Source organism: Acipenser ruthenus, chromosome 3 (genome assembly GCF_902713425.1).
Source record: "Acipenser ruthenus chromosome 3, fAciRut3.2 maternal haplotype, whole genome shotgun sequence".
In the NCBI taxonomy this organism is placed as follows: Eukaryota; Metazoa; Chordata; class Actinopteri; order Acipenseriformes; family Acipenseridae; genus Acipenser; species Acipenser ruthenus.
Window position 1 is genome coordinate 77564667 of NC_081191.1, and position 144179 is coordinate 77708845.

The 144179-nt window shown below is 37.4% G+C and overlaps 3 protein-coding genes across 8 annotated transcripts in view; 1 reads left to right on the forward strand and 2 right to left on the reverse strand.

The window, feature by feature from the left end:
• Positions 1-4207: 4207 nt before the first annotated feature.
• On the forward strand, positions 4208-26369 carry ankrd33ba (ankyrin repeat domain 33ba). The gene is made up of 4 exons (XM_033992868.3): positions 4208-5013; positions 19307-19436; positions 20200-20340; positions 23012-26369. The coding sequence occupies exons 1-4, from the start codon at positions 4582-4584 to the stop codon at positions 23854-23856; spliced, it is 1548 nt and encodes a 515-aa protein (XP_033848759.3). The 5' UTR covers positions 4208-4581; the 3' UTR covers positions 23857-26369.
• An 8027-nt stretch (positions 26370-34396) lies between these two features.
• dap (death-associated protein) lies at positions 34397-69589 on the reverse strand. The gene is made up of 4 exons (XM_033992186.3): positions 69379-69589; positions 68201-68297; positions 44928-44970; positions 34397-35040 (listed from the first exon to the last, which is right to left on the reverse strand). Exons 1-4 carry the CDS (start codon positions 69431-69433, stop codon positions 34921-34923), a joined length of 315 nt encoding a protein of 104 aa, XP_033848077.1. The 5' UTR covers positions 69434-69589; the 3' UTR covers positions 34397-34920.
• Positions 69590-83126: 13537 nt separating this feature from the next.
• ctnnd2a (catenin (cadherin-associated protein), delta 2a) overlaps positions 83127-144179 on the reverse strand; it is a 326927-nt gene continuing 265874 nt past the window's right edge. For all 6 annotated transcript variants that reach the window (XM_059017244.1, XM_059017243.1, XM_059017247.1 and 3 more), the window contains 9 exons: positions 143775-143960; positions 131365-131532; positions 127053-127203; positions 109278-109494; positions 104653-104737; positions 93235-93361; positions 88597-88728; positions 86805-86881; positions 83127-86323 (listed from right to left, as the gene is read on the reverse strand). In XM_059017244.1, the coding sequence (XP_058873227.1) occupies positions 86072-86323; positions 86805-86881; positions 88597-88728; positions 93235-93361; positions 104653-104737; positions 109278-109494; positions 127053-127203; positions 131365-131532; positions 143775-143960 (1395 nt within the window). In that variant the 3' untranslated portion in view covers positions 83127-86071. The remainder of the gene's footprint in view (positions 86324-86804; positions 86882-88596; positions 88729-93234; positions 93362-104652; positions 104738-109277; positions 109495-127052; positions 127204-131364; positions 131533-143774; positions 143961-144179) is intronic.

Below are 144179 nucleotides of genomic sequence, written 5' to 3' on the forward strand. Positions count from 1 at the left end.
AAAAGTTTAGCGCTCAATCACGTGTTGATTTCCTTCAGTTTAAAGGCAACTTCAAAATCTTGTTGTGTCTTACAGTGTTCAGGACGATGGGGCCAGGTGGAAACCCTATTAGCAACATAGTTAACTAGTGCTAAGCCACCTCCCCAGGGTCGTAATGACCCACAAGCTACACTATGTTAACTTGATGCAAAATATAGAGGGTGTCAGAATAATAGGCTTTGGGGTCTATTTAAATTATCTAAATTTGCATAACCTCTCCCTGAAAGTCACAAATTGCACATTAAGTTAATCGAACATACATGTATGAAACCATTTTGGAACTAAAGAGCAGTGGTATTCAGATCACTGTTTAGATCATTATAATAGACACCCATATCTTATTTAAGCACTTTGCATGACCAATCCAGTCCCAAGTAAGCCTTAATTGAATTACCTATTACACTTACAATTGTTCATTTGAATTAATTCCATGATAAATATTAGATATTGCTTCCCAAAAAGTTTTACAGTCAACCTACTTTGAATAAAAAATATGTTGAAAAATATGGATGTAAAATGAATTGCAGTAATTTTGTTGCTTTAGTAGCATTTGTATTACTTCATTTTTTTAAGTATTACATCCTTTTTTGGTCCTGCAAAAACACATCTACTTAATGTAAAGTTTGAGAAATACCTTTCTACCAAATACCATTAGTAAACCACTGAATTACTAGCAGTGACAAAACAATAGATTTCAAACGGATTTTAAAGTGGTCCTGATAATGGCACTGATGTAAAAATGTTATTGCTGTGGCTCCATTCTACCAACCTTTATAAAGGTTTACTACAGTATTTTTGCAGTTTTACCATGTTTATCTATGCATTTACCATAGTTTACCCTGGTTTGCCATGTTTATTAATATTCTTTACCATACCTTTCTGGTCTTTACAATGCTTACGTATATGTTACCATGATGTCACTATGCTTTATGACACTTTGCTATGCTTTTTATATGGGAAATTTTTGTAAGAGAAGGACTTAAAGTATTCAATTGTAGCTGCTCTGGTGCTACTGGTGCCTCTTAGTACAGAACAATTGCCAATTTTATTGACACAGCAGACCACTAAAGACATCTATCACTGTAAAAGTTGAGTTCCTCTTTTGCTGCAGTAGAGATTAGAAGAGGTTGGAGGAGTTCATCCCATAGTACCTCAACTGCATTGCAATCCTATAGTTGACCAGAACTTTGTAAAGTTTGTGCTTTGGTCTTCAAACCAGAATCTAGACAGAGAAATAGGTCAGGATCTTCAAATATAATATCTCCGCCTCCCCCACCATTTGCCATCGTAAATTTATAGATGGAAATGTTCAAGTTTTTTTCAGCTATTTAAAGCCATCTGCTCATGGACAGACTTGCGTTGAGATCTGCAGTGATGAATGTTAGGGTTTGTTCTACAGCTATTAAGCCTGTCCTTCCTTAATAGTTGTAGGACACACATCTGTCACAGCTGCCAAGATATATTTTGTTTATTCATTTTTTGTGGGAGGTGGGGGGTTACATTTAAAGCAGAGTGTTGTTTTTTTCATAATAGTGATAGTAAAGTATGAAATATAAATATCTTTTGTATACAGAATGGAGAACGACTACTGTGACCCTCTATAAACCAGGCACGTGCAGGGTAGTGCCACAACTATTACCGATATTGGAATTCCATTTTTCTTATGTATAGATTTAGACACCTCAATATCAGATTCAGAAAAGTATTCGTGTTATCACATTCAGAAAAGTATATGTGTTATCTTGTTCTTTTTATTTTCTCCTTTTTGAAGAAGCAAAACATGTTGTACATGATGTAATACATCCTCTGCCACGGCTGTAAATTCAAAGCTCTCAGTAAAAGTACAGAATAAGAATCAGAATTACAATTTGATAAGCAATTTTACAGACATATTGTACTGTATGCATAAAAATGTAAGAGCGACATGAACGGACGGGTAGACACCTTCATATAACCCTAGTTTCTGATATTCTCAATAGCTTATTACGCTAAATAATATAAATACCAAGTTACATGAACATTGGATAAGCAGTTCTCTGCTATTGTGATATTATCTTATTAACCTAAGTGCCTACACTTAACAGACTTACCCCCCCCCCCCCCCCCCCCCTATATAAAAGTAGATGGTAGGCTGGCACAGTTGATAGGTCATAGTGTTACACAATTTGAATGAAATGAGGACATCTGTTTACTGCAAGCAAGCTTAGAGAATAATTATATATTGGTGCAACAAAATCTCTCAGAATGATTTGGTTATAATACATGGTGACATAACAGACAGAAATTGTAGAACTAGCAGTGTTTATTCGGAACAGTTGAAGGAGTGTTGAGAGTAGCATTGGAGAACAGAATTTAATTTTTTTTGACAAATCATTTTAAACTTCAGTAATTTATTTTATTTAATTTTTTTTGTGGGCTTGCAGGAAAACTATGTGTATTATTACTAAGAATAGGATCAAAAAATGTGCTTAGCTTTAGTGGAGGGTGGAGTTGGATGATTCCCTTGCCACTCAAGAGCCTCTACTTTCTGAGGGCCATCTGTCTACACTACTTGACATCCCACAGGGGTAATTTCTTACTAAAATTGTAGCTTATTGTTTTTCTGTTCTTCCACAAATTTCTCCATGCCTTTAAATCTTCAGGACATTGTTGCTTGTTTTGGTATTGATGGTGTTTTGTTGTGGTCATGAACAGTTAAAAAAAAAAGAAAACATAACAAGTGCTCTGGCTCACATCATGGATCGTAGGCAGTCTAGTTTACTGAATTTCTGGATAACAGACCCAATGGAATTCTGTATACTTAACCATGTACTGTATCTGTTAACAATTTAAATATCTCAAATTACTCAGTAAACTGACAATGGCATTTCCTGGTTTAAACTGAATTGAGTTTTCCATTCATGAAGAAATGGTGTTCTGAAATATTATATAATGTTGATATATTCTATAGCAGGGATGGAAATAAGGCTCCCATTGCATAGCAGTTTGATCCATCCTTGGTTTTACTCTGAGTTTAATAAGACTACTCTGAGCTTGGTACCTAATGAAGTATGTATTAAAACCTGGGATGGGTGAAACTGCTCTGCAATAGGAGTCTTATTTCCATCTCTGCTATAGCTTGGTTCCTAATTTGTTGATTATTTTATTTGATCCATCATTAAATTCCACCATCAGCTGTGTTTTCATCAATACCTTCTTATTTTAAACCTGCTGCTGAAACCATCTTTATGAGAGGTAAGCAAACTGGACAGCAACATGGTTCTGTAGAACTCACAGATGGGTAGAAAGTAACTATGGAATCATAGTTTAATATATAAAAAAAGAACAACAACACAGCTTTAAGTGTTTGTGTGGAGAATGTCCCCATTCAGTGAACAGAAAACAGCATACAGTCACGTCTGTGCTGGCAAGCTTTCTAAGTGTATGGTATATATTCAATCACTATGAATAATGGACACAAATTAATATGTCTTGGCCTGTAGTCCATGTTATTTAAGGTTGTTGTAGCAGGAAAATGAGAAAATAACCTACTTAACAGAACAAGTAATGTCTGCAGGATCGGATTATCCATCTGCTAATACAAGAGAAGCTGCAAACTGTGCCAGTGACAGATTAAGGTCACAGTTTGATTGTCTTGTTTATTATTATTGTATTATTTATTATTGCGTTTGTTTAAAATCCACTGAGGACACTATTGTATTATACAGTTGATTTATACATTTGTAATAATCTTACATGTTGATGTTACATGTACTTCTATATTATTTGAAGTAATCATAATTAGGTAACTATTACTCAAAAGTGTTTCTGAAAGTTGTTTAGTCAGAGATAGGGAAGGTTGGAATTTTTTGTCTGCTTCTGTGTTAGTTTCAGATTACATGTCTTGGTACTTCCCGATATGTGTGATTCATCGACATATGTGGCGTATGGTACACTCCAGTTAAATGCGTCTATTTTAAAATTGTTCGTGATGTCAACATTGTAAACTGGAGATTCAATCAGAGAGAGAGAGAGAGAGAGAGAGAGAGAGAGAGAGAGAGAGAGAGAGAGAGAGAGAGAGAGAGAGAGAGAGAGAGAGAGAGAGAGAGAGAGAGAGAGAGAGAGAGAGAGAGAGAGAGGTTAATCGGATTATGGAGATACAGTTTTGCAAAAGTCTCTGTCTCTCAGTTAGTTGTGGTTCTGGATGTAGCTGTAAATTTTCTGTATCCGAAAAGAATGAGAACTGTAAACTCAAAGCGGAGATCGAAGTTTATGGTGATTTCCACAAGAAGATGGAATTTCCAGAATGGAAAACACTTCGTTTTCATATTGACAGTCTAATTATGCTGGTTTATAATACGCACAATTTTTTCAATGCGAGAATTGTTTTTCCAATATCCCAAATTGGTATCTAGGATGAATATTTATAAAAAGTGGGCCACCATGGAACTGTAATTACCAACTTTAGCCTTAAGAGTTTACATGTTGACCCAAGAGGGTCCAGAACTTCTTGGATTTGTACTTTAGTTTTCCGCCTGGCAACTTTATCAATAGGAGCGTTAAATGGTGCTGATCGCGGACGACGGGGATGGAGGAGCACCCTCTTCTGTGAAACTAACTGGGCAAATTCAGCAAACTAAAAGTGGGAGCAATGTGGTGATCGTTGCAGACGCAGAGGTTTCTTTCCCGGAAACAAATGTTGAATCTGATCATTTCACCAGTTGCGAGAGTTTAGATCAGGAGGAAGATGATTATGAGGAGTATGATGATTTTTCCGAGTTGCCCGATACCTGCAGTATCGCCTCGGATGATTCGTTCTACCCGCCCGACAGCCTCCTGTCAATCTCCGATACACAGAGAGGGGAGACTTCAGAGAGCCCCACACCCATCTCCTTTTTCCAAGCTTGCTGCACGAACAAACCCCTCATGGTTAAAGTCATGATCAGACAGGGAGTTACAGAAGATCAAGTCAGGGAAACTGATAAAAACAACCGGGTAAGTTTGCAGATGTATCTCAGAAGAGAATGCCGAATAGATTTTTTTTTTGGTTGAATTGACAGTAAACTAACTGGAGGTTAACAGGAATTTAATATGATTGCCCTAGTAATGTTTGTTTCTTTACTTCAGGGTCAACCTTCTCAATTTGCCCAAAACAGCTGTCTGGGTGGGCAGAGCTTGTCTTATTTACACTGCGCTCAGGCATAGCTTTCCCCACAGTGGAAAATCTATTCCCTTGCCTTGGTGGAAGTATTTTCATTGGGAGGAGAGAGTTGTATTTTTATTTGCTATTTGAGGATAACATATTGCGCAATGGCTTTTGGATGCTGAACTGCACTTTTGCACTTTTCACAGGTTTAACCACAAGATAAAACTCAGTTCATAGTTTTAATATATTTTACTGTCTAAGGAATAATAACTCCAATGTGCTGCTTGCTGTAAAAAAAAAAAAAAAAGAAAAGTGTTTTTAAGGACCACTCCCCTGCTGAAAAACTATGATTTAACAATAAAAATATGTGTTCGTGGGGGTTGTTCAGAATGGTCACACAAAACATATGGACCTTCTATATGGGGTTCTTTAATATTAATTTAACTGTACTATTTTAGGGGGCGTCCAAAACCTTTTGATGTGAAGCCACTACAATTATAAATGTAGAAAATGCATTTCGGTCTTAAGAGTAGCAAATGGTGATTCTGGAACCCTGCTTTACTAATTGTGAAATAATTCCGAAACAGATATTAATATGAATTGAAATGCCGTAATGCCAGTTCAGTAGATAAGGACAAACCTCCATAACACAGAAATCTGAATAATGAATATTATATTGATGATTTATATGATGAATAATTGCCTCAAACCCTCTTGGTTTGAGGGTTTACCATCGGGCCTGCTGGACGAGGCAGTAGACCCCCATAACAGATAGTACCACAGATAGCTACAGTAGTGGAGTTGGGGGAGACGGAGGGATGTGAACGAATCAAACACAATAAAGCAATATAATGCTACACATTTTAACATCCACTGCTTTGACAGGTTATTGCAAATTAGAAACCTTGACAAAGATGTTGAGTACGTTGATTTTGTAGGGTACACCTTTTTGGCCATAAGCCCATGGGCCGCAAATTGGATTCCCTGGTAAAGGCCTTATGCTCAGTGCATTCTCATGGCACAAATTGGTTGCAGCTCAGCAAGACAGAGCTTGTTTCCAGAAGATATCTGTATCTTTTCCGGTATTTATTCATTTAGTATATTTATAGAATAATATTCATAGGAAGAGTTATTGTAGTATAGTAGGCTCGTTTTTCACACCTACACCCTCAGTTTTTATAAAAATTGTTCAGGGGTGACAACCTTCCTTGGCCTTGGGCATCTGAGAGCAGGGTATTCATTTGTTCCTTCTGAAATATTTATGAGACAAAGTTATACAGTGCAATGTCTGTGTTCGTAGGACCAGCCACTACCTTAACACATGCACACTTTCAGGTCAAATATTATTGTAAGAACAGCTTGTAGCATAGCTGAATGTTGATATAGAAAGTCACATCATGTGTGTCACACGTAATACGCTTTTGAAGCATTTTTTGAAATGTGGAGAACTTAATGGACATTTGCGGTGAAACTTTGACAAGAGTGTAATTTGTGTTTATTTAATTACTATGTTCGTACAAGTAATACATCACATCACGCTTTTAACAAAATGTAAAAGTGATAAGGAATAACACTTTAACATTGATGGTGAAACACCTTTAAATACCATTGAAAGTAAGATACTGATATTACACACCTCAGTCATTTTTATACTATTAATGCTATAACAAAAATAAATTACATAATTAAAGACTAAATTGTAGAATAGAAACACATTAAAGTAGTACTTACAAGGTTGCTTCATGTCTGTTTTCATATACTAAATTGCAATACAGTGGAACTACAAATGCAAATGCAATGGTTCTGTACTGATGTGTCTACAACACCAAGTAAGACTCCAAGCCAAGTTATCTGTCAGAAGTTCTTTCAATTAGCAGATATGGTATTATACAAATATTTGAATAGTGTACCATTCACACACACACACACACACACACACGCACACACACACACGCATTCTCATTCTATACAAGCTACAATTAAGAGGACAATGTTCTAAATAAAGGTCTGTTGTGAATAGATAACAAATATAGCTGGATTTATATTAATAATATATCCATGAGGATTATAGTAATAATAAAGCAGTATTTATAGGACTATGTATGGATCACATTGACACTCCCAGTGCGTAAACACTAAAAGAGAAGTAGCAGGGTTCTGAAAAATATAGCGATACACGCCCCAACGTGTTGCTACAACTGTTTAAATAACGTACCAGTGATTTTTCTTTTATTGATAACATCTTGACAACTTTTTACACGTATAACTTAGTCTGTTTCAAAGCTATTTTCAGTATTTCCAGTATTTTTATATATATATATATATATATATATATATATATATATATATATATATATATATATATATATATATATATATATATACACACAGTACTGTGCAAAAGTTTTAGGCAGGTGTGAAAAAATGCTGTAAAGTAAGAATGCTTTCAAAAATAGACATGTTAATAGATTATATTTATCAATTAACTAAATGCAAAGTGAGTGAACAGAAGAAAAATCTAAATCAAATCCATATTTGGTGTGACCACCCTTTGCCTTCAAAACAGCATCAATTCTTCTAGGTACACTTGCACACAGTTTTGAAAGGAACTTGGCAGGTAGGTTGGCCCAAACATCTTTGAAGAACTAACCACAGTTCTTCTGTGGATTTAGGCAGCCTCAGTTGCTTCTCTCTCTTCATGTAATCCCAGACACTCGATGATGTTGAGATCAGGGCTCTGTGGGGGCCATACCATCACTTCCAGGACTCCTTGTTCTTCTTTACGCTGAAGATAGTTCTTAATGACTTTCGCTGTATGTTTGGGGTCGTTGTCATGCTGCAGAATAAATTTGGGGCCAATCAGATGCCTCCCTGATGGTATTGCATGATGGATAAGTATCTGCCTGTACTTCTCAGCATTGAGGAGACCATTAATTCTGACCAAATCCCCAACTCCATTTGCAGAAATGCAGCCCCAAACTTGCAAGGAACCTCCACCATGCTTCACTGTTGCCTGCAGACACTCATTCGTGTACCGCTCTCCAGCCCTTCGGCGAACAAACTGCCTTCTGCTACAGCCAAGTATTTCAAATTTTGACTCATCAGTCCAGAGCACCTACTGCCATTTTTCTGCACCCCAGTTCCTGTGTTTTCGTGCATAGTTGAGTCACTTGGCCTTGTTTCCACGTCGGAGGTTTGGCTTTTTGGCCGCAAGTCTTCCATGAAGGCCACTTCTGACCAGACTTCTCCGGACAGTAGATGGGTGTACCAGGGTCCCACTGTTTTCTGCCAATTCTGAGCTGATGGCACTGCTGGATATCTTCCGATTGTGAAGGGAAGTAAGCATGATGTGTCTTTCATCTGCTGCAGTAAGTTTCCTTGGCCGACCACTGCGCCTACGGTCCTCAACGTTGCCCGTTTCTTTGTGCTTCTTCAAAAGAGCTTGGACAGCACATCTGGAAACCCCTGTCTGCCTTGAAATTTCTGCCTGGGAGAGACCTTGCTGATGCAGTATAAATACCTTGTGTCTTGTTGCTGTGCTCAGTTTTGCCATGGTGTATGACTTTTGACAGTAAACTGTCATCAGCAACCTCACCTTGTTAGCTGAGTTTGGCTGTTCCTCACCCAGTTTTATTCCTCCTACACAGCTGTTTCTGTTTCAATGATTGTGTTTCAACCTACATATTGAATTGATGATCATTAGCACCTTTTTGGTATAATTGTTTAATCATACACCTGACTATATGCCTACAAAATCCCTGACTTTGTGCAAGTGTACCTAGAAGAATTGATGCTGTTTTGAAGGCAAAGGGTGGTCACACCAAATATGGATTTGATTTAAATTTTTCTTCTGTTCACTCACTTTGCATTTAGTTAATTGATAAATATAATCTATTAACATGTCTATTTTTGAAAGCATTCTTACTTTACAGCATTTTTTCACACCTGCCTAAAACTTTTGCACAGTACTGTATATATATATCGGTCATTAGAAGAAACAACTGATTTGTTAATGGCAGGAATGAAGGCCCTGAAGGTCTAAAAGATGTTTTGAACCTAACCTACAGCTATGGCCTGTAAGACAGCAGGGAGGGGGTTAAATCCTCCCTGCAGAAAACATGTGTGTAGGTACATTTGTTTAGTTTAGTTGTTTATTGTTTGATTAAATTTGTTAATTGTTTTATTGTTTAATTATCCCCTGCACCTGGTGATTATTATTAAATTAGAGCCAGGTGCAGGGTATAAAACAGAAGCAGTTAGTTTGCTTAAGGCTGCTGAGTAGAAGGAGGCAGGAGAGGTGCTCTGCTTCCGAGCAGTCAAGAGGAAAGCATGTGCAGTTTAAACCTGTGTGGTTTGGGTGAAGCTTTTTGGTGTTGCAGGTAAACGGCCTAGCTGTCCTGTGTTAGTTAGGTTCCTGTGTGTCTAGTTAGTGCTTGTATAGAACTAGGTGTTTATTTTGTATTTTGTTTATTTTATTGTGTTTATTAAAAATAGCACGACAGTGCAGAAAAAACATTCCTGTGTCCGGGTCTATTCTTAAAGGGGCAACAAACGACCGTGAGTGCCGGCCGGTTCACAGGCCAAAAGTTTTGCATCACCTAGAATTTTAGGATTGAGACAAAATTAAAAAAAAAAAAAAAACTACTGTATATGAATATAATTTAGATATTTGATTTAACATCATATAATGAAAGAAACTACAAAATGAGATTGCAAGAGTCTACCGGAAGCCATAATACTACTACAGTATTTCATGTTACATTTTTGTCAGTTTTTCTTTAAGTATATGGAAAACAACAAAGTGGCATTTAATTCAATATGTTAACGTAACATTATTTAGCAGGTTTCTTTTAACTTTATGAAGCAAAATTTGTAAATTCTGTAGGGTGATGCAAAACTTTTTAAATCAGGAGTGGGAAATTAAAGAGCCAGACCTTGCGGAAATATGCAGCACCTGATCTTGTAAATATTAGCAGTGTCCTTAAATGTGTCGCAGTGTTGCATGGATTTGGCAGATGTATCGTGTCCTTCTGATCTAATCATTGTTTTAAGTGGAATTGTACTATATACAGCCTCTGCTGGTGCTGAAACACAGACTGAATAGTCAACACCAGTACTAACAGCTTCTCTATTGTCTCTTTTTCACTGCACAACCTAGACGCCTAGTTGTTTTTCCATTTTAAGAGCCTGAGCTGTGCAACAGACATCGCACAGCATGAACGTGTTGAGTTGCATGTAGATGATGCAGTATTAAGAGGTGCTGTATTGGAGTTGAGAATGGTAGATCAAGAGGTTATGGTTGTGTTTTTCGTCATTACCATTCTTCATATATTATTTCATATGTTTTCTCTCCTCAGAATTCCTGCACACCATGTTGTTGGTATTCCTCGAATGTACGGACACGCAAAGTAATGATGAAAATCATTAACCCTGCCAAAACCCTGCCATGGCCCTGCTTGACTCTGAGCCAGATTCACATGTGTTGTGAGGCCAAAGTTCCAATGTTTTGGTTCTTGCTCGGCTCAACAAATAGTGTAAACACCCGGGCTCAGATGTGCCAGTGGAAAAGGGGTATATGGAGATGAGCAACTTTTTTTTAAGCTCATGTATTTTGTCCTGCCGTATCTTTTGACAATCCAAGCCACTTCATTTTACAACCGAGACAACATTGACGTGTTCTGTTCTCTGCTTTTTTTCCCTCTGTTTTATTGATGCACTTTTTTTCTTCAAACAGTATCTCTGCATTTGCCACAATCTCTGCTCTAAGAATATTAGGTTCATGAGTGGAGAACTACTTTTATCTGCATGAACATAGCTAAACCAGCCTATCTTTAACATAGCTAAAAGGGTGTTTAAGTCGCTTAAGTTTGGTTGAAAGCCCTTTTAGCTAGAGGCACTTAACTCCAATTAAAGCATGTGTAACTCGATAAAAGACTGACAAACAGCATTTATAAAGACTTAAGGTGGTGTTTCGACTGTGTAATGTCGCCGAGGTTTGCCAGAATAAAAGACTAAAGCATTATTTGACTTTTATTCAGGGAAGCCTGTGGACCTGGGCCACAGCTGGCTCCTGGACAGCTGGGAGGGAAGCACTGTATAATTGGGGCCTTTTTCACGTAGTGTAAACAAATAATCTTCAGGGAACATGCAGTGTTCATCAGGGTTTTTTTTTTTTTTTTTTTTTTTTTAATGAGAGCCATGCTTGTTATAGAGCAGGTGTAAAAACTTCATCTCACCGGATGAGATCAGAATCTGTGTCACACAGACACAGCACTGCCCTTTACCCTCTTCCCTGCATAGCCTAGTCAATTGTCAGTCCATGAGAATCCAGTGTAACACGAGAAGGCTGGGTGCAAGCACTAGGCCACCCTGAATGAGCATCTTTTTTATTTTGTGTTCCCAAGTCTTTTTATTTACAATGTTTTTGCCACAATTTTAATGGCACCTTGTCTGATGCCTGACCAGAAGTGCTCACTATGGCCTACCAACCCTAACCAAGATTGCCAACATGGCAGAACCAAGATTTGGACCAGCATGATGCTCATTGGATCACACCCCACACTCCATCCAGCAGTGTCTTACTAGGTGAACCACTGGGGACCTTCTCAAGTAAGCATGTTAACTGCTGTATAAAAGAGCCAGATTCTTTACACAAACAAAGAGAATGCACTGTAACATCATCTCACCTGCAGGGCATCACACACAGACATTCCCATGGTCTGTTACACAGCCCAGCTATCAGGATTGGTAAAGAACTAACTGTCATCATAACAATGTCCCCTGTCAGACATGTAGTTTATTGGAAACTAATTAAAAATGTAATTCCCTAGCTCAGTAATGTATAGCTTAATAAATGTTCACCAATAAATGTTCACAACATGGAAAGAAGATCAATTTTAATTTAAAGTGTTTTATGCGTCAGAAAGTCTAATACGTGACACACCATTAAGCATGGTTTCTAGGTCAGCCAGTCCATTGGATAGCATTTCAATAGGGTCTCAGGAACATTTTAAGCTTTTGTCTGAACTGGCTGCAGCAAGCTTTCGAATCTGCAAGTGGTGGCTCCTATAGTCGAATGCTTAGTTGACTTACCACATATCATTCCTTTTGTCACCAGAGCTCTCCTGGGATAATAACAAAAGTTAGGCTGTTTTTTTGCTATAATATATTAAAGACGTCAGAGGGACTTGGATGCCTAAAAGGAGGTTGTACAGTGTGATGCTATTAATTTTTGTGTACAATGCACAGAAGTGTGTTTTTGGTAATTTCAGTAATTAATATATTATAATTTATTATGTTTATTTTAACTTAATCCTACAAAAGAATATACATCACATTTTCTGTTTGGTATTTGCAACACACACTTACTTTTTTCTGTCTAGCCATACTATTTATGTAGGACATTCCACTTGTTAGTCTGGTAATCAATTAACTGTTAATTAACATGCTTTATGTTTTTACTGGGTGGGCAGGTTATTGATTTTTAAGAGATTAGAAACCTTCAGTTATATCCTCTGTCATGATCCTGTTTTATATTCCCAGGTACAGTACAATGTAAATACTGTATTTGTAACATATTTAATATCTTATATATATATATAAAAAAAAAAACTACTATACTTTTATATATATATAGGGCGTATCCATAGTCCAAAATGTATTTTTATGAGTTAGCCATAGCCTTTCTAAAAAATATTCTTCTCCCCTAGAAAGTCGTTTGTTCAACTCCAACTCGGATAGATTTTTAGCTAGCACACAGCAATGTGCAAATTGTACACAGTGATCAATTGGCAATGATCTGCTCACTTTGAGAGCACGCTTTAGCCCTTACCGACTGGCACAGTTCAAGCGTGTAACACCCTTTGACATTTAAAACATTCTCACTACTTGCATTTGCCGTCTCCTGCAGACTGTATGTGCTGTTACAAACACAATGTCTCTTTTTCTACTTCTGTTTTGCATTTTGGGCATCAGTCATATATTAAGACTTGCTTTATTTGCACATGTGGCAAAGTGCCCCCCCTGTGTATGTTATATGTTGCGTGCGTGTGTAAATGTTGGTGTATAGTCATTGGTACACGGGATATAAACGGGTCTGTGTTTCACGTGTATTTAAAAATGTAGATTTATATTTAGGCACGAGGAGGGCACAAATCACTTCACGTGCTGGTTAAATGTAATATGTGAGCACGGGGTTGCACAGAATTAATTCACGCGCTGGGATTCAAGTGAATAATTAATTAGTAATTGAATCCCAGCACAACAGTATATATAGATGCACATTTCTTTCAGTCGGGGGTTGGTGTTCGGTGAGTGGAGAACAGGAGAGGGAGGAGAAAAGAAAGCAAAGTAAAGTAAAGTAATTAGTGTTTTCACTCACCGTGTTTGTCCGTTTGTCTGTTCACTGTTTAGTCTGTTTTGTTTGTCTCTTTATTTTGGCGTATAGTGCCGTGTCCTGTTTTTGTTACAACCGTTTATTTTCTGTATGTTTATTCATTAAATGCTGAGCTCCACCAAACTCCACCTCTCTCTGTCGTTTGTGTTCCTGTTTCTGCCGTGACAACACCACTTAGTCATTCCTGTCACAGCACAGTACTCCATGAATGACTAAGGAGGCTTATGTTTGAAAGTGATTCAGAAAGACTACAGATCTAGGCCAATACAAATCATTCTGATTCATTTTAAGCCACTTAGACATTATTGGAGAAATGTGACAGTAAGATAGGTCGTTACATTGACATCCAGCTTGTCTGCACTCAGCAGGCAGCGTCAATGCAGCAGATACGAAACTAACAACACATTAGAGATCACATACCAAAAAATCTTGTTACACAATTATCAGGCGTCTTTCAATGGGGAACCTGAGTGAAGGTAAATACACATGAAAAAAAAGGGTGTTTACACTTCATGTAGATGAGACAATGAAATACATTCTAACATTGAAACTATATTACAAAACATCACTACATAACATACAGTAATGTACATGTATTTATTATTTTGAAAGTTTGATATTTAAGAAAATGTAATCTTGCTCATTATCAATCAGTTTGCAGTTTAGGCTGCTTGTCCAGGTGTGATTTAACTTTACACAGATATTTGTCACAAGAAGATATATAACGACAATGAATAATCTACTTCTCTGATTAGATAACAATTTTCCAAGCAAAGCCATAGACTTGGGATGTGTTTGACTATTTTTCCCCCAAAAGTATTTCTATATTTGGTTGATTTATTAAAGGCTATATCTGCATCTATGGAAAGTAGCCCACATCAATCGTGTCACATCAGTATAAAGGTATGTTCACTGTTGAACGACATCTGAAAGTCCCCCCATTAACAGGCTGCATGCTAGCCTTGTATATGTCCATAAATGCCATCTCCATTTTCTGGCTAGTCTTTGTCTGGTTTCCCTTTTTCTTTTTGAACTACCTGCATGAATAACTGGTGATACTTTTGAAAAATGTTTATTAAGTAGTATCAGTTATATTTCAATCTGTGGAAGGTTTGGTAAAAAAAAAAATGTGTTGATTTTTAGCAAAAACAATATGAATTTTAAAGAGGATTCATAAACAGATGTGTTGGCAATGGGAAGTGTGTTAAGAGAGTTTAGAGCTTGTTCAGAATTTAGCAATGTGTGTGTTAATGAGTGAAATGTGTGGAGTTTTTCAAAGTTAATTTACAGTTTCAAAGTTTTGATAATTGTGTTAGGAGTTCCACCAATTGTGCTTTAGCAATTTAGAAAAAAACTGTTTGCAAATAAAATAAAAACATTTCAGGTTACCCATACCAAGATTTTGTATAGCATTCGAAGGAGAATTACGTGCTACCAACTTTGCCACTCTGATGTAAGGACTAAATACTATCCAGTCAAAGCTGGATTAATAGTGGGGTCACTTAAGGGTTTTGGGACCGTATGCATATCTGAACATCCCCAAGCCATCTGTTGCATATCCACTTCCAAGGTCTGTTTTCATGATTAGGCCTGGGTGGGGCTACCATTACAGCTACCAGACAGGTCAAAATTCACAGCCACTGTGAACCCAGGGCCCGAAGGGGATTTGACAAGGTGGTGGGGTGGTGTCCAGCTACCCAGGGATATAAATATGTGAACACAAATTCATTTTCAACATTGAAGAGATTGAGGAAGACTTATACTCAAAAGGCATATCATTGAACTTACTACTTTTATTTTAGTATTTCTATATTTAGCACTATTAGGTATGGATGATAGAACAAGATGTAATTATTTAACAAGCTGCAGACTTATATATTGCAAGTAACTGCACACTTAACCCTAAGACCGACCGTATGGCAGGAGTGTATTATTCAGTAGGGATTTGGAAACACAACATTCCAATGTTAAACAGGTTAGGTTGGGTTTGCATGAAAAACATTAGAAATGAATTGAAATCTGTTAATACATATTTTAATAACTGCATTAATAGTGGGTCAGCTGTAGGGAAACTCACAACATTATTGTAAGCCACTTTTGTCCCAAAGCCTGCCCTTCTGTACCAAGGTCTTTCTTGGGTATAATTGTGTAATCATCAATTTATGAACTGAGTACAACTAGCTTTTTCTCCTCAGCTGGACTTAGTGTGTACAGGAACATTTTTTTTTGTTGTTGCAAATATTATGTGAACACTGATTACATTTCAGATTTTTGCTGAGAATGCGAACATGAGTTATATAATGCTGTGTTTAATATTTGTAATTATTAAGGCTGTGTGGTTAACCGAGTTTGTCGGTTCGGTTTAAATTTTTGAGTTGGAGCATTAAAACCGTGTCTGTTTTCCGACATTTTTTTCCATTCTTGAAAATGTCCGACAATCCTAGCAGCACCCCTCCCGCAGCTAAACATAAAAGTTTGGTTTTCGAATATTTAAAACAGGTTGATAAACAATCGTGCACTTGCAAAATGTGTTTAAAAAGGTGAGCGCCAATTGCGGAAATACAAGTAACTTTTTACAAGCCAAACACAAAACAGAATTTGAAACCCTGTGTAACAAAGAAAAACGAAAGGCTGAAGTCGAAGAAGACGTGCCTCAGACCACTCCACAGCAGGTAGCTAGTATCGTACAACTTCAAATCTAGACCTAAAATTATACTGAATACCAATCGCAATGTGGACATTATTAATAACATTTGCCAAGACGAATATTGATATATCTAATTGTTGCAGTGCATTACAAACAATGTACTGACGGAATGAACAGCTGATCAGTTTCATCTGGTGTGATCGGAAGAGGAATTGAAAGCACATTTTATTTTAATTCACTGTCGAAAAACTGACATATGTGACTGCCCCATTCATTTCGGTGTGCCGGAGGTTACGCGGATATTACTCAGGCACTGTAAAAGCCACGTACCTGGTTCATGGCTTGTTTAAAAGTACAGACTCAGGGCTTTCCAATGACGTATGCCTGAAGTTAAGCCTCTCATCATTTGACAGAGTTCACGGCTTAGGTTTCGTTTTGAGTGCTCAGTCATGTAGCGGCTACACGAACGGGGCGGTATCGTTGGAAAGCTTGGAATCTTAGCTTTCCAGCAATAATATTGTACATTATACATTATTAAAGTTGTTTTTTTTTTTTTTTTTTTTTTTTTAATGATTAGCAGGGAAATGAGTTTGTTTATTTGCAATACATTTAGATTTATTTTAAACCTGTTGTGACTTTTACCTGAGTTTAAATTTTCAGGTTGAACAGTGACAAATATGTCAGAGCGATATCGTTGCCCAAAACAGTGACATTTTTTTATTTTTTATTTTAAATTATTAGTCTTTTATTTCACTTTTAAGTCAGTCATTGAAGGATGTGTTTATTGTATTTTGTTAGTGTCTGCAACTGATTTGTTCTAAGTTATGCAATTTTTTTTTTATATATAATTCATTTTATTACAAATATTTGTATATGATTAAAACTTGCAGTTGCATTTGATTATTTTCATTAAAAACGTTAAGAAAAATGTAACCTCTTTGCTGTCTTGTTAAAATGAAAACCGAACCGACAACTGAGCTGTTAATAGTGAAACCGAACCGAACCGAATCCGATCTGAAATCTCCATAACCGTACAGCCCTAGTAATTATGTTTTTACAGTGTGTACTCACCCTGCTGTTTGCAGATAACAACTGGTGCAAAAGCTGGGGGCTAAAACTAACAGTAACGCCTCATGAATATCCTCAACATCAAGACATAAGTTGAAAGAAAACATCACATCACTTTACAAATCAGCTGATACAGAATCAATGCTCTCCGCATTCCTTTTCATAACAGTCTAAGACCTTGGTTGACAATTTGTATTAAAGCTTTACCGCCATGTACACTAGGCCGCAATTAAGGTGAATTACACCTTAACGTTTTCAGTTATCGCTTTGTGCTCTTTTAAGTCCATTTAAGGATAGTCACAATTTGATCATTTGATAATGTCCAGCAAATTAGCATTGCAAAGAAGAAGAAAACAGTAATAGTAGTTTTCAGCTATTGATCATTTCAATGCTCTGGTCCCATGTGCAAGAGTGAATGATCTGTGCTAAACTGTTCTTTACTGACATGAGTAAATCGAAATCTTTAATGGTTTTGTATTTAGGGGTTTTGATAGCACAAGGGTAGCTATAGTGGCATAGGCCAGTATTGCATTTTTCAGCCTTTTCTAAAAAGGCAAAAGCAAGAATGGAAACTATATTACATAGCCAAGAACCATGCTAGAGCGTCATGCTGAAAAACTGGACAGGAAAAGCCAGATGGTCAAATGGTCATTAAAACATGACCTCTTTTCAGGGATCATTAATGTGCCCTAATGTGGTAGAATTCAGTAACCCTACTTGCCATGAATGAATACAGATACAATCAAACCAGTGCTGTTTTGTTTGTATAAGGAGGAAGAATCAAGGGTTTGCCTTGTGGAATACAGCTACATTACTGTATCTAAACCTCGGTGAATCCCTTTATCTCATTGTCAGACATGGGGGATGGTTTAGGTATTGCTTTTTATGGTACAGATGTACAGTAACATGCAGAGATGACAGTAATGCAGAAGTTATACGCACTTCTTAATTGTTCTTTTCACAACTTCTAAAGTTGGAAAACAAATAAGGAAAACAGGTATGGCATTGTTGGGCAGGGATACTGCTCATACATGTGAGGTACATATACAGCAGTGAGTGATACATATGAGCAAGTTTCTATTGCTCATGCCACTGTTGCAGAAATGGAAATAAGTCCCCCTTGCATAGCAGTTTGGGATGTCCCTCTTGCACTCTCCTGTGAGACTGTGGTACCATCTGACCTTGCTCAACGTTGCTTACAACTTGCAGTTTTAAACTATATTAACATTAAATCTATATACCTTGAGGCAGAGGACAAGAACTGCCATTTTCAGGAACTTGGGGTTGAATCACATTAACATGTTTTTGGCATGGTTTGCATGGTTCCCTTATGTTGCTGACACAGTTAAACTTAAAATAAATAGAAGGTTGCATTTCTGCATAACTACACTTTAAATTACCAAACCATTCAAGGTAATTAACAATTACTGGTGCTTCTCTTCAAGGAGCAATGAAAACAGGATATTGTGTAATAAACTGACTTTGTACTTTGTGGATTGGTTCCTCTCATTCATGTGATGCTATTTTGTCAAATGTTTAACTTTAGTCAATTAACTAGAGTAATTTGCTTCAAGGAAAGTAAACTATAAGTAAAAAAAATATATAACTAGTTTTTAGAACAAAATGTTATTACCCATAGCTTATTTAGGAAACTAACCTCACCTAGTTAAGTGAAGGTTTTAAACTAACAATAAATACTTTAGTTAGACACATTTTAGTTACTTCTGATAAACTTAAAGGTTAAACAGCTTCAAATGCTGTGCTGAAGCAACATTGCTAACATTGCATATAAATACTAGTGTATGAGGTCATAACATTTTAATTATGTTAATAAGTGTTCCGACAGCTTGATGGCATTTTTGTATTAAAGCTTTACCGCCATGTACAGACACCACAAAAGAACATTCAAAATGTAAGCATTGCTGACTGTACCCCTGATTTTATTTATTTGACGCAGAGCTTTTGGTAATGATGTAGAATGTCAGCATAAATAAAGATCATCATTATCTGGTTATTGTTTTGTTTTTCACAGACTGGGCTGATAGTTGCTTGTTACCAAGGCTTTGTGGACATAGTGATAAATCTTGCTCAATGCCCCTACATTGATGTAAACTGGCAAGACAATGAAGGAAACACTGCTCTCATAACTGCTTCCCAAGCAGGTAAGGAATAGTGCTAATGACACTCTACTTTGTCGTCTAAGTTTTACAGTATCCTAGAATCTGTCATTGAGCATTGAAGTTATGGATGAATTATCTGTAATACAAACTGCAAGATTGTATTACAGATAATACAAAATGGAAGAATTATTTAACTACACAGAAATAAATGACTATCCCCTAAATCTGTGATGCCTGTTCTGTAAATCTTAAGAGTTTTTAACAGATGGAGGCTGTGTGGTCCAGTGGTTAAAGAAAAGGGCTTGTAACCAGGAGGTCCCTGGTTCAAATCCCACCTCAGCCACTGACTCATTGTGTGACCCTGAGCAAGTCACTAAACCTCCTTGTGCTCCGTCTTTCGGGTGAGACGTAATTGTAAGTGACTCTGCAGCCGATGCATAGTTCACACACCCTAGTCTCTGTAAGTCACCTTGGATAAAGGCGTCTGCTAAATAAACAAATAATAATAATAAAAGATGGACAGGACAGCAGATCTGACAGTCTTTGACTCAGGGCCCATTGAAGGTACTGGACTGGCATGTGCTTCTGTTTCCTAAACTGCACAAGAGACCATTCTGTAGAACAGACTTCACAACATGTGTTCACCCCCAACTTCCCACACAAATTAACAGAATCATTTTAACATCTTGCAGGCTTGTCACTTCTAAAACACCCTTTTAAAAGTTTCATGCAGTTGTTTGACCTACCCTTTAATAGCCACATATTGTATCTTTGCCTGACATTTCTCCTGTTCAACGTATTGCAGGGCACATAACTATCTTGAACTACTTGCTGAATTACTACCCTGGCCTGGACATTGAGAGGAGGAATGTATACGGATTCACACCACTGATGAAAGCTGCAATGCAGGGGCGAGCCGAGTGCGTCAGAACCTTATTGTTAGCAGGTACACTGTCATCCAACACACGCGATTCATTGACAAGCTCAGCGGCTAGAGAACTGTAGTGGATTTCTGTTCTAGTCGGACACTGTTACAAAGCCAACAATAACCGAATCAAACTGATGTCTTGTAAATTATATCAAACAGGGTACTCTGTGCTGTAACTTTTGAACCTTGTACTTTTCAGACCCCTTTACCCTACCCTGTATTCAGAGACCAGATGAGAGCTTTACCCCATTACTGTATCTGCACCATATCTATCCCATTACAAATATACAATTACTCCTATGGTACTGTATGGTGCGTCACTCAACAAGCTGTGTCTTAAAACAGTGGTATGGGGTTAAATAAATAACAAAAATAGTACAAAGGCTTTAGTTGGCAATACTTCAAATATGAATGTCAAAAATGTGACATTACCTAAATTAACTATATTTTCTGTCTTGTAAATCTAGTTTCTGTAATGCTTTCTGAGTCCTGGGCTTTACTGTAAAATGTTGTTGACACATTTATTAATAGACTATATATTTTATATATACAGAGTATATATATATATATATATATATATATATATATATATATATATATATATATATAAAACCATACCTAACAAATACAACAGTCATTATCAGTTTATGAGCAGAGTAAAAGTAGATTTTTCTTCTCAGCTGGACTTAGTGTGTATAGGAAAACATTTTTTTTGTATCAAATATTATGTGAACACTGATTACATTTCAGATTTTTGCTGAGAATGTGAACATGGGTTATAGTATATAATCTTGTGTTTAATATTTGCAATTATATTTCTTAATTTACATTTGGATGACTCACCGTATGAAAGAGAGAAAATATTTGTTTTACAGATGTCCAAGTACATGGCATCATTAGAGACTAAATAAATACCAGTGTGTACCGATAAGGTTGTTTAAGCATTCCTTTTGTTTGACAGCATAATAGTTACTCTGCAGCATTATACAGCTATGCAGCAGTTGCTGATAAAAGATTTGATTAGTTATGCAATATAAACTTCAACAGCTGGTTTCACAGACTAATCGGACGACCTGTGAAACCAGCTGTGAAGCAGTTCTCACCCATTATAACATCTAATTGGATGGAATAAAACAAAGTGTATTTGATTGTTTTAACAAATTAAAAATATACTCATGAATAAAAAACAACATACAATGTGCTGACGAAGAGCACTCTGTTGTAATGATGAATGTACTTTGACTTTAGACTAGAGCTTTTCTAAGGCCACGGATGCGTAAAAAGTCGTTAGGGGGATGAAGACTGAAACAGAAAAAACGGTAATCTGTGACTCAAAAAAAGAACATGAGTTAAGATAACCCTGATGCAGTCGCTGACAAAAGTATTGGCACCATACTCTTATTGTACTATAATTCAAGGTAACAGATTATGGACATTTTGTAAACTTGAACCACGTTTTAATAAAGCAAAAAGCAAAATACACAATGTCTAGTAATTTAACCAATAATCTTTATCAAAAAACAAACTTATTTCATTTAAAGTATTTGTTCATGACATTCATTTAGTATTGGGCCCCCTGCTTTAGTATTTCATCCTCCTTTTGCTTTTATTATAGCTTTAAGACGTTTATGATAATTCTTAGACAGTATGTTACATCTTGTTAGTGAAATTTGGGGGCAGCAGTGTGGAGTAGTGGTTAGGGCTCTGGACTCTTGACCGGAGGGTCATGGGTTCAATCCCCGGTGGGGTACTGCTGTTGTACCCTTGAGCAAGGTACTTTACCTAGATTGCTCCAGTAAAAACCCAACTGTATAAATGGGTAATTGTATGTAAAAATAATGTGATATATGTATAATGTGATATCTTGTAACAATTGTTAGTCGCTCTGGATAAGGGCGTCTGCTAAAAAAATTAAAATAATAATAAAATTTGGGCCCATATTTCCTTCAGCTGAGACAAATCAGTCCAAAGCATTTCTATTGGATTGAGATCTGGTGATTTCTACATTGAAGGCTTTAACTTTTTTCCCCCAAACTTACAGTGATCCATTTTTGTGGAAAAGGTATATTTTAGTTTAATTTTTATTGCAAGTTTTAGATGGGTTGTTTTGTACATTTTCAGTGAGGTCTAAATGCATACAACTGTTCTGTGTTCAAGTTCCTTTGTACAGTTCTGCACTATTATGCCTGTGCTTCTAAATCTTTCATTGAGCCCTCGGTTGTTGAACTATTATTTATTTTTGCTGCACAGACAATTCTCCTACCTACTGTACCTGGAATTTTCTTTGGACGTTCACTTTTTTCAAACGTTTCTGTGGTACTTTTTGATGTGGCTTTTGGTATTCTATATTTCTTTGATACTCTTCTAGCCATTTCCTTTGTTGTAGTTTGCTACGAGTGCTTTTCTCAAACATGAATCCAACTCCTTTGTATTGACCATCATCTGCTGTGTTGGCAAAACATTGAAATTGCTCAAGTGCTTTTAAAAAAAAAATTAAGATTGTTTGTTAAACTACCAGAAATTGTGTATATCGGTCTTTGTCATATTAATTAGTGGCTAATGTTCACTAAATACTTGTATTTCACATCTTTTCTTGAATTGAATGACCTTGTATTACGTATATGGTGCCAATACTTTTGCCTGCGACTGTATTTCACACACTTTTTACTATCCTGTTTTCTCTCACTAGGTGCAGATTTTCAAGCTACAGACCCTGGTCGGATGTTGACACCCAGAGAATGGGCGCTGTTCACTGGACGCTTCGAAACAGCCTACCTGATACACCGGCTGCTGGTCCGGCCTTGCCCGGAACAGTTCTCTGCCTCTTATAAACCTGAGTGGCCCAGACTCAAGGAGCTAGTGGCCAAGGCAAGAGTGGAGAAGGGCTGCTTACAGAGGCTCTCGGAGAGAGTACGCTCTATGTTCACCTTCAACTTACCCCACGACCCTGAAGAAAATGGTGTCATGGACCATATGGTTAGGATGACAACAAGCCTGGGCAGCCCTTTTATAGCAACAGCCTGCCAAACAGTGTGTCCTGACAGCCCGCCCTCTGTGGGCAAACAGCGTTTTTCTGTACAGGAGATCTTAAGGAAGCAACGGGTAGAGCAGTTAAAGAATCAGGGCCCTGAGCATCTCAACAAATATAAGAAGCTCTTTCAGAACTCACAGGTTTTGTTGGTTCCTAAAAAGAAAGACAGGAGGGCCAGCCTGCAGCCTAACAGTCTGTATGTCAATTCAGCAAAGACTGTGGCTGTGAGGCGCAGCAGCCTGCTGCCTCTGCACCTGCTGAGGAGGAGAAGCGTGCGCCCCGGCATTGTGGTGCCCAAGGTGCGAGTGTCCAAAGCACCTCCTCCCACTTATGAGCCTGAGAAGGTGAGGAGAAAAAGCAGCTGTAAAGATAACCAGTTTCTTCAGCCTCCCAAGTGGAGGTACAAGGAGCTAAAGGAGGAGCGGAAGAAGGCAGAAGAGGAGGAGAGGAAGAAAGCTGAGGAAGCAATCCAGAAACGTTTGGCTGCAGGGAAGAAAGTGTGACCTTTCCTGTCAGCCCTGGCTATAAAGACTTTTTGTTGAAGATTAGGTTTAACAGATTAAGGGCTTGCTGCTAAGCTAATTCTATTCTAGGATGTTTCAAATTTGCTTTGCAGAATTTCTTACTTGGGCTATATATTTATTTTTTCCCTTATTTATTTATTTTGAAGCTGATGATGCTTTTTGTTTAAGTGGGAGACAGTCTGAAATTATTCACACAAAACCAGCAGAAATATTTGAAGAACCAGGATTTCTGTGTTGCGCTTAAACTTTGGAAATGGCATGGAAATATAGGACATTCATACAGTTGCATAACTTTGGAAGCCAATTATCCACCAGTGTTTCTGGGGTAAAGGTGATTGGAGGGGTTAACAAAATGCTGTTTTTAAAGTCTAAGCTGCAAAAGTCTTGTGTGATGTTTTGTGGAAGGTACTTAATACTAAAAAAATAATTGCTTATGCTGACAGCAACATTATTTTACAATAAAAATGTAGGGTTTATGTTTTAATGCAGATCAAACATAAGTAGAAACATATCACACATTTTCCCTCTACTCTTGATAGTAAGGAAAAAAGAGAAAAAAAAGGAAAGTTCATTGATTACTGTTGGTTCCACTGCTGCTTACTAAAAGGATGCTGACTTTGTTAAGGAAAACAATGTCTGAGGGTTACACAATGTTTGACTAAACGTCTCCCCAAGGCTGTCTTTAAACCTTTGCGGATATTGTGAATAACACTTACTGCTGCTAACTGTACCTGAATATTTGGTGTTGCTTTGAGTGAGACAATAAAAGCCAGGTTTCCAAAAAGATGCCTGCTGCTAATAATCGCCTTGACCAAAGGCACATTTTTTTAAATTGGCATCTACAGTCACTGATGTTTTACACTATATAGCAACATACCTAATATGCACATTTTGAAACATTAAACATTAACACTAGAACCGCCGAGATTTCGGACTACATACAACTGCCGCACCTGCAAAATGTGCGGCTCCATTTTAAAACGGTTTGATATGAAAATGAAAAACAATCAGATATAACTTAATATTTTTTTTTTTATTTATGAACATCATACATAACATTTTCTGAGTAGAAACGCCGTATTTACATTGAAAATAAAACTTTTTTTTTTTTCAAAAAGAGCACAGATACATAAACGTGAAAACTAATAAAATAAACTTCAGGCAATAAACTTCTGTGTAAACAGGTGTAGAAAACTGTATGCACATATACCATTATAAAACATAAATAACTACTTTTAAAAATAGCATAAAACAAAAATATAACATAAATTACGCAACGTGAAAGCGCTTTGACTGAAGCAGTTCAAAGGCTCTGTCTATCTGTTCAGCGTTCTACAGCTTTCGAAGTACAACCTACGCAGAAAACACGCTTTTCAACCGTACCCGTGCATTTGCCACAGAATGCCTTTTCACAACGGGCGCAGACATCAAAAGTTCTGTTTTTATTGCATTTAGCAACCTGGCATTGTCTTTTATTCCGTGTGCCAGTGGGCACAGCGCTGGCTGAAGGTTGAGGGGCATTTGCCAGCCGGCTTTCGTCTCTTATCAAAATGTTTCTGCCGTAGTTCCCGGCTAGCTGCAAAATGAAGCTTCTCCGAGTGATTGTGCTGCCGGTGCACTCCTTGTACAAAACCAAAGCGCCAGGTACAAAACATTATAAAAAACAGACACAGGCCACCTGCGAGTACCACCTTTGACAGAATACAGCTGTGCCATTTGATCCAGTATATACACACCGTACTTCGTTGCGTTGTAAAATGCAACAGTCTCTTCCTTTCGTTTAGCATCAGTCCCCATGGTCACTGATCTGTGCAGAGGGCTTAGATACGCACATTTTTTATTTTTTTTGCACCAACACATAGGGTGGCACAGTCGTTTTGCCTGAGAAATGTAGTGTAAATAATAACAATATAAGATGTGTAGAATGACTTTCATCAGTGTTTCAAGCACGCAACAGGATTATAATACTAGGCTATTTCACAATGACTGATTTTATTACAAAGCCCAGGCTAAATTGTGGGCTATATTGTATTGATTTCAATATGGTGCATAAACTGCGGGTCTGGCGGTTGAAGAAGCAAGTGCTTATAACTTATTCATGTTTACGATTCTGTAGCTGAAACACCGTATGGGTATTTAATTAAAATCTTTAGTAACACTTAAGAACGGACATGCACGAGATATTCACATACACTGAGATATTTAAATTTGAATTGCAAAAGCTGTTCAAAAGCGGCTATGGCGGTGCTAGTGTTAAGGGGTGTAAATACATGTTAAGGAAAACAACACAAAAAGACAAAAGATGGGTTAAAAATGTGATTTTTTTTCTTCTACAAATAAGCTGTAACACCAACTACACACGTGCATCTGTATTAAAATGTTCACAGGTGCATATAAGGTAACAGGCTGATTTTCAAAGGTTTTTCTAATTTCTGTACCGTTATTTTTTATTTATTTATTTATTTATTTATTTATTTATTTATTCATTTATTCATTTATTTAAAAAAGGTTTGTAAAACCGCCTATAAGTAATAATAATAAGAAAAAAATACCTGTGCATCTTATTGCCTTTTGTGTTTACTTTTTTTTTTGTTGTCAATTACCCCACTCAAGAACTATATATTAATCCAGGGGTCTCCAATCCTGGTCATGGTGGGCTGGTGCCCCTCCTGTTTTTGTTCCAACTGTACCCTAAATTAATTAATTGAACCAATTAAGCTTCTAATAAGCACTTAATTGGTCCAATTAAGTAATTTAGGGCACAGTTGAAACAAAAACCAGGAGGGACACTGGCCCTCCAGGACCAGGATTGGAGACCCCAGTTTTAATCTCTTGGAATGGGTGTGTGGTATACAGGATATGATTAAAACTTGATTTTGTGATTTCTTAAAATACAATCATGTCACATATTTCTATTTTGCACCATAGAATCAGAAGTCCTTAACAATGGTACGTTTGCATAGCAACAATATAGCAACGGTACATGTACCAGTACGTAGCAACCTCGTGCTCACGTCACATCGCTGAATGAAAAAAATATTTCAGAAGCGCTTTTTCTTCAGCTTTCTAAAGACAATTTCAACAAATTATAAATTATAGTACAGTATCTCTGCTTCCAAAAAAACAGACTTAAGGCCATCACACACCAGACGCGATGCAATTTTTCATTTGGCGACAAGATATTTTCACAGCGACATGACCATACACACCTGAAGTGACACAGACATGATGCGACAGATTTGAAAACTGCCAGATCTATAAAACTTAAAAAAATTGCAATTGACAAAACTATTATCAAGACTGGTACATATTCATCAACATGATGTAATAATTATGAGTATCTTCTCTGACAGTATTTCAACATGGCAAGAAATCATACATATCAGGCTTATCCAGTTTCTTTGAAATTGACTCCCATATATTACCTTTCAAATCTGTATCTTTATAATTGTGATGATCTTTGTCATATAAAGCTGGGTATTTTCCAAATATTTTTGCAAATTGCACATTACTATTTGTATTTACACTGACTTCTCATCTCTGATAGTGTTTTACAGCTATTTATCATATATATGCAATTTTCTATTTGTTGCTACTGTCTTAAAGAGTTCTAAAAATGTACAAGGACGTTTAGTAGCAGCATAAGGTTGGGGATAATAAAATAGTTCAGATTTCTTTGTTCAGAAACGGCCATGAGGTACACAGTGTGTAGTGTTAACTGTTGACAACACCTGCCTACTTCCCAGCATGGCCTGTAGTACTGCTCAGTAAACATTGACCCACATTGTGATTATTTCTAAGGATGTTAATCAACCTGTTTGGTTAGTACTTTGTGTAAAAATAATGCATTAGCCTAGGCCTACTCTCAATACCCTTAGTCATTTTGAATGTTAAAACGCAAGCTTTCAGATTCTTGACTGACCTCCTCTCGACCCAGACGTGTGTACGTGGAGAAAAAAAAATAGTGGTTAAAATAGCTGTCAATCTCTATGAATCTCCTTATTCCCAACCTCCCGAGCCATTGATTTGTCAGCATTCAGACTGAATCCGCCCTTGGGATTCGTAGCAAACAGCTATTGGTTAGAAAGCTGAGTAAACATATCAAGTCTTCCATTGGTTGTAACTGCAATGCTATACAGTCAGCACTCTGATATCCGTTACACAGATACACGTCAGTTGCGTTTTACCGCCCTTGTATTAAGAATAAAATCAATCCCCATTATATATATATATATATATATATATATATATATATATATATATATATATATATATATATATATATATATATATGTAAAAAATTAATTCACTTACAGACGTGCTCAAATTTGTTGGAACCCTTACAGCTCATTGAAATAATGCTTCATTCCTCCTGAAAAGTGATGAAATTAAAAGCTATTTTATCATGTATACTTGCATGCCTTTGGTATGTCATAAAATAAAGCAAAGAAGCTGTGAAAAGAGATGAATTATTGCTTATTCTACAAAGATATTCTAAAATGGCCTGGACACATTTGTTGGTACCCCTTAGAAAAGATAATAAATAATTGGATTATAGTGATATTTCAAACTAATTAGTTTCTTTAATTAGTATCACACGTCTCCAATCTTGTAATCAGTCATTCAGCCTATTTAAATAGAGAAAAGTAGTCACTGTGCTGTTTGGTATCATTGTGTGCACCACACTGAACATGGACCAGAGAAAGCAAAGGAGAGAGTTGTCTGAGGAGATCAGAAAGAAAATAATAGACAAGCATGGTAAAGGTAAAGGCTACAAGACCATCTCCAAGCAGCTTGATGTTCCTGTGACAACAGTTGCAAATATTATTAAGAAGTTTAAGGTCCATGGAACTGTAGCCAACCTCCCTGGGCGCGGCCGCAAGAGGAAAATCGACCCCAGATTGAACAGAAGGATAGTGTGAATGGTAGAAAAAGAACCAAGGATAACTGCCAAAGAGATACAAGCTGAACTCCAAGGTGAAGGTACGTCAGTTTCTGATTGCACCATCCGTCGCTTTTTGAGTGAAAGTGGACTCCATGGAAGAAGACCCAGGAGGACTCCACTTTTGAAAGAAAAACATAAAAAAGCCAGACTGGAATTTGCTAAAATGCATATTGACAAGCCACAATCCTTCTGGGAGAATGTCCTTTGGACAGATGAGTCAAAACTGGAGCTTTTTGGCAAGTCACATCAGGAGGCTCGGTTATGTTTTGGGGCTGCTTTGCTGCGCCTGGCACAGGGTGCCTTGAATCTGTGCAGGGCACAATGAAATCTCAAGACTATCAAGGCATTCTGGAGCGAAACGTACTGCCCAGTGTCAGAAAGCTCTGTCTCAGTCGCAGGTCATGGGTCCTCCAACAGGATAATGACCCAAAACATACAGCTAAAAGCACCCAAGAATGGATAAGAACAAAACATTGGACTATTCTGAAGTGGCCTTCTATGAGTCCTGATCTGAATCCTATCGAACATCTATGGAAAGAGCTGAAACTTGCAGTCTGGAGAAGGCACCCATCAAACCTGAGACAGCTGGAGCAGTTTGCTCAGGAAGAGTGGGCCAAACTACCTGTTAACAGGTGCAGAAGTCTCATTGAGAGCTACAGAAAACGTTTGATTGCAGTGATTGCCTCTAAAGGTTGTGCAACAAAATATTAGGTTAGCGGTCCCATCATTTTTGTCCATGCCATTTTCATTTGTTTTCTTATTTACAATATTATGTTGAATAAAAAATCAAAAGCAAAGTCTGATTTCTATTAAATATGGAATAAACAATGGTGGATGCCAATTACTTTTGTCAGTTTCAAGTTATTTCAGAGAAAATTGTGCATTCTTCGTTTTTTGTGGAGGGGTACCAACAAATTTGAGCACGTCTGTACCTGCGATTACACGCAATTTCCGAATTTGTCACCAGTTTTCTGATACAAAGCCATCCCTTCAATGTTACAGTATACTCGTTTATCAGTCACTGTTTTTTAATCTGTGGTCTTTAGTTGCTTTTGTGCATTTTCATTTGCAAGTGAACTGTGACATTAGGGCCTTATCGAGCACTATATTCTGCAATCTTGAATACTGACTTTGGATACGGTTTTAATTCTGGAAACTGGTGTTGCTTTTTTAATCTTTTGCTAAATTACATTGCTGTTTACGTTTTATGCAGTGCTGTGCATGGGTAACATTTTGATTTAATTTTGCTGTTGTATCGTTAATGGGGAATTTTACATACTGCTACAATACGTACCGGATTTAAAAGTATGTACTGTATTACAGTCCACGTTTCCACAGTTTCTCTTTTGGCAAGTGATATTTTCAGATAAAATACTTCTTCTATTGAAAACATAATACTGTACCAACAAAACCAACTACATTACATCTAAATGGAAGCCTACTTATTTTAAAATGCAGTGCTTTCAGCTATGTATTTTTGACACATCTTTTTTGTGACAAACGGACAAGGGTTGGAACGGTCCAAAATGAAATAAACAGATATGCGTCACACTTGTTTAACCGTCACTGAAGTCAAAATTTTATAGGGTGGGATATGTGAGTGCTGACTGTAATGCAGATGTATTTGAGACTGGATAAAGTAGGCCAGTCAGACAAAAAAAGAAAAGGCAATCGCAATGCTGAAAAAACAGTACGTGACTGGAGACTAAACAAAGACAAACTTAAAATGGTGAAAGAAAAAGTGGAGGAAAGTGTTTATGGCCCGATGTAGAAAACATTTTGTTTGAATGGAGTACTTTGAATGACTTTAATACATACTGTAACTTGTTCTGCATATCAGTGCAACGCAGTGGTACACTTGTAAAGTATGTGTATGGTTATGGTTCTGATTAACAAAACAAAATGTATGTATTTGTACAGCTGGAAATGTAATGCAATTTTTTCTGCACCATATGGAACACTACGATGTTTTGTTTACAGGTTATTAGATGGTGCACTGTTTTTTTTTTTGCTTTTTTAATTGATGCAAGCAGGACTGTTCAGTGCTATTGTTTTAAATTTGAATTAATACAACAAATGTGTAAAAGCCAATGCTTTTAGCTTAGACTATATACTATATAATAGACTATATTAATAGATTAAACTATTGTCTAAGTATGGTTTTGGAAAGAAATGTTCAGTAATGCAAAGATATTTTCTTGAAGTATTTGGGTACTTGATAAGCTAAAATAAAATAGATTAATACAGATGTGATGTAGGATGTATAACTTGATTTTACACTCTGTTAATTATTAGTTTAAAAATCCATTCAAGTATTATGTCACTGGTTTACATTGTAACTGCTGGAATTTACAGTACTGTAGTAGTATTATATCTATATTTTAATGTATTTTGCACTTAAATTTACTTGAAACAATTATTTAGACATTTTGAAAAACAGAATACTTTCTAGTAGTTTAACTTAAAACGAAAAACAACACTGTAAAATTATTAATGGAATAAATGTTGCAAACAAGGGTTATTTTGAAACTAAACCTGTGTATCTTTATTTATTGGTGTTGAACATGTAGGGAAAAAAACAAATCGTAAAAAAAATAAGATTAGATACATAATGCTTGGCAACGGCTTCTTTTCTATTGGATTGAGATCTGGTGATTGCAAAGGCCGTTCCAGAACTTTTGTCTTTGTTTTCTTCAAGAATTCCATAGTTGACTTAGCCGTATGCTTTGGGTCGTTGTCGTGTACGAGCAAATGGTATCATTGTTCTTTGTAGAATGTTTTGATACATGGCTGCATTCATTCTTCATCTTCAATCACATCAATGTCTCCAGTCCTTTAACTGCTAAAACACCCTCATATCATGATCAAACCACCTCCATGTTTAACTGTAGATACATGTTTTTCTTCATGAAGAATTTCCCCTTTTATCTCTAAAAATACGATGGTCCATTTTTGGGGAAAAGTTATAATTTAGTCTCATCGGACCACAGAATCTTGTTGAAGCATGCATATTTCTTGCCATGTTTAATACATTTTCAGTGGTTTGCAGTGTGCTTACAGCTCTTCTGTATTCCAGTGCTTTTGTACAGTTCTTTTCTGCGCTGTCGTATGGCAGTTGACCGCTACTGTAATTATGCGTCCGAGCCAAAGACTAGGGCACCAACAAAAGGCAAGATCAACTGCAACATGATAGAGCCTTCATCGAGAGGGCACTAGTGCTATTAAAAAGACATTTTTTAAAACCTAGATTTACCTTGAACTTATTTGTCGGGTATTGTTCCGCTAAGCAAAGTTTTAGGAAAATAGTCCCAAAAATGTTTATAAAGGATGACATACATAATGGCAGAAAAAAAAACTTAAAATTGTACTTGTCAGAGCTGCGTATAGTTTATATGGCTTATTATTATTTATTTCTTGGCAGACGCCCTTATCCAGGGCGACTTAGTCGTAGATTGTGCCAGATAACTGAATGAAGCAATATTACTGAATTGTCCAAGTCTTGGTTTGTTGTTGAAAGTTGCTGAGCTGTAGTCGAGCTGACAGGCTGTGATTGACTGACTTGGTAGTTGTGGGTACAGGATTGGTTGCTTTTGTCAGTGCAAAGCATTAATTGGCTGGTTTTGGTGGATAATTAAATATATTTGCTGTCCAATAGATGTGACCTGAGCTTTCATAAAAGCAAGTCAAAATAATTTTCTTTTCTTGGATGTCCACTTCTTTCAAGCATTTCAGTTGAATTAGTTAATTGCTGCGATTGTGCATTTTGGTTTTCCATATTTCTTTGATACTGTTCATTTATGTAGTTTGCTATGAGTGCTTTTCTCAAATGTGAATCCAAGTCATTTGTCTTGACCATCATCTGCTTTGTTGCTAAAATGTGTCTGTATGTGTCCTCCTCAGCCGTCCATGCCTATTTTAGTCGCTTGCTCCAACCACTGGTGTTCCTGCCTGGTCTATGTTTACACTGGCCTTCTCAGCCAGCATCTCTGTGTATTCCCAATCACTGCCACCCGAATGCATAACCAAGCGCAGTACTTATGGGCCAAGCAACCCCCCACGGCCCGCCTCTCAACCACTCAGAGAGAGGGAAAGCCACACACCTTCCTCCCAACCTCTCTGTGTCATTGCCATGATTGACAGGCAGATCTTACGAGGCTGCTGCCCCCTTCCTGCAGAACCACGCATGCGCCAGATAGTCAGCACACAAATACCTCCCATTACGGCGACTTACAGAGACTAGGGCGTTCAACTGCAGAGTCACTTACAACATCTCTCTCGAAAGACGGAGCACAGGGAGTTTAAGTGACAGTGAGTCAGTGAGTTAGTGAGTGAGCCGGGATTTGAACCGGGGAACTCCTGGTTACAAGCCCTTTTCTTTAACCACTGGATCACAGCCTCCTTTGTCATTAATTAGTGGCTATTATTATTTATTTATTTATTTCTTAGCAGACGCCCTTATCCAGGGTGACTTACAATTGTTACAAGATATCACATTATTTTTACATACAATTACCCATTTATACAGTTGGGTTTTTACTGGAGCAATCAGCAGCAGTGTCCCCCACCTGGGATTGAACCCACGACCCTCCGGTCAAGAGTCCAGAGCCCTAACCACTACTCCACACTGCTGCCCTGTAACTCAAAGTGTGATGTTTTTATCATCCGGAAACCAAAAGGTAATGTGCACTTATTTTATCTGACTGAAGCAGAGTGGTGCAAAAGCATTCACCCAAGCTTTATAAAAAAATGTTCCCTAAATGCTTTTACTTCATGTGTTTTGAAGTGCAGTGTGCCAATACTTTTGTCTGCGACTGTGTTTGTGCGATTAGCTATTTAGGGATACCAAGACATTTAAGAAGTAAGGTAAACTGCAATATTGCCTGTATCCTTACCAAATTCTCTTCCTACCTTCAAGCTTGTAGATTAAAATGTCTGTATGATATATTATGTTCGGCATAAATGTATAATAACACAAGTAACTGTTCTTTACCTTTTCTATTCAGTGGTGCTGCAGTAGGTGGGATGTTTTGGTGTTTCAGTCACTCCTTTCACTAATATTTTGTATAAAAGCACATTTGTAAACTATGAATTAGAAGTTGATACAAATGGGCCAGATGTGCCTTTATATTTTGAATTACATAATCACATTTACTATGTTTTCCTTAAGTTATTGGTTATGAAACAATCACACCATGTGAATATATATTTTTTTTTAGCCCAGACATGAGCTTGCCTCATGATTTCCTGATTGCAAGGAATTATCCACAGTGTGCTTCTGTTTCAAAGACACCATTTACATGAAGTGTGGTTCTCTCTGTGGGTGTTACAATTTATGATGAAAGATTTGAGACAAGGGCAATGAAAACCTCATCCCTAGTTATTCTAAATTCCTGAAAATGTATAACATTTCAGGTTACCACTGTACTTGTGGCTTGATCATTAAAGGCTGTTGTATATATTTAAAGAGGAGAGGATTGGCTATGTAGGGATACCAATAGGTACTGTCATTTTGGTCAAAAACTAAAACATGTAACCTGCTATGCTCAACAAAAAACACAGGTTAATACAACAAAATGGAATGGCCATTGTTTATTTCAATTTCAAATAAAAACCAAAAAAAATTAATCTGACATCCTCAAATTTGTTTACACCAATTGGTTTGACATATTTTCATAAAGGAGATTAAATTACATAAAAAGGATCAATTACTTAAAAAAAAAAAAAAAGAATAATGATTTTTTTCATTAAGAAAAAAAACCTCAGTCTTCATCTCTGTACTTTAAATCAACATTATATGCTTTGATTTATACTGTGTTTCCTGAAATGTACCACATGTTTACATGCAGAAGGAAAACACACTGTCTATTCATTCCTCTACAAAACACGAGTTACACCACAGCATGATAGCATGCATGTTTTCAATAAACTGTAATATACAGAATACCAAGTAGCCTCAAATATCATTTTTAAAAATAGCATGGAATGTTAAGAGTAGAGACATCTAGAAAAGCTGATTTTGTGTGTGTTCCTTGTACATGCAAACATGTTGATGCCAAGTTCTCCTGGAATGGATAGAAGGCTGACTCCTGACTGCTGGTTCACTTGCGCGGCTGGTGGATGTGCTGATTGATTTGATGGGCTGAGGGCAGCTTCTCTACAGACGGCTGGGGTTTCTGATGCGCTACCTGGGCTGCTGCTGGAGGGAAATCTTTATCACCCTGAGAAAGAAAAAAAAAAGAGATATTTTGCTAAGAGGGGAGAGCAAAGTTAGGTACAGCACAAAGTGTTTTTTTTTTGTTTGTTTATCTCATCTCACCATTGAAAGAAAAAAAATAAAATGTAGCAATACCAGAATGGCATGGCAACAAGGAGTCTGGCATGCTTCAGGTGACTCGGTAAACAAAGTACTCATATTCTTGTGCTAGGTTCCACCCCTATGGTAATACTTCAGAGGTGTTGTAATGTCTGTACTACCATTCTTTAATATTTTTTTATTTTGTTTACAAACATGTTGCTACAATTTTGATATCCATATATATATATTTTTATATACCATTCTCTAGCTTGAAAACAGGTCTTCTTGTTTGACTATGGGGGCAAGTCGATCAAAAACTTCACTGCAGGAAATTAAGCTACATTTTTAGTGTGAAGTTTGCAAACTTTCCCCTAACTGAACTTCCCTCCAAGTCGATCAACTGAACTTCCTCGTAACTTCCCAAAATTCACAGAGAGGGGGCATGTCATACTTCAATTAGGGAGGGTACCTACTCTACCCTAAACCTCCAGTTCAGAAAACTTCCCCAAATAAAAGGAAGATGATAGCGGGAAGTTGGAAAATAAACAAGCCAGAAATCTACAAAGATCACATAAAGTGAAAAAAAAACAAAAAAACATAAACATTGACTATATATTAGTTATAGGAGATATATATATATATCAGCAATCTATATGTTGTAGGAAGAAAAAACAGTGCCCAAGCCCAAAGTGGTGCAGTGTTAACTGTGCAGCCCACAGAATCTGGGTGTCTTGCTTCAAATCGAGGTGTTCTGTAACACAAATCTTAGTGTAGAACTAATATAGCAAGTTGCTGACAAAAAGGTTGCAAGCTGGAATGACATTTTACCAGATTAAACACAAGCAGGAATAGATCCTGTGCAAGCATTGTTCATGTAAAATGACAATTTTGTGTTACTTTGTATGCGACATATCTGCCAATGCATTTTGGTGTGTAATCTACATAATATAGATATCTTGAAGCAAAATTGGTCTATGAACAGATTTACGATTCTGAATTCCACACAAATTCCACGCATTTTGTAAACAAAGGCGGTCATGACTATATTGTAATACTTTTAAAAAGAGGAACAATTCTCAGAGCTGGATTCATTCTTTGTGCATCAGGGATCAGAGGTGTAAGTTATCTATCCACTAGGTTACTGACATTGGTTGGAAATCAAGACATAGATACATATAAATAAATATATTACTTAGAGCATTATTTAATGCATGACAATGATAAGTGCTATTATGGATTAAAATAAGTGAAATCAAGATAAATGACTAATATAACAACCTCCTTGCCAAATAAACGCCTTGCTATTTTATTTATTATTTTATTTTTTACTTCTTTTTTTAAGAAAAGTCTACCAGTTTTTAATGTTTAAATACACTGTATGGTACTGTACTCTATTTTTACTATTGCAAATTGAATACACACCAGTGTCAGTTTATTCAGTGGTAAGTGGTCTGGAGAGAGAGAAAAAAAAACACATGCACAACAACTGGCTGTTGTTCTCCACTCCCAAACCACACACAATCAGCATATTTTGTACTTTGATGAACTTTCCTGTATCTTCTTAAGGTTGATCGACTTTGGCTGAAGTTAAGGAAGGTTAAGTGCTGGAAGTTTCAGTACTATTCTGCAGGGAAGTTAGTTTGATTTGCCCCCTGTGTCTTTGTGCATCGGGTCTGGTGGGACTATCTAACAGACAAAGGTATAGAGGCACGAAGAAGAAAATTGGTAACAGCAGGCTTTTATTAAAATGTTTGTCACATTCTTTAGAATGTGGCGTACTGTATATCCTCAAACTACTAATCTTTTTTTATTATATATTGGGACGTTAAATATTATATATATATATATATATATATATATATATATATATATATATATATATATATATATATATATATATACAGTGCCTTGCAAAAGTATTCAGACCCCTGACCAATTCTCTCATATTACTGAATTACAAATGGTACACTTTATTTTAAAACACTGAAACTCAAAATCAACTATTGTAAGGTGACATGGGTTTTATGTTGGGAAATATTTTTAAGAAAAATAAAAAACTGAAATATCTTGCTTGCATAAGTATTCAACCCCCACACATTAATATTTGGTAGAGCCACCTTTCGCTGCAATAACAGCTTGAAGTCTTTTGGGGTAAGTATGTACCAGCTTTGCACACAGTGTCGGAGTGATTTTGGCCCATTCTTCTTGGCAGATTTGCTTCATGTTGATCAGGTTGGTTGGACGACGCTTGTGGACCGCAATTTTCAAATAGTGCCACAGATTCTCAATGGGATTGAGATCAGGACTTTGACTGGGCCACTGTAGGACATTCACCTTTTTCTTCTTGAGCCACTCCAATGTTGCTTTGGCCTTGTGCTTGGGGTCATTGTCCTGCTGAAAGGTGAATTTCCTCCCAAGCAGGTTCTCTTGCAGTATTTCCCTGTATTTTGCTCCATCCATTCTTCCTTCAATTTTAACAAGATGCCCAGTCCCTGCTGATGAGAAGCATCCCCACAGCATGATGCTGCCACCACCATACTTCACTGTAGAGATGGTGTGTCTTGAGGCATGGGCAGTGTTAGGTTTGCGCCACACATAGCGCTTTGAGTTTTGGCCAAAAAGCTTTATCTTGGTCTCATCTGACCGCAAAACCTTTTCCCACATCGCAGCTGGGTCACTCTCATGCTTTCTGGCAAGCTCCAGACGTGCTTTCAGATGGTACTTTTTGAGTAACGGCTTCTTTCTTGCCACCCTCCCATACAGGCCAGTGTTATGCAGAGCTCTTGATATGGTTGACTGGTGCACCATTACTCCACTCCCAGCCACTGAACTCTGTAGCTCCTTCAAAGTGATTGTTGGCCTCTGTGGCTTCTCTCACAAGTCTCCTTCTTGTTTGAGCGCTGGGTTTGAGGGATGGCCTTTTCTTGGCAGTGCCTGGGTAGTGTGATGCAGCTTCCACTTCCTGATTATTGATCCAACTGTGCTCACTGGGATATCCAAACACTTGGATATTATTTTGTACCCTTTCCCTAATCTATGCATTTGTATTACTTTATCTCTAACTTCTGTAGAATGCTGTTTGGTCTTCATTTTCCTTCAGATTCACAGCCTGACCAATGATCCTTCAACAGTGGGGTTTTTATCCAGAAAATGTGACAGCAACTTTAATGGTTCACAGGTGGAGGCCAATGGTAAGGTAATTGTGCCCTCGTTAGGGCAATTTCTTTCATCGGTGTAAACTGGGAGCTTCCACAGCACAGGGGTTGAATACTTATGCAAGCAAGATATTTCAGTTTTTTATTTTTCTTAAAAATATTTCAACATAAAACCAACGTCACCTTACAATAATTGATTTTGAGTTTCAGTGTTTTAAAATATCAAACAGAACGAAATTTCAATGTACCATTTGTAATTCAGTAATATGAGAGAATTGGTCAGGGGTCTGAATACTTTTGCAAGGCACTGTATATATATATATATATATATATATATATACAGGAATGTATTTTTTTCTCATTTAAGTGTATTTTAGTATTTTGACATTTCACATACTGTAAACAAATGCCAAACACATTTTTAGAGAGCTTCTTCCAATACGACTATGACCTATAATTAACACAACAAAGCAAAAAGACAATAGATTCTGAGTATATCCAAGCATGTCCATGCACTCCAGCCTTCTGTCCTGAATGTCCAGTGTGCTAGGCCCCATTACACTCTGCTGCACTCCAGTACCAACTCAATCCTCACTCAAACATTAAAATAATCACATAGTTTCACCCAGAGGGATTTTTTGGAAAACAATTTACTACAATGTAAAGAGGCAATCGGTTTTTTCAATTGAAGCTTTATAAGCTGTAGCAGTATTTCAGTAAAGTGTGCTGCTCTCTTGAGGCCTCCCAAGAGCTCTTGCGCTTTGCTTACGATATGTTTCAAGTTACAGGCAAACCTCTAATAAAGACCAGCTTTATGGAAACAAAATAGTCTTTATATAGTTCAAGAAAATACTGTAGCAACACACTTGAAGGTTGTGGTCAGACAGCCATCTCAAATAAAGGCACAAATGTCTTAACAAAAGGGGTTTCGCTGTCGCTCGTCACTCTCGTAATTTGCGAATGTTTTTTGAAAGTGACGACAAAAAAAAAAGTGGAATCGTCACTAGTGACGATCGTTTCTGTTTGTACTATAAAAAAATCCCTTTTGTTAAAGTCACACACAACGTCTCGTTCTTTAAAAGAAGGGATCGCTAAACCATGGAGTCACTGCTGCTGATCAGATCAGCGCCTCGGCCTCATCGATTCATTGACTCTGCAACGTTCTCATCCCGTGGTAGATGATGTAAATGCAGTCAGCCATTCAGCGCCTCAGTTTCATGTTGCGTGTCAGTTACCATGGTAACCCAGACCGCTTTATGAGGCTGTACTCGGTGCTGCTGTAGCTTTCAGCCTCGCATTACTCTTTGCAACCTGACAGCTTCTTCTGCTGCGCTTTCACGACTACAGAGAGTTCTGCTCAAACCTTTGCATCCGCAGTGTTCGCGCCATTGCGCCAATGCCCCGCTGAAATTCTCTTAACGCGCTCGTGTGTCCCCCTTCCCTGACCAGACGCAATCAATACCAATACGCAGTAAATGAATGTATGTTGTATTACCATGACATGTCTGACGACAGGCTAATCTTTTTTACTTGTTTGTTTACACTTGCGTTTTCATAATTAAACTCCTGTGCTTTTATTCTCCAGTCCAGTAGAATGCGCTCACATCCGCCCTGGTTACACAGGCAGTTTCACAGTAAAGCATGGACAACAACATCAGGCTTGCTAACAACATGGCCCGGCGCAAATATAACCTTGTATCCGTTACACCCGACCATTACTTCTGGAAGAATAAGTAATAAGCTTCGGCAGTGACTGTTGAAATATAGGTTATTATGGTTGTGCTTAAAAATACTGTCTGCACAAGATTTGTATAAAGAAAACGCATCATTACCTAAAAAAAGAAAAAAGTAGCCTATGGTAACGTTATAAAATATGTGAAATGTGTCTTTTCTATGACCAAAAATGCTAAAATTCAGGGCCAAAATTATTCCGTATGTGTTAAGCACCAACTGTCTCTTGACCATTTCGCCAGTAGGCCTATAACGAGCATGATAAAATTGTATATATACAGTGTATGTGGTTTTATACGGAACTAGTGTATATATGCCTACAATACATCTTGCATTGAGAAAACACCACTGGAATCGGAATAAAGGAAATTCTTATGTAATACAGTTCACGTGCAGCATGGTTTTGCTAAGTATCATTTTCTAAACTATATAATTATGTGCAGTATTAAAATAAGTTAAAAACATAGCAAATCCACAAAACCAACGAAATACATAGTGTATATTTGACATTTTATTTGTAGTGTTCTGTGTAACACGGGCCATCGTTTAACCTGAAGCAGATATACTCGTTTATCATATTATCAACAACACCAACGTGTAAAAATAAAGCAACAATTGTTTTGAAAACTGTCCAAAATATTTACTTGGTGGCTAAGAATGAAAAATGTCAAGATAAAAATGTCATTTTTTATATGGAAATTGTCAAAATAAAAGGGGAAGCTGGAAGAATTTACCAGTCAGGACAATGGCATTTAAATACTACTATTAAACTGTATCTGTTGGTAATGTGGTTTCTTCTAGCAGTTTTCAAACTGGGGTACTCGAGAAAAATTCTGAAATGGCAGACAACGCAGTTTATTTAGCACCACTTGCCAATCTATTGCAAACTTTTGTCACGTAATCAGCGTTTAATCGCTAACACCAGACTGACGCGCTGTGACAGCGTTCAGTGCACACACGGCTAATTTACATATTACATATGTACATTTTAAATGAGCCCTGTTGTTTAAATGTAATATAAACAGTTGGGCGGTTACTGCAGTTTGTCTGGAATACAAAAAAAGACATTTTAAAAAACTAAGCCTAGTCTTTAACTCATTTTATTTCCTGTGTGCGTTCATGCCTGCAAGTCGATATTTTATTCTTTTCAATGACCCGATTAAAGTTTATTGTAACTTAAGTACTACATTGCAAAATACGGAATGTATGGCCAATCAGAAACCAAAGTATTGTCATGCGGTCTAGTTTTACAAGCCGTTACGTCTGTTGTGAGAGTAGTTTTAGCTTTCAATCCAGTGAAAAAATGTGGATTGTTTGCTCAATACTAGTACATTACTAGCAAATGGCGATCAAGGCGAAATACCATCAAAGATTAAAAACGCCAAAAATGTCTTGCGACTGAAGCTCTCTCCAATTTCCCTGCCATTATCAGTGATATGTGTGGTAACAAGCAGGGACATCTATGACACTGATACTAGGTAACGGTTTTATTGTTGTTTTTAAATTAGCATCAGTGCTGTATGTTTTAATCATCAATAATTAAAAAATGCCAGTAATATGTTTTCGTATTGAGGCCAGCTGTAGAGATGCGTAGATAGTGAACTTTGCCTTCTTTTCTATAACTTTATCAATATAAATACATGATTGCGGTAAACTTGTGCGCGCGAAAAACAAAACTGTTAGCCAATACTGTAAATGTCGCAGAAGAAAATCCACTCGTTTTTTCAGCGTGGCCACAGCAGTGAAACAGAACAAACAGAACAAGTTGTAGAAAATGAAGACTTGGATTTGGAACACCATGGGTTGTATATAATATTCTAACACTGTTTTTTTTCTTCTTTTTATTGTAAAAAGACATACATGGTATAAGTAATTCATAATGCATTCTGTGTCTGTATGTAGCTTTTCAGGGCAAATAATTCTGGTTCTTGAATTTTAATGTTCTAAAACTTAACAGCTGTACATTACCAATTTATTTAAACTGTAGAGCATTATTAAAACGGTTTAAATTAAATAATTGTTTTGGTCAATACAGTGATTTAAGGTATAAAATAAAAACAGGATTCATAACACCCTTGAAGACTTGAGCTGTGTGCCAGTAGTGACTACTGAATATCTGGAGTGACTAATGTTTTTAGAAAGGATTAGTCACTAGTGACTACTAAAATCTAGAACCCAGGGGAAACCCTGCTTAACAAAATACCCTGAGAGTGTATATGCATTCTGTAAAGTTTGTGAAACAAAAACTCCAATTGAAATGAGCAATCAATTGTGCAACAGCAGAGTCACAGAAACACTAGCGATTCAGAAAAGCATCTCCTCATGGGGGATACTTGATAAGACTCTGGATGTCAGTTAAACCTTCATTAAAAAGGGCACATAAGAGTAAAGCCCTGAAGCAATAACCTCCATTCCTTGTCCAAACGGTGCTAGGCAGTCAAACAAAAGCCAACAAAAGAATAACTTTGTATATTTTAATTATATATAGTTTAAAGTTATATTTACTTCTGGTAGTGACACACAAGGACCGTCCTAAATAAAACAAACAAACAAACAAACAAACAAACAAACAAACAAAACGGTAGTGATTTAAAAAAAAACTGCTAGGCATTCACAAGAGGTTTGCTTATTTCAATTCATGAGTCCAATTAGTGCAGGATGTCTGCATTCTACATCACAAGATTAAACTGAGTTTGTACACTTGAGCAAACATGATGGTAATGTAGCAGCAAGGGCACTGATGTAGCTGCACAGGCACTGTTGCAAGAAAATGCATTTTGTTTTAATTTTCTTAAAGAAAAAAAAAAAGAATGCACAAGATTAAACTGAAATCAATTTTAAAATTACCTTTGAATTCACTAATCATTGTTTATAGCACACAAGGCAATCATACAGTAGAAGCCTGTTAATAAAAAGTAAATCGAAGATGAAAGAATCCCAAATGTGGTTGTCTAATATTAAAATGGATTACCAGGGACACAACTTAAATCCCGAAAACAGTCAGGACTGGTTCAGTGCTCTGCAGTCAAAGCAAGGCATTTGAAGCCTACATTTGAGATTCTGGTTATTACAGAGATTACACTGGGGATTTATCACATTCTTACTTACTATAAATAGACAGAGAATAGAAATGTAATAATATAAAAGTGGTGTTTTAAATCATGTTTATGGAGCTATAATCTTGTGATTTATTTATTTTATTTTTTTTATATTAATGGCTTTCAACATATCCCTGTTGATACAAAGTGTAACAATAGCACACTTAGGGCTGTATTCTGATCACAGCGCAGATGCGAGTGCAAGTGCACGTGCACACGGCGCTTGCCCCCAATTCTGTGGTGCAAAAATGGAGTGGAGACGTAAACATTTTTTTAAAAAAACACTGCGCTGAAACGGTATTCTGAAGACATGTCCTGCGCCGTTATATAGAGTCTGCCCCATCGCCACATGTCGGCATACATTTCGTGGGTGTGGCATCATTAACATATTTGCCAAAGCAATTCTGATAACAGCGCAATGGGGTCCCAAACAGACAATTGAGCACTGTGTTAAGACCCGCTGAAACCAGGTTTATTTAGTGGCGCAATCAGGAACTTTAAGAATCGAACACACTATAAAAAGCAACTACGTGCGCTTGGACTGACAAAGAAATTAAAATAAAGGCAAGAAAGTAAAAGAAAAGAAAAAAGAACCCAAGACGCAAAAATGACAAAAATGTAAGAAACTAACAATATTTTTCGTAAACGAATAATAAACAAATATGAGTTAAAAATCCTCATTTGCAGATACAATGGAGTACTACATTTATATTTATACGCGTTAGCTGCTGTGTAAACTTAACACAATGTATTTGCTTTGTTTCCGTGATTGAAATAAGTCACTACAAATCAGCAGACCTGAAACAAGATAACGGTTTTGCTGCCTGATAATGTATGAGCTTAACTAGTTTGAAACATTCTAATGAATTAGAAAAGGGATTGGAGATTTCCTTTAACCTGATTGGTCAATACGAGGGCTTGAATCTCTGATGAAGGACCTCGAATGTTATCTTATATTATATGTTTAATCAAGGTTCCAAATCAATCCGCCCGAAAACACGTAAATACAGTATTCGTGTACTTTACCTTTTGCCTGCTTGTTGAAAGAAAATCTCCGTTCTTGTAGTGCACACACCCTCTGAATGTTCTGAATATTCTGCTTCCTCGCTGTCCTATCTATTTATTTAAATTTAGTATAGCGAATAAAGATAAAAAAATAAATAAATCGAGAAAGTGTTTGCTGTCAGTGGCAATACTGTAACCACAGTACTATAGCAACTAGTCTCCGTTTTGAAAGACGAGTTGAAAACAAACAATTGCACGCCGTCTGATTAGTTTCAGCAACTTTATTTAAGCATATCACAGTAACAACACAGGCACGTCGCGTCTCTTCTAAAGCCAGGAGAAGGAGGCTTTGACTTTATGAGCACACACTGTGAACAAGTAACTGAACAAACAGGACGACCAGGACTACAGTGATACAGCTGTCCACAATCGCACTTGTGGAGAAGCCACTCCCTACGGGGCAGACGCTATTGACCATTGCACTCGTTTCATAACAATAGAGCCCTTAGTGTCAACCCCAGACAGATTTGAGGACAGTAGCCCATATTTTATAATGAATGGGTTTTGTTTTATTACTTGAATAAAATATTCTACTGAAAAAAAAAAAAAATTGTATACAGAAAGTAAATTCATTGGTTGATTATATTATATAAAAAAAACATTACTGCAAAACATTTGTACAGTATATATTTCCAGTTGGTGAGGTCTGACAGCCAATGTGTGTTTTAACACCACCACAGCCTTCATGTGATATACTGACTACAAAATAGAAAATACCTTGTGCAAGAAGTAGACAGGACAAACAAACCAAAATAGCTTACCTTTGTAACTGCACCAGAAATGACCAGAGTTGGTTTAGGTGGACTGTGAAGAAAAACAGAGGAAATGTTATATACACACAAGTATTAGATATGTTCTGATGGGAAGTGAATGAACCAATAATCTCTTTGTAGCCTCTTGAACTGTTTGGTTTGTACATTCCTGTCTTCAGTGCAGCTTCTACTCCACACAGCCAAGCAGCGGAAACTAACTCAGAGAAACCACAAATATACTTCCTATGAAAAACAAATATTCATAACTGAAATGCTTATAAAACTCAAACGCTCATGGAGTCAAGTCCAGGTATCTCCCAATAGACAATGTCTGGATGAAATCATAAATGATATCAAATACTAAATATATCTAACTAGATTAATGCATTCATAATTTTTGGCTTACACATGCACATTTGTTTAGCTTTTTTGTGCTTTTAATTGGCATCATAAGTTCATAGAAAATAGCATTTTAGTTAGTGAACATACAGCTATTAAAAGTTGGAACCACCAATGGCGCCAAATGAAAGGAAAAAACAGTGCCAAATGAAAAGAAAAAAACACACACTTGTGAATTTTATGAAAAAAAAAAACGAACAAAAAAAAGCCATCATATTAACTGGAATGTTTTTACAGAAATTGTACCTTAAACATGAAAATTCCAGACAAAATATATTCATCACAGTGAGCACAGTTCCTGTTGGTAGCAGTATTTATGATGCCTAGTCGCACCTTATGCAACGCAGATTGGAAGAAACTTCCAGATCTTTTTTTTTCAGTTTAAATAAATACGGACTAACCAGGATCTATTTTAATGATTTATTCTAAAACATAATTTTTACCATACATTAACAGAGCTCGTTTCCCCCACACCCCCATAGGTGATTTACTGTGTCCCTTATTACTGCTAAATACAAAGAATGCAGAGATCCAGGTTTGATTTAAATAGCACTACTTTGTGAACATTTTCCATACTGCAAATAAAGGGCCTTGAGATGCCTTTGACCTTTGGAAATGTTGGTTGTACCGGTTTGTAAAAGGCGAAAATACAATGAAAGTAGAATGTATTGGTCCAGGGTTAGTATACTGGTAAACAGTAAAGGTCACATAACATAATAATGCACATTTTCCATGGCTACACAATTTCTTCAGTAATTATATTAAAATGTATGTGTGGGGCAAAATAAATGGTGGTCAGTTCAGACATTTTGGTTGAGCTGTATTCAAAAAAAGGGATGTATGTTGCCTAAGTACAGTATTTTCTATAAAGTGTTTGTGTGTGTGCGCACACAGACACAGACACACACACACACACACACACACACACACACACACACAGTATAATACAACTGAAAATAGCAGTTGCAAATAGGAGCAAATCATTTACAGTTCTGAGTAGCTGTTAAAATGTGTTTTAACCTTTCAGGAAATGTGTCTTCTTTTGGTTAAGTTTTACCTCTTTTGTACAGATTAATGGGTCTAAAATAAGTAAGCTGGTGCAAAGCAGTTTTCCAAGATATATACAAGGCTTTGCCGATTCCTCTGCTTGACTGTTGAACACGAAGGGGCTGAATTCAGAGCGACAGTGACGCAGTGTCTCACAGCTGTCTTAGAATTAATCTCCCAAACGTCTTAGCTCTGATACGAAGAAGAAATAACTCATTCCCTGGGACGGCTAGGCCCTGCGATGTGGACTACACCACTGAATCCTTAACGATGACAAACCCATGTTACTCAGGAAACACCGCCATACACACCATTCCATCTCACAAAACACCAGCCAGGCAGTGCTGGCATTCAAAGACGATTAGATACAAGGCTTGAAGTTAAGGATGAAGAATGTCAATGCCCCCTAAAACCAGACCAGGGCACTTTAGTAATAAATTCAGTGTTGAGGCTTCTCTGGTGTCAATACATATTTTAGTACCCAGACACCAATGTTCATAGGTACTTCATCTTAGCAGCTGCTGGTTGATAACATGGAAATAACAAGCCAATTCCAAACAGCACTGGTGTGCACAAGTCTACTGATGAATGTGTATTGGTTCCTCAGAGATGTCTGGTAAGTTATTTGTTTTGAGTTTACAACAGTGTTAATCGTTTAGAATTTTGCTTAACTGTTTATTATCTTTGTCCAAAATAGTCATACATAGATGTATTATACAGTATCTCATATTAAATCTTTATTTAACGTAAATATTGCAGAGGTTTATATAACAGTAACAGCTTATAAGTTTTAGGATTTCTTAAGGTCATTGAGTAAAAATGGTTTATGCATAAGCAACATAATAAAATGTATAATTTAACTCAATGAATATGCTAGTGTAACCCTGTAGTAATGGTAGTGGTAGTAGTTATACTCAAGATCTCCCACTGCTGGCCACAGGGATAATAAATATGTTTATGTCAATATAGTTTAACCAGCATTAAATCTCCCTAAAGGTCTGTGGCAGGCAGCTGATACAGAAGGGCATCATACATTTACATTAGTTATTCATTATATACGATACATCTTCTATCCATTTATATGGTACATCTTGAGTACTTGGTGAATAAGTAAACCTGACAGAGTTCCAGCGTTAAAACTCCCTGTGCACTGTTGTGGTTTTTACAGCTTTCTCACAACCTGCATTCAGTGTTTGGGTTGCTGTGGGAATTTACTGACACTGAAACTGAAATTCAGCTGTTTATCAGGCAAACCTCCCCTTCATTTTATTTCAGGCAGGACGGCGATTGACTAGAAACAGCTATAGTGCTGGATAGCGACATTGGGATAGTTGAGTTTGTGTTTCACAATATTATATTGGTTTGTCTTTCTGGTTAAAAAAAAAAATTCTGAATTGTAATAGTTGGTTTATGTGGTACGATTGTGCATGCCTTGCTTGTGAAATTAAGTGATTATGCACTCTTAAGTAAACACAGCTTGCTCAGTTTAACCAAACCAAATCGCTTTGCACACATTAAAACCCGGATTTTAGCAGAAAGGCGGCCAACTGGCCAGTTCTAAGCACACATTTTTTTCCAGTAATAAGCTTTTAACATGAATTCCATAAGTAGTACAACTGAAGCTGCTGTAATCATATGTCATAATTCACTGTCTTAGTTCAGATAAACATTTGCCAGAATTTTTAGGCACAAGGATGCTGTCTTATACACGTACAGTGTAGCAGACTGTATTGAATATAAATAAATAATAACGATGAACAGCACTGTATGTGGAGTTTCACACAATAAAAAAATAATATTTTAGTTCCAACACTGGTGTCTGGTGTGAATAAGCCTTTATTAATGACGAGTTATTCCAACTAATACTGTATTTTGTTATAGGTTTCCCTAATTAAACTGTAATTTAAATGTCTATTCTAAAATGTAGAGGCACACTGCTGCATGAGTGTGATGTCTGTCTAAATGGGAGAGATATCAGTTCTTATTAATCTTCTCATAGGTAGAAAATAAGGCAAGTTAAAAATGGTTCATACTTAAAGTATTCAAGAGATTACAGTCATATATACTGTAGACATAATAGATTGTAAACCTAAGTCTGCATTGAACAAAAATGCAATCCAATCCAAAACAGCCATATGATTTTATTTTCAAAATGCAGTCCACTGTTTAACTACCACTCAAGTACCACTAGGAAGCATGTGTCTTAGGTTTCTATTAAATATAGTAGGAGTATTAATGTATATTTCTCAAATCAAGGCAAAATGTACCATCTCCATCTCTTCATCACCTGTGAAAATTAAATACTTGTAAATTCCTGCAGATGGCACCATCACACCTAACTGATTACTATTTCGTAGTTCAGGATAACAGTTAGCATTCTGAAAGGACTATGTGACATTTACTTATTTATTTATTTACTTGTTTATTTTTATAAATTTAGTAGTCGCCAATTACTTATTATTTTCTCCCAATTTAGAATTTCCAATTATTATTTAGGCTCAGCTCACCGCTACCACCCCTGCGCTGACTTGGGAGCGGCGAAGATGAACACACACTGTCCTCCGAAGCATGTGCCGTCAGCCAACCGCTTCTTTTCATACTGCAGACTCACCATGCAGCCACCTCAGAGCTACAGCGTCGGAGGACAACGCAGCTCTAGGCAGCTTACAAGCAAGCCCGCAGGCGCCCGGTCAGACTACAGGGGTAGCTGGTGCGTGGTGAGCCGACACCCTGGCCGACCTAACCCCCCCCCCCCCCGGGACGACGCTCGGACAATTGTGCACCGCCCTCTGGGAACTCCCGTCCACGGTCGGCAATGGAATAGCCTGGACTCGAACCGGCAACGTCCAGGCTATAGGGTGCATCCTGCACTCCACGCGGAGTGCCTTTACCGGATGCACCACTCGGGAGCCGACATTTACTTATTATGAAAACTATAATAATGACATTTATACTGGCATATAGTTTTTATGCTTGGAACAGATTTCTGAAACTGTGAGGCCTTTTCCAACATAAACAATTTTGTATAAGATAACGCTGCGAGCAGGCTAGCATACAGATCTGATCACTCTTAACAATTTGCCAAATTGCAGCAGGGCGCGGTTGACTCAATTTAGGGTAATTTGAAGCCATTGTCTGAGGCACACAGCTCTCAAACTCCTGGGCAGTATATAAGCACTAACGCTAACCTAATGCGCCAGCACTGAGCGCCAGGTCACCGAAAGGCCTCATCACCAAAGGGCCGGTAGTCTACACTGTGGTAGTTCACACAAGGACAGGCCTACGTGGACCGGCTGCATAATCTTCTATCCAAGCATCGAACTGAAGGCTCCAACTCCAGACCAGCTTTGTATACATTTCTTTCTTTTCATTTAATCAATGCTCTCGCTCCTCCTGTACCTGCCTGTTTTTGCCTCCCTCTCGGCACCACCCTCTCCCATAGCCATTTCTATTTCCCCTCCTCTAATATCCCCGTAATCCTTTCCTTTCGTTCCTGTCTTCTGGCTTCTCCCTGCCACTACAAATCTAACTTCTCTAACCTCATCTCCCTGCCTCTCCCCCTTTCCTCTGCTCACCCCCCCGTGCTCTCTCTAGCGCTCTCTGGAATTGTCACTCGGCTTCCAACAAAGCTGACCTTATCTCTGCCTTCACCTCTCACCTCTCTCTTGACTTCCTAGCTCTCACTGAAATATGGATCTCCCCTGATAACACTACCACTCTGGCTGCCCTTTCCTCTCTATGTTCTCTCCCAGTCTGGACAGGGTGGGGGGGAACAGGACTTGCGCTCTCTTCCTCCTTGTTCTTTTCTGTCCTTCCTCCTCTCTCCTCTACCTCTGTTAGCACCTTTGAGTTCCACTCTGTTAAAATCACCTCCTTGTGTTGCCTCTATCGCGCGCTCCTCTCTACTTCCACTCTATCATTGTCTTCTATTAACAATTTCCGTAAACTTTTATCTACCTCATCCCTCCTTAGCCCCCACCCCCTCCCTTCCACCTTCCTCTATCTCGGCTGATGACTTTGCCTCCTTCTACAAAATCAGACATTCACAAACTCTTCAATACCTCACCTCCTTCCCCACCCACCCTCTGCCTCTTGCTATCTTTCGACAGGTGTCCCCCAGGGCTCAGTCCTGGGACCCCTCCTGTTTTCTCTCTACACCCACTCCCTGGGTCCCCACATCTCCTCCAATGGCTTCTCTTATCATTTCTATGCTGATGATGCCCAGATCTTCCTTTCCTTTACCCCCTCTGACTCCGACATTTCCTCCTGTATCACTACCTGCCTCTCTGCCATCTCCTCCTGGATGCACTCACATCATCTCAAACTCAACCTCTCCAAATCAGACCTCCTTTTCTTCCCCACTCTTCCTCCCCCACCGCTGATCTCTCTATCTCTCTATCTCTATTCCTCTTGAATCCACCACCCTCTCTCCCTCCTCATCCACCAAGAACCTCTGTGTCACCCTCAACCCCTCCCTCTCCTACTCTCAGCACATTTACTCTGGCATGCTCCTGTCGATTCTTCCACAGCAACATATATGCAGAATTCACCCCTTCCTCATTGGCTACTGCACACAGCTCCTAGTTCAGGTCCTGGTACTGTCCCGCCTTGACTACTGCAACTCCTTCCTGCCTCTGCTATTCTTCCGCTCCAGCTCATCCAAAACTCTGCTGCTCGCCTTGTCTTTTTCCTACACCGCTGCTCTGCTCCCTGTCGCTGCTCACATCCAATTCAAAACTCTTGCTCCTTTTTCGACCTTTTGGGTCCCTTCACCACAGGCAGATTAGCTGAACCCCTCCCTCCGCTCCCCCACTTCCAGAGCCTGCTCCTTCTCCACCCTTGCCCCTCAGTGGTGGAACGACCTAGCCACGGATATCAGGACTGCTCAGTACTTGACCACCTTCCAGCGCCTCCTCAAGACACACCTGTTCAGACAGCAGCTGTAAACCACACAACTCTTGACTATACTGGACTATATGGCACCCAATTGTACCAGTTCTTGCATCAACTTATACTTGTACTGAACTGCTCCATACACTGCCGTATTCTACCACGGCTCTTAATTATAACTACTTCCTGTATCTTGTACTTTATTTTACTCTTATAGGTACCCGTACTTTTTTAATTGCTCTTATTTGAAATCGTTCTCATCCTTCTCACATACTTACTATGTGCTCTTACTGGACTTTACTCGAATAAGCAAATATTTTTACCATAAGTCAAACTCGCTCTTAAATGCAATTACTTACTGTAGTTTACACTTTATAACTGCTCTTATCTGTAATGTGATATTTTATAATGTGATATTTAGTAATGTGATAAAAAAAATTAGTGCTAGCTAAAATAAATAAATAAAATGCCACGCATTATAGCCTGAAAAATTACATAGTGACATGCATTATTCATTTACAATAAAGCATGTTTTTGTATAACTTTTAGAACACAAGTGAACATGAAGCTTATTTTTTTTTAATTGAAGGCACTGGAGCTGTGGCTTTTGTTTGCGTTTTACTGGACTTTAACAGTAAGTATACACTTCAAACTAAACAACAAATAGTACCCATTTCTCACACTCTCGCTCTGTGTCAAGCCTTTTCAGCACCACCGTTGGAAACCCAGCACACATTGTTTCTTTACATTGTTGTCAGAAGTGGAGGCGAGGCAGGTACCCCGGCAAGCACACTATTCCAGACCAGTCTACACGTTTTAAAGTTTGAACGGCATCTGTAGCTTAAACGGTGTAAGAGGAGTAGCGTGCCAAAGAATAATAATAAGTATGCTGAAGATTTAAAGTGGGGACTCTTGCTTCGCAAGCCCCACTAATGATAATTTCCGCTGTTCTACCCTAATTTGACTGGCTGGTGCCTGTTACTATGGAAACAAGAAAAGGGGGCTGGTTCCACAAAAGGATTCGCTTTGCAAGATCAACAGGACGGTGCAGATTCTGACATTGAAGCAGAAAGCCTTTATTACAGAACTGAAGTTCTGTTGTATATACTGTAAATGCTTAGTCACCAACATGGCGACTTTACGGTAAAATCTACTGCCATATTAAAATTGAAGGTCGCATTTGGCGACCGGGCTACCTGATTTGAATCACCCTGCTTGCACTACTATTATGTCACTGCTGATATAACTTGTTGTAATCCTAACTTGCTGCATCTTTGTTCATATTGTATTTTCGTGGTATTTGTACATACTGTAAATTATACTGTAATATATATTAGGCTTGCATTGTAACCTTGTATTGCCCTGTAACACCTGTAAGTCACCTTGGATAAAGGCATCTGCCAAATAAATAAATAAATACATAAATAAATAAATAAAATAAAACAAACAAACAGGGTCATAAAAAGGCGATGCCCATGACCTACACCCAGACCGACACCATAATATACAACTTGGAATCCAATATGCACCCCCAACATTATCATCATCATCATCCTCCTCCTCCTCCTCCTCCTCCTCATCCAGTAGGGACAGTTGTCAGGTAGAGATCCTTGCTGGTATGGATGATGCCATTAAGCACAGTAAGCTAAAACTGTTTTCTTGTCAGTCAGTCAAACATGTTACTCTCTAATATCTTTATTTCTGTTGCCTGGCATTACAACGTATGCTACACAAATAATTGTCACCAGCTTGTCATTTTTTTTTTGTATGCCACCTACACATGCAAACCATTCTGTTCCTTTTTGGCAAAACTTGAATGTTAAGAGAGACCCAGTCAGACACAGAAACAGCCAGGAATTATGACAGCACTAATTAGCACGTACAGTGTCCAAATGAGGATTAAGAAACTAGCTTTTGAAATTTGGAGTATCTCCAAGCATGTTTTTTTTGTTGTTCCATGGTAGCACATAAAACTGTAAAAAGTCCTATTGACCTTAAACTGATATCAACAGAAATGTTTCCCTTTTATTCCAGTGCTTTTTGGTGACACCTGGCCTTAGTCGCTTTTCTCGCTGTAGGCTAAACAGTATGCTTGGTTTTAATGAGCTTCCACTGCTGCCAGTGCCTACATCTTCGCAAGCAGGGACACAAACTCTTCACTTAACTGGATTATTTCCCTATTTTCATTTTTACAGAGTTGTGACTGTTGGTGTCCTTTTCGTGTTTTCTCCTTTTGGATTTGTAGCTACGATTCATTTTCATTTTTACAATTAAAATAACAACTTGGTACAGGTCTGAATGATCAGTTATCTTAAACTTACCTATTGTTCTCGTTTAATTGCTTTGTAAATCATGCTCTGTTTCAGTCATCACATCCTGGCGGCTTTTAACCAGTAACCTGTCCCCCTGAAACATTTGTTCCAATGTATTTCTTACATCCACTTGGTGCTGCAGTGAGAAAGGTAAATGGTCTACCACCAGATGATAATACCCTCTGATCTGGGTTTGACTGCTTAAAAAAAGAGCCATCTTCCCTGTTACAAGTTAGTTTCAGTCACGGTGGACAAGACAACATATCTGGCAGGATTTAATTTAGGCAAGTGCTCCATATCCATGACTGTAGGGATGGAAACTCTAACTGCAGTTTGATCCATTCCAGGTTTTATCATGAACTTAAAACGCAGACAACACCATCAATTCAGTTAGGAATAGTCAAATATGCCTCGACCATTTATTTTTTAAAATAAAGAACTGCATCCCAAACAACCTAAACATGTTGTAAACCTACTTTCAGGTCTTTATACTACTGTGCAAACAATTGTATAGGATAAGTCAACATCAATATTAAAATCAATCAAGCTCACAAATAAAAAATAAAAAAAACACTGTTCTTTATATCTATATGCCAAATATATTACCCAAATAATACTAAGGGGCATGTGTGTGTGTGTGTGTGTGTGTGTGTGTGTGTGTGTGTGTGTGTGTGTGTTTCTAGTTGATATAGGCCCTGTGACCAAGGAGGAATTACCCCTAGTGGTTGGAACTAAGGGCAGCAACAGAGAGGGTACGTGTTTGAAATCCCAGATTAGCCACTTACTGTGAGACCTTTGAGAACACTCTGGGCCTTAAGTACTACCAACTCCAAAACTACAAATAAGCAGAAATTAACCCGGAATATTCTATTCTGCATCTCAATGATCTCCAACAAAATGAAAGCGCAAAGCAATGATTTGAAAAAGGGGATTCCACATCTCTGTGCTGTATACCACCAGTCTGGGGTTTACCACAACACATCAGTCCTCCAAACTGAACCCATTAATCTTAAAAATCCAAATGAAACCTGACAGGCAGTCTCCAGACAATGTTGCTTGGCTTACTTTTACAAATCTGCAATTTTTCCACCAGCCATCTGCTCTCTTGTCTCTCAATAAGTATATCTACTGAACAAAAAGGAAGCCTACAATGACTGCCTACACAGCATACAGGAGAATGACAAAAACAGCTGTTCTCTCTCTGCTTCACTGCCCGAAAACGTTTGCTGGGGCTGTCACTGTGCTGAGACGAAGGTTTGGTTTGCTGACTGATTCGACAATAACCGTGACAAAGATTATTAGCAAAAAAAAAAAAAAAAAAAAGTGCAGTGCAATTCATTGAACACCCATCCCTACACTATACTTAGGGCTTCTGATTCTCGGTTTTAACCGATAAAACCCGATAAAACACCCCCCGATACAAAAAAAATGAAATCGGTGGATAGCCAATAAACACCGGAAAACACCAGAAAAACTGTGAAAATGTTTAATCAATTCACGTTGACTCTACCCTATTCCCATTAAAAAATAAAACCGACTACAAAAATAATAATAAATACATTTCCTAGTGCTGCTGGGCAATGTCCCGCCTTCCTGACTTGGATCTATCATGGATTTGTTCTCAATACTTGAAACCTGCCCCAACTACTGATTGACAGCACATTTCTACATTTCTATTGGAGACTGCTTGAGAGATTTAAAACGAGATTACAATCAGGATGAAGGCTTGTTAGCGGGATTTCAAGCTGTATTACAGTTAAAATACGGAGGATTTAAAACAGAATTGTGGCGAAATGTACAAAAATGCCTACACACAAAACCCCCAGAAGAATGTGACCATAGGGATTTTGTTGTGGAAGACAGCAATGGAAAGAAGGTAGAACTTAAGCGTGCAAGTACTGTCGAGTTACTACTATACATATTTTGACAGAAAAACAAAATGCTCAAGCATTTTGGAAGTAACCGAAAACGCTAATTTAATACAGTATATCAAAAACAAAAGCCCTGAAAAAAACGATTTACATAAAACTTGAAAACAGCGAAAAATAAGCACCAAAAAATACAATTAATAAAACCCGAAAAACAGAAGCCCTAGCTATACTGGATCTTTTAACACCTTACATAAAAGTTTAAACAACTTGTTTGGGAGGGTAGTTGGAACCTAGTGGCACCATTTGTTGTGATGTAGCAATAATGTAACAGAGCTAATCATTGTTCCTGTTGGAGATTTGGCCGGCTCATTATTCTCTTGTTTCTTAAGTTGCTATCATTAGAAACTGAATGACCTTCCACAACAATATTCAGTCCCCTTAAGGCTAATTCCTGCTGCAGCGTTTCTTTCTAAAAAGCCACTCAACATCACCTGGCAGGAACAGGTCAATTCCACTGCAACAGCTGCGATAGGATTTTAAATCTCTGATTACTTTAAGAAGCTGCTCTTTTAAAGTGCAATCTTGTTTTTCTAAGTTGGAATGGGTTATGTTTATCTGCAAAAACACAACTGCCCCCCCCCACCACCACCACTAAGATTTTGTCTACATAAGATAAGGCTTTTTAATACAGGTTGAGGCTCTTTGCAAGAATAGCCAGTGAATTCCAAAAGGCATCACTTTACAAAAGGTGGCAAATAAATAAAGGTCACAGTATATTACTTTCTTATGCAAACAAGAATAGAAAAGGTCTGAAGTTCCTGGATTAAAAAATTAAACCAGAACAAAGTTGTGAAAGAGAAAAGACATGTCAGCAACACAGGTCTGAACCGTCTTTTTTGAAAACATACACTTGTTTTCTTTTAAACAGAGAAATAAAAAACATCTCAAAGAAACAGCGACGTGTTGTGTGGGCAACTGAATTATACTTAATGTAATCTTATTAAATTAAATAATGTGGGTAACATACAGCACCCGCCTCAGCTGTAAATACACAGTTAGAGCTGGTAACATCAGATTATCATGACTGACATCCTCTGTATGTAAAAAAACAAACAAACAAACAAAAAAAAACTAATTAGAAAATGTATCCGAGATTTCCTTTAACCTGAGGGCTTAAATCTCTGATAAAAGACCTTGAGTGTTATATTTCAAACTTGTTGTTTAATCACTGTGCCAAATCAATCCGCCCGAAAATATGTAAATACTTTTTTTCTGCGTGTTGAAAGAAAATCTACATTCTTGTACACACCCTCTGAATGTCGTCTGTCAATGAAGACTAATTCTTGCTTCCTTTCAAATAAATAAAAAAAGAGAAAATAGTGTTTGCTGTCAGTGGCAATACAATAATAGCTAGTCTCCGGTTTGAATGACGAATTGAAGAACTCGATGCAGTCTGGTTACTTTTTTTTTATTTCAGCATATCACAGTAACAACACAGGCACAGCACTCTCTTCTCTAAAGCCAGGAAGGAGGCTTTGACTATGAACACACAATGGGAACAAGCTATTGAACTACAAGACATATTGACAACTAGATATTTTTAATCACAAACTTTTTTTTATTGATTTCGCTAATAAATGTTATTACCTAACAATAACTTAAAAACTGAAACTTACACGTACATGCACTCAAATCCAAATTTAAAAAATGATAGAAGTTAGCTGTACTTTTTACAACCTGACTTTAATACACAATAAATAAGGACTGGCAACAGAAAAGTTTTTGCTTACCCTCTGCCTGCAATCCAAGTGAAAGTCATACCGATGCAGGCATTCACTGTCAATTCCAACGGGTTTTTTTTTTGTGGGATGTCTCATTTTTCATACGATGCCCAATGGGAGAGAACAAGTTATGACCTTCATCACTTCTGACAGCCACTTGTAATGTTACACTGAACCTTTCAGCCACTGTACATTAAGTAACTGTCACATCGGAATGTGAGGAAGGTATAAATAAATGGGAAAAACTTGCATTCATCAGACTTCAATGGTGTCCAGTAACATTTCCATATGCTTTCTTTTATGCTGTATGGAGAACTCCCTTCATGCAAAGGGGTTTTATTTTTAATGTGGCATTCATCACAATCGCATTCCAGAATTATGTTTTATTCTCCCACTGTCCCACCTGTTGAATGATATTTTTTTAACAAAAAAAAACAGAAAATATGTGAGTTTGTTCTATCGCTTAGTACTTTTGGCTGTGAAAAAGCTATTATTTTCTATGAAGGGGTACAGTATAAAAGCAATAACACCCTAGAAATTATACTGCAAAATACCTTAGAGAATGATGAAGGTTTTAAGAAAGTGGTAAGTGTTAACAGTGTCAAATTTAAATACAGCATATGCCCACTGGTTTATATAATATGAATGCAGTTTTATCACAATTATATCAGCAGTAATCTCTATATGTTATACAAATAAGTGGGACTTATGCACATACATTAACACAGGTGGACAAACAAATCCTTAAAACTAGTCTGCACTCCTGATTCAAACAGGACATCTCCTGTGACTAGTTGCAGCTGCAGAAGGTTTCACCAAAAAGCAAATAGCATGCGTTACACAGAATATATAATATTTACACCACTGACATTTTCAACTTGGATTACCGGTACTGTAATATAAATATTGCTGTACTTCTGTTCTGCTGCGCCACCCGCAGGCCTAGCAATATTATCCACCTGTGTCATCAATAGAAAGGACTGAGAATCAAACTGGTCCATAGGAGCTTTTTAACTATCACAAAGCAGGCACCCTGCCAAGCAGTACTTACATTGATTTACATCTAGACTGAGTCAGCCTGGCTGGGGAATGAACCATAAAAGCTAACGTCACCGCACCAGCATATTTAATAACAAGGATGTATGTGGCATAAAACATTATTCTTTGAGCATACAAAATTCAGATCTTACATTCATCCAAGAAAGACTGCGAGGACACTGCTGCAATGTCTGCATCCTTCAGCTCCTACTTGAATGGAATACCTATTCTTTTTCGGCTCAGTAAAACACAAAATACTGTAGGTGGTGCAGCTACAAGACATCAGCATTCGTCTTATCGGAAACATGGAAATCAGTGCTGAAGAGAATACAAGATACTTCATTTTGTAGCTATAGCAGCTTTTTCTGCTGTCTTGTAATTATGAAACAATTCAAATAAATAGAGGCTGTAACGGACATTTAGAAAAAAAAAACCACTGTCAGCATATAAATAAAACAGCACTAAACTAATGCGCAAATAATTCATCAACTCTCCCAGGTAACTGAAAGAAATGATTTGCTGATGCTGCAGTGCTCTGGAAGTTCTGTGTTTGAATGCATTAACAGAACTGTAAGATAGGTTTGCTGCTGTCCAAGCACCGTTCTTGGCTCTCTGTCTTAAGTGCACACAGACAGCTCAGCCATCCCCTGCCAAACAGACTAAAAGTGGTTGCTTAAGAAACCAAATTCTATGACACCAATACATAGATATTAAAAAACAAACAAAAACAAAAAAACAAAAAAAAACAAAAAAAAACTTTAATTTTATATATGCACCATTCAGTGCAACCTCTCAGTACTACTTTTGTGCTCGGAAAGAACCGTGGTTGGAGATGTTCATTTTGAAACATGATTGCTACAGGTTTCGAGCTTTACAGCACAAATCTAGTAGGGCTTTATCTCTCAACTCCATAGGGATTTATCATTCTGTGATGGTTAAGTTAGATGTGAAATCTAACAGGTGTGAAATCTCTACAGATTATACAATGGGAATCATTTGGCTATTCCTTTAGCATTCATAGGGTCAAACACCTTGAGTACTTCCACTACTGTACATACCTTGATTTCTACAAGAATCATTGGAGGAGTGTTACTGAACTGCCAATTACCATCACTGCAGAACTGATGCATACTGTGCCCTCCAAACTACTGCAAAAAAGACCAGCTTCTCAGATGTCTTTGTGTTGTTTTGAATCAAAATGTCTGGCACATTTCAGGTATGACACACAGATCACGTTTAACAATAATTTTTTTTTATAAAACAGAGGACACAGGGTTTGATATAAGAGGACAAAAATGATGCTTTCATATTATTATTTTTTAGTTTGTTTTAATACTAAAATGTTGAATAAATATTTTGAAAATCACAGATTTTAATGCTCAACTAGCTTTATCCCTTATAAGAAGTCTGTACTCTACAGTCAAAACATATTGACACAACTAATCACAGTTTTTGTTTTGCATAATTGGGAACAGGTGGTCATTAGTATGCAAGGCTGTAGTCAGTCAGACTTGTAGGACTCGTGTCCGGGACTCTGACTCGAGTTGCATTTTTCGTGACTTGGACTCAAGTCACGGTCGCAAAAGACTTGGACTCGACTTTGTGAGACTCGGAGATATTAACAACAAGTCCTTTTTTATTTTCCATTACACAAGTAATATTACAGTTACTAGGAAACTGTGCCAAATAAAAACCCACCCAACAAAACATTAGCCAATCACTGGTTAGCCTTGTTATCGTTGCAGCCAATCATAGAAGCTAGTTAGGTTGTAGAGTAAACACACACAAATCCAACTGCAACCATAGCAGACCAAGTTTTTTTTTCTCTCTTTTGCATTACGTTTTATATGGAATAAATAATGTCAGCATGGTAAACAAGTAATTAATTATTTGGCTTTTAATTAGCCTTTCTCTTTATTACTTTAAACTGTGTTCTAAGTTTTTTTTAAGCACTGTAGAAATACATAATTGCATTCTTGAAAAACACATATGAGCTGAGCTCCCTGAATCTCTGAAATATAATTATGTGTTACCACTGAAAACAATAGATCATTGGTCTCCTTAATATTTACTGAAAACAAAAATTAATGAAAAAAAGAATAATCATATAAGTTATAATCATACTTTTAGAGCTTCTTAACTCATATCAGAAAGTTGCTGTATGATTACACATTCAGTTCTTTGCTTCTAATCGCCACTCGTTCCCAGCACACGCCATCACTGTTTGCAAGCATTGTCAATGAATTCACCTGGCAAATTCAGTCACAAACTAGGCACTAAAATCTCAAATCGAAAACTGCCTACCAAACAGGCAGAAATATCAGACTGGTATGACAGAGCTGACTGACAGCAAAAAAAAAAACAAAAAACTGAAAAACTTAATACCACTCCATTTACCAAAATGAAAATAATGTATAATGGATGTGGAAAGAACGCATTAACAATACGCTGTGCAGCATCAACCTAGAAATCTGTCTGTGTGAACTTCACGTTTTTATTCCATTATGAACCTACACAAAGGGGAAATACATAAATATGTTTGTGTAAAATAGAAAAGATAAAAAAAATACATTATCTGAAATCTAATTAACTGAAGCACAATCTCGTAAATGCATCATTGTATTATAAAAGTGCAAATGCAATGAAAGAGAAACATAACGTTTCTGTTTTGCAAAACAAATAATACAAACAATACTAAATTAGCTATTTTAACAACACAGTATATATACAGTTCTGGCAATGTCTAAATCAGATTGGCAGATTTTACCTGAATTGAAGTTAAAGTAGATGCTATAGTCAGAGATGAAAAGTAACTTTAATGTCTTACTGGTGTAGTGGTACGCGTTAAAAAGTGGTACTCGCGCATGCCTAAACAACTTCCGCTAAGAAAGCAGGGAAGCGCCCATTCAAATCTGGTACGTTATGCTGTTTTCGGTCTTTTACATTTTTTTTTTTTGAATTTATCCTATTTTCCAGTCTTTTACGTCGTTTGTAATGTAACATCATATTTTTCCACCATTAAGAAAACAGTATGCAAATATTTATCATATGCAATACATTGGGTCTTGTACATTTTTTTTACTTGTGCAACTTTGAGGTGGACTTTAATTGTTTTTTCTATTTAATAAATTGGTTTTCTGTTTCCAATTTAAGTTTAAAAAAAAAAAAAGTATAATTAATGGTCAATTTACCTCTTTTTAACAATAGGAAAAAACCTGTTAGATCGGAATTGATTGCACGTGTACCAAGATCTGACAGTTCACCACTTGCAAGTTTTGGTACGCATACCACACGATGTACCACTTTCTAACACTACACCGGCTCATTTAGGCCAGATCGCGGCTTCTATCAAAGTGAAAAACAACATCCACAAACTTGAACTTGAAGCTTATCTATAAACTTCAGGTACATTCAAACTGTATTCCAATTCCAATTCCAAAAGATGATAGTGACAGACAAGTTGAAAAAGACATGCACATAGAATAACCTACCTAGAAAAAATAAATTGAAAATCATTTGTTTATTTTTATTTATTATTTGTGCATTTTTCCTGGGGATATCAGACAACGTCCGTTAGGTAAACTGTTCCTCCACTACTACCACTAGTTGAATGAAAATTGATTTGAGTTTGTTTCAAGGACTCGTGACTCGGACTCGAATGATAGTGACTCGGACTCGACTCGGACCCTGATGACTTGGACTCGAGGTTTGAGGACTGGACTGCAAGTCTGGCTATAATACATTATCTATCAACAGGTTCTAGCCACTTCATTATGAACTATAAAGAAATAAACATGCACATCATTAAGCAAGATTATGCAAATGAGCTAAACCAAGTGCCCCATCACGTTCCAACACTATATAAGGCCTAGAGCAGTTAGCTGTCAGGTGCAAATCTAATATTGTTCAGGGTTGATAGTGGGTGGGGTATTAGATTTCATTACATTTCCTATATGTTCACAGTAAACACGTTTAAACTCAAGCGACTGGGGACCAACGTGGGTAAGGAAGAGCTGCAAAAAAGATTGGGACAACAATGATCAATTGGATGATGCAATATGCTGGGGGTTATGCAAAATTGAATCCCCTTTGTAAAAAAAATACCCATACCCCGTATTTACAGGACGTAGATACACACAGGTACAGTGCGGACCAGAGACAGTGTTTAAAAAAATATATATATGACAGAAAGAAAACCTCTAAGAATGATTAGATTGTGTTTCTACTAATATAGAAATGAAAGTCAACAATTTCAATTTACTTACAGAAGAAGTCAAGCATTTCAATTCATTTATCATGATCAGCAACTACTAGCAAGACATTTGGCAAAACTCTGAAACATTAATCAAAGTTTCCTATAGTTTTAATTTTCCTACAGTTTTCTAAGACCATTACGTGCTCCTTTTTTTTGTATTCTGGGACTTACACATTATTCCAAAACACTTGACAATCAGCAGGAAGCAATCTAAAACTGATTTTAAGAATCAAGTTAGTTATATTATGTCTAATTCCCTACCTATAATTACCATTAGCATTTGACTCATTTTTCCTATTCTTTTCTTTACTTATGGTCTGTAGCCACTTGCTCAGCCAGAAATAAGAAAGAGAAGGACATTCAAGGGCGAGCAGATTTGTTTGAGAACTACCCAGCACTTTACAACGCAGAGCTTTTGCATATCAACCAGGAGGAGGCTCCAGAAAGGCAATGTACTGAAGACCAAGACTGCTACTGTTAAACATGCTTCCCTTTAGTTTACTACTAATAAACATTTATAAAATCCAGAAACTATAAACTAACATTGTGCAGCTGACAAGTACTTTTCCTGATATATTTTTTATTAAGAAGCAATCACATTCTGACTCAATGGCATTCTGGTTACCGTATTCCTTCGAATTTAAGATGCCCTCGAATTTAAGATGCAGCACAAATTTCCCACCTTCAATTTGAGGAAAAAATAAAACATCAAATAAATATGCATTTACAAAGATACCTCAATTACGTATACATACCGATGAAGTTTGAGGTCGTTTGCTATCACACAGAGCATTACAGTTATGAGCTGCTTCTCATTTCCAGTCGTGATTACTCACACCTGTTCTTCTCTGTGAACTGTGGTATTGCTTGGCATGTCGAAAAAAACGGGGGACTGATCAGCATTTCCGATCTGTCCAAGCTGGTACTGTTTGTTAGAAACGCTGAAATTGTAAAAGCTTCTCTTTGAATTCCTCAGGAAGCTAATGATGCTTCTTTGAAAATGGCTGCCTGTACGTCATGAACGATTTGAGATCGGGCAGTAACCTTCCTGCTAAATGAATACTCATAGGTTGGCCTGTAGAGTGTAATTGCCTTGCTATTTATCATGATGCAGTGTCAACATTTTAAAATTATTATTTTTTTCATCTCTATTTGGAAGTTAAGAGTTATAGTTTTAAATGTTGATAAACAGCATCATAACCAACCTCTGATGTGATCATATATATATATATATATATATATATATATATATATATATATATATATATATATTTTTTTTTTAAGTGTAAATCTAAAGCAGTTTTATTAACAAAATAAAATTACATTTATTCTTAATTTGCTTGTGTACGTTACCTGTAGAATGATAAGATTTTCTGTACTACTAAGTACTATAGCACATGAGAAATAATGTTTAACGCCCAATGTTTAATGAAAGGTATTGTTTTGAGGCAACTGCACTTTATTTTTTTAGCAACTTACTAGCAAACCCTGCAATTCCTAAACAATATCATAAGTCTTGTGTGTTGTACCCAACAATATATTTTGTTCCCTCCAAACAAACTTTGTGATCTTGAATGCTGTAAGGTTACTTTTCTGCTCAGTCGCTTAACTTGTCATATGGGGGAAAAGGAAGCATGGAATAGGCCTACAGCAAATTCAAAATGACTCAATTTAAATATATACAAGGCATATCTCAAATCGAAATTGTATTTATTTACTTTAGAATTATACAGTATACTGTAAGTATTTTACAATGTATACCTGGGCTCTTACTGGAACTCTTATTGGGAGACTACCTGTTCAACAGTTTATTTTGAAGAGCATTTCATGACCTACACACTATTCAAAAGCATTTCACAATCAGTAGGTTTAATAAGGCATCTATCTAAAAAACATTTTTTCTACTCTCTGGATAAGGAGACAGATAATATACATATAGAAAATTCAAAATGGCGCAATAAAATGTAATTATATACTAGGTATATCTTCAATCAAAGTTGTGTCATAAAAAAATAAATACAACAAAAATTGTGAAGGAACTGTCATTTATAAGTATTTTACAGTTTCTACCTATAATACTTAATGGGCCTTCCGATTTCAATTCACAACCTTAGCTGACAACTCAAAGGCCTGCAGCGGAAACTCAAATTTAATATGTTATATTGCACTAGAAGCAATTTGAAATAAACCCTCTTTCACATCAAAAACAGCAATATGTCAGGCTCTCAAGAGTAGGTGTATTCAATTCTGTAAACTGGATGATAAATATCTTTAATACAGTCGATCAGATACGTTTCAGGTCTTTTTAGATTTGTCATTGGTCACGAAGACAAGTGTTCAGGGTTTTTAGTTTAGTCTGTAAGTGAAAAGCAGAACCACGCTATAAAACTCCCTTACAAAACTGTACTGTGCCAGTAATCTTTACTTTTCTAAAACAATGTCAAAAAAGAGGACAACAAACTTGAATTGTATGTTTAACAGCTGTGAACAAGGCATCTAAGCAAAATCTACTTTGAAGAAATGTTCTTAAACAAAATAGATAGCAGCCCTCCGATGAGGATTGGTGTTATTATTTATTTATTTATTTATTTATTTATTTGGCAGATGTCTTTAACCTGGGAACACACACACATACATACATACATACATACATACATACATACATACAGAGAGATAGATAGAGAGAGAGAAAGAGAGAGAGGGAGAGAGATCTGCACTTGTCTTTAAAGCATGTTTTAGAAACAACCATTGGCTTTTAAGGTTTATGTCTGTAATACAATATGAATGGTAAATGCAAAAATACAGGTTTTTTGCCATTTGACGAAACATGATTACATTTGTTAGGCTCACCACATGAATCAGACCACTTAATTCGTTTTGTTATTTCAAGTTCTAGCATGCTAACACAAGCCTGTTGTTTGCTCAGTACCAGTGTGTTTTGCCAGTGTAAAAATGAAACACTTACCTAGAGCAAATTCTGACCATGTTTGCTCAGGACAAGGTTATGTGTACACGTGAAATGTATCATTAGGGTTGCCAAATGGCCCAACAATTCCGATTTTAAATATCTGTGAATTGCGTGAGCAGCTCAATAAATGTGTTGAATTGTTTAATTGCGGCGCCGATTCTAGGGGAGCATCATAACAGCGTGTATTAAAATTGTATTGCTTGAAATTTTATACGGTAACAATATCTATCAAAATAGTGTGATTCCGTTGTTATAGAGAATTAATGCGCTCACCCGCACTCTTTCTCATTTAACTTTGTGGTTAAGTTTCTATTTATTTAATATTTCTACCTGCTTCACAAAGTCCCGCCCCAATCAGACAAAGACAGCAAATCAGCGAGCTGTAGAGGTCTGATTGATGGAGACAATCCTCACGGGAAAGTAATTCCCGCCCCCCGGACACAGGTGTGTGCTTTTAGTAACTTGTTAGCAAAGCCATTCAGTGCCTTAGCGACAGCTCACACTCACTTTACATGTTCAGTAAAATCAATTCATTTGCAGTTAGAGGTGAATTAAAAAATCTGAACCGTCTTAAAGTCTCCCGGAATTATGGGGCCAGTTGGCAACCCTATGTATGTACCGTACTCAGGACATTAACAAGCATACCAAGTATAAGGATCTTTTTTTCTTTTCCAAATGGCAACTGCATTAGTGGTGAAAATCACAGGATGTTCTTGCAGTGTATGATAGGCTAACAAAACTGTCAGATACAGCATCACAGACTGCGCAATATGGAATACTGTTTCCATACAGGTCAAGATTAACAACATAAATTGGTAATGAGAATACTGCAATGTACCAAGAACTTTTGAAATTTCTATTGCAGCTGCCGCACTTTTACAAAGAAACACTGAGTCACTTATTAACATTAATAAATACAATAAAAATGCTGTGGAAAAAAATCAGTTGTATGAGCAGCAGTATTAAGATCTGCTACTGTTTAGACATCCAAATTAGACTCCATTGTAGTTTATAGTTGGGTCCCAGTTGCTCACCTTGTAAAAGCACTAGTGCCTGGAGTTCAGAATGAGTCAAGCAAGTGAATCCTATTCATGCTGAGTTGTAAGGGGGCCCGCATAGAACGATGCATTGGCCTTTGTGCATCTGCAGGCTTTGGGAGGAAAACCAGCTAAGAACAGTTCCTCATTGCGCTTCAGTGACCCCCACAGGCCTGGCCCTCCAACAAGTGCAGGTGGAGACTTACCATGCTGGGCTTTGTCTCCAGGGTTCAGTAGCTTGGTAGCATCCATTGTTAAGCTTTGGCAGATAAAAAGAGTGATTTAACAGCGGGTGCAGAGGTGTTCTAATCTTCAGACCTCTTGAACAGTAAATTGGTTGCAGTGGTGAGACGCAATTTGAACTGGGCATTTCACATTAGGTAGAAAAACACGGGTGTAAAATAATTAATAAAAAACTAATACAATATAAATAATCATATAACTGAAAGTAATTGTGGGACATTGCAGCTTTCCTTTTTTTTTTAATATTCTCTCCAACAGAAACTGTCTGACACCAGCACTGTAAAAATATTAAGCAATATGTTTTTTTTTGTTTTTTTTCTTGTCAGGACAACCTTGAAGTGCTTCAGATAAGATAAGCTAAGCTTACCCACCGTTGGATATGGTCAGCAATGGTACAGATTACGAATGAAATCAGGCTTGGTGTATTTGCTGGCAGAGTGTGCCTTTGAGAAATATTCCCCACCATGTAAAGTTTGTAAAAATTGCCTTATTAAGCTAAAGATCCCAGAGATTGATAGACTAAGTACAGTTGCAAGTGTGGCGGAAAAAACACACACAGCATAGTGGAAAATGTAAGGAGGAGACCCAATATTCCTGACCACCCTGTTATCTGAATATGTCAGTTCTGGTGGGAAGTGCTCACCTGTGCCTTTGACCCCATGCCCAAAACTTCTCCGAATGAGCAAACTAACTAATGAGGAGATTAGCTATTTGTTAGCCTAGCATACACAAGCACACATGATTCATGCTTCCTTCTGTGTTCTGGATGTTTCCTTGCTTCCATAAAAAAAAGAATGTTTCTAGAAACACTTTGCCTTTCTCTAATGAACATTTTATTAACCATGTTTTAATTTAAGCGATCTACTCTTGCTGAAGAATGTGTTTGACTGCTGCACAAATGGACACATGTATTTATATGCACATCTGTTTTTATACCATAGTATTGCAGTGGTACCACTTAATGCAATTTGAACGTTTTTCTCCATTTCCGTACTGTACAGGCTAGGATCAAGCAAGACTATAAAATCCATGTTTAAAGCAAAAACTGTGTAAGTATGACAAGGGTAATAAAGTAGCCTATTTCATGCACACCTAGCACAAACCTTGCAGCCATTCTTTTTTCATTGCATACTTCTTGTCTGATGCATGCTTCCCTTGCATCATTCTAGCATAACCTTGGCGTGTTTTGTATTGTATTGTTTTACTTTAAAACTTGCATTTAGGGTCCTTGAAAGTCTTGTTTGCGCATAGCATGATTCTTTCCTTTTTGATACTGTGCCAGTGTACTCTGGTCTTGCAATGCATTTTGTGGTAACCTCCCTTCCCACTCAACCATCCTTCATGAGAAAAAGATGCACTGGTTGCAGTGTCTTTCTTCTAAAGTCTTATTGGCACTTGCAACAGTGGGTAAATGTGGGTTATCATGATGTTGGTCTCTTACCTGCTGCTTTCATATTCTTTGCTGTCTTTGTCATTTTCCTGGTTCTGCTCTCCAGCTCCCTGATGTTTCTGTACAATTCGCATCCCACCTGCTTTTACTAAGAGGGAAATAACAAAACACAGCATCAATGCCCACTAGAAAGGCCACCAACACTTAATTTGACAATACCAGAGTCTGGTATTAGAACAATCTACTGTAGGGCAAAAATCGACATGTATTGTTATACAGCAGGATGCCAAGTAGCTATTCCCAAGTAACACACATAATTGCCATCATTCTGACTCTTTGAATAGGTTAAAATCCATGACTTCAATCTTAAAGAAACTAGCAGTAACTAAAAAAAAAAGAAAAAGTTAAGGAACTGTCATTTCTAAGCATGTTACAATGCACACCCATAATGGGACTTTAACTCACAACCTTAACCGACAACTCAAACGCCTGCAGCGGGAACAACAATTTAATATGTTATATTTATACTGCACTGGAAGCAATTTAAAAGAAGCCTTCTTTCGCGTGGAAAACAGCTAGATGTCAGTCACTTTAGAGTGGGCGTATAATAAACTGGACATATAATTTACAAAACTGTTATTGTGCTATGAAAGGTCTGCGCCGTTTGTCTTTCTAAAAGTAATAACACACTCTGAAAACTAATTGAAAACATGAACCACCAGCATTTGAAATTCTTCATTAAAACCCCTCACTGGATACTTTGTAAACCAGCTCTTCCTGCCTTGGAATAATCTGAGTCCAATTCATGTTTCCCTAAATCGCCAACAAAACGTCACGTACCAATTGGGTAAAACAAAAAACTGCTTTCACTGAGCTGTATTTAAAATGTTCCGTGTCCTATAAATCAGTTTCTTTTTACTATTTTAATCTGAATTATCTGAAATGACACAAAACAGAAAACTCAAATTCGTTATTTTTTATTTATTTATTTTTTTAACTGCAAACTTGCACAAGTTGTAAAACTATATTTAAAACAGTACAAAAAAGTAACTCTAAGTTTTACGTGTTGCTGATAGATTCTGCAAATGTATGATATTTAGGAGTACGTGACCGATGTATTCCTAACAAAAATAACACAGCCAGTACAAGAAATCAATATTTATACTGGGTGTAAAATAAAATATAACTTGAAGTTTTGATTTAAAAAAACAGATAAACATGCATAATACCAGCAGGGAGGTGTCCAGCTTTTGTTTCCGTTTTCTCTTTTGGTGGCGATGACATGTTTAGTGAAAAGTTTGTTTAGTTGAAAGCTCCCCTTCAGATCTCCCTTGCTGACTTGCCTTCTGAGTAGCCACGATCCGTCAACGTGGCTTTTTCCTGCTTCCTCTGTTTGGCAAAACTCCTAACGTGATGACGTCAGAAAGACACTACAGCGTCTTTGGGTTGCACAAGACTCATGTAAGTGTTCACGTACATAAGTACAGTAAATACTGTAATCAAATCCTGATAACATTTGTTCTTTGATGTTATTGGTTGTTGGCATAAATGTTTCAAGGGCAATCTGTAGTGCCTGGTTAGGGGGACCAGGACCGTCCCCCTTTTCCCATCAACTGTCCCAGTGTCCCGACATTAGTCACCCTAACTGAAAAAACGTCACGGTTTGCAACGGCGCTAGATAGCACTCTTTATGTTAAACGACCACCAATCATAATAAAATGTTGTTCCAGAATAATATTTTTCATATCGGTTACTATACTACATTACAAGTATGACAAATGAAATAAATTAAAGGTAAAAATAGCACTACATGTGGTTAGAACATGTAGTTACAAATGTGGCCACGAATTGGAAAGTGAAGGTGCAGTGTTGAGAGGTTATTGTCTTTTGTAAGTTCAACGTGAAAATAGTAATACAGTAGTATTAATAACCACTATATATATATATATATATATATATATATATATATATATATATATATATATAAACACATTGTATAGTTTTAAAATTATTTAAATCCGAATCTGAGCTTTGAAAATCATTCCCTATCTTTTATGGGCCAATGCATAACAGACTAGTACGGAGAGAAAAAAAGAAACCTAATTTAAATAAACTGCTGGACACCGCTAGCGACGCAAACTAGGTATCTTCATTCTGTAGATAGGCTTCTTTTTATTCCATCGCCGTCCTGTGTTCCTTGCACTTAGGCAAAAAAAAAAAAGTCCTAAGCTTAGACAAATAACATTTTAAAATAATACGGCTGCAGCTTGATAGGTGCGGCCTCTGCCGTCTCGATATGATGCTGTATCATGTGAGTCCGGCCTGCTCCTTCTGAGCTGGTAGCGAAGCTGTTGTGGTACTCCAACAGCACCTCCCGCAGCTGGTGCCAGACAGTGGTCACTGCGGCTAGAGTAGCGTCTTCTCCTGGCCTTGGCGGCGGCTGAGCTGGGGTGGCGAAACCCTGGTTTCGGGCTCTGGCGCGTTGGTTGGGTTGGTTGGGTTGGTTGGAGTCCAAGTTGGGCTGATCTCGGCTGTCTTTGGCCTGGGGTGGGGGAGCTGTCTCAGGCTCTGTGATTTTGTGTCGGGCTGGGCTGGGTTTGGTTGCAGTCATTGGTCACGGGGGCTTGTTCCCTGGTGACGGCGACGGCTGGGCCCTCCTGGAAGTGTTGGGTCCCCGTCTGGAGATCCTTCTACTTCTAGGGGGAGTGGAGCTCCACTCCCCCAGCGGTCGCTCCTCCGCCTCCAGTGGCTCCATGTCATCTGCCTTCGCTGTTTGGCTTACTCTGGGTCTTGTCTCCCCTGTGGCTGCCTCTCGCTCGACCTCGAGCCTGCACCTCGGCAACCCGGTCTCTCAGCCATCCCCTGAGGTTGCTTCCTCTTGGCCTGTCAGGCTGTCCCAGGCTCTGTCTCTCGCCCCTCAGTGCTGACTGTCTCCGTCTGCTCCATCCACGGCAGTATTATTTTTTCCTCCATCATTTTGGATAGTGCTTCACCCTGCAAGATCACGTGCATTGAAGCTGTTCTCTGGTTTCTGAATTCACTAGTTGTCGTGCTACAAAATTGCAAAAAATAGGATTCAATTCTATTTAATTCACGTCGCCCCCTCGTCACATGTCGTGTAGCCCATGGTGTGAAAGATACGTATCAGACATATAGATTCTATACATTTTGTCGCATCGCTGTATATTTTCACTTGTAACATCACGTCTGGTGTGTTGTGGCCTTTACTCTTCGTTTTCTTATATATTCTTATGCATGCCATTATAACGTTGTCATTCATTATATTGTGTCTCTGTACTAATTATACAACCTATGTAATTAAGTGAGGTGTTGCTCTTAATTAGAGGCAATTGTTTTTTATGTGTATGTAGGGTTTCTTGTCTTGCCCTGCGAAGGGCTTATTGTAGTCATATTGTAGTTTTTTAAGAATATCTTCTGTGCCGGCAGTTGCTATCATAAAAAGTATGAAAATAATTACAATATTGTTGTATGTTTGATTTCCTAAAGTACCTTAAGCCATCTGTAAACCTCACAACTGTCGGCTATACTGGACTATGTGACACCCAATTGTACCAGTACTTGCATCAGCTTGTACTTGCACTGAACTGCTCCACACTTTGCCGTATTCTACAACTGCTCTTAATTATAACTACTTCCTGTATCTTGTATTTGATTTTACTCTTACAGGTATCCGTATTCACGTTTTTTGTAATTGCTGTTATTTTAAATCATTCTCATCCATTCATCGAACTTACATGTTCATACTTGTATAAGCAAATATCTTTAATATAAGTTAACTGCCCTTAATTGAACCCACTCTTAATGTAATTATTTACTGTATTCCCTATTTTTTGCTCTTATTTGAATTTGATCTTTTTGCTACTGATTTTATTGTACTTTACAACTGCTCTTATCTGTAATATGATACTCTGTAATGTGATATTCTGAAATGTGATACTTTGTCCTGTGATATTTTGTAACAATTGTAAGTCACCCTGCTATTTTCCAGTCTGTCGGTACAAACCCTGTGTCGAGAGACTGTTGCATGATCTTGGTTAGCGGTTTGTAAATAACTTCTTTCATTTCTTTGAGTACTATTGGGAGGATCTCATCTGGCCCAGGGGATTTGTTTATTTTAAGAGCTCCTAGTCCCTTTAACACTTCTGCCTCTGTTATGCTAAAGTTATTTAAAACTGGATAGGAACAGGTTGACATGTGGGGCATGTTGTCTGTGTCCTCCTTTGTAAAAACCTGTGAAAAGTAATAATTTAATATATTTGTTGTTTTTTTTTTCTTCATCTATGATTTTGCCATTTGAGTCTCTTAGACATTTAACCTCCTCTTTGAATGTTCTCTTGCTGTTATAATATTGGAAAAACATTTTGGAATTGGTTTTAGCCCCCTTATCAATATTGATTTCTATCTCTCTTGGCCTTTCTAACTTCCTTTTGACTTGTGTTTGCAGTTCCAAGTACTGTTTCTGTGTACTTTGTTTTTGGTCCCTTTTAAACGCTCTGTAAAGTGCCTTTTTTTGTTGAATATATTTTTAAATGGATCTATTTAACCATTTTGGCCATTTTGTTTTAGATTTAGATTTGTCTACTTTTGGGATATAATTGTTTTGCGCCTCTAGTACTATATTTTTAAAAAAACAGCCATCCTTTTTCTGTGGATGTTTTCTCTATTTTACTCCAATCTACTTCTGTTAGTCTCTGTTTCATACCTTCATAGTTTGCTTTTCTAAAATTGTTAACCTTAGCTTTAGTCATTACTATTGGGGTTTTAAAAAATACTTAAAATGAGACCATGTTGTGGTCTGAGTTTGCCAATGGCTCTCTGACCTCTGTTTTAGTTATTCTGTCTTCATTATTTGAAATGACTAAATCAAGGCATGCCTCCCCTCTAGTCGGTGCCTTGACAAATTGCGTTGGGAAGCAGTCATTTGTCATTTCCACCATTTCAATTTCGTCCATCGTGCTCCCCACCGGGTTCTCCCATTTTATACGGGGAAGTTGAACTCCCCCATTAGTATGGCTTCCCCTTTTCTACACGTATTTCGAATGTCATTGTATAACAGATTATTTTGCTCAGCGTCTGAATTTGGCGGTCTATAGCATGCTCCTATTATTATGCCCTTTGAATTTTTGTCCATTATTCTGACCCATATTGATTCTTCATTGTTTTCTTTGTCCTGATTTAACACCTGGGCTTCAAGACTATTTCTTATGTATAGTGCTATCCCTCCACCTTTTCTGTTCTGCCTGTCTTTCCTATACAGTGTGTACCCACTAATATTATATTTGTCTCCTCTCAGACAACCAAGTTTCTGTAACACCTATCACATTGTAGTTACAGTGCCTTGCATAAGTATTCACCCCCCTTTGACTTTTCCGCATTTTGTAGTGTTACAACATGGAATTAAAATGGATTTAATTAGGATTTTTTGTCACTGATCTACACAAAATAGTCCCGAATGTCAAAGTGGGGAAAAAAATCTACATATTTTTCAAAATTATTTACAAATAAAAAACTGAAAAGTCTTGATTGCATAAGTATTCACCACCTTTGCTGTGACACCCTTAAATAAGCTCTGGTGCAACCAATTGCCTTCAGAAGTCACATAATTAGTTGAATGGAGTCCACCTGTGTGCAATTAAGGAGGGATTGTGGTCCAGTGGTTAAAGAAAAGGGCTTGTAACCAGGAGGTCCCCGGTTCAAATCCCACCTCAGCCACTGACTCATTGTGTGACCCTGAGCAAGTCACTTAACCTCCTTGTGCTCCGTCTTTTTCGGGTGAGACGTAATTGTATGTGACTCTGCAGCTGATGCATAGTTCACAACCCTAGTCTCTGTAAGTCGCCTTGGATAAAGGCGCTGCTAAATTTAAAAAAAAAAAAAATTAAAGTGTCACATGATCTCAGATTAAATACACCTGTTTCTGGAAGGCCCCAGAGTTTGTTAGAGAGCATATCTAAACAAACAGCACCATGAAGACCAAGGAGCTATCAAAACAAGTCCGGGATAAAGTTCTGGAGAAGCACCAATCAAGGTTGGGTTATAAAAAAAATATCCCAAACTTTGAACATCCCCTGGAGCACCGTTAAATCCATTATTAAAAAATGGAAAGAATATGGCACAACCGCGACTCTGCCTAGAGAAGGCCATCCACGAAAACTCAGTGGCCAGGTAAGGAGGGCATTAGTCTGAGAAGCAACCAAGAGGCCAATGGTAACTCTGAAGAGCTGGAGAGATCCACAGCTGAGATGGGAGAAACCGTCCATGGGACAACTATAACCCGGACGCTCCACAAAGCTGGGCTTTATGGAAGAGTGGCGAGAAGAAAGCCATTGCTGAAAAAAACCCATATCAAATCCCGTTTGGATTTTGCCAAAAGGCATGTGGGAGACACAGCAAACATGTGGAAAAAGGTTCTCTGGTCTGATGAGACCAAAATTGAACTTTTTGGCCTTAGCGCAAAACGCTATGTGTGGCGCAAAGCCAACACTGCTCATCACCCTGAGAACACCATCCACACGGTGAAGCGTGGTGGTGGCAGCATCATGTTATGGGGATGCTTTTCATTGACAGGGACTGGGAAACTGGTCAGGATTGAGGGCAAGATGGATGAAGCCAAATACAGGGAAATTCTAGAGGAAAACCTGTTTCAGTCTGTAAGAGACCTGGGACTGGGGTGGAGGTTCACCTTCCAGCAGGACAATGACCCTAAACACACAGCCAAAGCTACAATGGAGTGGTTTAAAGCCAGGAACCTGAATGTCTTAGAATGGCCCCGTCAAAGCCCAGACTTCAATCCGATTGAGAATCTGTGGCAAGACTTGAAAATTGCTGTTCACCAACGGTCCCCATCCAACTTGACAGAGCTTGAGCAATTTTGCCAAGAAGAATGGGCAAAAATTGCAGGATCCAGATGTGCAAAGCTGGTAGAGACTCACAGCTGTAACTGCTGCCAAAGGTGCTTCTACCAAGTATTGACTCATGGGGGTGAATACTTATGCAACCAACAAATGTTTTTTTTGTTTAATTAACTTTTGTGTCACAATAAAAAATATTTTGCACCTTCAAAGTGCTAAGTATGTGGTGTAAATCAAATGGTAAAAATCCCAAATGAAATCCATTTTAATTCCAGGTTGTAACACTACAAAATGTGGAAAAGTCCAAGGTGGGTGAATACTTATGCAAGGCACTGTACTTGTTAGTGCAGTAGCTTCAAGTTCTAACATTTTGTTTCTGAGACTTCTAGCATTAAGATAAATACATTTAAGAGTTGTTGCCCTTGTTTTGATGTGGTCTCCCTTCTGTTTTTTTTAGTTTTCTCTCCCCTTCCTTTCTAGTTTAAATGCTTTTGGACCTCCTCAAGTATCCTTTCTCCGAGTAGATTGGTTCCCTTTCTGTTTAAGTGCAGTCCGTCCCACCTATATAGATAGTCCTTGTTGTAGAATGTGCTCCAATGTTCAAGAAAGGTGAAGCCTTCCTGTGTGCACCACGATTTCAGCCATGCATTTTGATTTTGTATTTCCAGCTGTCCATATGGTCCTTCACAAGGTGCCGGCAGTATCCCAGAAAATACCACAGTTTTGGTCTTGTCTTTTAATTTCCTTCCTAGCTCTCTGAATTTGTTTTGCAGGGATCTTGGCCTGTCTCTTCCAATGTTGTTTGTACCGATGTGGATGACTACTACCGGGTCGTCTCCTGTTCGATCTAGGAGCCTGTCCACGTTCTCACTGATGTGCGTGACAGAGGCTCCTGGAAGGCAGCACACTGTTGTAGTAAGGGGGTCCAAACTGCGAACTGAACTTGCTGTGTTTCTCAATATGGAGTCCCCAACAATCATGACCTCCCTTCTTTTTGCTGCCTGGTCAGCACTGTTTACAGGGTCCTGGATGTTGTTCCTTTCATTCTCTTGATGTTGGTTTTGGTCATCTAAATGCTGAAGTGGCTCAAATTTGTTGGATGTTTGGATTTCTGGTGGTTGTGTTTGACGAAGTTTATTTTTTCTCCTGCTTCTGCCTATCTGAACCCAGCTGTTTCGACTCTCTTCCATCTCCCTGGTGGCTTTCAGTCTGCTAGGGGTGCAGACTTCCATGAATTGTGGGTGTGTCAGCTCCTCAAGCTCCTGTTGCTGTCTCATTTCCTCCAGCTGCATTTCTAACAGACTTACTCGTTGAAGCAAGTCCTGGATCGTGCGGCACTTTACACAAACTCATTACTACACCATCTCAGAGTAATTACTGCCAGGTGACTGTCTTTCATTTTGAGCTCCTCATGTTCAAACAGGGATTACACATTTCAATGAATTTAATGAAGATGTCATTTTATCAAGTAATAGAGAGCAATGGGAAACAAGTTTTTACAAAACAGGTCAATAAAAGCTGCACCTGATACCAAGCCATTCACCATCTCCAGTGCCAGGTCATTACATACCCTGGTACTGTGGCCCTCTCTAAATCCACACTGCTCCTCACAAGATGGGTTGTTATCTTTTAGACAGGCATATCATTTTAGTCTGAAGATTCCTCTCCAGGGCCTTCAGTGACATGTAGTAAAGATATTGGTTGGTAGCAATTTTGGTCTCATAGGTCCCAGTCATTATGGATAAGCACACTCTTAGAACAAATGGTTCTATATAGAACATTTTAACGTTCTTTGGAGGAACCACAAAATGGTTTATTATAGTACCCAATGGCTCGATCACATGAGCTTTATAGGAAACCTATTGGCCTTACTTAAATGACTACTGATTGTTCTCAAAGTAACAAAATGTAATACTTACGTAATACTGTACTCACTATGAAAAGTGGTGGTGTATTAAACTCCTTTGAAATGCCTGTCCTTCCCTTTCTTCTGGTCAAGGTCCAATCATAATCTCCCTGGGTAAGACGGTGGGGGGGGGGAGTACATGTTTACATTTGTATATATACCAAATAGAGGTAAGCAAGTGGAGTTTTTATGGTTAAGTTGGATGTACAAAGTTCATTTCAACGGATGCATTTCTTCATTTGGCCTGGCATGGTTTCAGGCGAGTATGGATGGGGTTAAAATTCACCATCCAGCTAAACTCGTGAGAATGCGTGGTTGGCAGCTAATGATTTATTGACAAATTGGCTGTCGACCACACGTATGAGAAATCAAAATGTGGTTGAGGGATAAAATAGGTAATTTATAGCCAGTTATCCGTCGACCACAATATAAAAACCAGCAGCTTTTGCTGACCTGGGTTGGGTTATTCAGAGGAGGAACGTAAAAGTAAGAACTGAAAATATATAAATACAACTGCTAAACGTCCTGAATTATTTCCAGCACGGTACTGGTTTTGTTGATTATTTTCTGTTTGTTCTGGCCACTGTGCTGTTTTGTTTTGTGTAAGTCTTTCGTTTTGTTTTGTTTAAACCTTTTATTCCTAATTATTAAAGAAAGTGCGCATTTTCGACTCACCCGTAGTACTGTGCCTGTCTGTGGTTACGTCCTGGTCTGTGATATCACCACTTGACCATCCTGTCACACAGACAGTGCTTTTCATTAAACCGAGTCTTTCTGCTATTTATCTGGTAGTCTTTTGTATCACTGCCATTTTCAAAGACGTCAGCATCCTATCATTTGCTTCAGTTTCTTAGTTCAAGATGCTGGGGCATTTCCGTCCATCCCATTTATTGACATTCAAATTCATACTTCCCATTCTGTACTGGTTTATGCCTTCATACTTTCCTGGTTTTAATCAAAGTCATCTGGATTGCTGTCCTTCAGATTTTCCAATTATTCTTTATGAAGTGGTGCATCTGCACCTGCATCAGCGTGGTGATCTCAGCAGCATTTATCATCTCCTTGATGTTAAAAGTATTGGCAGACGGAATAATGGTTTTGAACTGAACATCAGTTCATACTCTGATACACATGGTGCCTTGAGCAATTTTCATTTTATTATGCCCAGAGCAAGGGTGACCTTTAAATTTATATTCCCTTGAGTTTTTCAAGTTGTTTCCTCCATCGTTTGGGGTGGAGGATGGGTTGACTGACTCTGAAGCAACAGCCTTGTGCATCTTATTTGTACTATAACTGTAAATGCAGGTAACATTTTACGGCAGAGCGTATTTGATGTACTATATTAGGTGTGTTGACAATTCAAATGCAATTTCTCAACTAACTAGGATTTTCTATGATATTTATAATGAATATACTGTATATCAATGTATAATACAGTACATATACACTTCTTTATATTAAACACTTGCTCTAACATTATATATTTAGTGATTTTTTTTCCAAAGCTACTCTACATCCAAGTCTAAATGCTGTTTTAAGACTAGTCTAAATTGAAACAGATTTTTCAAAGCAAGCACAAGTCTAGTCCAAGTCTAGTCTGAACCTATTCACACTACTGTGATATACAGTAATCCTTAATTTGTAGCAGATGTTTCTTATTAATATATATTTTTCAATGCAGCACAGTAGCAATTTTATGGTACATATTAAAAAAAAATATATATATTATTGACTATTTTGACTTAATGTTATGGTGCATCAACGATTTTAATATTTGTGGATGAGAACAGATTTTTATGTCTGTGTAAAAGCAAGCAGCTAAAAGAAATGATCGTCATTTTGATATTATGCTTAATTATGAATGCACTGCAGCTCATATATTATGTGAAAGAAACAACCTAAACATTAACCCTCTAGAGTTTTTATTTATTTAATATTTTTATAATTAAAGTTGTATGGTGTAGAAATAATTACCATTCAATATTGATCCACTTCCGTCTTGGCTAGCAGAGCATTCACCTTTCTATTTACCTTTCACGCGCGTGGGAGTATGGGAGTACTGACCAACGTAACCAAATTGGCCATGTGTTATGAAAAGGTGGCCTGTCTGCTTTGCGTTCATGTAGATATAAAGGCCGACCCTGGTCTCGGATTGCAGGCCCTGGGCCACATCGAAACGGTGGCCTAAATCTGGGCCTGCCCTGGGCTGCCTTTTCTTTTTTGGAGTGTTCACATATGAGAAAAGGTGGCCCTGGGCCTCCTTAAGTCGCAAGTTTGAATGGGATCTAAGTTAGACTTGGCAACTTCCAAGTCTAAGTCAGTGTTTAGGTGTGATACAATACAATTACTTTCAAAACAACAATTTATATTTTTATACTGCTGATCAAAGAAAACAACATCTATATTCCATAGCAGCAGTGCACAGCGGCATACTGACTTAATGGACACTATGGAATAATTTCTTGCTAGTTTTTAACCTTACAAGTGTAGTTCTTAATTTTAGAAAATGTGCCTTTGCCCTTGCACTCATTTCTAAACAAGGTATTTTGTATTTTAAATAGAGTACATAATTTAAAACTATTTCATACATTTCTAGATTCACAGGTTGCACATTGTATTACCAAATGTAACAAAGACAGATCTGCTAAAATGTGCAAATTGAATGACGGAGTAGCTTGAAAACTGGAGGCACATATTGGAAAAATAGACAACAACAAAACATACAGTACAACAGCAAGGTTTATTTGTAATTTTACATGATAACGCTTAAGTATATTCCTGATTAATTAACCTTGTTCTAACAATTAACCACTGTGTTGCAAAGCAAATATACAACTTTCCACTTATATATAAAACCCTGTTCTGTAAAAAGGTTTGGACAGGATTGTAATTGCTGATTTTTAAAATTTGGTTCCTCCATGTGGACCTGGCAGCCAGAGAACTGTGAGCTATGCTAATGCGCACATGTAGACATGCTTTAGACAAGTCTACCTGGGCCCGGGAAAAAAACTCTTCGAAAAATAGATAAAGTTGCCTTGTTTTTCTCCAGTCCAGGTAGACAAGTCTAAGCTACATAGATTTAGACTTGGACTTGGACTTTCACTTGGACCAGCTTTGAAAAATTGGTCCTTACAGTTTGACATTACCCTGAGGAACCAAGCAAGTGAATGGATTACATTTTTTGGAAAATAACTAAATAACCAAATCAGAAATAAACAATTCATTAGGGGCTTGTATAGGCTGAAGTTGTGAATAATAAAATAAAGTAGTGCAATATTGGCAGAATTCATTCATAGAAACTAACCAAACAAACATTGTTTCTATCTTCAATAATTTTATGTTCTTCTAGGTCTTGGATGTCGAAACCAAATACATTGTAGGGTGTTTCTATGTGCAGTAAGTGCTGTATTCTGATTGCCTGATCTAATTGGGTGGGATATAATTCTGTAGAAATATGCTAATGGTTCTTGAACTCATGGAGTGACTATTTCCTGTCAGATCCCCAAGAATCATATAGATTCATATAGGGGTCAAGCTTTCAGAACAAGCTGTCAGAATGCTTCAAAGTATATTGCCAAGTCAACGCTCTCACACATGTTCCCTCATGTTTTGACCTCACTAGCTTAACTGCTTTCAGGAGGAAGACAAAAATGCCTGTTTTTTCACAAGCAACTGCACGTTATCAATGTACCAATAATGACATAAAATACTGTGCATCTTTTCATGATGACATAGTGCTAGTAAAACTGATTTCAGCAGAAACATGTACATCGTGAGTTTTATTCTAAATTATTGTGTCTTGCTTAGCCAAGCACAACCCCCCCCCCCCCAAAAAAAAAAACCACTACAGTATAGCCATTGTAGATTTATTTATCTGAACTCCGTGGTCTGCCATGTGTTACCCATTACATTTGATCATGTAAATGTAAATGTATGCAGAGCAGAGCAGAGCAGAGTAGAATGACTGACACATGCATCTCTTTTGAAAGATCAATTACTTCTTGCAATGGCTTTGCCCTTAGCAAGGACACTAGTATAGATAAGGGGATTGTCATAATCACACATAGTCAGATAAGAGGCTATTTCTATTTAATGGAACACATTACTATTTTAAGTTCCCATGGATGAGATGATCTTGGTTTTGGAACTAAACATAAATAAATACAAAAATAAAAGCAGCAAAACCAAGTACATTCACTTCAGGGGGAGAAGTTCAGTCTTGGTTCTGTTGATCTGATGTTCCTGGGTAATTTGGGGAAAAAATGGTTTTACCTGATGAATCCCCTTTCACATGCAAATAAAACATTTAAGTCAAATCCAACAGGAATCGACCCCATCTTCCACCAAACTCTGTGTGAACATTGACCAGTGTATGCCTCATATAAGCACACCCATACAGGTACAGGTACTGTACCTCATTATATGAAGCTTTTTGCAGTAATGGAAAACCATGGGTGAACAGAGAGGTCTTTCGTTGTAGGTCTGACAGTATCATGGTGTGCTCTGTTGACAGAAGATCATGTTTGTGGATGGATGCATTTCACTTTGTAGCAGGCCCTTAATATCTGATGGTCTGGGTCAAATTTTTACTGAGCTGCCACGGTTTTCACTTTTTCAGTTTTTATTTTTACTCTGCTGGAGACTTAGCAACCACTCGAAATTTATCTTGACAACCACATGAATCTGATCAAAGAGAACTGCCGGCTGTCGTTTGTGCAATAAAATCCAGATACAGTTGGATTTCTTGTATGTTTACGGGCATTCATATTTATGTACACTACCAGCAAAACAAGAGGCCAAAATAAGAAATAGTTTGCAAAAGCCTGTCGCGTAATCATTTTCTTTGTATTTTAAAATAGTAAGTTGTAACCAGGGGTATGAGTCAAGTTTTAGAAATCTCTTAGTAACCTAGTTCTTCTTTTGCCTTTTGAAAGCATTGCCATACAAGCCTTTGCTGATTGTGCTTCTTTCGTGCTCATATTGTTCTGCTGAACAACTGCTTTAAAAGACAATCTTAAACGTTGCTGTCAGACAATACTCTCAATAGGCATTTGTATTGTAAATAATTAATGGCCCCGCTAGATATACTTCAAAATGTTGCAAACATATTTCCTCTGTAACCACATGCAAATGTACCCTTATAATATACTGTGGTAAAATACATTGCAAGATGTTACATTATTGATAATGTGGGTTTTGATACTGTATTACAAGCTCTGGGTGCCACTAATAAAGTAATTTTTTTTCCCATTGCAATATATTCAAGACGTGTCTTTGGAAAAGTAAATAATATACCAGTTATGTTTGATAGTAATTCAGTTTATTTTACATGAAAGTCGTATTTTTCAGTTCTCACACTCATCTTGTATATTTTTGACTGGGAGAGGTAGGGCAATATGTCAGCTCCTTGCTCAAGCCATGTTGTTTGACTCAAAAGCTTCCTTCCTTACCCAATTTGTGAGCAATCTTATCCTTCCTGTATGACAGAACTGACTGAAAAAAAGAAAATGCTTTTGCCTACTTTAAATCTAGAAAGTCAAAACAGTAACTGCGCCAATACAGTATGTCAGTTTTAAGAATGACATGCTCTGCAAGGACTTTTTACATTTGACTTTCATGTATTTTAGTTTAATTTATTAATTTATTTTAACACAGATCGGAGTGGTAAATTGAGATGTACAAAACTATTATTCATCCACCAATTCATTGGCAGATATAAGACAGGCGTCAAAAGTCACCAGTATGGTTGCTAGTGCTTGTTAAACACCTTGTGAACCAAAACTGCTGTTATTCGTCTTGTAAAAATGAAATATATACACCATCTATTTTGCGTAGCTGAGTAAACTCCACTTTGTTCAAACTTTATTAAAATACCATCAAATGTTTTTTTGTTGTTGTTAAAAAAAGTTGAAATGACATTCTAACCCCACCTGCCTGCTTTGACTTAGCACACACCTCCACCTTCCCTATTTTAAAGAACCCAGCATCCATGGAACATAGTGTTCATTATACAAAATACAGCCTACTATCACTGAGAAAAAAAGGTGCTTCACACAAAATGGTGTAAGTTGTTTTTGGTGTAAAGACCTTGAAGAAATTGATGAGCTGAAATGCTTAATGAGGTGCTAGAAAGAAAACAAAATGAGCTCTAACATTTGGGTTGAATTCACACAGCTTAAAAAAATAAAATAAACATTGCTCCACATTCAATCTGTTTATTCCATGAAGTTATGAACGCTTTTACCCCAGGAAAAGAGTGAAATTAAGTATAAGCCCATAGACGTTAGAGCTGAGGGCCAATGTTTTCAAGTTATTCTATTTGAATTTTGGGCAAACTATCATCACAGAGCACCCAGATATATATGTATATATATTTTTTTAAATAGTACAACGTTAAAGCTGCAGTGTCCCACAATCATGGTTTATTTTACACTAAAAATAACTACTTGTGTCTATTTTTATACTATTATATGACTTTAGAAGAAAGGTTGATATTCTAGTTTATTTACATGCCCCAAGTAACTGTGCTTCCCTTTAAAAACATTTTTTTTTACTGCGATACCCAGCTATGGCCAAAAGTTTTGCACCACCCTATAGAATGATCTAATTTTGCTTCATAAAGTCGAATGAAACCTGCTGAATAATGTTAAGTTAACATATTGAATTACATACCGCTTTGTAGTTTTCCATATACTTAACGAAACACTGACAAAATTGAAAAATAAAAATCTAACATGAAATACCTTACTACTATTATAGCTTCCGATATCATTGTGTAGTTTCTCTGATTACACAATGTGAAATAACAGATCTAGATTATGTTCATACAGTTTTTTTTTTTTAGTTATGTCTCAATCCTAAAAGTCTAGGTGATGCAAAACTTTTGGCTATAGCTTGTCCAGCACAATGGTAAATGCATAGGAAAGAGAACTAAACCACAATAAAAGTGTTGTAAAAAACATTGTTAACCATGGTAAAGCACCATAAATACATGTTAAGAGCGCAGTAATGCAAATTGACTGTGGTGAACTTTTAGAAGGGTTGCATAAGGTCACTGTGAGTCAAACAGACTTTCATCAAGGAGGTAATAAATGATTATATATATATATATATATATATATATATATAAATATGTTCCCAAATTATGTTTTATCTTACTCTAATAACATCTTACAAGAAATACCTATAGACCTGATAGGTCCAAAATGGGTCTACTAAGATAAAAAGACCTTCATAAATAGGAACACTATTTTTTTAAGTTTATGGGACATTCATTACAACCTTCAAAAATGACCTCAAATGAACATATCAACCAGTGTGTCATAAGAGGGGACGTATAATTTAGCAGTTGGAAAACATCCACATTGTTTCATGTTGGTTAAGTCTCCAGATTTTGCACCACCTAGTTTGTAGAAACAGACATTTATGCCCTCACAGCATTTCACAGTACAGAAAATCAGGTATCATGTGTCAGTTTACAGTCTGTGAGCTTTCTTTGTTGTGAACCCATGTGTGTGCCAATATGAGAATATGCTAAACAACTCTGAAGATTTACAGAGTAATTTATTTCCCAGGCATCTGAACATCACCCAAATTCCAGAAGTTGTTTTTTTTTTTTGTTTGTTTTTTTGTTATCTATACTTGGAAGCAACATAATAATTCAGAACAGGAGGTCAACATCTTTAAGTGTCTGTTGGGATCATAACATGAATGTGAATTCTATTTTACAAGGGTTTGTTGCTTTTAGTGACACTGGCATTTGCACATAATTATATATATATATCATTCTCTGTTAACATTTTGCTCTAGGATGATTTCTGATTCTTTTTTTTTTAAATGTAAATTGAAACAAAAGAATGTCTCTTGCTTAAAAAACATGGTTCCCACTGAGAACACACACCCAACTAACATTACTTGAGAGACAGAATTATACATCTTTGGAGGAAAATAAGCTCTCAAAGATTTTGCCCTCCTGGTTATAGTCCAGTACGCTCTAGATATAGCTGAATTCCATTAAAACACATTTAGAAAAAAAAGCATTTACAAACTGTCATCAAGAGAACAAATAACTAGCCATCGAATGTAAACTTCAACTACAATTCTTAATTATCTCCAGGCTGGCACTAGTGATAACATAGTTTGGCACATTTTAATCCTCCTCTTTTATATAAGCACAAACAGCTGAGATACTAGTGGAACAGGTTTTATGCAATTATGGATGACAAACAAATTTGAATTTATTATCTTTTAACACTGTATCATCATAAAGAAAAACTTGGTATAAGTGAAAAAAAAATCGATTTCAAATATCTACATCTAAAAGTTTAGGCAGTGAAAAAGCACTTAATTGACAAGGAGAGGGAATGATGTTCTGTTAACTGCCTGGAACTGCTTAAAACGTCTGTTTAATTGCCACAAACAAATTCACATTATCAGAACGAACAATACTGCTAAATAGCTGTTAAAACATACTTTTCTTAGGAAAGGAAAGGTTGTTAATTCATACATCTTTCCAATTTCTTTCTTTTTTTTTTTTTTTAAACAGAAACAGAAACAATATTTAAGCCACTGATGACTGGACAGTGGCATCAGTGTAATATACACAATGCACTTGCATCTCTGTAATGTACATCAAATACTTTACAATGAAGCATTAACAAAGCAAAAAAAGTAAAATTAGAGAAAAGGCTAAAAGTATCTTCCCGAACACAAGAAACTTCAAAATGCAAGTTGAAGCGTTGATTCACAATGAAGTAAAGATAACCAACAAAATGTGAAAAGCCGTCCCCATAGCTTGTGTAAACAGTTCATTTTCTTGTGCTTGACATACTTATCTTTCTAGAGTCCCATCTGTTTACTCTCTTGCCATCTTCAACATTCTAGCTACCCACAACAATATTTATGTCTTGACTCAAAGGTCAAGGTTTTCACTTCCCACTAAATTAGCACCCTCTGTCATCTTTCATTTATTCTTTTTTTCTTTACGGTTTACCCACTATATCTTCCTTTTTCATCTCCTCAGATTTGTTAAAAGGAGCCTTTCTATGGATCAAGCTTTGACAAACTAAACTTGCAGAAAAATGTCTTGTGGTATGCATGCACATGCACGGTCCTCCTGTGGTCTTTTGCTTGCGGACGTGTGTCCTAAACCCAGGAGTCTGGAGAGGCTGGATAGTGGCTCGTTTCATAGTTTAGTTCGCTGTAGGGACGAGCAGCTGAATAGAAGTCCACATAGTTGCCGGTTGACTTCAGTCCCAGATGCATACTGTAGTCAGTGGCGGGCGGAGGGCGGTGATGCACTTGATCCTCAAAGAATGAGTCTTCGTAGTTTCTGGTGGAGTTCTGAAACGGCGGATATGTCTCATAGTCTTTCCTGGCGCTGTCTTGAGGGAGAGGCTGAGAAGAAATGGAAAAATAAAAAATGTTCACATCAGCTACACAGATAATTCCTCTTTCTTTAACTAAACTACCAAATGGCTTAGTTGTCTGTGTGGATTTTATTTAAGGGGAGGGGGACAGGTCGAATGCACAGGGGGCAAGTGCCAATTCTCACTTTCCAGAGGGTGGAAAAATCCTGCTTAGTTCACTAAAATGCCATGCTTATATGCAACAATTGCTGCATGGCGCTTCCAGCTGTTTGAGCTAATAGCATACCATTTTGCTTAGTATTAGTACTGCTGTGTGGAATGAATACAGAGGAAAGGATTACAGACTTTAAACTGGCATTCATGTGATGTAATGGAAGGGCTTTAAAAGGGTTTAACATTTTTTACTTGAGCAACTTTATTTCTTACTCTTTTGGCACTACTACTAAAAGCCAGAACAGCTTTCATTAAGAAGCACACACATAATCTACACTTCATTATGTAGCCATTACCTGGTTGTGTTTGATTTCTTCACTTGGGTTAACATAAGAATTCCGGAACAATGTTGATGTTCCACTTGAGACTTGAACTGGTAAAACATAAAGAGAGAAAAAGAAAGTGGGAGTTAGGGTTCTTGGTTAGTATTCTGATGATTATAATTTATTTCAAAGAGATTCCATTTAACACCATTTCACAGTAAAAGGTTTAAAAGTTTTCTAAAGGAACTATTCCTCTTTAGTTTTGTTTACAGGACATTTTTCCCTTCTACTTTTGGCTTGTTTTGATTCACAGTGACTTACATATGTGTGTTTGCACATGCAAACAGACAGACATGTGCACACACATGCAAGCAGATGAGGCAGCTCTGAAATTCCAGCAGGCAGAGACTGAATTTCACAACCTTTCACCACTGAGCATCAACTCCATTCAGCCCCTGGTGTAAGCCTGTCACACCTCACTAGATTGGTTTTGTTTTGAAATATTTAATTATTCTGACAGCTTTTATTTAGTTTTTTTTTGTTTTGTTTTGTGGTTTAAACAAAATGAAAATGAACCAGGCCATTAAAATAACAAAACCTGCATCAGCAGCCAATGCTCCATTAATTCCTAGTATACCAGAAAAGACACAGGTATCTATTTAATTATTCTAAATGGTGGCAGATCTGAATATCAAGAACATTAAAAGAAGGGGACTGAGAAAACTAACACCTCTTTTAAAGTATGATTACAGCTTTGGTCCTAATTTAATATTTAAAAGGTGGCAGTATTTATATCAACCACTGTTTAGAATTGCATAGACCCCACCTTCTTTAACACTATAAACTGCTGAAAGCACTCTGTGACTTGATGAAAGTTCAGGGAAGGGAGAATGGTTTATTATTATTCTATTGCACAGTAGCTCATTTCTATTTATCCAACATTACTTACCCAACACTAACACTCATATAATTGATGTAAACTATAGTGGAAGCTATTTCTTGGTGCATGATATGCATACTGTAAATATGCATTTATAAAAGGTGCACAGTAAGTGTTCCTGGTATAGGACAGATGTTTCAGAACAGAAGCCCTGTGCACCTGCTCAGTATGCTAACAAATCATAAATAATTGTAGCACTGTACATTGTGTCAAAAGATGAACAAAGGGATACTTAAAAATACACATCCTTGTTGTAAAGTGAGTTAAATTATAAGAGGTGTACTGTGCATATTGCACAGAAAGAGATGGTTGTGGTAAAGTTGTTGAAACCTGATCATCTGCACAACACAACAAGCTGTATAACTAAGCGAAAATAATAGATTTCTACTATAACTTCCTATATGGTTTCTGTTAGTACAAATAAAGCAAATAAAAAAGCAAATGAGTCTGGTTTTGACCAACCCTGAGGGAACTTGGTGGAATGGGAACAATTTTTATCCATCTCTTCAATATAGATCAGAGCTCTTTTGTTAAGAAAAAATAATTTGTATTTGAGTTCTTTACTGTGGTTATAGTGTTAATACAGTAGGTATGTTGAAGTTGAAACCTAAATGCCAGAACAAAGAAAGTCATCATTATGCTGGTAAAGATCCGGGGACATAACAGTCCAGATTCTGTTTATAATTTACTTTAATTTTTTTTTAGGACAAGAGAGTGTAATTAGTTCTTAACTTTTTTTTTAATTGAAGAAAAATGAAATACTTTTTCTTATTTAAATATTAAGTGCCTCAAAACAAAATTGCCAATAACTATGTGTGCTTCATGAGAAAACAGCCTCCGACTATGAATTATTTGTGCAATGCTAACTCGCACATTAATTCCTACCTGCCATGGTGTCTTTCCTGGAAGTGTGCTCTCCTTTGTTACCATGGTAACTTGCATTTGTTCCAGTCGACTCGTAGTCTGTCTTCCTTTCCTTGAGGCTGATCATCTCTCGAGGGGAGGCTGGGGCACTTGCTGCACAACAAGGAAACACACAGACATTCAGAACTATCGTTTTCCATCATTGATTCTGGACGAGGTTCAGTCTCCTCACCTCTGTGTGTCACCTTAAAACCAGGAACGTGCTTTAGTGCATGTGAGGTGATTAAGGGGAACAAAGAATGACGTAATGTTTGCTTTTTTTTATTTTTTAAGTACAGGTTGCCACCACCAGGGGGTACTCAGAGGCACTCTGAGAATCAGCAGGCTGCAAAGAACAGAACTAACTCTGTTGATGGAAAGTTTATGGGATCAGCAACATTCCCCTAGGCCTTCTGCTTCTATTGGTGTCCATCTTCTCCTGCAGAAGCTAACTGGCTTAATCTAGCCCCTAAGGGCTAAGCAGGGTTTGCTTACCCTCTGTACAGGCTGCCAGCATGCACATAAAACTTCACATAAAACTACAGTCAATTCTTAGCCAGGATTAAACCAAGACCTTTGAATTGATAGTGTAGATGTTTGATCTAATCACTAGGCATGTGGCTGCAGCGTGCTGCACCAAACATTCCGTTTTACAAATTTAGTTATGTGCATTCTCTACTCCCCACCCCCAGTTACACTTTAACTACATATGCAAATTCTAATGTAAATGAATTTAGAACTAAAATTTGATTTATGCTGCAGGTATATCGGACTGATTTTGTTTTTCCTATGAGGGAATCTACATTAGAACGGTGCTCATTTTTTCTTCCAAGTTAACTGTGAGGAATAGCATGCATTAGATGCCATCCTCATAATGAATTTACCACTGCACGTAAGGTTCTACAGCATGTTATAACTGTCATGGGATTTTATCTTGAATAAACACAGATAGTTATTTCCTTTTTATTCTTTTAACATGTCAGGTCTAACATATTCTTGAAACCTAAATTGGAAAATAATTGTGTTTGGTTATTTTTAATATTACATAAAAAAAAATTAAAAAAAATAAAAAAAAACTTTAAGGAAAGAATGAAGTCTTCAGCTCAGCCATTCATGCTAATTTTAGTTTGCCATGCTTTGCCATACTTCTCTAAGATTCATCATGCCTACCTATGCTTCATCACTATGCTTTATACAATACTTTATTATGCATTTATAACAGTATACTTTTAGTGTCGCTTTATCTTTGACATGGATTTCACTAATCAGGCTCAAGATAATTTTCTTTGGGTGTGGCATAATATGCATACCTAGAGTATATATACAGAAAATGTCAAGCTTCATTGAAACAATACATTGTAAGCTAACCTTTTTATATACATTTTAAATGGTTTTGTATGTACAGAGAGAAAGCTAACAGTTTGGTTTGCACTTCAACCTCAGATTTGAAGTCCCTTGTTTGACTAGAAAGGGCTCCTAGCTTTAAAAGTAAACTGCTTTTCCCAGGAAACCTGAGGCATGAAATGCTGTGTTTTCTTTGTGGACTGAGCAATGACTTCTGTGACAAATGTATTTTTGATAGCTGATAAAATTATAGCAAAAGTGTTGTTTCTGCGCTCTGCACTCGGTGCCATCTGGGATCTCTATATCTACAGCTGGAATGTGAATGCGCTGGTTACTAGGTTACTCGTCATTTTTCTGCTTGTACAGCAGTCTTATTTGAAAATAACCACTGTCTGAACCCTTTCTGTTGCAGTGGGATTCAAGATATGTAGGACTTCGGATGCAAACAAATGTTCTGTATCATTTTAAAACCAGTGTTTTCTGCAGCATTGAAAGAGAAAATGTGTGCTTAGTAAAGCCAGTGTTAACAATTACGCTTCACGACAGGATTTTGGCTACTGTCTTTTTAACAAAATAATGCTAACCTTATGCCAAGGCTTTCATTTTGCAGTTAAACAAAAGCTGCAATGTACCAATGCTGTCCATTAAATAGGATTGCAAAAACAACACCAGTCATGTCATCTTTTGGTTTCTCAGCAGTACCTTCTGATGGCTCCTGTATTATTTCTGGAGACAAGCTAATGAATAAAAATTATACATTATATATATATATTATGTATTATTTGCTGAACCATAACCAGATAACTTATTTTTCTCTGAATTAGCTGAGCCCTGAAACTTCACATGTTTTTTGCCACTGAACTAAAAACTCTTCATCAATAATCTACATTTTAAACTAGGTCTTAATAACTGTAATTGTTTTAATGTCTTTACATTTCTATGACACCATAAGAATGTAAGAAACTTTAGAACGACCTCCAACTTTTCCCAAGAGTCGACATACTGTACTGCTATTATTATTATTATTATTATTATTATTATTATTATTATTATTATTATTTCTTAGCAGACACCCTTATCCTAAAGACAGCTATACACCAAATGCGATGCAATTTTTCATCGGTTGACAAGATACTTTCGCAGCAACATGACCATACACAACTCGACACAGATACGATGTGACAGATTTGAAATCTGCCAGATCTATAAAACTATAAAAAATTGCTATTCACAAAGCTACGATCAAGACTGTTACATATTTGTCAACACGATGTGGAAATTATGAGTGTCTTCTCTGATAGTATATGAGCTTATCCAGTTCCTTCAAAATGGACTCTCATATATTATCTTTCAAATCTGTACCTTTATAATTACGATGATGTTTGTCATAAAACTCTGGGTATTTTACCATGGCAAGTATTTTTTCCTCCCCCATTTTGGATACTGCTTCACCCTGCTGGACCACATGCATTGGAACTGTTCTCTGATTGGATCAATTCCTAGTTGTCACACAACAAATCACAAAAAGCTGCAGTGTGGAGTAGTGGTTAGGGCTCTGGACTCCTGACCGGAGGGTCATGGGTTCAATCACAGGTGGGGGACACCACTGCTGTACCCTTGAGCAAGGTACTTTATCTAGATTGCTCCAATAAAAACCCAACTGTATAAATGGGTAATTGTATGTAAAAATAATGTGTAAAAAATAATGTAATTGTATGTAAAAATAATGTGATATCTTGTAACAATTGTAAGTCGCCCTGGATAAGGGTGTCTGCTAAGAAATAAAAAATAGGATTCAGTCCTATTTATTGTACGGTGTCGCTCCCACTTTGCCTGTGGTGTCGCCTGTGGTGTGACAGACACTTATCAAAAGTATAGGCTCGCTTCACTACACATTTTCGCTTGTCGCATCGCATCTGGTGTGTAGTAGTCGGCTATTCCGGCCTCCCTTATGAGCTCAGCTTTGAAGTGCTGCTCTCCAGAATGCCAGTGTATTTATTAATCTGCTTTAAGGGACTTGGGACTCTGATGCAGCTTTCAGTCTTCGTTTTTACTGATAATTCTTTGATTGGCTTTTAAATTTGTAACATAGCTCTACTCCACATATATCCTGTTCTGCACTTTATGTCTTCTGATCTTTTTCAGTTTTCGATTTTATGCTGTTCTCTGCTCCTTTCACATGACCTTATACAGTAAGTGCCCTTGGATACCGTTGGAAGTCCTTTTAACCACCTGGGATCTGACTGATTTCGCATTCACATTGCCACAAAGCTGCTTTAACAGACCTGACTCCAGAACACGGTCTTGGAGAATGTTAAAACCTGGCTTGCATCAACTTTGTGTGTGAAAGTACCTTGATCTCATAGTGGTCTACTGACAACAGAAACAGTGATATGGTTAGGGGCACTGGGGACAGACAAAACTCACATGAAGGGATTTTGATTTGTAATGTCCTGTTTGTGTACACGGTGTGTGAGGTGTTTTGTTATTTTTTTTTTGGGGGGGGGGGGTCAATTAATCTCAAATTGATGAGTGGTCCCTCATTTTACAGCAAAAAAACATAAAGCATGACTACTTACAGGTGGACAGAAAACCCATATATCCACAGTATGTTAAATGGGTTTATGTATGCACGGTAACAAAGTTTCATAAAAAAATTGCACGAGCCAAGATGCTGGTTCCTAAGGTAGAGTATAACATCAATTAGCCAGGATAATAACAAGCCAAAACTCATTAACAAATAGGACAATAAAGAACACAATCTAAACTCTAATAGCCATTAACTTGTGGTAATGAATGTCTGTGCCAATTGGATGACCAGTTCTCCAGGTATATCTAAAAATGTATGCATCCCATAAATATGAGCACCATATCCCTGACGCCAGGGATATGTATCACCACTGGGCACATAGTACACTATGTGAACAATGTTGACCCAGGGGACACAAATGGAGATTAGATAAAGGGGCATTCAGAACAGAAAATAGGAGATCCTTTTTTACACAGAGAATTGTGGGAGTCTGGAACCAACTCCCCAGTAATGTTGTTGAAGCTGACACCCTGAGATCCTTCAAGAAGCTGCTTGATGAGATTCTGGGATCAATAAGCTACTGATGACCAAATGAGCAAGATGGGCCGAATGGCCTCCTCTCATTTGTAAACTTTCTTATGTTCTTATGTTCTTAAATGCATTGTGCTAGAATTTCCTTGACTGCTTGATTTGTTGTCTAGGACATCACACTGATTGCGAGAGTTCTAGAGTAATGTGTCACTTACCTGAACGATTGTTGGGAGATGTTCTGACTGGGGAGATAGAAGGTGTGCGGGAGGAGGAGTATGGTCTCTGCCTGTCCCTCTCTATTGTAGAAGAAGAGCCAACAAAATGATATTGTGAATATCCATCCTGCAAAAGAATGCAAACAATTACACATGAGGTTACTCATTATGATTTTCTTCCTCGAGTTTAGTATGCTTGAGATTAGAATAAAAGCTAAATACAGTATAACCAACACTTAAAGGGCAATTTGGTATGGGCCAGATTTATCCTAAATAATGTGTTCTTGTGGTTCTTTAGATAAACTTTGTAGTATCACACTGCACCAGTTGGATGGAAAAACTATTTGCACTATCTTAGTGTTAGATCAAATGTGAGCAGAGTTGCAGGGGGACAAGTTCTTGGTTACACTCTGGCGTACCTGATGTACTGAGAGTTTAGGCATGATTCTGAGTTAAACTGAGGCCACATGGGTGCTTAAAATTTCACAGTTTAAAAAAAAGTCACCAGGATCTTATGATTGTAACTAAAAAATAAAACAATAAAAAATAACACTGCCTTTACAGAAACCCTAGCAGAACCATTAGCAGACCGCAGCGTTACCAGCAATAGCAACACAATGTATTTGGAACAAACATTGCACAGTAGTACCAATATTGCAGCATGCTGGTGCTGATGTGGTAATGCAATGGATAGGCAGCGTGTACTGGTTCATACCATTGTTAGAGAAGCTATATCTAATTTGTTAGGCGTAGCCTCTCTGCCAATGTCATTACAACACAGCTGTGTTACACTCACAGCCAACTGATACCAAACTGGAAGGGATTTGTAAAGTGATTTTGATGCATATCTGTTATCTATGTTGTGTAAACAGAAAATCTAATAGCCTGCAGATGCACACTGATAATTCCAATTATGAGGAGGGGACATGTATCGCTTACTTGAGCACACAACAGATAATCTATGTGTTTTATCTACACCTGGAACTGGCACTGAACAATCACAAACACAGATGATCAAAGTAAGATATTCTTGCTTGATACTAGGGAAGTTAAAACAAATGCAATCCAACAAAACAGTTGTTGATAACACTGGGAGCAGGGAAAACCATGCACATAAATAAAGAAGAAACAAAAAGTAAATACAAAGATGACACAGACATCTGGTTATTGCATGGATACTATGCTGCCATCCAGAAGGCCATATGTTAACTTAATTGCCTGTATATTTGTTCCTGTTGTCTTGCATTATTTTATTGTTATTGAGGTGGCTGGGTGAAAAAAGCTGAATTCATCCATAATTTATTTTCAAATAGAATAGCCAATTTATTTGGGGAAAATGCTTGACGAGAAGTAACACAAATCAAAAAAGCTCTATAACAAGTAATAAAAGCTGCTTTGCTTTTAAGAGCAAGGGTAGCCCTTTTAAATTAAGAACCTAAGCAAACAGTACCCAATAAGTGGGACACTTTCACTGGAATATTTCAGCTTGAGTGCAGTGCTAATGAAATTGAATTAAAGTGATTTAGATACCTGAAGATACACTTGTGCGCGTGTCAGTGAGAGTAATGGTGAGTAAATGTGTTTCAAAAACTCATTACCTGCAATTGGCAACATCCATGAACACAGACCACAGGCAGTTTAACAAAATTAAAGCAAATTTTAATTAAACTGAAATTTACAGTTATTAGGGGTAGATTACACATTTAAATTGTATTGCCTTATTTAACAGATGACTGTGATGCTCTTTAAAAAAAATTACACACTTAGGGGGCTCCCAAGTGGCGTATCCAGTAAAGGCGCTCCACGTGGAGTGCAGGATGCGCCCTATAGCCTGGACGTTGTAGGTTCAAGTCCAGGCTATTCCACTGCCGACTGTGGACAGGAGCTCCCAGGGGTGGCGCATAATTGGCTGAGCGCCGCCAGGGGGGGTTTTAGGTCAGCCAGGGTGTCCTCGGCTCACCGCGCACCAGCAACCCCTGTAGTCTGGCCGGGTGCCTGCGGGCTTGCCTGTAAGCTGCCCAGAGCTACATTGTCCTCCGACGCTGTAGCTCTGACGTGGCTGCATGGTGGGTCTGCAGTGTGAAAAGAAGCGGTCGGCTGATGGCACATGCTTCGGAGGACAGCGTGTGTTTGTCTTCGATGCTCCCGAGTCAGCACGGGGGATGGTAGTGGTGACCTGAGCCTAAAAATAATTGGCTGCTCTAAATTGGGAGAAAACAATAAAAAAAACAATTGGCGACTACTAAATTAAAAAAAAATAATAAATAAAAAAAATGACACACTTTCTCTCTAATTTTGTGTTATTAATACAACCGGGAGTCATCCTATTCTTTGGTGTCAGCAAATCATGTTAAGCTAAGCTTTGTTTAGGTTTTGTTTATTTTGTAATTAAAGAAAGATGCAACGGAGATAACTGATTTTATTAATTATACAATCCATAGTAATGTTGCCCAGGATCTTGCTTTCACTTCTGCATCTAACCACCCAAAACGGAGGTACATTTCTGACAGGAGTCAACCAGGGCTGAGTGAGGGGTACCACTGATCCCAGAAAGACTACAGGGCAATGCTGGGCTTGTCAATGAATTCAATACTTTTTGCTAAAGCCCCATATTTAAGCAATTGGACAAAACCACTGATTACAAGGAGGTTGTAGCCTCATAGACTCAAAGAACCCCTTGTTGGTTCAACAAATACTGTACAATAAAGTACTTGGGGTAAGTACAATACCAAGGTATGAAAAAGAACTAACAAAAACAGAAATGAAAGGAACATGTTGAAGTTTTGTGTAAGCCTGTCTCTGAAAGCAATGCAGTTGTGGTGTATTGACACTGTTTAAAGTAAGTTAATTAAAACAAGAATAGAGGTGGACATTTTTTTGTGATAATGTCTTTGTTTCAAACCTTTTCATTGCTACAAACATTTCGGAACATTTTCTAGAACCTTCTACATTTACATGTTCTAAAGGTTCGGTTAAAAAAAATTGCGTACTGTAACGCTAGGTATATTAACCAGAATGATTATAAAAGATATGATTGTGTCACAACAGATAGATTTTTTTTTTCAATCAAATGTTTATGCATGACACAGGCAAAACAGACAAAAGTCATTTTGTTATTTATTATTTTTTTTTATTATATGTTGAATAAAAACAAATGTTGCCCTAATTGAGTGTATTTAAAGATGCTTAACACTAAAGTAACTAAAAGCCAATGCAAAAGATTTGCACTAAACTGCTGTATGTTAGTACCATACTCTACCAGATTGGTTTCATTATGACAATTCCCACACAATCACGAAAGAAGTTGCACAATCCAATGTTTATTTAGTGCATTGCTGGCAATACATGTCTTCTAAATTCAAGGTAATGTGTTTATAAGAAAGGCTTCAGTCTTCTGCATTCAGCATTCCTTTGAAGACAGAAAACGAAGTCACCTTTCTATACTTCACCTTTTATTTTTCAGAAAGATTAAACTATTTCTATGTGTGTGGCAATGTGCCCTGCCCCTGTGTGTATTTTTGTGTTTTATGTTGTATGTTGCTTGTGTTAATGTTGGTGTATTGTAGTTGGTACACAGGATACAATGTGAGTAATGAGCACGAGTGTTTAAAATGTATAATTGTATTTAGGCACGGGGATTGCACTTCACTTCACGTGCATTTAAATTATTTAATATGTGAGCACGGGGTTGCACAGAATTAGTTCAGGTGCTGGGATTCAAGTGAATAATTAATTAGTAATTGAATCCTGGCACAACAGTATATATAGATGCACAAAGCACTCACTTGGGGTTGGTGTGCGTGTGGAGAACGGGTGTGGAGAAGAGGTAAAAACTAAAGAGAAAATAATTGCTACGGCGTGCTGGAAGCACCAGCACTGTACTTGTTTGTCTGTTCGTCCACTTGTTTGTCTGTCTGTTTATTGTCTGTTTGTTTTGGCTACTGTGCCATTTTATTTTACAAAGTGTTTTTGTGTTTGTTCAAACCTTTTATTTTTCCGTAATTAATAAACCGCGCAGCAGCGCTTTCAGTCACTATTTAACTCGCAGTGCTGTGTGTTCATTTCCTGGTTCTGACGACACCACTCAGCCAGACTGTCACAATGTATTATATTGAATACAGTTCAAAGCTAGCCAGCATCAATTACATATCTTTTTTTTTTTTTTGCAATTACACTGCTGTTTTCTTTAAACCCTGTTGGCAAGGTAAATCAGAGGTTGTTATGCAACTACAAGGCTTTTTGCAAATAATTACATTGGACAGGTACAGTCATTTGAAACCTAGAGTTGCAGAGCAAAACTACATATAATTATTTTAAAGAGTACACAAAAAAAATACCTTCAGCAGCTTTGGGTTTTGTTGTCTCACTTTAATCATTCTTTTGTGACTATGACAAAGCATTCCTTTGTATTCTTATAATGTATTCTCAGCATAGTTCCGTTCAGTGCAAAAATAAGGTATGCATTATGCTTCATATTGAATATACAACAAAGTAAAAGTATCAGCATTTAAAAAAAAAAACAATAACAATAACAATAATAATAATAATAATAATAATAATAATAATAATAATAATAATAATAATAACTGGGGGGCTGTTGAATATCTTTAAAGAGGGAGAAAGGTCAATTTGTTAAAATATAGTAGAATTTTGGCATTACGTGGTCATATTGTAAATTGTTCATTTGACCAAATACTTTGGGGCTACTGCATATTCGTATGTGCCCGTCATGTTAATTGTCTAATGGGGAGTTAAATACATTTTTGTAGGGTTTGCCCGTTTTCTAATTTTTTAAGTTTCTATTTTAGTTTAAAACCTCCTGCAGTAATGTGCTCTGATCCTCTGAACACTATCAAACATCTGATGTTGTATAGTCCTTGTAACAGTTTGTGCATTTCAATACGGCTCTAAGCTCACTGTATGTTTTTACTTTGTTTTAGACACAAAGATGTTTGCACACTGAATGGAAGTTTATAAATGCATTGTCTAAGCCACTTACTTATTTACAAAAACAAATAATCAATGAACACCTAATCTTACACTTACACTGTAATCAGGTTTAGCTACTGCACCATGTAATCTGACACTTATCTACACAATACAATGTGTGTAAGAAAGCCTAACTGCTTAGAGGGGTAAATGCATTTTATTGAATGGTTTTCAGTCAAGGTTACAGTGATAATAAAATAAAGGAAAACAATTGCAGACTTCCAAAGCATCAATAACACAGACATCATTATGCCCATGCAGTTTTTAAACGGAAGGCTATGACCTATTGTCATCTCAGTTGTGTTTAATATAAAGGCATGTTCCAATACCAACCTGTTTCAACTAAGGGGCATAAATCCTGTGCACTGGCAGGATAATGTTGGTGTTAAAAAAACATTCAGGGGTGTAGGATGCAGGATACAGAGGTGTGTCATTTAACTTGGCTATAAAAACAGATCCAAACATTGTAGAAACTGCATTTGGTAAGGCGGGTTGTTTTTTAAAAGACAGCGTCACAGTTGCTCTTATACAGCACACTGGGAAGATTCACGTTTAAAATACAACAACACAACATACTTTATAAACAAAATATACTATATCACACCAAAAAAGTACATCAAACACAACTGTAGACTATCAAAGTATAAATACTGTTTATTGCGTTTTAATTAGTTATAATTAATATAATAATAATAATAATTACAACCTCCTTTTCCATGCGCCTACAAACCTGGGTTTTTGTGAATTAGTAATAAAGGCTTCAGAGTTAATGTAAAATCCTTGTAGCGAGAACACCTGCCTTTTCCAATAAATGACAAGAAGAAAACATAATAGAAAAATCCTATTATGCGACACAAACAGCTAGCAATAAAGATAAGAAATATTTTAGCTTGGGGAGTTACTCTAATCTGTTAACTCAGCATGGAAAAGAGGTTTCATATTAGATTCTGCAAGTCCAGTAATGGCCAGATCTTGAAAAAAAATGTTAAATCACTCATGGCTGCTGGTAAAATATTCATTTGGTTTGTGCATTTTTAAAGAAATCCACCTTCTTTCCTTTGCTGTCTTCCACAACAAAACCCTTATGGTCATGGACACATTCTTCTGGGGTTTTTTGTGTGTCTAGGCATTTTTCTACATTTTGCCACAATTTACAATTCTGTTTTAAATTCTCACTATCTAACTGTAATATAGCATTAAATCCCACGAATAAGCCATCTACTGTAATTGTAATCTCGTTTTAAATCTCGTGAGCGGAGTCTCCAATACAAATATAGAATTTGCTGCCACTCAGTAGTTGGGGTGGGTTTAAAGTAATCCGAATGAATCTGATAGATACGAGTCAGGAAGCAGGGACATAGCACAACTGCATGGAAAGGTATTTGTGTGTGTTTTTTAAGTAGTTTTTTTTTTTTTTTTAAATAGGAAAGCAGTGAAGTTAAAGTGAATTAAGTAACCATTTCCAGTAGGTTTTTCTGGCTGTACACCGATTTCATTTATTTTGTAATGGGGGTGTTTTATCAGTTTATTGGTTAAAACCGAAAATCAGAAGCCCTAATTATGATCTAGATCTGCATTGATTTTCATTGTAAATGTTATGATGTCCTCCCACACTATCATATGCTGCATGCAGTATATGTTATATGTTAATATGTTATATAACATATAAGTAGATATGCATGTTTTATTTATTTTTTTACTCGTGTAGTTTGTGTAAGAATGTGTTAGGGAATTTAACTTTTTTTTTTTTTTTTTACAAAACTGACTTTTGAATACACAGTACTTTCACTGCAAGATTCCTTCTTAATGAGGATTATTAGCGCAACACCTAGGCTGAATCCTCAATAAAAATGGTATCTAGTTCTGCTGCCGCAACATGAAATGTACAGCTCCTGTGGCTTCTGTTCCTGACACATCCTAGTACAAGCTTCATTAATTTTCAGAATGTCACCAGAAGATGATGCACATTTCACGAGAACATTTTTCATCTTGTCTGCTCAAAAGAAAAATATCTATAAAGACAATGAAAATAATGTGCAAAGAAAATAAATAGACCAACTGACTTCAGGATTTGCACTTTTTTCATTTACTTTCAAATGAGGCTATTTACAAAGTAAAAACATCAACATGAGTACACTGAAATTACACATGAATTGGTTTCTTAATATTGGACAATTAGTGCACTGTTGCTTTATTGTTAATTGTGTGTTCAACCGTCCTTGTAAAAACAATACATTTGGTGGAAATTAGGAGGCAATCTTGAGTTTTCTTTTCCTAAAGTAAAAATGTATGTTGTTATTTCATCTTTGAGGATTTCTTTTTTAATTTAAGATGGTACTCTAGGACATTAACATTTCACTCAGTTTCTGTTTGGTTATCTGTATCTTATATACACTACAGAATATTCAACACAAAAAGAAACTGCAATTTTTTTTGGCAGAAAATAAATGTAAATGGAAAAAGATATGGATTTATCAGCCATTTTGTTGATGAAACAATATTGTGATGGAGCTGTGACAGCCTGGAGAGACAGCTGACAGGAGGAAATATACCTCATTAGGGCTGGCAGGGGTTAGCCACCCTAGCTGACAGTATCCAGCTCTGTGTTTTCAAATGGAACAGGATGCTGGAGACACCCGCCCAAGGCTTCTAAGAATTTCAAGAGAAAAATACCCCTAGAGTCTGCAAGAGTGGGGGTGGAAGATGACTCAAGGTTTGACAACATGGTTAACGACTTAGGAAAGGAAACGGATATGAGAACGGAGAGTACTGTGCAAAGGACTAGCTCAAGATCTGCAGTTAGCAAAGACATGGAGCTCCAGGTTTGTGCCTGTGGCTGGAGCAAAGTGACAAAGGTTAGGGGTTTGAAGATTCATCAAGGGAGAATGAAATGCTTGAGGGAGAAGGGACAAGGGCCTCGCATTGATCAGTACTTTTTACGAAGTCAGTCAAGTCAGTCGAATGAAATCCAGCGATAGGAAACAAACCACAGTTCGCAGGATATCAGCAGCCCTGTCATAGATGAGAAGAGGACTTGCATAAACACAACTAGTGATGAACCTAATGATCCTTGTGAACCCGGTCAGATGAATCAGCGTAAGACAGAAAAGAACCTCAACGGGCACAAGTTAAATGGCCAAGAGCTTCTGAGAAAACAGCATGGGACATAGTAAACACGGATCTCTGTTTTGAGTTGGAAAGGTTAGGTGGAACAGTTGAAAAGAAACTGGATAAATTTGGGGATACCATCTATGCATATGGAAGCGAGAGGTTTGTAGTTGAAAGGAGAAAGTACAAACTATTCCCATAAAGTTGAGATGGCAGCAGGAGATTGAGTGCTTAGTTAGCAAAAGGAGGCAGCTGAGGAAGCAATGGAGGAGAGCAGAACAAAGTCAGAAAGAGGGACTCAATCTGTTACAAAGGGTCATAAAAGATAAGCTTGCAACATTGCGCAGAGCTGAGCACCTATGGAAATGCTGCAAAAAGAAGGAGCGTGCGAGAACTAACTTTTATAAAGACCCATTCAAATTTGTAAAGAAGTTATTCACCAGGGAGAAACATGGCACACAAAAGGCTAAGCTCCATGTGACATTCCTCCATTTAGCTTATGCATATGGTTCAGTACCACATGAACTTTTTTGGGCAGCATTTGATTTTTTCAGTGTACCGAGGACAATAACAAACTTTGTGAAAGCCTACTTTGGAGATTTGCAATTTTGTTTTTCAACTTCAGAATTCACCACTACATGGCAATGTCTAGAAATTGGAATAATTTTTCAGAGACATTGGATTCAGTGGTCAAGAGTTGTGATGCATAATGAAGAACTTATCTGAAGCAGCAGAGCGGAGCAGCAACTGGCTCTGGTTGAGACGAAAAGATTCTGGTTGGGGATCTTAAGCACAGTATAAAGAAAGCAACGTCAATGTAAATGAAGGTAAGTAAGCTGGGCTTAGATGAGTGGGGGCGGAGGGGGGTGATGCTGGGGCGCCAGAATCACTGTCGAGCCCATTTAAGGTGTCGTGGGCTAGTCGACGAAACACCAAGGATGGAAGGTGCCGACTTGTACCTCTTTGGGGTCTTCCCTACTCAGCTCAGTCCAGACGGTTGTCATGCTGATGCGCAAGGGAGGCCGCACTGTGGTTGATCCCTGGAGCCAGCATTGCAGCTGTTGTGTGTGCTGATGCGCCAGGGAGGCAAAATAGGCTGATCCCTGGAGCCAGCATTACACCAGCCAGCAACACCAGGCAGAAGGATATCTACATCATCAGATGGAAGGAAATGCAGATGGATCACATTAGTTTACAGTAAAAGAAGCTATGTCTTAGTTGGTGCTTATCTTGGCGAGAGCTGAGTCCAATATCAGCATGAAGTTTTAACACCTACTCTCATGTAATGGAAATCATAAATCAAGTATCAACCACGCAACAGGTTCCTGCTAAAATCATGGTTTGGTGCACAGTGCTCATACCAGCACAATTATCAATTGAATACATTGGATTGATCATGTTTATAGTATGTCAATTCAGGTGTCATCAATTAGTTTAATTAATTGAGTAAATCATTTAAATAAGCGGGAGCCATTAGGTTTCTTTATAGTTATATTCTGAGGACAGTATTAACTTTGCTGAGGCTCTTTATGTCAATTGTAGAGTTGCTCTTTAAAGTTAAAATATACCCCACAGCCCAGGAGATCTCTTTAGGATCAAGAGTACTCAAGCCTGTCTCCAGATCAGGTACCCTGGGTCTCTTTATGTCATCCTTCCTGTGAATCCTCATAGACTTTAAGACTTCCATTAAACTGTCTAGCTTCATTTGGTGCTGTCTTTCTCACTTAAGACATTCTACAAGATTTTAACTGACTTTAACTGTACTTAATTGTACTTTTTCTTTTTGTTTGTTTAAATCTTGTAAAGTGCCTTGGGATACTTGCTATGAAAGGCGCTATCTAAATAAAATGCTGTTGTTGTTGTTGTACATTTAATTTTTTTTACTGTCCTACCACACCAAAATCAAAACCCAATGTGTTTTACTTCCACTTTGCCTTGGCCCCAAAGCGAACCACATCCTGTGTCACCACAAACAACTTTTAAAAGGTTGAAAATACTTGTTGCTTAATTGGTATAACTTCTGATTGTGTTATGCACATATTTAGAGTTTTAACTTTATAGCACTACAACATCAATGTCTAGTAGGATTTTGGGAAGAAAGAGCACATGGCACTTTTTCATAGCAGCAAGCCAAGATTCATTAGGAGCTCTAAATACGTTTACACAAACTGAAAATGGGAAGGGTGTACCAAGAAAGGACAAAAGAGCATGGCTAACCAAAAAAGTAAAAAAAAATAAAATCTACATGAGATTTCCCCTTTAACCACCTTTGCTGTAGCCTAGAGATTATGGACAGGCAAAGATACAAGTGAGCACCATTAGGTCTATTACTGTACATCATAATGTTGATAAATGGTTAAGTTTGGCTCAGCATGGCTCACAGTTAAAAAGCAAAGCAACAGTATTAAGAATGATAATCAGATTAAGCGATTGACGAGAAGATAGACTCCATAACAGACTCCCCCTTTTGATTTCAACTTTCATCACATTAAATCGGAATTGACAGGCTTGAGTAGCAGTACTTACTTCTGCTTGTTCGCGGGATTTAACTTCTTGTTTTGCCTTAAATAACTAATAATCAATAACTAATAAAATCCTAAATCTGGTGCTTGGAACAAATCCTGAAATGATAATTTTATGTATGCTTTGAAATTTAGAAATGCTTTGAAATTCAGACTTCCGTTTTGGTAGAGCTGATCTGCATCGAAATAAAACAAAAGCAAGTAGCTTCAAAATGTGATTTTAATAGCTTTTCTTCACCTTCCCTTACAATGTTATGGTTTGTAATCAACCCGAGTGATTCTGGGTTTGAATGCTCCCATACTGAGTTACTTTTCACTACATCTGCCTTTACTTGGTTATCAGTTTGTTTTAGCTTGTTTGAAGTATCCTAAGTGTGGGACTGAGCAGCGTTCCACATTCTATTCAAAATATGTGGCATTGTGTCTTTTCAACTCTTGCCACACCTACTCTCCATATTTATATAGTATGTAGAGCAGGTATGGGTAGAGAAAAGACACAATATCACACCATATATATATATATATATATAAGGTATTGGCGGGGTCGACAGTTGAAAGGTCACATTGCCACATGATTTGAATGGAACGTGCAAGCCTGTTGGTGCCAGCACCTTGGACTTTCCTTATTAGCTCAAAGCTACGTAAAGGCAGATTTCGAAAAAAAATATTAATACCTTAACATAGCAAGAAACAAAACCCAGAACCATTCAGAGTGAGTGCAAACACCTTAACTAGTAAGCGGAATATGAAATAAGACATTGTTTTAGCCTCAAGTGGTGTTCCAATTATAATCTCTTACCTTCTTGTAGAGGCTACGCAGATCCCTGTATTGCCACATGCTGCTGAGGACCTGAGATGCTGCTTTCACCACCTTTGGTGAGTGCCTGTGGAACAAAAACAAAATACCACAACATAAGGCTGAAAACAATACAGCTGCCTCATTACAATATAATATATTATATAGATAATTCTACTCCACGCAATTAATATTTTCACCTTGAATCAGCTCTTTTTCATCTAAGCTTTATTTTCAGTATGGGCAAGTCTTCCTTCAAAGGGCCGACAACTTCATGTTTTTTTTAATCCTCCCTTTTCAATGTAGACATGCAGACTTCCCTATCAGCTAAACAACAGCAAACTAGCATTTATCTTAAGTCAGTACTTGTCAAATCAGTAATCCACAGAAATGCATATCACAGCAACAATCTACATTATACATTTTTAGAGACCAACATATCACTTTAGCAGGTGCTTCTTTTTTTGCAATGTGTTCTGCTGAGCAAATGACACAGTATCTATCATTGCATTTGAGCAATTAACCTGATTGTACCAAGGCCCCTTAATTAAACAATAGGGGTGACTTGCTATTATCAGAAGCAGTACTATGGTAAACAGGCTTTACAATACTGTACTCTTTGCTAAGCAAACCCTGCTGCTTGCTGAAGCAGCATCAACACTGATGGTTCACAGTCTAATCGTCCGAAAACTTTAAAGCAGCAGATCAGTTTTAACGATGAGGCCTACGAATAATACATCATAAGATTAATCAGCAAATGTCCCACTTGACAGTAGAAACATATATCAGGGAAGTTCTTGCCAGCCAGCTTGGAGGAAACAAAATAAAATCATTAAATCCATAATTATTTGAAACGGCCATCTCTAAACGGCCATATTCTTTAATTTAAATGCTTTCTAAATGACCATTTATTAATAATTTACGATTGAATAAGACCGTTCTGTTTGAGGAATTTCCCTGAAAGATTAACAGGCAATATTGTTTTTGAAGAAAAAGAAACAATTTGTATGTAATATTGGTTATGTACTATTTGGTTGGTTGGCTAGACTAGCTCCCTGTGCTGAAATGCTTACTGCATTCTAAATCTTACTCTAGTATCTTCATTATGTTTTTCAAAGACAGCATCCAGTTATATAACCTAAAGCAATCATTTGTCTTAGTATTGTCACAAAAGCAGTTTTAGATTGACCACATTAGTAACTGTACATCCCTGATTGGTGCTCAAGCTGTGTGGCACAACATAAGTGAAAATGTTTATGATTTAACCCTATTAATTCTTAATCAGCTGCTGAATTATTTTAACAAAAATGGACTGCCCAGGTTGATATTACATTGGTAATTCGTTTGACACATTGCAACAACACTAGCTTGGGTGGTTGCCAATAATTTTGGCAGAGAAGTCCACTTGAGCTAAATTAACTGAAATCAGTTTTGTCAAACAATAACAGTCCATCAGAACAAATAAATCACGTCTACGTTCTCCTTTTTTGGGAAACAAATGTCCCAGCAAAAGCATTCAAACAGTAGGGTTAACAGAAGTTGTTACCAAGACATTGAAGTATCACAGGAGAAGGGGGACATGCTTGTTTCTGTGAGTGCAGTGAAGTGTTGACGTCTATTAATTTCCTGCTGTTCAATAGCTCCCCAACACACACACACACACAGACACACACACACACATATATATATATATATATATATATATAATGACCGGAGGGTTGTGGGTTCAATCCCAGGTGGGGGACACTGCTGCTGTACCCTTGAGCAAGGTACTTTACCTAGATTGCGCCAGTAAAAACCCAACTATATAAATGGGTAATTGTATGTGAAAAAAAAAGAAAAGTGTAAAAAATATTGTAATTGCATGTAAAAATAATGTGATATTTTGTAACAATTGTAAGTCGTCCTGGATAAGGGCGTCTGCTAAGAAATAATAATAATAATAATAATAATAATAATAATAATAATAATAATAATAATAATAATAATAATAAGTATTCCTACACTAAACTGCATTAGAAACCTAAGGAAGCTGTACTTGACCGCTGAACACTTAGACAAACTGTCTAGCTTAAAAAAAGTGAAATGAAAAAAAAACCATAAACTTGCAAATTCTGTAAGAGATTTAAAATGTTTCTAATCAAAATAAAACCATGTTCATCAGGTAGTTGGTAGTTGTCTGTATGATAGTGCCTATGGCTTGAGCTTCCTGACAGTCAACTACCAGACGATATTGCCTTCCAATCAGGGTTCTACCCACATAAAACTTTCTCATAATAAAAGCATAGCAAATTGTAATAAAGCATAGTGAAAGCATAGTTAAGCATAGGAAAGCATTGTAAATCCCAGCTAGGCATGGTAAAACATATTTATAAACTATAGTAAAAACAGCATAATCATGAGAAAAGCATGATACAACTGCAAAAATACTGTGGTAGACGTTAAGCGTATTGCTTAAATAATGCAGTATTTTGGACACAGTAACTTTGTAATACAGTACAATTAACAGTATGTAATGCATTCTACAGTAGTACTTCAAAGTTGAGGAGTATAACACTTTTTCAAGGTACTTGAACTCCTATAGTAAAACAGTCAACGTGTAAATGTTTTTAACTACTGAAATGGAACAACATTTTATAATTATATGTTTTTAGTTAATGATATGAATATCAGACAAGCAAACTGAGCTAGTACTGAAATGTTGCACAAGGTATCCCTTTTTATTCTTAGATAGAGAGGAACATTGTCTTTTTAAGGCTTATGAATAATTATGAATCATGCGCCGCATGAACAAGCTCAACTAATTTTCACATCACAGCCAGTCATTGTTATAGTAACCAGAATACAATTATGGTCAGCAATGGTAACATATTTAACTATAATAGGTATGAATTATGAAAAAATATTTACATTGAAAATATGAATAAAATCATATATCCTTTTTGTAAATAAAGCCAATCTCTTTTTGTTGTTTATGATGCTTATCAAGATGGGAGCACAGAGTTCTGAATAATAATGTATGCTTGGTTTCAGGATTCTGTTTTTGAATTTCAAGAGATTCATCTCAGAATAAAGAAGTGTGAACTTTATGACACTGAGACTGTTTGAAATGGAATAATATCCAAAGGAGGGTGTCTTGTTGTAGCCTCCATGGGATATTTCCCCAGGGTTATAACCATCTCTTCTAAGTTAGCAGTTCATTTATTATACATTATTCAGAATAAAATACTGATTATAGCATTAACAATAATACATTGTTTTTATGGAAGACGCTGGAAACTTTTGGCTAGGCAGCTTGCATTCATGCATTCCCATTTTTATTTAATTTAACACATTTACTTCATCCACCGTCACCTCATCATGATGTGTGCCTGGTGCACACAAAAAACATACAGCACCAAATAAAAATGCAGAACACGATGGCTGTACCCTGGTTTAGAAGACAACATCCAATTTAATTTTAACATTCTGCATAATGCAAAGCATAATGTAAAGTATTTGATAAAATAACCCTCTTAGTTAAAACCCTGACTGCACCATGTGAAGGGAGTGTGGTATTGCTCATTGAAGTTTGAGAGAGGCAATGCAATTGTATCAGACACAGGCATTTAGGGCCAGTCATTCTGCTGGATGTATATATTACTCACTGTCATGATATCTAAGCATTTCCCTTAAAACCAATATAGTTTCTTTATGACTAGGAACGAGATATAGCTTTTGATAAAATTGAAGGCTGAACCTTAAGTGTGAAGCCAATAGGAGACTTAATAATGCACCTAATATGAGCAAGCTCAGCTGACATAATCTTGACCCATGTGACTATTCAAATGTCTTTTTTTTTTTCTTCTTGGAGTTAAATGAACTGATGTTAAATGCCTCTTGACAGCATGTTTTTTTTCTTTTTTTCTGTGACTAAGTGGAATCTGTCTAACTGCAGAAGAGGTTTTCTCTAAAAATGAGGGCGAGTAAAGTTGTTCTTTGAAAAACTAAAATCATGATAATCCTTGGGATGGTTTTGGTATGTTCAAAATGTATTCCCCTTAATAACTGTGAATGAACCACTTGAAAAATATTTTCATTTCAAATTGCTTTCAATTCAAAATAAAATCTATAATGTAACCATTATGGGGGGTACATTGCACTGATCCACACCAGCTGTCTGATTAATACTATTTGCTTAAGTGGAAAATAATATCTCCAGAGACAACAATCTAACTTAATAGCCACATTTGAACCATTATTGTATTAGCAGTGGTTTGAGATGTATGCAAGTATCTGTGTACAGTATATGCATACGTACATAAATTATGTCTGTGTATGTTTGACAGCATGCATAGATACGTGAGTGTAGGTGCACATGTGTAGATACAGTAGGCATGCAGAAGTGTTGCATTATTCATATTTGAATTGCTGCACATACAAGCCTACACATGCAAATCAATTATAGGGTTTCCAACTTTATAAGGACCCAGGATTGTTCATTAAGTAGAAACCTTTGATGATAAATATTTAAATTGCCTGGGAAATTCCCTTTTTAAACCATCATGTGCTGTGACCTACATAACAATGTAGAACAAACACACACACACACACACCAGGGGGCACAGGGCAGGTTATGCAATACATACTTGTCTCCTTTGCTTCTTGCAATGCCGATTAGCTTCTCAATTCCACCTGCATCTCGTAAGGCCTTGGCGTTTTCCATGTTTTTAGTTATGACCTCATGCAGAGCACAGCAGATGGCAGTTACGGTGTCGTCCGACATGGTCTTGTTGGCTGTGCTGTTGCCGCTGCTGTTGTTTCCTCCAGGTAGACGATGGACCAGGTCACGCATAGCGTACTTGCCTTTAGAGTTTAGAGAGTGGTGGCAGAGCAAGCAGCAGAGAAGGAGACAAAGCAGACAAAGGGCATGCTCATGTTAGTTCTTGTGTTATCATGAAAAGTCTCAAATTTGCCCTTGAACAGTGAAGACCAGCCACATGGTGATTTGTACTCAAGGTAGCTATACACTTTTAAAATGCTGGACTGCTTTGAATGGTAATTGTGTTGTTGTGTGACTGTCATGATTTTAGTGTGCAGTAATGAAGTGCCAGGACCCTGTTTTTTCAGCAACATGTTGTTTAACTGCGGAAGCACTGCACAACAAAAAGAAGAAAGTCAAAAACAAACAAACAAACAAACAAAAAAACTAAACAGGGGGGGGCAACATATTCCTGTTAGGAAAAAATATTCTATATATACATAATAATTAGCATGAACAACCACCCAACAACTATTAAATATGTCAAGGTGTTTTACTATTGAAGAGAATGGTACATGGAATATAAAAAAAAAAAAAAAAAATTATGTGCATCGCTACCTGAAGCACGTTGAAGAACATTTTACTAAACTATTTACAATCTCCATGATTTGAGCCTGAAATCACTTCACCACACATCAAACTAAGAATCCCCCAATGCCATAACATCAAAATGAGGAGAAAACAGAAGGTACATTATTGTTATTTTTTAAAACAATTTTAAAGCAATAAAAACAGTCAATGATAAGAGGAATTACTTCTAAACATGTGTGCGATATGGAAAGGAGAATCACCCTTCTGGGTCCATTAAGCACCCTCAGATTCACCTTGGGAAGCCAATCCACTTCAGTGCAGTGATAAACTAATAATAATGCCCATTTCTTAAAATGTTCTCATGGAAGAATGATAATAATAATAATAATAATAATAATAATAATAATAATAATAATAATAATAATAATAATGGAAAACACAGGCTCATAACAATTTAATAAACTCTGTATTTGAAATTTACAGGGCTACGAACGATACTTGTCTAAATTGGACTTTTATGTCCAACAGAAAATGAAAACGAAATTAAACAACTGATCAAAGGCAAAGCCGTAATAGAAAATGTTCAGTATGTTTACATGCAAACAAAAGCAAAATCTAATTGTATTGCTCCACTGATTATTTTAGATTTTTGTTTTCACTTGGTTCTATTTAGCATCTGTCAACATACATTAAACACTATACTGGATACACATGTTCTTGTATATTAATAAGCAGTGCTCCATACATTTCAAGGACATGAATACCGATTGTTTCTTTGTCCTCTTATGTTGGTTTATGGTCATATTTCCCTTGTTCCATGAAATATGATTCAATAGTCCAAACTGAATGTCACTTGTATGATGACTGTAATTTACACGTAAAGCAGTTTTTCTTTTAGAGGTGACACAGGTTAAGTAAAGTTACATAATCCAGAAAGAGTGGGTAACCTTTGTGCACGTGTGAAAATAAATTGGACCTGATGCACCTTAGATGCGCTGAATAAATGGACCGCTAAGGCTTAATTTACTTTCTCCATTATGTAAAGAAGGATTTTGCTGTAGATGTACCATCTCTGCAGGGCATGTGTGTATTTACCCGACATACTTGATGGTAAATCTAGAAAAGAAAAATCACATGACTTGGTCCCGGATGGCACAGACAGATTTACATGGGTTTTAGGCAATATGATAGACAAGTTTCAAACTGTAGAGGGTATTGCACCATTATTTCAACAGAGATTTGGTTGGGGCTGGATTGGACAGGTTTTACTGCACATCCCTTTAACATAAATTGATTTTTAACCAAATATACGTAGAAGCCAGTAGAAAAAGAAGGACCGGTTTTGGCAGAGTATGTTTTCAAGGTTATGTGCATACAGTGACTATTGATTGCAAAAAAAAAAAAGTCATCTATCACAATTAACAGTATGCAATCAGGGCTTTAATAGAGCACAATTTGTAACTGTGTATGTGTACAGGCATCATCTTATTGTATTTCTTAAGTCAAACTGTACTCACCTACTTATACAGGAACTTTGCTCGGCGATCCTTGAGGGCAGCAAATTTCTCAATGGTTCGCTTTTTGAATTCTCGATCAGCAATTTCTCAATTGACAGCATGGCCAATGCGTTGACAATGTTTTAATTCTCTTCAGTGTGGAGAAATATCTTTCATATTCTGCAGATGTCATCGATGTTGTAATAAGTATGCTCAATAATGTCACAATGTCACAGTCTCAGAAAATGTGTCCTGCAGGTTGTTTTCAGTAAATAAACTGTAGCGTGCCACAGCCCCACTAGCCAAACAAAATTCTGGTTTCTCATAAATGACAGTTCTGTTTGCAGCTTTCCTCTGTCCAGCACTGGATATGCCTGTACCGTCTCGGCCAATGCTTCTACTGGAAAACATTTACTGTGCCTTTCAAATAATTCACTTTGCAACAACTTGGCACTCACAAGATGTTTTATGAAAGCAAAACGTTCCTTGGCATTGACGATTATTATGTCTGACACTGCTCAAGCAATTTTCTCGTTTCCAGCCATGTCAGCGCTTCGCCTGGACGACTCAGACAGTGGAGGCAGTTTAGATATCAGATTGATAACCGAGTCTTGCACTTTGCCGATGACAAATGTGGTGGTATTTTTTTCAACATACACTGTGTCAATATCTCGCTTCTGGAGCTGGCTGTACAACATGTATGGGGCATGATTTCATGAAAAAGAAAAAGAAACTCCCTGTCGTCTAGCATTCTTGTGAATCCTCTGGCTTCGCGAATAGCAATGGACTCAAAATCCCCAGAAGTCTCGATCATTTTAAAACACTCGACAAGGTCAAGTCAGTGCTTTTATATTACGTTACAGTGCGAGTGTCGCTGCCCCTCTTGGGAGCCTCCTTCCCACTATGGCACCCAGAACGTAGTACGTTTGGGGGAATGTGAGAAGAAAGCGAGAAAACCAGACAAATCGGAAAAGAAAACCCTCACCTGGGAGATTTTCGTTACAGCTTGCTGCATAATTAGATTGAGTTGATGCGCATAGCAGTGGACGTAATGCGCATTTTTGTATTTGTCCTGCACTTTTGTTCGGACCGCCACCCCCCCAGCAGTTTCACCCTGCATTATACTGGCACCATCGTAGCTTTAGCTATCACCTTTTCCTTGTCCGGTTGTTCAGGGAAAACCACGTCTAGTTGTTCGAGCACTGCATTGGTAATTGAGTCTGCACAGGAATTGTGTAGCTGACTAAAACTATAAAACCTTTCCACGACTTTGCCGCTTCCATCAATATACTGCTACGCCAGCACTGACTGGCACTTTGTTGATAGATCAGTGGTGTCGCCAGCTGCACAATGAACTCCCTGGTCACATCAAGCATAAAGCACCACAAACCGCACACAGTCAATAAGTTTCGACAGGATGTATCTGTTTTTATCAACTTCTGCATTGTGTTTTTTATTCCTACACGGTAGCTGTTGTCTAATTGTGTAGCTATATTTACACTCCCTAGCATAGCAAGTTTAATCGCACTGTCCAAGTGAGATTTGCATGATTCGTGTTTTTTAATCCTTTTGGAAAGATGCTTCAAGTCACTCACTCCTGTTGTCCAAGCGATATCCTCTCCAAATAGTAAACACGGGAAGCAGAATTTCTAGTGCTACTACCACAGAGCCACTTCTTTTTCTCGTACCACGACTTTGAAAACTTCAAAAAACACTCCTTACCCCTGTATTTTGCAGGTTGCTGAAGTGTCAGATCAGGCTAATTAGGTCCTAATCTTTTCAGTTTCAGATTCTCTTCAAAACTCATTCCTAGGAATGGATTTGTCAATAATTTCTCAACACTATTAATTTCCGACATTTTTTTTTTATCCGTCAACAACCACGCCTTCTCAGACTGGATATACCCGCAAAACGCTGGGTGCGTTCACGAGACGCAGACTTTGCTAAGTCTGCGCAGATTCTGCAAAGATTCTGAAAATTCATTGGCTACTAGCTCCGATTCTGTGCAGAATCTGCGCAGAATGGCGAAAGTCTGCGTGGCGTGAACGCACCCATTGCGCTTGGACGAGTGATAACACGCCCCACTAGGCACTGAACATGTGAGCATTGTTGTTCAATACAGAGCTCAGAAACCACTGCTGCGCATGTGCTACAGGGGCAGCAGTGGACTCGCCCCACAGAGCAGTGAACATTGAGTACCTTTGCCTTAAAACGGTGAGGAAATTGCTGCTGCGCATGTGCTACAGGGGCAGCAGGGGAAGCCGCCCCAATGCTCATATGCGGTGGCAGCAGCAGCGATCCCGTAACAATATTATATAAAATAGGTAACGATACAGTGACCTCTGCTGCTGTCCATGGTCAGGACAAAATAATAAATTACTTAAAGCATTATTTATTGAATTAAAACTGGTGGGGCGGTGCCCCAATGCCCTCTATACACCAGCCGCGTCTGACAATGCAACAATTCAATCATCAGAAGAGACCCGGGTTCAGGAGGAGATTTAGTCGCTGATAGATACTCAAGGCCACATGCAACCGTGGGTGAAGAGCATTCACGGAAAACATAAATATCACAGCCTTGAAGCAAGACTAACAAGCAAGCATGTAAGATATCTTACCCATCAAGGCTATCTGTCCTGTTCATGTGGAAATCCCATTAGACATTACTGCCCTTTTCATTAAATAGTCAATCTTAATGGGTTAAAGATCTATGAGTGTTATGGTATTGAAATAAAGGTGTGCAGGTACATATGCAATGTTTATTTAGCCTAGAACAAAGAAGAATTAGGGGATACTTGACTGAAGTCTTTACAATCCTAAAATGAGTTGACTAAGTTAACCCTAACCAATACTTTAAGCACAGCACAGAAAACAGGACCAGAGAACACAGTTGGAAATTAGATTGGATTACCTAGCTATGTTGTTGATGCTGAATCTTTGGGATCCTTTATGTCCCAAGATGACAGTTGAGATCAATCAACTACCAGGAACTTGACGAGCATTAATAGGCTGAATGGCCTCCTATCTCGGAAATGTTCTAATGTTCTTTTTCAAATTTGGGGAGTGTTTGTGAATATATAGTCTTTGTTTGGGCACACAGAAATGAATATTGATTTAGGGGCATGTTTTTTTCAGATGTGATTACCTAGGAAACAATGACTTTATGTTAACTTAAAGTATGTGAACATATGTATGTGTAAATTAAACACATACAGTACACAATCTCGAAATGCAATGGCACTTATGTAAAGTACAATTTCTGAAAATACAGTACATGCCTATGCCTGAGAGAATTAGGTTGGTATCCCTCACCATCTTGTGGACGCACTGTAAAATTGGTTATGAATGTATATATATATATATATATATATATATATATATATATATATATATATATATATATATATATATATATATATATGGTACACGTATTTATAGTATTTCAAATAAATAATTAAAAGTCTGCAATTCTAAATGGTCTACATCTTTGAACATCTTCTTAGAGTATTATAATAAAGCTAATTATTACAAAATACCTCACTTTTGTAGCCCTGTTTAAAATCCTATCCTCATTCTCTGTGGAAATGATTTAATAAACTGCAAGCTAACAATCACCAATGCTGAATCCTCCCTGAAGACCCCCCCACCACCACTTCCATGCATGTTAATTTATCTGGGAGGAGAGCTCTCAAAGAGCTAATGATGGCTTATCTTAGAGGAGCTGACAAGAATTATTAAGTGAGGAAGGATGTCACCTGGAGGTCAACTGCCACTGGAAGCAGGGCTAAGGAGTTATATCTGTATCTTAAACAATATTTTAAAAAATAATAAATAAAAAGCTCTGAACATTCCTGACTGTAGAACTGTCATTTTTGAAAATCAAGTAATGGCCAGCATTGTTTTATCATGTTCAGAGATGGTAGGTGTGCTGTCTTCAAACGGTCATGCTGACTGAAGAGCAGATTATGCTGACTCAAGAGAATAGCAAACCTACAATATGTGTCTTCTCCATCAGGTTAAATAATTATTAACCAGACCCACTGCCTAGCATCCCATTTCAACTACAGTGCGGTGGTTTAGGAATGACCAATATGGTTCTGAAACTGACTGTATTATAATCCTAACCCCATCTGCAACAGTGGCAACTATTGAGTTTGTGAAATCTATACAAAACCACATTTTCGGAGGGGGCAGAAATTGCAGCTATACATCCTTGGTGATCATTTTCAAACCACCTCACCAAACCAATGAGCTTTTAGAGGCTGACACAGTGGTTGAAAAAGGCTTTTTTTTTTTTTTTTTACTAAAATACTGTAGTTATAGTTGCAAGCAAGGTAAATAATGATCTAAGCAAAGACAGCATTAGAGAATAATAAGGGATACAAATAATGGCATATGAAACAGGTAAGAAATGTAATACAAAAATGCAGATAATAAAATAAATCTCATTAACCATAAACAAAAATTAACCTTTTTAAATACTTGTTGGCCTGTATCAGTGAATAAACTAAAAAGTGCCCTATGAAGAGACCCAGAGACAGAAAGCTGCAGTTTAAGCACGTATACGCACGTTTATTTAACAAAACCAAACACAAAAACAGGAACAAAATAAACACGTCACAAGGGCCAAAATAAAAGGTTTAAACAAAAGCATACAGTAACTACGTGTAGGTTGGGCATTAGCCTTCCTACCACATTGAAACTCTCTACAAAAATCACCCCACTCCACTCCACTCCACTCCACTCCAATTAGCACCAATTACCTAATTGGGGAATGACCACACCTGTCATTGCTGGCAGGGACATATTTAACCCCATCCCTGCCAACCTTGCATTGCCACACACACACTATTTACAGCAGCAGGGCTTGTGCCTGGCCACATGCCCCTTAAAATAAAGTGTGACCTAGTTTTCAACTATCACTATGAAAGCATACAATGATGGTCAGCAATATAGTATTTTTATATGGGCTATGCCCTTCTACAGCTCCACAGCACTCCTCCTGTCTTTAAAATTTTCATAGCTGTGCCATGAAAAAAAAAAAAAAACCTTGCAGTTGTGCCAAGCATTCTGAATATCGTGTAATTACATTAGCTTGCTTACCAACCTAGTATTGCAAGATGTTACTGCTGATGTTGATAAAGGATAAATAATTTTAATTTGATTTTGGGAAAGTGCTGGGTCCTTGCAACTAAATGAACACAAAATAGATTTTCTATTGTCAGCATGAAGATTTGAATCTGTGCCAATGCACATTTTCACTACATAAGGGGGAAACTAACTGTACAGTATATCATAATATTTTCGTGCTTCATTTGGAAAAGAAAATATTATAATATATAGTAGTCATTTAGCAGTGGATGCTTTTAACTCACTACAGCACAGAAAAAAACACATTTATTTCACTGAAAAGGTACAAAAGGTTGAATAATATCATAAAACAGAAAAGGGTAAAACAAAGTTGTCACTGCATTTAAGATGTGGCCCTACTGGTATTTTGAACCAAGGGCAACTTTTTAGGCAGGAAAAAAATACTGTCCTGAACAATAAATTAACTGCTCCTTCCTGCAGCAAAGTTGTTTATTGCCTATTTTTAACTGGTACACTTGTCTTGTTCTCTGAAGTTGTTTAAAAAACATACATAACAGCAACGATTGACAGAGTTCATCTTTAAGCTCCTAATCAAATACAGAACATCTCAAAGATGAGAGGCCAACTGAAACCAGAGTGAAAAAGTATAGATAATAAATAATTGACAGATTTTGCAATGTATGATTTAGTAGTGAGTAGTATAGTGTAAAAAATATGTTTTAACCATTGAAAATGGAAGCCTATTTGTTGAATCATAAGATCATTTTTTTCTATATCCAAATACAAGTTATATTATATAACTACTTTACAGATAAACTAGGAGCTACTAGGAACTGGGCGAGCACTGATGGGCCATATGGCCTCCTCTCTCTTTTAATCTTTACTTCATTACTTCATAAAAGTAAAGATTAAAAGAATTATAAATCATGATGAGTAAATTGCTGCCTTGAAGCTATTTCAAGAGTGCCCTTTGTTATATAGAATATGTTCTTTTGAAAAAGCAAGAACAATTGGTTAGGAATTACAATACATTCCAAATGGCTTGCTTTTTTCTGTGGGCAATGTAATAATGTGTCAGCTGAATTACTGCCCACTAATATCTATATCAATTACTTTCTTTGACAGGAAATCAAAGCCTGAACCATTAAACCAGTGGTGGACACCATCCCGCACAGAGGCATTCTGTGGCCCGCAATACTTTTTTTTTTATATATATATATGTATAATTTTCCACAAAATAATTGTATTTAACAATTTTACAGAACAGCGCGTTTATTCATAATAACACCGATAAACACATCTACTTCCTTTCTCTGTTCAAATATACACACCTGCCTCTTCCTTAGCAATGGAGGCAGGGGCTAAACGGAGAACTCCCCATTGTGATTGGTTCATGCCGGAAGTTTGACTTTTACATTCAGGCCCGGACTGGCCATAGGGCAGTCCGGGCAAATGCCAAACTAATAAATATTTTGTACTACGAGCGAGTGTTGCGCTTTTGAACAGACTAGAATACAACTTTAATAGTAGGCTACTACAAGTTTGTCATAGGTTTAAATATGCAACAACGTAATCTACATTCTCTCTATTTCTCACACACACAGACGCGCACCCCTCCTCCTTGTATTTTGATTAAATGAGCAATACAAGCATACAGTAGCGGTTTGAAAGGGATATCGAATACGAGCGACTGTAGAAATTGATTGCCATGAGAGCACACACTACCACACACAGTATCTGCTTCAGAGTTAATAAGTTATAACAATTATTTACTTACCAGGTACCTGAAGTTGTAAAGCAATTTCCCTCCATCTTTGTTCCTTCAATGAGCGATCATGATAGGAAATGTCACTTATGTCAAAGAGACACGGGTGTTCCTGCCACATCTCCACCATCCTTTCCTCAATTTCTCCACACCTTGCGGGGCACAACCTTTCTCTTCGTCGCCACTGTTGCTAGCTTGTCCTATTGGCTACTGGCAGGATTCGTCAATAAATCGGCCCGTAGCCCCTCACACATTTCACAAATTGCTTTGTCGTGGACTAAAGTTTTTTGACACTGTGATAGAGAGAGAAAGGATCGATGCTGTAAACCTCCCTCCCAATTAGAAAGGGCGCTGTGTAAGGGGAAAGGTAAGCTGCCTCCTAGATCCGCCACCTCGGTGGTAGGTGGAAACCGGAAGGTGACCATATTAGGAGGGGCGCGTAGCTGCAAGTACTCAGGACGATTCCATTGCAGTCAGCTGCGGGGCAGCCCTCTATTGGAGAAATGATGGCGACGCGTTGACTGCAGGGAGGAGTTTGCTGGGCACAAAGGGGAAGCAGCTACGTCAGTACCTCCGCTTGCGCTGAGAAACTGAGCCACCAGCCGGAGCGTTGTGTTTTTTGGATTACATGTTGTTTGTTGTGTGTTTTCAGAGGCGGAGTAGGAGCGTGGGACTGCAGCCACAAAGCAAGTTCCATATCACAGAGCACTACCTTCCCTTCACCAACATCAGCACACCCCGTGTGGATTGCAGAGCACTCTCATGCACAGGACACTCGGGATTTCATTGTGGACACTTTCTGTTTGGGTTTTGTATTTTTGTTTTGTGTGTCAGCCAGCTGTGTTCCTCCCAAATACCATTGCTGGTAAAGGGGAGGTTTATTTCAATAAACACAGTCGTTTTGGGAGAAATACTGTTTTGGGACTGTTTATTTATTCAATACACCACTCGCATCCGTCACAGACACGTTAGAAATTTGTCGGGATGTCGTAAGAGCGTCAGGAGATCGCAGAAGCCACTATCGGGGCATCGTAGACCCTCTCACACTTACAGACAATTTTGTCCCCGACAACCTCATTTTGTCCCAGATTTTAAGAAATTAGTCGCCGACTCCTCAGCTCGTTGGCGATCAGCAAAAATCGTGCAGTGTAAGCCAGGCTTTAGTGTTAAAGTTGACTGTTAGTACGTTTCATTTAAATATCGTTGCATATTTCATTTGTATGAGTTATGGCTGAAATAAAAAAGCGAAAAATTGATAATGAACATAGGGAATTCACCAAAACTTGGACCGAAAAATACTGCTTTGTGGAAGCCCGAGGATTACATATCTGTTTAATTTGTAAGGGAACTGTTGCAGTGCCAAAGGAATTTAACGAGGCATTACAACACAAAGCATTCAAGTTTTAATGAGTACACGGGAGAACTGCGAAATCAGAAAATTGCATATCGACAGCTGTCTGCCCAGCAAGATGTCTTCCGAAAGGCGCAGAAAGAAACAAAGTGCCACAGAGGTAAGCTATGAAATAGCTTCATTAATTGCTAAGACATCTCGACCATTTACTGATGGGGATTTTGTGAAAGAACTGTCCTGCTGAAGCTCTGAACTTTCAACATGTCAGTTTGAATCGTATGACTGCAGCGGCGGGTGTCAGAACTGGGAGAAGACGTTTTGTGTCAATTGAATAATGTGGCAAAAAATTTTGTGTACTTTGTGGCAGTGGTCGAGACAACTGTTCATTCAGACACAGCTCAGATGGCAGTAGTTGTGTGTGGTTTGACAAATGAGTTTGAGGTTTATGAAGAATTTTTTGGATTGGCATCACTTCGTGGGCGAAACACGGGTATTGATCTGTTTAACAGTCTCTGAGATAAGCTTGAGAGTTTGGGTTTCGAATGGGCAAAACTGGCAGGCATTGCAACAGATGGTGCACCTTTGATGACCGGTGAGAGAAATAGAATGATCGCACATCTCAAGCAACATCTGGGTGATCGGGAGGAACAGATCCTCCAGTATCACTGTATCATTCACCAGCAAAATCTGTGTGCAAAAGATCTTGGCTTTGAGCATGTGATGCATTTTGTGGTCTCCACAGTGAACTTGATAAAATCTCGCAGACTCATCCACCGTCACTTTCAAATTTTTTTGAGGTGAAATTGAAGCTGATTATGGTGATCTGCTTTATCATACCGCAGTCCGGTGGCTCAGCAGAGGTAATGTTTTGAAAAGGTTTGTGGCGCTGCTGGCGGAGATCAAAGCTTTTTCTGACAGAGAAAGAAAGACCTGTAACCCCACTGGATGATGTAAAGTGGTTCTGTGATCTCGCTTTCCTTACCGACCTTACTGCCCATCTTAACAATGTGAATTTCCGGCTTCAAGGAAAGGAACAACTTCTTTCTGACCTCACCAACCAAATCACATTTGAAACTAAACTGTAGCTATTCCATATGCAAATGAAACAAGGTGGCCTCTCTCACTTTCCCACCTGCCAGCAGATGTTTTCTGATCATAACTGTGACTCTGTGCCCTATTTTGAAGTTGTGGAGAAGCTTCAGCGTTCATTTCAACAGCGATTCTCAGACTTTCGGAGGGATAAAGACAAACTGAAGTTGTTTGCTGACCCATTTTCATCTTATCCACAAGCTGCGGAATCAAGTATTCAACTTGAACTTAATCGACCTGAAGGAAATCTCTTCAATTTATACAATTGCATGGATTCTGAGAAATTTCCAAAAATGCGACAGAGGGCCCTGACGTTCGCTAGTCTGTTTGGAAGCACTTTCCTTTGTGAGCATGCCTTTTCAATACTTGGTCTCAATAAATCGAAACAGCACAATCGGATTTCTGACAATAATCTTCAAGCTGTTATGTGAATGGCAACATCAAAAATAAAGCCTGACATTCCTAAAGTGGTAATCCAGAAGCAGTGCAACATGTCCCATTAACAGAGCATCCAACTATAATAAGTAACGCCTTGCTTTGTTTAGTCAAGCTATTTATACATGCTGCTGTCAAACACCCACAGGTTCTCTGAAATGAAACTATAATTCCACAATGTTGTATTACATAAAAAATACCATGAATAATTGTATGTTGTTTTTGTAGAAAGCTTAAAATAAATTAACCCTTTAACAAACATTCATATTTTGATCTCCTGTGTTATACAACAAAACCATCTTTGACTGATTCTGAATAGAGTCATTCTAAAAATAAAAAAAACACATTACTGCATTAGTGGCCCTCAAAAGTGAGTTAAGTTTTCAATCTGGCCCAGCAAACAAAAAAGTTGTGCACCACTGCATTAAAAGAATGGGAATTACAGAGTAAAAGCCCAGATGGACCACGGAAATGATATTATAATCTCCAGGTTTTTCTTTTACATGTGTTTCCTAATTTAGAAAACAAAACTTTTGATCTGGGCCATAAATACTACAGAACATTAACAAACTGGCGTGTTGCAAGAAACATCATTAAAAAAATGGCATTGAAACAGTGACTATGGATGAGCTCAGTAGAACATCCACAATTCGACTCACTTTAGCCTCTCATACATTTTGTACTGGTCAACTTGACCAAAAGTGAATTATTATTTTTTTATATAAATTTAGTCGTTGCCAATTATTTTTATTATTTTCTCCCAATTTAGAATGGCCAATTATTTTTTTAAGCTCAGCTCACTGCTACCACCCCTGCGCTGACTCGGGAGGGAAAAGACGAACACACACTGTCCTCCGAAGCGTGTGCCATCAGCCGACCGCTTTTTTTTACACTGCGGACTCACCACCCAAGAGCTACAGCGTCGGAGAACAACGCAGCTCTCGGACAGCTTACATGCAAGCCTGCAGGCACCTGGCCGGACTACAGGGGTCGCTGGTGCGCGGCGAGCCGAGGACACCCCGGCCAACCTAACCCTCCCTCCCCCCAGGCGACGCTCGGCCAATTGTGCGCCGCCCCCTGGGAGCTCCTGTCCACGGTCAGCTGTGGAATAACATGGACTCAAACCAGCGACGTCCAGGCTATAGAGCGCATCCTGCACTCCACGCAGGGCGCCTTTACCGGATGCGCCACTCGGGAGCCCCCAAAAGTGAATTCTATCTTTAAATCAACAAAAATCTTCTCAAGTTTTTATTTTCATTTATTTATTTATTTTACATGGAATTGCTTCTTATACTTTAATAAAGACATTAGCTAAATCTAACATTGGTACTTGGACTATATCACGCATCTACCTCGTTTATGAGGTAGTCACCTGTATATGCGCCTCAGTGATGAGAGATCACAAGTTTTAAACTTCAGTAGTTTTAAAGACTTTATTTTTCACAAAAAATCACCATGGCTACCAGAATTATCTGCATTGCTGTGGCAATGTGCCCCGCCCCTGAGTGTATTTTTGTGTTTTATTTTGTATGTTGCGTGTGTTAATGTTGGTGTATTGTAGTTGGTACACGGGATATAATGTGGGTAATGAGCACAAGTTTTTTATTTTACAAAGTGTTTTGTGTTTGTTCAAACCTTTTATTTTGCCGTACTTAATAAACCGCGCAACAGCGCTTTCATTCATTATTTTCACTCGCAGTGCTGTATGTTCATTTCTGGTCTTCACTAAAGCCAGCCTGTCACAATGGCCCACCTATGCTGTATACAGGAATACATCTGTGGTATAAAATGAAAAGAATAAACAGCTGAACTGCTCAATATGTTTATTATGTGAATTACACTTATATCATGCTGTATCCTCTATACATCCTTCAGCCAATGCTGTTTACTAGAAGCATTTGTATTTCCTGGAATACACTGTACAGTAATTCCTGAAGACTACAAGCACACAAAATTCAAAGGGGAAGAAAGATCATTGCTGTGAGTTTGAGATCTCAGTGCCCCTGAAGAGAAACACCCCTAACTGTCAAGTACAGCAGAGCTTGACAGTGATGGAACTTAAAAATGCCACAGGGTTAGTAATATCTGTCTTCAGTAACACAGTCACATATACTGCACCTCTACTGGTGAAGGCATCAATGCTCAGTTAAGTGAGGTATTTTCCATGCAGAGAGCCATATGTATAGCCATATGTATTTGTTGTTGAGCAAATGAGAGTGGTATACCAAAATGCTCTTCAGTGGTGGCACTATTATGGTGTTGCAATCCAGCAAATCCAGCATATTGTTATATTACAATGGGTAAATGTTCTATTTTCAAACACACCATGTGACACAAAAGCACATATTTAGCATGTTAAGTGTTAATTGAGCTAAGTATGTAGTAGTCGTATTCTATACAAAAAAAATTTAAACTAGAGTTATTTGAGGATGTGGAAATAATGAGCTACAGAATGTTAATCTCAGATCAATTCTGATTCATCTGAAGCACACAAAAAGGGCACTTTGCCTTTTTTAATCATTTCATTTGGCTTTGAAGTTCCTGTAAGATGAGGATAAGTTATCAGTGAAATCAGACAGAAAATAAAAGAGTTCTGAATTAAAATGCAACCGAACTAACTGAATTTCAATCCCATGGTTTGCCTAATTAATACTTTATGGGTAATTATTCTGTGAAGTGATAGAATTAGGTATAAGAAATGTAAAGCAAATCTTATTAGCCCTGGTGCTTCTGTCATCAAAAGCAGTTAAATTACATTTAATTTAGCTACTGGTTAAATGATGACGCTTCCCTAACACATCACAGCATTTAATGGCATGTGCAAACAAAAATATTCTTCTTAAACAAAGGGTTATTTCCTGAATTATCATAACTTACATACTGTAAGCTTAATGTAAACTACACAATACTTTTTGCCATTTATTCAGTTCAAAAATTAAAATGTCTTCTCTTTGAATTCAATATACTTAAAAGAGGCATCTGCAATTAAAACACATTAGAGCCCATGTTGCTGCATTGCAGAAGTATAATCAGTTACAGTTAGATAGCACGCTGCAATACAAATCCATTGTATACAGGCCATAACAACTTGACAGTGTTACATAAATCAAATAGAAAGAAGGGCGCTCAGTAAAAGCACTGAAGTCATTGTATTTTGTATCTTGATCTTAATTGTACTGTAATTCTTGATATGTATTTTTTATATACAACTTTAAGTTGCCCTGGGTAAGGGTGTCTGCTATTAAGGATATACTCGTTTTAACTGTTTAGGAACACAATGTTTTAAAGAGACTGTTCCAAACATAGTCTATACTTGTTTTTTTACAGCATTGAGTACTGATCAGTAAAATAACTGGAAAACAGTTCATGCTGAGTAAATTCCATATCCCTGAGAAATAGTTTCCTGCTGGCTACCCTCATGTTTAGCTCTGTTGGAGCTGCCAGAAACAAGTGAAGCAGTTACCATGGTGATACAACGGCTCACTAGATTTTAATAGAAAAAGATCAATAGTCTGTTATAGTGTCTGGGTTTTAAAAGAGCTAAGTCGCTATTCACACAGACTTTGAAGTTCATAGTTTCTTATAGATGTGTGTGCCAATGGTATGCATAAACATTTGTATTTCTTTAATACAGTCTATTTTCTAGAGAAGGATGTAGAAATACTTCTAAATTATTTAAACATTCAAATTCTTTTGTGGTAATGTATGTGAACTCTAATATAATTTCTGTATCACCTGTACAATAAGACTCTATGGACCGTATATGCAACAACAGTACAATCTTTAGATGTTTTCAAATCTTCTGTGGATAGAGTGTATATTCAAGTAGGGGAAAATTACTGTAAACTAAAGAAGCACATGTCATTTTGAAAGAAATGTAATTTTTTTCTGGCCAAAAAGACTTATAAAATGTTTTACAACCCACATTTACATAAGCTTGTTGAGTTCACAGTGATTCACCCAATACAAAAGTATTTAATATCCTTGGCAGTATTCCGATCTCGTGGAAAGGAACACTCAAACAGATACATCTTCAAAGTAGACTTAAAGGATTCAAGTATGCTGCTAGCATTTCTCAGATTAATACTGATCAGCCTATTGTGACCTCAGAGAACAGCTGGGAACATAAGGGGTCATCTATCCAAAAAGTATATAAAAACATGGTGGAATACTTTTATATACTGTGACAGAAAGACAATGATTGTTGGTGGTAAATCTCCCTCCCGACCTGTGAGGGAATTAAGTAACGGGAACAGAATACCCTGGACTGTTTGGCCTGACAATTTATTCCCAGGGTTAAAAGGAAGTCGGTCATCTAGAAAGGGGGCGGAGCTTCGGTGAAACTAATGCATCGACCCGGAAGGGAAACGATGTGGCAGCCGCAGATTGGAGGAGCGGCTACAATTGTTTACCAAGGGGTCATGAGTGACGGTACAAAAAGGGGAAAAAGCGACGTATTCTCTTCCTTCGTTTTGGTTAATGAGAAAGAAGCCGGAAGGACCTGAGGGTTGAAAAGCGTATCGTGAGTGTTTGTTTGTTTTGTCACTAATTGTTGTTGTTATTGTTATTAGTAGACGGCTAACACATCCGGAGCTGTCGCCAGAGGCCAGCACGAACCCAGACAGCACTCCACCTGTGTCACAATAAATAATTGTAATCGCACCACAAGCACTACAGCACACACCAAGGACTGGTGAACGTGTTTGTGTATCGTGTTTGGAACGGGACTGTGTTTATTATTTTGGAACTGCAATTCCCTTGTTTTGAACAGTGCCAATACCCATTGCTGGGTATTGCCTGGGAAATATTATTTACGGTCACCAGACCTGGATTAAAAATAAAACCTGTAGCACTTGGATTACCATTGTCTGCCTTTCATTTAAACAACGCATCACTCCTGCACCTGTACACTGCAAGTCACTTTGCCACATATACATAAAATGATTTCCTTAGTAAAACATAATTTCCATTTTCAACCTCTGTTTAGAAATGTGTAAATGTCTTGTAACACTATATAAGAAGACCTGCAGGTTATGCAAGTGATATAGATTTATAAATGCACCTTTTAACAGTATCCATCTGCAGACACCTGCAGTTTGGTAAAAATGTATATGAAACAAAAAATGAATATTTTAGAATCCCCATGTTGAGGCCATGGGAAAAAAAAATCTTCGTTATGTGGAGATCACAAGATAATTTACCTCAGGATATCAGTATTACCATTCTGTTATCTCGTGATCACCAGATAATTTATCACAGGATCTTGAGAAAAACTGTTTTCCTGAGATAATTTAATTTATCTCGTGATCTTGACAAAACGACAGCGATCTCGACAGTAATGATCCTGGGAAAAACTAAGTGGATGTGTACTTTCAATTATTTTATAAAAGTAATACAATCACAAACTGAATCAAATGGAAGATACTAATATGTTGGGCTGCAATATTGTTCCTGAGTGTATGGAAAATTAGGTATTTGCCCATGATAGGGTAAATAGTAAATGTGGTAAATACCAAACAGACTTCAGATTTTAAACATTGGCTCTGATTTACAAAAGGGTAAATCATTTTTAACTGCTGTTATTTAGAGAGATTGGGAAGACCAAACACAGCCATTACTACCTCCATACAAAGTAAAAGATATGGGATAAGTACTTTAGGCTGCAGGAACAGATAAGAAAAACTGTACTGTCTATGAATATTATTGGGTTGAAAATCTATGCATTTCAATGTGTGTCTTAGAAAAACACCCCCTTCCCTCCCATATGCCTTTATATCAAATGTTTTAGCAAGGGAATGATAATATGTCTAGAATACTTGGAAGCAGAGTATAAAGACCACATACCTATAAGTTCTTTATTTCGCACATCTAAGGCCATATTTCTTAGAGCTGTAGCAACTGCACACACCACCCGATCATTGTCTATTCGTAGCAACTCTACCAGGATAGGCAGACCTTTCTCCTTTCGGACCGCTGCTCTGATATACACAGACCACTGTGAAAAAGAAAACATGAAGAAGAAAAAACGGTTAGAGGTTATGAGAAACATGACAGGGTAAGCATTGTGGAGGCGTACAATGTAGCTATACATTAGCACTTCAAAGAAAGGTGGTATGCACTAAATACAGGCTAAAGCAGCACGCAGCACTCCATTAAACTAAAATCGCTACAAAAGGGTACCCAAGTTATTTTTAACGAGAATGTACTATGAAAGCTATCTGCTTTGCTATATGGTTGACAGTTAGATTTGATATTTATTTTACTATACCATATGTCCCAATATGTTATAGAATAGTCCCAAACTATTAGACCCACCTCACATCAGATAAAATGACACCCAATTCAGGACAAATTGTTTATTGTAAACCCTCCTAAAAATCAGGTGAATTGAAAATGTTATTGTATTACAAAGTTACGACAACAGTCAATTTTTCTGTTGCTAACATGATTTTTTTATTTAACATTATTTTAAAAGACATTCAACAGTACATATTTGTGTTTTGTGAACTTATGTTGTAGCAGTTTTAATTTAGAACTTAAAGGATCAGTAAATACAGCTACAGTTAGCTGGCACTAACAGAATGCCAGTCCAAGGTATTTACCCACTTAAATATTTGCCACCCAACTGCTTTTCAGGTTTCCATTTGTTCAGGTTGTTTTGTGAAACCTTAAATGGATAAAATACACGGTGATGGCAATGTGTAGGCTCATTATTATGAATGAACATAAAACTAATAGACAGAAACAGGAAGAGGTGGCCCTGGACGTGTAAATAATGTATTTGTGGTGTATATGTAAAGTTTTAAAATATTGAAATTAAGTGTGTACTAGATATGGTGAGTTTTTGTTTATGTAAATAAAGTTGAAAAGTTTTGAATTTAAGTTTGGCAGGGATGGGGTTAAACTTACTCTGCCAAATCCATGTGCGGAATGTGGCTGGAGCTTAATTGACTAATTGATGATCAATTAAGCCCAGTCACATGGAAAGCCAATTTTTTTTTTTTGTTTGTTCTAGTTCCAGCAAGCGTGCAGCCTCACAACTGTGTGGAGAACCAGGGTGGGTGAACTGTGTAGGGATTAAGTTATTTTAGTTTATTTTAGTGTGTCAGAGAGTAGGTTCCGGGGCGGGACTTCCCTTTTAGTGGGAGCAGCACTAAGCCAGTGTTTGGAAAGCTTTTGTTTTAGCTGTTTTCCCCACAGTGTTTTGTTTTGCATTTTTGGAGTTATTATTTTCATTACACAGTGCCTGTCTATGTCTTCCTACACTAGGGCTATCATTGCTAGTGGCGGCCACCTGTCACTGCAATTTTGTGTTTGTTTGAATAAAACTGGGACACCTGAGTGGCGTTGTCAACTACATCGCTCTCTCTCTCTCATCATTCAGCAGACACCCATAACAAAAGCAGCAGGTACTAAAACCCCCTGTTACAAGGTGGATAAAGGTATAGTTATTTTTTTTTATAATTCACACATGCTTCTGATGTTACAATAATTTGTTTTTGCAAAATTAATTTACAGCGAAGGTGCTGTTCAAAGCAGCATCAATTACTATGGCAATAGTGATGGCTGCCTATTGAGGACACAGAACAATGTGTAAATCAAGGCCAGACTTTTATCCTGCAATCACTTACACACACACACACACACAAAAACGAAGGTTGAAATCTCTACACTTAAAATGTGAGACAATTCAGGCTTTTTTTAATTTTATTGAAGGACATGTCAGCACAGGCAACTGTGAAATCAAAGACATAAATATTTCTATACATCTGTTCATCTCCAGAGAAATAATGGTCGGCTGATTGGCAATGGAATCCAAAATGTATATATATAAATCAGCCATATATTATTACATTAAAATTAGTTACAAGTCAAGTTAGATCATAAATTATTATTATTATTATTATTATTATTATTATTATTATTATTATTATTATTATGGTTAGAATTCTTTCATACACTGTTAAAAATACTTAAGCTCATCTTGTAAAAGCACTGCTGTTTAGAATGCAGGGTGAGTCATTTGGTTTGAATTTAAGGTGCCGATCTTGGCTGGGGAACCACAGGACGCGTTGTATTGATCTTTGCACTGGGGTTAGGAAGTAAAGCCGGCAAGGACTTGTTTTCAAATATAATGGTTACTATCAGATAGCTTGTATCACCATAATTCAATTTAATTCAAGAAAAACAAGCTATAACCGTAAGGAAATCTTTGATTTACCCGAAGTGCTTCACAGAACTCCAGTCTTTCAGTATGAGACCGAACAGCGGGAGACACCGTCCATTAACATTCTAATGTGAAATATCAAATACATTTTTAAAAAGCTGCATTTACTTCTAAAAGTATAATATATATTTAAAAAATATATATCAAAGTGGTACTGAGTACAACTTTGAAACAACTCATGGGTGGCTGCTCTGCCCTGTCAGAAGGCTTATATACCAGCTTGTACCACACAGCACCATAACCTATATTATCTATTTACTAGTTAATGAGTAATATTAACTTGGCTTAAATGTGTGTGATCTGTTCATTTCTGCAAGAATTATAACTATTTTAAGTAAAAAAAAAAAAGATTCATTTATTTTATTTGTTACTAAAATGTCCCTTTTCCTGGATGGAAATGTATGAACTAATTATGCTTGTAACAGGGTATCAATCTTGGAAATAGCAAATGGAAATTCCTACATGCACACACATGCCAATTTATAAATATATCAAAAGAAATATTGATAGATAGACATGCATATAGATAAACACAAATGCAATTTAGAAAGGGAGAAGCAATGACTGCTTTAGTATATGAAATGGGTTTCCAACATCAGCAGGCAGATTGATAGATGACAGATAACTATTTTATATTACTGTCGCATCAACATAACCCCTTTTATATTTACCACATACAGTGTATCATACATCTTAAAGCCTTGACTGGGTAATTCATTCAATAATCTGACTTCAAAGCTATCACATTTTGGCCTTTCGGTCGGGGAGGCCAGGAGGTCTATCGATCTTCAGAAGGTCTTTTCGAGCATTATACATTTTTAGGAGCTGAAGAGAATGCAGTCTTTTGCTTTCGAAATCCAGCTAACCTCTCTATTGTATCAACTCACAGACGTGAAATGGACCCTTCTGACACAGGAATGTGATTAATGTGTTTTCTGTATGTCATGCAAGATGCCAATAAGCCAATTTAGGGCATCTGTTGCTGGTGACAGGTAGCCCAGATGACAAAATATATTTTGACTAAAAAAGAGAATTTCACATGTATATACCAACTGCTGCATATATTTCTTTTGACATATAATTTCATATGATTTAAGAATCAAACACATCAATATTTCAGCAACCTAATCTGATAGTCTCTGATGGTTTTCACATGAAAAATTGTCCACAGATCAAAAAGAATACAGATCAAGCACAAACAAAACCTACAGCATAGTCAAAGCAGTAAAAGAACAGTAAAGTGGTCTTATATATAAACAAATTGTATGCATGTTGACTGCTATTTTCTTAACTGTGCTGTGTTTGTTTTTGTATATCTTGATGTTTGTGTTTGTGAATGAAATGTTCAATAAGGATGAATAATAATGTTGTTTTTTATTTGTTGTAGTATTTTGGTCACCATGAAACCTCTTAATGGGCAACTGGAACATGGATTGGTTGTCAAAAAGTAATCAAAGGGCTAAAATCAAGTCTAGAGACACAGAATCCATTATAACTTTTTAGATTTTCCAATCAGAAGGTTTAAATTTCATATTTCCAGCATTCCTGTGTTTATAATGACATTGCTGAGTTAAAGGCAACAACACAACAGAATGGAACTTTCAGATAGTACTTTTGTCTACATATGTAGAATCTCAGTGTGCTTTATAAACATCAAACACTGTACAACTGCACCACTGAGCAACCATAAAAATGCAGACTACAGAGTGGAATGCAGCAACCATTTTATACGTGTGTAGTTTTTGGTAAGTATAATTTAAAATGACCTTGCCTTTCTAAAGGAGGTGTAGTGGTGGAATTGCTCAGCCAGTAGACCAAATGCAGGCCATCACACACCCCGATATGGGGCCAAATCATACAATTTTTGTATGCATCATCAATCCAAATAGCTAGCACACAAGTAGAAAGATGTGGTGATGATTTTCTTACCTTCCAGCTTCCTGCTGCCAGATTCTGTAAAGCTCCTGCTGCCCCTTCCAATGTGTCAGGATTGGAGCACTCTGACAAAAGAGTGAGGTAGGGTTTGACTATTGAAGGGTGCCACAACATCTGGATCCCTTTTGGAGGGTCCGCAGACTCTGGGAGAACACCGTCCCACTGTGAAATAAAAAAGACAGATTCTTTTAATCACAGTCTCATTCACAGGAAATGTTGGGCTCACCAATGTCAGGTCAGGTCGAAAAAGGATCACAGGAAGAAAGATCTGTGCGTACAAAAGCATAACATTTATTCTCAATTGTTTCAGTACTGTTGCATTGCTTTCTGGCAGTGGTACTCCTTAATATACCGGTTCTGTACAGTAAAGCAGCTATTGCAATGTCATTTTTTAAGTGCAGAATGACAAACTATTCGGGCTGGCTTACTTTCACTATAGCCACAAAAATAAAATTAAAAAAAATAAAATACAAATAATCATGGAAAATTGTCTATAGGTAAAGAGCTTTCATTATAATGTAAAAAAAAAAGAAAAAGAAAAACACATTTGAAAGATGAACGTCTCGCGTTCTTGCAGGAAAGCTACATCTTACAAAGTGCTGCTTATATCCTCAGGGTGAGGAACATTATAATCCTATTGCCTTTCAATACCTAATTAAAACCTAGTAAAAGATGAATTTCTCAAATGCATTTGTTTAAACCGGAGTAAGGCTCTAAATTGATATATTATTCTTGTGTTCACTGTGTGACCTACTTTCAGTCTACAAATTAATCCTATACTGTATCTATTTATTATACGCACAGAAACTACTTCTGTTTTTCTTTTAAATTATATTGCATGCATGTAATTACGGTTTGAGGTTCCATTGGGAAAACATGAGTGTCCATTAGTTTTATCTGTTTGATAATGAAACCATCATCATTCGGAAAAGAAAGGGCTTCTCTTTAACTGGTTGATATTTTAGCTCCCTCTATGTGAGCTATAGATAATGCAGATTCAAAGATGCCAATGATATTAGCAATAACCTGTGTCTAAATGCACTGAAAATGCAAAATATGTCTGTTTAAATCTTAGTTACATGACATATTATATCATCTGTATAGCACCACCTTCTAAACCAAACACAACTCCACTTGCTTGCAACATTAACCCATGTCAACATGATAAAATATACACACTTTCTCTGAAAATTTTGCAGAACAACTAGAGCAAGCTTGAAGAAAAACCTTGTACTGTGTGACACACAATTCCTTATACAAGGGTTCACTTAACTTAATGAACACATACACACAGTAGAACAGTAGGACCCAGATAATTGAGTTTTTTTTTTTTTTAACAGCATACATAATAAAAAACTGCAGTTAAAAAAATAAAATAAAAAAGTGCAGTACACAGTGCAGTAATTAGAATGTTATTATAATGATCTCAAATTCCAGTTTAAATGCTGTCTTTTTTCTTTAAGATAAACAACATCTACAGTGGAATTAATCTTCTGTCTAAGTACTCATTGCTTTGCTTCTAAACATTACCTGTACTGTTTTCATACACATTCAAACACAGGCTCCCTTGAGAAAGATATGTATAACATATCGAAACGTTGGGCAGCTGGCTCTTTGAGCTAATATATATATATATATATATATATATATATATATATATATATATATATATATATATAGTGCCACTTACACACCATACTCCACACTGTTAAGGGGGAAAAAAGTTTTTATTGAGAAGAAAATTATATATAAAAAATACAAAACTGAAAGATCATAATTGGATAAGTCTCCGTCCCCGAGTTAATATTTGGTGGAAGCACCTTTGGCAGCAATTACAGCTGTGAGTCTGTTGGGATAGGTCTCTACCAACATTGCACACCTGGATTTGTTAATATTTGACCATTCTTCTTTACAAAACTGTTCAAGCTCTGTCAAGTTCCTTGGGGAGCGTTGATGGACAGCAATCTTCAAGTCATGCCACAAATTTTCGATTGGATTTAGGTCGGGGCTCTGACTGGGCCACTCAAGGACATTTACCTTTTTGTTCCTCAGCAGCCAATCCAGTGTAGCTTTGGCTGTGAGCTATGGGTCGTTGTCATGCTGAAAGGTTAAATTCCGTCCCAGTTTCAGCTTTCTTGCAGAGGGCAGCAGGTTTTCCTCAAGGACTTCTCTGTACTTTGCTCCATTCATTTTCCCTTCTATCCTGACAAGTGAGAAACATCCCCATAACATGATGCTGCCACCACCATGCTTAACAGTAGGGATGGTGTTCCTTGGGTGATGCTCTGTGTTGGGTTTGCGCCAAACATAGCGCTTTGCATTTAGGCCAAAAAGTTCCATTTTAGTTTTGTCAGACCACAAAACTTTTTGCCACATGGCTACAGAATCTCCTGAGTGTTTCTTTTTTTTTTTTTTGCATACTTCAAATGGGATTTAAGGTGGGCTTTCCTGAGTAATGGCTTCCTTCTTGCCACTCTACCATACAGGCCAGATTTGTGGAATTCCTGGGGTTATTGTTGTCACATGCACACTTTGACCAGTCTTGGCTATAAATGCCTGTAGCTCTTGCAAAGTTGCCATTGACCTCTTGGTAGCCTCTCTGATCAGTCTCCTTCTTGCTCGGTCATCCAGTTTGGAGGGACGGCCTGATCTAGGCAGGGTCTTGGTGGTGCCATACACCTTCCACTTCTTAATAATCCAAGGGATATTCAAGGCCTTTGATATTTTTTCTACCCATCCCCTGATCTGTGCCTTTCAACAACTCTGTCCTAGAGTTCTTTTGAAAGCGCCTTGGTGCTCATGGTTGAGTCTTTGCTTTGAAAAGCACTACCCAGCAGAGGGAACCTACAGGAACTGCTGAATTTATCCTGAAATCATGTGCATCACTACAATTTAACACAGGTGGAGGCCACTTAACTTGGTGTGTGATTTTGAAGGCGATTGGCTACACCTGAGCTAATTTAGGATTGCTATTACTAGGGGGGTGGACACTTATCCAACCAAGCTATTTCAGTTATTATTTTTAATTACTTTTCTACAAATTTCTAGAATATTTTTTTTCACTTGGAAGTTGTGGGGTAGGATGTGTAGATGAATGAAAAAAAGGCTATAAGGCAACAAAAGGTGAACATTTTGAAAGGGGGTGTAGCTATATATTTAAACTGATACATTTACTGTAAATTAAAAATATAATTTTTCTTTCACACAAAGAGCTTTTGCTGGCATGGTTGTACTGCAGTAGAATAATAAAAAAAAGATGACATGCTTTTTTCAAATCAGAAATGGTGTTATTTCCATCATGCTACCTGTTTAGAATTTTCAGGATTATACAGAAGCAAAACCAAATGATAATTCATGAATTAAGCGTCTTGCTGAACAAGTTACAGAAATGTTCTCGTGACAGTAAGAGAAGGGATCTGAAAAGGCGCTGTGTAAGGTTGGTTGTACAATTTCCCAGGAAGAGGTCGGATTGAGGGGGGGGGATAGAAAACGAAAGCCGACCATCTTGGGGAGGTCACGTGACAACAGGGCTGCTAAACAAATCCATTGCAATCAGCTGTGGGGTGCGTGGCGAGTGGATAGACCGGGGTGCCGAGCTGATGACGAGGACGAGTTGGGCAGTATTAACGTGAGTACAGCCCCTTACATTGATGACTAAGCCGGAGCTCTGTTTTTTTGTTTTTGTTTTTTTCATTTTGCTTATTGTTGCCGGGTACGAGTAGCATGGAGGCCGCCGCCACAGAGCCAGCTGTTGATCACCGCACACAAAGCTCACCACTCTGGACACTTGTACAGCACTGGAGCGAAAAGTGCATCTTGCCGTGCATGACTGGACGCAAACACGCAGGAGTTATAATTTGTTTATTATTGTTTCTGGGACTGTGATCCTTGTTTGTGTTCTCCCTAGCATTGCTGGTAGTGGAGTAGATTATTATTTAAGTGCAGGACTGTAACCCTTTTTTTGTATACACTCCCTACTATTGCTGGTAGAGGAGTGTATTATTATTTGTTTGTTTTTTTGTTTTATTTGGAGAATAAAAATAACCAGAGGGGTTTAATAATTGCACGTGCTGACTAGACATTGACTGCTTAACCCTCACACACCACTCGCATCCTGGCAGTTCTATATGAGTATATGGACATACTTTCCCCGGCAATGGGGGTTGTTTTAATGACCTGCATTTATCGTGCAGGTGTTTTACCCAGGGCTGATTTAATGACCCACTTATTAGCATTACTACACACAGTAAACATACAGCAGAATTAGGTTTATAAATTGAGGTCTACTATATGTTTAGATGATTTGTAAAGACCACATGGTCTGCAGTGCAGTGCAGACTTAATGATCTTTTCTGATTGTGTGGCTTCATATTAACAGTCAAAAAACAACCACCTATAAACACCCTTTTCTCTCTGACACTTTACTTTCACACAGTAAAGCAGGACTAGCATAAAGCTGTGAAGATTGGTCCTGAAAGGAATCGCTATGAATTGATGCTAGTTTGAAAGTCAATGTATTAATTCATATGTTACCAAGTTTTCAGTAATTTATCTGCAGTGGGTGAAAAATGAGAGGCATCTACTTTCACACTGGTGGTGGCGCTGTAACAACAGGACATTGTATCTTTAGTGCCCTTGGCTACCACTTTACTTAAGCCAAGTTTAGTATATGAGGTCTGTTTACATTAGAAGTTCATGAGGATCCTCATAATTCAATGTATTTCCTTTTTTTCTTAACACATTGCAGCCAAATAGTGCAAACATTTATTTTGTAGGATTTTTTCAGCAGCTTGCAAAAAATATATATAAATATATCAGAACAGGAAAACCATGTCAATTTCTGTTTGAATAAAATCAATTAAGAGTGTGGGGGTCAGATGGTCAAAGCTCAACTTATAGGGTTGAGCAACTGCAGTTTTTTGTTAAGTTTGTTTTTTAACATAAGTCTTGCCATGCTAAGCATTTGTATGGATTTTGACATACAGATGAATACAGTAACTTGTATTCAAGTCTTTCACGTTGATCATAATTATTTGCAGTTGAATTAAAATGCTGCAAGAGATCAGTAGGAAGGACAAAGGTCCAACATCTACTGTAAAAAAGGCATAGAAAATAGAACAATGAGGATTGTAGGACAAATCACTGTAATAATGCAGGTAGGCATCTGTGACGGGGTACACCCAGCCCCTGTGTTGATTGTATTATTTTGTATTATTATTATTTAAATGTATTTTATTTGCACTGTTGTTTTAGTTCGGCAAAAAAGGGTTAATTGCCACCATTTCCAAATCAATTTATGTTAAAAATGTGCCAGAGCTTGACTGAATGATTGACAAGCAATCAAGCTCAGGTACAGCTGCATAAAAGAGGCAGGAACCTCTCAGTCGGGTTTGGGGTTGTTCAGAGGTGGCACTTAAAAAGTAAGAACTGATAGAATTGTACAAATACAATTGCTACTCGTGCTGGATCATTTTAAATAAAAGTTTGCTTCAGTCACCACATCCTGGTGACTTGTTAAAGCTCAGAATTTTAAGGCATCCCTGTCTAAACAGCTCTCAGATATGTACACATACCAATTGCTCTTACAAATGCTCCCAATGTGATCCTGTTTTGTGTGAAACCAGCATTAAAGTTTGCAACAAAATACACAAGTAATCATTGTATTAATGGTGTAAAATACTGTCCGTTCAATTTCATGGACTGTTTTTTTTTTTTTTTATGCAGGCAAAGTTACAATATTCCATTGAATCTCTCTTTTCCCATCATGTAATTATCTTTCACAAACAGACTGAGGGATTAAGACGGCATGAACTGGTTTAGTTGCTTGTAGGAATCGCTTTCAGTCAATTAAGGCTGATAAATACTGGCTCCCCTGAAGAAAAACTGCAACCTTATTTTGCAAACAGGGATCCATTCTGCATTGATTAATGATTTAAGACTATACAGAACACGCTGCCGCCGCAAGGCCCAGCTGTCCTCTTTAAATGTCCAACTAATTACTTCACACTGTATTCAAGAAGAGCTGTTTGGAAACTTCATTAGATTACACTATGTAACACAATTTTTGTTCCTGGGTAGTAAGTGTTATTTCCTAATTGCTTATGCCTCAAAAGTATAGAAAATGGCTATTATTCCCACCAAACTTTGCTTTTGTGACCAGGACAGTGATATTTTGAAATTTACCTATTTCCAATGAGAAAATGGGTGAATTTGTGTCTTTTCGTTCACATAAAGTCACAAAAAAACAACATATGAATCCAAATTAACATGTATTTATACTAAAGTAATACAAAAATGACTACAAAAGATTTAGAAGTGAGTAGTTTTTCGAGATTTACGATTAAACTGTAAATCACTTTCACGAATCTGCCCCCAAATGTAGTCTCCCATCATGTTCTCATTATACTGTCTTTGGTAGCGGCGTTCAAAGTCCAGTATATCCTGGTGGAAGCGCTCGCTTTGCTCTTCCGAGTACGCTCCCATGTTCTCCTTGAATTTATCAAGATGAGCATCAAGGATATGGACTTTGAGGGACATCCTACAGCCCATTGTGCCGTAGTTCTTCACCAGAGTCTCAACCAGCTCCACATAGTTTTCGGTCTTGTGATTGCCCAGGAACCCCCAGAACCACTGCGACAAAGCTGTTCCAAGCTGCTTTCTCCTTACTAGTGAGCTTCTTGGAGAATTCATTGCACTCCAGGATCTTCTTTATCTGTGGTCCGACAAAGACACCGGCTTTGACCTTTGCCTCAGACAGCTTAGGGAAGAAGTCTTGAAGGTACTTGAAGGCTGCCGACTCCTTATCTAGAGCTCTAACAAATTGTTTCATATGGCCCAATTTGATGTGCAGTGGTGGCATCAGCACCTTCCGGGGGTCCACCAGTGGCTCCCACTTGACGTTGTTCCTCCCCACAGAGAACTCGGTCTGCTGTGGCCAGTCCCGCCTGTGGTAGTGTGCCTTGGTGTCCCTGCTGTCCCAAAGGCAAAGATAGCAGGGAAACTTGGTAAAACCGCCTTGGAGACCCATCAGGAATGCCACCATTTTGAAGTCTCCTATGACCTCCCAGCCATACTCATCATACTTCAAGGCGTCCAGCAAGGTCTTGATGCTGTTGTAATCCTCTTTGAGGTGCACCGAGTGAGCCAGGGGAAGAGACGGGTACTTGTTACCATTATGGAGCAGCACGGCTTTGAGGCTCCTGGATGAGCTGTCAATGAAGAAGTGCCACTCATTCTGGTTACAGGCGATTCCGATTGCCTCGAACAGACTGGTCACATTGTGGCAGAAGCAGAGCCCATCTTGACGGGTGAAGAAGCTGGAAAAAGGTTGGTGACACTTCCTCTGATCTGCGACTTGCACACTTTCATCCAACAAGTTCCACTGCTTGAGCCTAGACGTCAAAAGCTCGGCACTGGACTTGGTGAGACCAAGATCTCTAATCAAGTCGTTGAGGTCTTTTTGGTTGGGGTAGTATGGGTTTCTCTCCTCAGCTCCACCTCTGAAATTGTCATCTTGAACTTCTTCCTTGCTCTCTGACTTGCTGCTCTCTTCTAAAGATGGCTGCTCTCTCTCCGGAGGAGTGGGTACGGGGAGCTCATGGCAGTGTGACACCGGGGCGATGGATGAAGGAAGGTCCGTATACGTGATAGCAGGTGCATTCTTTCCAGTCCGACGTTTGGAAGGGTCCACCATGCAGAAGTAGCAGTTGCTTGAGTGGTCAGTGGGTTCCCGCCAAATTCTTGGGATAGCAAACTTCATGGCTCTCTTTTCCCCTCTGTACCATCCTACAAAAATACATTTATTTCACCCATGACTAATGTGTAAGAGATTCTCGCAACATTTTTCATATATGATATATTTTTTCAATAACATTGAAAATTGTAAAACATTTTAAAATTAAAAACTTTTACAATTTTAAAAATTTTAACAAATTTTATAACATAAAATTCCAAGCAACAATTGTCCATCTTACCTTCCAGAGTTTTTTTGCAGTGCTCGCAGGTGAAATGAGGTGCCCAGTGTCTCAGACATCTTAGCAGATGCTTCCACGGAGTACTTTTTCGCTCTTGTCTTGATAAATTGGCCGCAGACATAGCAAAATGCGTCTGCCGGATGCTTGCAGCCTCTTGATGCCATCTCAGAAAAATGCAGATATGTATCCACTTAGGCAGCTGGAACTAAACTGAACTGGTGGGCTTAAGGCCCCTGTATTTATACTACTATTTATATTACTGGAAAGTTCTAGAAAGTTCTAGAAAGTTCTAGAAGTTACTCCAAGTTTACTCAGCACTGAATCTATCTGGAATGTTCTGGAAAATAGGTAAATTTCAAAATATCACTGTCCTGGTCACAAAAAGCAAAGTTTGTGGGGAATAATAGCCATTTTCTATACTTTTGAGGCATAAGCAATTAGGAAATAACACTTACTACCCAGGAACAAAAAAAAAAAAAAAATGTTACACGGTGTTATTGATATCATAGTACTAGCAACAATTCAGTATTCAAAGCCAGCTTTTATGCTTTTGAATCACCCGCTTACCAATACATCTCCCAATTATAAACCTTAGTATACATTTTTTCCGTACAAGTAAAACCATTTATTAGGTGAAAATTACTTGCATCTTTGACATCTTTGTTTCTTGGGTTAAGCTTTTTCTCAGTAGATAGAAGTTCCATGATTAAGGGTTTAGTGCAGTAAGGCACTGTGGAAAAACATTGCAAGTGTAGAAACGTATACTGGAAACATGGTAATTTATAGGAAAGCAAAGTGAGTATGGGCGAGCATTGAAAACCATGGTAAACTATTGGTAAACTACACTCAATTTACAGTAATCATGTGGGATTGGTGGAATCCACTGGTTCTGTACAATGCCCTGCTGAAATCTACGCATTATTACTAAAATATAAGAAACGAATCAATCCAGAGATCTCCAAGATTCCTTTTAGTCTGTGAACACTACATGAATATTGACCCATGCAACTGTTAAAATCTAATATCCTGTACCAAACCCCCGACACAATTATAAAATGCCACTGTCGCTTTTTGGAGATGTTCAAATTGAAAAGTATTATTTGAGCTGTGGTAAAGGTAGACATGGTCGACTCTACTACGTTTATGACATTTCAGTGACATTCAGTGACAGCAAATTTACTTGACCTTCATTTGAATGCGTCTTTCTGTATTTTTTCAGGCTCATATAAATGTAACCATCTGAATATATGATGCATCTCTAGGAGGCATGAAATTACATTCCTCCAAAGCCTTCACAGTGCATAGATTGACATTCACGCATTCGAAAGGTAACATTTTTTAAACCAAATTATTTCTTTCATTGTGGCTCAATAATATTTTAAGTGTGTTACATCTTTATTTGCTGCTATAACACCAGTCAATATGAATCTGTTAGTGTCGGTTTGCAATTTTTGAGCTTTACACATGCTGTACAGTATGGCCGCTATCTATACAAATATAAAATCCAGACAAAGCAAAATACTCAAGCGATCCATATTTACAAAGCATTTACCTCTCATTTCTTTTTAAATTTAATTTACAGAACAAATAAAAACAACCATGTAGGAGTTCTTAAAGTAATCTCCTGTGTTATTTTTAAAAATATTTTTAATATTAACATTTTGTTTTCTTTTTAGGGAAAATAAATCACTGTAACTTAGAACAGCGGTAAATGCTTTGTGAGTACCATGTGCTCTGACCTCTGCATAGGGCCAGGTTTGTTTAGGCAGTTTGAGTCTGATGTACTTCCTCATTGAATTTCCTCTGCTCCTCTCACTTCCCTTGTCTTGCCAACGTGTCCTTTTCCCACTGGAAAGTTAAAGTTATTAAACAAGCTTGGAAAAAAAAAAAAAAAAAAAAACCTTGTATCAAAGTTTATAAAGAGCATAACAACCATTTTCCTGGCCTGCTTTCCTAAATAGATACCACACACAACTGGTTCCTTGGGTAAAGAGATGCACACTAACTTCCTAATGTATGTATTTATTTAAATCTTATAAATGAAACCAGGATTTTAAATACTGCTGTACAATATTATAGTGCAGTATATATTATAACTACATTAATATACAGTCAGCTCTGCTTTATCGGGATGCCTCGGGCTGTACCAATTAAATGAGAGGCATTTGAGACGACGTTAGTCACACTTGAACTATGAAAATAAAAAGAATGAAATGACATCACATTATGATTAAATGTTACATACAGTATTTAAAATAGGAGTCAAATGTGTTTTTATTCCTAAACAAAATGAATCTCTGTTTTTTTATTTCTACATGAAATGAAAAATAATGAAATCACATCTTATCACAAGGCAAGACACGCCAACTTTCTTTGCAACAGCAACCTGAGAAACCAGAGACTCCAGCTACTGTATTTCAAGAGTTCAACGTGGTTTACGCAATTTACGCAGGCCACAGCGTAATCACGTACTCACTGCATTGCGCTACGCGTACCTGTCTTGCTATGAAAAGGCTTCTAAATGGGCTGTGAATATCCGACAAAACTGGCTCCAAGAAAAAAGTAGACCTCTTACAATTAGTATACTTTCTAAGGACGAGTTGAACAGAATTTCTTGCTGGTTCCGTAAGGCAGAGTTTCCCAATCCTGGTCCTGGGGCTAAATTTACTTAATTAAACCATTAATTGAACTAATAATCTGCTTAATTAGACCTTTTTAATTGTTCTTAGCTCCTAAAATGTTGCCGATTTCAAGTTACTTATAACACTGTATAGTTAACTTGAAATCTGTAACTGTTTAAAAGCTGAAAACAATGGTGTAATTAAGCAAATTAATAGTTCAATTAAGCATTCAATTAAGTAATTAATTCACAGCATGTTTTTACAAACTTCACAATATCTGGCAATGTTCAAGTGAACATTTATTCCAAAAATCACTGATCTATAATTAAAGTTGTATCAGATTTCTTCATGTCATTTACTAAGTTTAAATATGTATATCCCTTGATGAAATAGTAAACTAGCATGTAATTATTTATTTCTTAGCAGACGCCCTTATCCAGGGTGACTTACAATTGTTACAAGATATCACATTATTTTTACATACAATTACCCATTTATACAGTTGGGTTTTTACTGGAGCAATCTAGGTAAAGTACCTTGCTCAAGGGTACAGAAGCAGTGTCTCCCACCGGGGATTGAACCCATGACCGTCCGGTCAAGAGTCCAGAGCCCTAACCACTACTCCACACTGCTTCCCGTTTAATCAATATTAATTATATTTATGAATAAACTGATGTTAATTTGTTCAAATAAAACCATTTTAAACAAATGTTGTTTTGTTTCTACTGCAGCATTTTGGTCTGTGTGAATTACGTATACCGTCACAAAGCCTTAAAATGTTATGCCATCTCTGAACCACCTCGTGAGGTGGTTCAGAGACGACACTGAACCGTCTTAACTGCCTGTGTGAAATGCTATGCTGGCACTGAAGTGCTACAGTGGGCATGGATTGAAAGTCAACATCCCACAAGACTGTATACCGGACGCAGTTGTTCAGCCAGCTACTCAAATGTTTCTCTTCCCATGCAGAAATGTTTTTTCCACTCACTATCCGAAAAGTGTGGTTGCAAAATACATCACCATGTTGGCGTTCCATTACCCAAGCTGAGCGTTCACACAAGCATCCTTTATATATAGCAAATACCAGTATCCACCGTATTTTCGCTCTCTGCTTTTGCCTGAAGAGCTGGACTCTCTTTCTTTTAAATATATTGTATCTTTGCAATAAAATAAATGACCTACATTGTGCCTGAAGCTCCTGGAATTTGACACTTAACAGATTGTTACATTGTATAATTTAACTGAAAATTAAAAGCAAACAAAATGCAGCCAAATTTACTTGCTTTGTTTTGTGATTTTGTTTGGTTTCTGTTGAGTGACAGGTTTGGAAGTTGTACTAGGGTTATGACGGTATTATACCGGCATAGATTGTGCAATTTCGTGAATGGGTATTTAAAAAATAATTTGAAATGGCTCCGAGACGGCTCAGTAGCGGCATTTGTGTGTGAAAGGGGCATTAGTCAAGTAGAAAAATGTTTTGGCAAAACAACTTCATCAGTGTAACAGTCCATCTAACAAGGCAGCTTTTCCAGACAATTGGGCATCTCTTTGTTAAGAGATTTTTTTTTTTTTTTAATTTGCAATCAGACATTAACAGGAGCTGCTATTTTCAAAAATAACATTTGAAACAGAAAACCTGAATAGGCTTGATTTTGAGTGTTTGTGGTTTGGTAATGTGGATGTATTCATTTCCAGTAATGAAAATAAATAATTGTAGCCAAATTAATAATGATCTGCCGAGGACCCTTCTCTCCTACACAGTAGCTACAAAACGGTGTTAATTGCTAGCAGGTGCAGACAGATCTCCCACCTGATCTTGGGACTTCTTCTTCTTCTTCTTCTTTCCCCAGCAGCCCGAGCTCTCAGTGTCCTTGCCATTGGCATCCCCACAAAGCAATCCATCAAGCTCATCCGTCCCCATCTGCTGTCCCTGAGATGTTTCCGCAGCTAGCCGATATGAGAGGTTCCTCAAGATACAGACACAGTTTTCAATGGTCTAAACAAACAAACAAACAAAAAAAAGATAAATACTAACAAAAAAAAAATGATTCCTTGGTTATATTTTAAATATGGCACTGTTTTTTTTTTTTTCTTAATGAACTAAATAACCAAATAACCAGCTACTGTGATAAAGATAAATAAACTTTTGGTATGTATGCAAGCCGCTAAAGGTGAAATAATTAAAATTCAATCCTAGGGTAGGTGTTTTATAACA

What these genes read in the sequence shown, in the direction of transcription:
- dap (XM_033992186.3), bottom strand. Translation starts at nt 69,433, where the DNA reads ATGTCATCGCCACCAAAAGAGAAAACGGAAACAAAAGCTGGACACCTC. An exon ending in AGCTGGACACCTCCCTGCTG is followed by an intron (nt 68,298 to 69,378) that starts GTATTATGCATG and finishes TTTCCCTCTTAG; the next exon opens with TAAAAGCAGGTGGGATGCGA. An exon ending in AAAGAATATGAAAGCAGCAG is followed by an intron (nt 44,971 to 68,200) that starts GTAAGAGACCAA and finishes TTTTCTTCACAG; the next exon opens with TCCACCTAAACCAACTCTGG.
- ankrd33ba (XM_033992868.3), top strand. Translation starts at nt 4,582, where the DNA reads ATGGTGCTGATCGCGGACGACGGGGATGGAGGAGCACCCTCTTCTGTG. An exon ending in AAACTGATAAAAACAACCGG is followed by an intron (nt 5,014 to 19,306) that starts GTAAGTTTGCAG and finishes TGTTTTTCACAG; the next exon opens with ACTGGGCTGATAGTTGCTTG. An exon ending in CAGAACCTTATTGTTAGCAG is followed by an intron (nt 20,341 to 23,011) that starts GTACACTGTCAT and finishes TTCTCTCACTAG; the next exon opens with GTGCAGATTTTCAAGCTACA.